At 43.2% G+C, this 132500-nt stretch overlaps 6 protein-coding genes across 12 annotated transcripts in view; 3 read left to right on the forward strand and 3 right to left on the reverse strand.

The window, feature by feature from the left end:
* Nucleotides 1-27961: 27961 nt before the first annotated feature.
* hscb (HscB mitochondrial iron-sulfur cluster cochaperone) lies at nucleotides 27962-33116 on the reverse strand. 2 transcript variants are annotated; one of them, XM_034595276.1, is made up of 6 exons: nucleotides 32647-33116; nucleotides 32475-32571; nucleotides 29626-29715; nucleotides 29313-29457; nucleotides 28316-28363; nucleotides 27962-28172 (listed from the first exon to the last, which is right to left on the reverse strand). In XM_034595276.1, exons 1-6 carry the CDS (start codon nucleotides 32985-32987, stop codon nucleotides 28078-28080), a joined length of 816 nt encoding a protein of 271 aa, XP_034451167.1. In that variant the 5' UTR covers nucleotides 32988-33116; the 3' UTR covers nucleotides 27962-28077. The 2 variants fall into 2 exon arrangements, with proteins under 2 accessions (XP_034451167.1, XP_034451168.1); XM_034595277.1 differs by lacking the exons at nucleotides 27962-28172; nucleotides 28316-28363 and adding an exon at nucleotides 28375-29098 and having other exon boundaries at nucleotides 29262-29457.
* Nucleotides 33117-33133: 17 nt separating this feature from the next.
* lrrc8ab (leucine rich repeat containing 8 VRAC subunit Ab) lies at nucleotides 33134-39852 on the forward strand. Of its 3 annotated transcripts, XM_034595275.1 has the most exons (5): nucleotides 33134-33276; nucleotides 33856-33983; nucleotides 35168-35189; nucleotides 36199-38311; nucleotides 38456-39852. In XM_034595275.1, exons 4-5 carry the CDS (start codon nucleotides 36206-36208, stop codon nucleotides 38729-38731), a joined length of 2382 nt encoding a protein of 793 aa, XP_034451166.1. In that variant the 5' UTR covers nucleotides 33134-33276; nucleotides 33856-33983; nucleotides 35168-35189; nucleotides 36199-36205; the 3' UTR covers nucleotides 38732-39852. The 3 variants fall into 3 exon arrangements, with proteins under 3 accessions (XP_034451166.1, XP_034451164.1, XP_034451165.1); XM_034595273.1 differs by lacking the exon at nucleotides 35168-35189 and having other exon boundaries at nucleotides 33135-33276; XM_034595274.1 differs by lacking the exons at nucleotides 33134-33276; nucleotides 35168-35189 and adding an exon at nucleotides 33315-33766.
* Nucleotides 39853-45066: 5214 nt separating this feature from the next.
* On the forward strand, nucleotides 45067-47216 carry ppil3 (peptidylprolyl isomerase (cyclophilin)-like 3). The gene is made up of 6 exons (XM_034595278.1): nucleotides 45067-45176; nucleotides 45416-45490; nucleotides 46269-46362; nucleotides 46463-46530; nucleotides 46612-46730; nucleotides 46940-47216. Exons 1-6 carry the CDS (start codon nucleotides 45174-45176, stop codon nucleotides 47064-47066), a joined length of 486 nt encoding a protein of 161 aa, XP_034451169.1. The 5' UTR covers nucleotides 45067-45173; the 3' UTR covers nucleotides 47067-47216.
* Nucleotides 47217-47986: 770 nt separating this feature from the next.
* On the forward strand, nucleotides 47987-52641 carry zgc:101858 (uncharacterized protein LOC449555 homolog). Its single transcript, XM_034596172.1, has 8 exons — nucleotides 47987-48126; nucleotides 48260-48430; nucleotides 50302-50480; nucleotides 51686-51779; nucleotides 51888-51957; nucleotides 52048-52084; nucleotides 52254-52317; nucleotides 52431-52641. Exons 1-8 carry the CDS (start codon nucleotides 48103-48105, stop codon nucleotides 52587-52589), a joined length of 798 nt encoding a protein of 265 aa, XP_034452063.1. The 5' UTR covers nucleotides 47987-48102; the 3' UTR covers nucleotides 52590-52641.
* Nucleotides 52642-52964: 323 nt separating this feature from the next.
* Nucleotides 52965-115842, reverse strand: col27a1b (collagen, type XXVII, alpha 1b). Of its 2 annotated transcripts, XM_034596170.1 has the most exons (61): nucleotides 115214-115813; nucleotides 113129-113187; nucleotides 108075-109360; nucleotides 105151-105204; nucleotides 100420-100473; nucleotides 96430-96483; nucleotides 96269-96322; nucleotides 88312-88356; nucleotides 85658-85711; nucleotides 84238-84282; nucleotides 83279-83332; nucleotides 81856-81900; nucleotides 79953-80006; nucleotides 79046-79090; nucleotides 78067-78120; nucleotides 77805-77849; nucleotides 77587-77640; nucleotides 77380-77433; nucleotides 76251-76304; nucleotides 76095-76148; nucleotides 75953-76006; nucleotides 75804-75848; nucleotides 74236-74289; nucleotides 73962-74006; nucleotides 73726-73779; nucleotides 73523-73576; nucleotides 73261-73314; nucleotides 72759-72812; nucleotides 70994-71047; nucleotides 70501-70545; nucleotides 69640-69684; nucleotides 69394-69447; nucleotides 68719-68772; nucleotides 68583-68636; nucleotides 67619-67672; nucleotides 67118-67171; nucleotides 65672-65779; nucleotides 65520-65573; nucleotides 65168-65275; nucleotides 65032-65085; nucleotides 64412-64465; nucleotides 63332-63388; nucleotides 63187-63240; nucleotides 63020-63073; nucleotides 62872-62925; nucleotides 62687-62740; nucleotides 62424-62531; nucleotides 62237-62344; nucleotides 61032-61139; nucleotides 60877-60930; nucleotides 58591-58653; nucleotides 58369-58422; nucleotides 58231-58266; nucleotides 57694-57711; nucleotides 57537-57572; nucleotides 57087-57113; nucleotides 56909-56974; nucleotides 56477-56645; nucleotides 56239-56348; nucleotides 54556-54774; nucleotides 52965-54435 (listed from the first exon to the last, which is right to left on the reverse strand). In XM_034596170.1, exons 1-61 carry the CDS (start codon nucleotides 115264-115266, stop codon nucleotides 54289-54291), a joined length of 5073 nt encoding a protein of 1690 aa, XP_034452061.1. In that variant the 5' UTR covers nucleotides 115267-115813; the 3' UTR covers nucleotides 52965-54288. The 2 variants fall into 2 exon arrangements, 1 of the variants encoding a protein (XP_034452061.1); XR_004615005.1 differs by lacking the exons at nucleotides 52965-54435; nucleotides 54556-54774; nucleotides 56239-56348; ... (2 more) ...; nucleotides 57087-57113; nucleotides 58369-58422 and having other exon boundaries at nucleotides 57536-57572; nucleotides 58231-58303; nucleotides 115214-115842.
* An 8223-nt stretch (nucleotides 115843-124065) lies between these two features.
* Nucleotides 124066-132500, reverse strand: part of LOC117768150 — a 21659-nt gene continuing 13224 nt past the window's right edge. For all 3 annotated transcript variants that reach the window (XM_034596303.1, XM_034596302.1, XM_034596304.1), the window contains 9 exons: nucleotides 132188-132382; nucleotides 131942-132119; nucleotides 129464-129647; nucleotides 129135-129232; nucleotides 128589-128957; nucleotides 128272-128448; nucleotides 127730-127917; nucleotides 126070-126293; nucleotides 124066-124786 (listed from right to left, as the gene is read on the reverse strand). In XM_034596303.1, coding sequence (XP_034452194.1) covers nucleotides 124186-124786; nucleotides 126070-126293; nucleotides 127730-127917; nucleotides 128272-128448; nucleotides 128589-128957; nucleotides 129135-129232; nucleotides 129464-129647; nucleotides 131942-132119; nucleotides 132188-132382 — 2214 coding nt within the window. In that variant the 3' untranslated portion in view covers nucleotides 124066-124185. The remainder of the gene's footprint in view (nucleotides 124787-126069; nucleotides 126294-127729; nucleotides 127918-128271; nucleotides 128449-128588; nucleotides 128958-129134; nucleotides 129233-129463; nucleotides 129648-131941; nucleotides 132120-132187; nucleotides 132383-132500) is intronic.

The raw sequence follows: 132500 nt of genomic DNA on the forward strand, positions 1-132500 counted from the left end.
AAGCGCATGTGCTTAGTGCAACTCAGCCACCTGCGAAGGTCATAAGCTTCATCACCAAGTGTGCAAAGAATCCCGGGATAGTTCGGCCCAAGAAGGATCCAGCTCTCAGAAATGGAAGGACACATTTGAAGGAGCCTTGGAAGTGGGACAGCCAGGTTGTGCTGTTATGATGCAATTGATCCTAAAGGATGCAAAGGAGCAGCCCCTGAATTTGGGACACATCTATTTGATACGTCCACTGGGGGCACCGGAGGAAATAAAAAATTGAATTCTAAAGTGATATCCCCAGTTCTTAACCCTGCCTTCGAGGTACAGGGTGATTCAGATCTGAATCCAGGCCGACATGAAGTGACTTCAAAATTATGCAGATTCATTAAAATTCGTGGAGCTTTCACTGTGCAAATTGAGATTTAAATTTGACTAAAAATATGATTAAAAATGCAGCATGAGAATCCGTCTACCTCTGCGTTTCATTTATTTTAATGAGGAGCGTGTATTTGTTGTACAGGACAGATGATGTTTCCATCTGCACCAGATTTATGTCCCTGGAAAAAGACACATTAATGCAGAACGTGGAAATCACTAATGAATAAACCAATCAGAGAAGCTTTTTTAGCAAATAGAAGTAAATACATCATGCTTGGTAAATGTACATGCAATACTCAGTTCATGTATTTTTACAGCCACACAACCAGAATAAGTAAAAGGTACAAAGATGTGTATATTATTTCAATGCTCGTAGCTGTCGTGACATTTATTCTCGCTGCATGTTTGGGGAATATAAATGATTTCCAACTCAAATAAAATATGTTTATTATAAGTTTTCCCTGGCATTCAGTTCCACAGCTTCGCCAGCTGAAGAGCAGAGAAAGAGTGAATACAGACAAACATGACTGATCCATATTTCTCTCCTCCGTGTCTATATTATGTATGCGGAGTCCAATATTTAACCATGCCAGGGAAAAGAAGCAGAAAAAGTGCTGAGGTATGCAAAAAAACTGCAGTGCAGCTTGAGATATTTGTGGCATGATTTATTTCAAAAGATAACTTCAGAGGAGAGACGTGAAAGCAGCAATTTTTATTCGAGGAAAAATGGCAGCGTGTTGGAGATTTTCTTATCGTTCATCATTTTGCCAAACGCTTGTTCGCAGACAGAGCATGTCACGGCGTATTATTCAATGTCACCTTACCTCTCTGTGTCGGTTTGACACAGTTGCGCTATCGGTAACGCAACTTTGTCGATACGTCATCAGCAAAACGATGCGGCCTCAGGAGAGGTGTCCCGCTCCATCTTGCGTCGTTTGATAATTGCTGGCAAGTGTCCAGACGTGAAGCGTTCAATGTTCTCAGTAGGACGACTTGCAATTGTGTTAGAATGTAAAGTGGAATGGTTAACTTTATCCAATAAGAGGGATCGATTGAGGTCAGCGAGTACTTGGCAAAGACTGCTGGGGGGGGGGGATTGTGAAGGATGAGGCTGGAATGATAATGTATTTTCATATTGTTTCACAAAAAGGCTGAAAAGACCAAATCCAACAGAGTGTTTGACGTCTTTCAATAAGTTCTTGATTTTCTAATCACGTCTGCGCCCTACGTCCAGTGACTGCTGCTGTGGAAGGGCCACAAATATATATGGTTTAATTTTTGAGGGAAGGAAAAGTAATTTCCTAAAACAGCTGGACACTTTCAGCCAATAATACTTGAGAGGAGGTGGGAACCGTTGGGGTCTATATCGTCAGCCGGGGATTATTCTACATTTTGGAACAGGGGCGAGTTTCTTGGACAATGTGAGATTGACTCAGAGGAGAAACTGCAGGGACCCATAATGAATCAACATGTCAGTCCACTGCAGTGGCGTGGCTCAAGGATGTGCTTTAATAGCGTTTGGACACAGACGGAGGTCCACTGCAGACAGGAATGGGCGATATCGACTTTATAGTCAATACCAATCACTGGGAGAAATCCTTGGCTTTGCTCTTTTTCATTGGATTTGTCGTCAGTAATTAAAATATGGAATATCACCAGCTTTATTCTCTAAGACGTAAACTGCAGCTGACGTGCGACGGAGCGTTGGGGGGGGAGTAAAGAATACGTTTGCAATATTACAAGAAATAAATTAGTAAATCAGGAGCAGGAACATCAGGAGTCACCTGCGTTAAAATGAGGAATTTGAAGCATCTTGTTAAGTTAAACTTTAGTATAGGTTTCAAACTTAAAGATAGAATCTGTGGCTCGTTAGCACCACACTAAGTATAAGAACTGATGAAACTTATTCTATTCCAAAGAACGAACATCAGGGACATCTGGGTAATAAATTGTTTTCATTATTCTCATAATATTATGACTTTTTTTCTCGTTAAATCACGACTTTATTCTCGAAAGCTTTGAATTTCCTTTCTTAAATATGGCTTCAATATTCCGTCTTAACATTAACTGCCTTTTGCAAACAAATAAAAACCCAAACAAAGCCACTAAACTGGAGAAAAGCTCAAATACAACGTGAGATAACAGGAGATGAGGCCAAGTTTAGAATAGACAGAGTAAACTGCACATGAAAATATCCGAATCTTTGGATTCAGGTCAGCGGTGAAGTCAGTTTATAACAACAGACTTTCTGAAGGTTACCCTGAGTATTTCATGTGGGGCAGGGACAGTGCCCGGCTTTATTTCACGAGCTGAGTGGCAGATACAGCACAACGCTTCATTGCACTCAAAGCACTTTACTCTGGGCCCAAGCATGTGGCCTTGATTTAGGTGAATGAGCACATCCCATTTATATTCCAGCAATCAGCGTTCTCTGCACAGAGACACATGCACGCACACAATCGCGGCGACTCCCTCTCGCTCTCTTTCTCCCTCTTCTCCTCTGTTTTACCAGCCAGCAATGCTCATTACACAGCTAAGACAGAGTGAGGGAGAGAAAAACAGAGACCCCCAGACACAGGGGAGATCGACTCCCACACCAGGCTGTTCAATCCACGCCAGCAGTCTGAGAGTCAGTGATCCTGGCAGCAGCTGCCTGGCGCTCGCTCTCCACTCTGCCAGGGAGGTCTGGAGTGACAGGCCCCCCGACTCGGACCTCCGGGGCCCCCAGCACGCCGCTCACACAGTGCAGGTGCTGAGTGTTTCTGCGGGGGGACTTCAAAAGAGCAGGTTGGAGGCAGTGAGGAAGGTGGGGGTGCACGGGAAGGTAAAGTCAGCTCGGCCCAAAACATGACAAGGCTTTAACTTTGCCTCAAACCATTTTCCACATTCAAATTGTGAATTGGATAGGCCACGCCCTTAATTTAGGCAAACTGAGGGAAACAACCCACCGAGCTGCAGCAGCTCTCAGCTCTTGCCTTTCTTTGTTCCCCTGCCGGCAGCAGATGTAACGGTACATTCTGACCACCGAGGCCCCGGCAGACACCTCTTTTGATGATGAACTTTATGATTTGATTCGTTCCCTCGGGTGCCTGCATGGAGAATGGTTGAAGAAAAGATGCCAGTATAGGGCTGAGCTGGGGACAGTGTGCAGGGAAGTGGCCAAGAAACCCTGGTTCAAGAGTTCATTGCCTGAGTGGCTGAAGGACTTTGCTGATCCCCAGCCAGCCTCCCGGTCTGCTGGCCACTCCAGTTTCCAAGTTGGCCAGCCACCAACCTGTCCCTGGGTCAGTCGGCCTCCAGTCTGCGTCCCAGTCGGCTCGCCTGTTAGCCTCAAGCCAGCGTCTCTCTTGGCTGGCCCGCAGCCTGTTTGCCTGAGGCAGCTCGTCCTCTGTCTGCTCCTGCTCACGATCTGAGGAGCTTCCCGTGTGATCCCGACCCCGCAGCCTTTGAGCTGTCACCTCTCCTTGGAACTTGACTGGCTGTTTCCCCGGGACATCTCTGGGTTCCCTGCCCCTAGAAGAGAGGGACTCAGTCGCATGGTTTTCATTACAGATGTTTCAAAACATGTCTAAGAAAATAAACCAGGTTGTATGTAGGTGTGATTTTCATCTGATTACATCTGCACCTGATATTAAGATAATTCTCCAGTGTCCACTTCCAAATGCAATCGCTCCAGCTGCCAGATAATTTTTTTTTAGTCAAGATCGATGCATTTTACTCTGGAAAACTGTGTAAAATGTAAAAAAATATATATAATCCAATGTCAATAGAATTAAAGAATTAAAAAATAAGAAGTTCGTGCCGATGAAGATCTGTTATCGTCCTTTCTTGCTTTTCAAGTGTCTTGACTAACACGAAGGGACTTTACCTACGTACTTGTTACATGTGAATTAACAACGCAATAGCAGTTACATTTGAATTCAATGAGGTCACAATGCATCTGCAGTGCGTCTTTTGGTGCATCTACACGTGTACCTTCATGCGGTCAAGCACCATCTGATTTCAGTTTGATCGCCCAAAACACGACTTGATGCCAGGTATCAATAAAGTGTATAAGTGTCAGACTGGTGGTGTTGAACTGGAGCGAGGACGGCCCACACAGTGTAAGTGTATCTCTGATGGAAAGCCACAGGATTTAAAAGCGTCTTCTGCTTCTGCTGAGTCAGAGCTGTAATTATTTTTTGGGGGGCTAAAATATTGATAGGAGCAGAAAACAGAGCCCATTTTTTTTGTTCCCTTTTCTTTTTTTTGGACACAGCTCGTTCCAGTTCCTGCAGCTGTCTCTCCAGATACACACTTCACTCACACGCACAGGATTATTACAGGAAGCTGTCAGCACGGAGGGATTACGTGCACAGCTTAATTAGACTACTGCTTTGCTTGCAGAGTTGATAATAGTCATTAGTATGTGTATGTAATTGTAGCCAATGATCAGTTGAATAATCTATTAAACTAAATTCAATTACAAATAACATTGTGGGTTTACTGGGAATTATCATTCTTTCAATCGTGGGTGGTTTACAAACTGATGTTATTTATAGGAAATCAGATCCCATCATTTTGGATGCATGACACAGAAATAAGCAGTGAGGATGATGGAGGAGGGAGGGACAGGTTGGAATGAAGGGACAGGCTGATGATGACAGGACATGCGAGCCGGGCTTCATCTCGCCTCAGGTTATAATCTAACCATCAATCTGCCGGCGTACAAAAACACACAGCACCTGAAAACAGTGCTGTTAATAATAAATGACGCACTAAATGAACAATGACTGAAGGTGTAATGCGATTTCCCCCCGTGAGCAACAAATTTCTCTTTCCAATACAACATTAAGGTCCGTTCGTGTCATGTGAGAGGAGGAGGAGGAGGAGGAGGAGGAGGAGGACTTTTAAATTACCACCCAACGAAATATGTTGTTTGACAAAGTAGAAACACAAAACTAAATTAAAGTCCCCTGCAACAGATAGTCCGTTTAAATAAAGTGGACGCGATCGCGCTCACTGATTGTGTTTATTGGCTCGGTTGGCTGTCACTGATGAGATACAGCATGACATCATCTGCAAAATTGTATTTTTCGCAAGCACACAAACGAAGGGTAAAGATGGATAAGCGGGGATTAGTGGCAGAGGACAGATATTGCTTTGGGAAGATCACACAAAACGGAGCTCGTGTGTTCATCTGTGAAAACACTCCACTCCACGCAGGCCACGTTGAATCCATCACGCTGGGAGAGAAAGCACCGAGCTGTGTATCGAAAAACATACGTCTTTCCTTACGTCTGGTCCCTGCGAGGTTTCCCCCGCTGCGGCTCATGCCAGAGATGCCCGGACCCCCCACAGAGGACAGATGAGAGTAAAATGACATCTCCTGTCAACAGTGGAACACATGTCACCGTGTCAGTAAAGCATGGCAGCGGCGGTGCTCTAGTCACAGGATACCCTGATGAGTGTCACAGGAATTGCAGAATATTGTCAAGGGTTTCCTCACTCTCCCTCGCAGCAGAGCCGTTGCTATGCTCAGATGGAGACACTTTTTCTTTCTCCACTCCCATGCAGGAGCCTTTTCTTAAATGGAAATAAGACTCTTTTTTGGAGAAGTCATGTGTGCTGTTCTTTTCTTCGGCCCTGGAAAGTTCACGCGGGGTTTTGGAAAAACTTTCCAGCGAAGCGTCAAAACCCAGAGTGCCGAAACTCCTAATCTGCATTGTCACATCGATGTACAGCCTGGAGCTGCTCCATTAACTATGATGGAACAAACTCTTTTCTCTTGGTTCTGTCTGTGGAAGACAGCGCTCGCTGCTCACTAATACAGGCTGAACTCTCACGAGGGCAACAAGATGACATATTTAAAAACCTCAATACAGTGGTTGGCTTCTTTGTATTTCCACCACCTCCGAGACTTGCCGTGGAATTCGGATATTTTTAAAGCACAAGGCTGAGATTTTCCAAGGGAGAAGAAATTCTAGTTCACGCTTGGATTTTTTATTTTTTCCGAGCGTAATTTTTTAACGAGCATGACTCAAAGTAAACTTTCCCACCCATATAGGCCTCGCTGGGAGCTTCCACAATAAACTCCAGTATCTAATCTTATTGAATTTCCTCTTCCGTCCCAGTGGCTGCTTGGTGAGAATGACTCAGCAACGCAACCTCTCCCTCAACTCTATCCTCAACTCCTTTGATCCACCATCGGTCCACAGGTACGAGGCGTTTAGTCAAAAACCCACTTCTAATTCGCCAGAGTGAGAATTTCCTGCTTCAATATTAACTTCGAGGGAATATGGTGGAATCTGTCTGTCATTTCAAACATTAGATATTTATATATGTAAGTCTGTGGATATATTCTGAAATAAAAGATCACACTTAAGCTTTCTCTCCCCCCCCCCCCCCCCCAAGTGCCACTAAGAGAGATGTGAATTGTTTTGATAATGATGAATCACAACATGTTAAAAAAAAGCAGCACCGCAGCAATGTGTGAAACTTGATTCAAGCAGATCTGAATGCATGAGAATCGAGTCTTTCAGCTAAATCCTCCGACACAGAGCAGCTTAAACATGCTCTGTGTCTGGCTCCTCTCTCCAACTCTGCCTCTCTCTCTCCGTCCCACCAGCTCCATCCCTCCTCTCTCCCCCGAAATCTATCGCTCCTGGCTTCCTCCTTCTCAAGCCCATGCTCTCTATCTCCCCTCATCCTCCTCTTCCTCTCCCACCTCTCCCTCCATCCCTCCCTCTTTTTAGTCCTGTAAGCAAAAAAAAAAAGAAAAAAGAAGCCTTGCTCCCATCTTATCTGCAGCCTCCATGTAGCGACACCAACCATGACCAAAAAAAACACTCAGGACTTACATGTCCTTGGCTGGTTGTCATCTCCTCGGCCTCCCTCCCTCCCTGCGGCTCTGGCAGGGTCATGTATCTGCCTGCCAGCAAACTGAGACGGGCGAAGCAAGAAAGCAGGCAAAGGGTCCAGAGCTGCTCTACGTCCACAGGACGTTGGCCGAGTAGCACCTTCAACACATTATCTCTTCACGTTGAGCAGCTGACTCGGACATTACAGAGGTTTACTTGGAAGTATGTAGTGTGAGATTTGGGGGGAAAGGGTTTTTATGATCAGGGTTCTTCAAAATAGTGATAAAACTTATATTAAATATATTAATCGTACTGTAAGTAGCTAAGTTGTAGGCTAAATAAACCAACATTGCCAGAAAAATAAGCTTGAACAAACATCGGAGTGATAAGAACTACTTCAAATGATTCAAACCATCTTTGAGAAAAGTTTGATGTGTACTTTGACCTTTTAGTTTGGCCCATGTCCCATCCACTAACAAGGAGGAGGCAGGGTTTATGGCCCACACTGCTGCCAGTCACCACTTTGGCTTCACTTTCACAACAGGCCATTACATAGTTTAGTTGTTTCGGTAAATTCAAAGAACTAAAGTGCTTTAGTGAATTCAAAGTAAATTTAAAGAATTAAATCAAAAACAACCGCTGACTTTTTAAAAAGCCTGAATGTCTCAATTTTCTGTTGTTCTAAGTTACAACTTTACATTAACTTATAAACAGTTGTTAGATTTTCAAGCAGGAGCCAAGTTTAAACAGTTTGTGCTTCAGCATCAAATATTCCAAAGTGGGTTTTTTTGACAAACTAGCTTATTATTTTAAGATAGCTACTGGTAAGCTTTTAAGAATCCCACCTTAAAAATAAGATGAAATCCCAGCAGGACTAAAAGCTAACACAAAGCCTCTTAGCTCTGACGATGAATCCTAAGGTGGAAAAAACTTGTTAAAAGTCGGGAGGAAGAATCTTGTGGAGTTTTAGAGTTTTTAAAGCAAATGTCCTCGGGAAGGAAGCAACGGCGGGAAACCGCTGCAACCTCCTAACTGGGAATTAGAGAGATGTCATTTGAGATTTGTTTGAGTGTCTCAGTCACTGCTGTTAATCCTCGTCTTGTCATGAATGCTCTCTCAGCCTCCGGTTTCACCTGATGTGTGCAAATTGCCAGTCTACAAATCAGCATTAATGAATACATGGTGTTGGCCCAGCTGTTGTGTGCGGCGGGGGTTCACTGATGGGACACATTTGCATCATTGCTAGACTGCTTTTATTTAGCGAGCCTGGTTGTGTGCTCTTTTACTGTGGGTGAGAGCCATGTTCACTGCGTTTCCAAATGTTTAATTGTTCTAAATATTTGATGAAGCAGGGTTCTCATCGGCGAGAGGGGGTCACAAAATAACACAAAACGGATTTTAACGGATTCCTGTGAGCAGGCATGAACGAGTTCGCTGAGCTTCACCGATCAACCGACGACAGACACTGAAAAGGGACAAAATACGTCCTCACTTGGATAAAGTTTTTTGTCTCTTCCTCGAGTCACTGGAGCGGCGTTCAGACAAGCACTGAAGTCTGGACAGTTTCCAGAGCAGCTGTACGTGAGACAGCAAATGTTCGAGACAGTTGCTCCCCCGACTTTTCTGGAGCTTTCCTTGCCAGACACCGACAAAGACGTCAACGTGGAAACACAATGAGACTCGAGAGACATTTTCCCGTTGTCGTGAACGTGTCTGACCGGATTATCTCCTGCTGCGTTCTGCATATGTGTCCGGAAAAGAACCAAGAACACATTTTCCAGACATTTTCTGGAATTCCTGAAAATGGGAAGGTGATGCTGTTGGCACTTCTTTCAAAGCAATAAGGTTCCCAGTTTGTTGAGACACATCATTTGATTTCTGTTTTGCAAAGTATTCTCAGGAATATAACCCCCCCACAAAAATCCTGAACATATTCATAACAGTAAGAAAACATTCTTCATGTTGTGTTTAGAAATCATCATAAATCACTGCGTGTGCCCTGAAGATCCATGGCGGGGCGACGCCGATCGATAAATGTGGCTGCTGAGTGACTCATAGATACAAAGTCTCTTTCCAGAGTCAATATGTCCTGATGAATAATTCTTTGCATGTGAAATCCTCCTCGCAGAGAAAAAAAAAATCCGTGAATGGCGAAAGCAAAATGGAATCGTTACCACGGTGGAAAACAGTGGATGATATATTGACAGATTTCCAGTCCAGAGGCAGATATAGAATTCGAGGATCACGTCTGTGTGTTACTGGTGAAATAGTGTGTAGATGCTGGCTACACACGGCAAATAGATGTGTCTGAGTCGGCAGCGCCGGCGACTGCAACACACGGCCAATACCTTTCTCCTGTGTGTTTGTATCAGAACATAATTATGACACCCACGCTGTGACATTATTATTATTGCAACCCGACTTTCTATTCTACCCAAACACTGTGAGCCTCGGCAGAATAAATAATAAACAAAACTGGGAGGGAGGAGAAAAAAAAAAGAAAAGAAAGAAGAGACGCCAGAAAAGCCAAACCATATTTGCACTGGAAATGATGAATAATTGAATCTGGGAGGCATACACACAAACACACACACACCCACACACACACACACACAGATGCAGACACAGACGTGGTTGCATGCACACACATTCACATGCTCACATGTTCCACACACACACACACACACATACACACATAGGAGGGAGTCCACTGGGTCTCCAGTGCCATCTAGAGTTATTTTCCAGAAATGTGCATAAAGATGCTAATGTTAGGATTCTGGTTTTTAGGAGTTTTATAGTCATAGTGGCTCAAAGTGAGTGAGTGAGTGTTTTCACCAGGTCGTGTGTTTTTCGAGTGATTTACATGTATTTATGTGCTTAATGACTCCTGAATATTTCTTGGATGTGATGAGAGGTTGTTGTGGGGAAACTGAGGATGTTTTCCGTTTGGTGCAGCTCTGCAGTGAGAACTGGCAGCTGTGACCCCGCGAGCAGCGGCGGGCTCGGTCGAGGGCCCGGCGTGTTCCAGCCCCCGTGTCTGGCAGCTGTGTGGGCTTCCCATATGTTCCCCCGGCCATAATGAGTAGATATGTCATTCTTTGGGCCGGCTGCTCCACACAAAGCGAAGGAAGCCAGGCACGAGGTTTTATCAGCTTGTCAACACCAGCCGAGCGATTACCCCTCGGTGTCGTTACACGGATTGACTTATTTCCTGCATGTTCGAGGAGGGTAACAGCTTCCACAAGCACCAGTTGACACCAGCTCCACTGTCAGTCCCCCCCCCCCACACACACACACACTTGTCGAGGGTGAAACATTTCTCTTGCTCCTGACTCTGTTTGTCTAATCGAATGGGAGGTTTCGTCTGGCACTTAGAGCTGCACTTGTCTATCATACGCACGGTGACTCTTTTTCCTCTCAAATCTTATTTCAGTGTAATTTGCAGATCACACTCTTCTTCTTCTTCTTCTTCTTCAGACTATTCAATTGTCTGTTAGTGCAGAATATATATAAAAATGTGATGCAACACATTTGCTGAAGTACTGGAGTCAAGCAGAAGTTTGAAATACTTGTACTTGAGCAATTGGATTCTACATGCTACCTGTACTACCTCAATACCAGGACATGTTGTACTTTTACCTTAACTATATTGATTTAACTACTACAACCATACTTTAAATTCTAAATATATGAGGGTTCGATGTGTTGGTGGGATCATTCTAGATGGAGATGAGTAACTTTCTGTCGTCCACCTTCAGCAGCCTCACAACAACAACCCTGCTTCCTGGTTGTGTCTGAACCAACCAATCAGAAGCTAGAGGGACTCAGCCTGACGTAAAGGTGCGTGAGAAACACAGATTCAGCAAATAATGTATGTTTAACCCTTTTAAAGATGCTGATGTGAATAATCAAACTTTGAGAATGAATTTGAATGAATTAACTCAAATAACATAACTAAACATCAGCAAACATTGGCTGTACCTTGTCCATTCACATAGGAAAGTGCATCTTACATTTGAAATTCTTTTGCTGCAACTGTAGTTGATGGATCCACAAGAGGAAACACACACGAGCACAACCACTATATTCCAGGAACTTTCATAAACCCACATCATATCTGACAACCTGTTTCTCCCTATGGCCACTGGCACCTGAACACACACACAGAGCTCGAGCAGCTGCTGCTCTTTCCACCACTATGGACGTTAATGCCGTGTTTCCCGTTGGCAGCACTTCAGATGCCACTGCTGGACCTGGACCTCTGTACATGGCCCCGCTCCAGAAGCGTTCCATCCCTCGCTGTGGAGCACACTCCCGGGTCGGGGTCTCTCACCACCCCCCCCCCCCCCCCCCCACCCCCCCCCCCCACAGTGGATCGACCACACTGGGCAACTGGAGGTATACGTCCGGGACAATTTTAGTTGGTTTAGAGAAATCACTGATGCTGCTCTTTGGACACACTCCTCTGTCTTTTGATCCGTTTTTTTCTCTTGCACAGTCGAGTTGAAACTGGGAAAAAAAAGAAGGGAGCAGCCAATACAGGGAGGTGAAGAGATGGAAGGGGAACTTTTAATTGGCTGTTCAGAGCACAGCTGTGTTTTGTTGTTCTCCCCCAAATTCCATTTGTCAGAAGTGCAGAGCGCTGTAATAGGGAGGCAGCACCTGAAACTAATATTTACAGTAAACACTGGGGGGGGGTGGGGGGGGGGGGGGGGGGGGGGATTTACAGGAGAGCACTCCCCCCCCCCTCAGAGTCACTGTCCCATTTCTTGTGTCAGCTAACTAACCAGTGCAGCGCTTATTCAGATTGCAAGCTGTAATATCTTGGGATGTTCGGAGTCTGGGTCTGACCCAACGTGTCTGCACACACAGGCAGTTTTCCAGTGTTACACTTACTTTGATATGTTTTATTCATTCTCCTTGATTCCACAGACGGGAGGAGGAGGAGGAGGAGGAGGAGGAGGAGGACGAGGAGGAGGCGAATCAGACCGTGTTTCCAATCAGCATCAGCGTCGACTCATTATTCAAAAGCGATTGATTTGCTCCCCCCCCCCCGGTGCCTAGTTTGAGTGTAAACCAGTTTGCAGCGGAGTCGAATGTCTCCAAGAGGGATTTGTATGGTAACCCCCACCTCTGCTGAATTGCGGCTGAATGGTCCCCAAGTTCCTGACAATAAGCTCATGAATAGTGGAGTAGTATTTTATTTTCCTCTGCCTGGCTCGATTCTATTCGCTGTCATAAAAGGAATGAAATCCACTTGAAAAGGAGGCCTTTTAGATCATTTGCATGCAAGCTCGGCCCAGTAATGGAATGAAATATGACACCAATTTAATTACTGCTTCAGAATTCTCAGTCTCGCCTCGCAGTATAAATATTGATTCAGGCTTCTCTCTCCTCGGATTCCCTTCCCCTATCCCGTTTCACGTCTTCTGCTCTTTCTTATTCCAATCTGTTTCTCAAACACTCTCTCTCTCTCTCTCTCTGTCGCACACTAAGTGCTGCTGCACCCCCCTCTCCCTCCATCCACCTCTAATCACCCTTTACCAGCCTCCCCTCTCTGCCCAGCCCTTATTTTGCTTGCGTCAGGTGATGCATGCCCTGTTCTCGGGGCAGAGACTGGCAAATGAGCAACAAATATGAGACTCTGCCCCGGGTGCCTCTTCTGCTCCAGCGTGATGATAGCAGTGTGCTGTATGCATGCCCGCACTCTCACCATTAACAGCCCCTGAAATTACACACAATTTTCATAGCAATGGGCTTTATAGGAAGCAAATGTGTCCCAGAGGGGCCGCAGCCACGCCTCTGCAGTGCAGGACAGCGCAGGGGGAAAGAAGATGGGCAGTTTGTAACAAAGCAGAGTGGAGGAGCAGGAGGGGTAGTTTCCCGCAGGCATCTCCCATGTGGACTTCTATAAAGTTGTTGGCGCTCCTCCTTGAGTGTTTGAGGGGTTGGCCTCGTGGCAAACCTCAGCGCTCAGCGGGGGGGAAACCAGCCCAGAGATGTGGCCCTGACTGGGAATTCACTGGCCGGGTTGTGGCCGCCTGCCCGGCCAGTCGCCGCCACGGGGGCAACAGGGGGGGGGGGGAGATAAATTGCTGGCAAAGTCCAACACAAAGGGAGGCTGTAATGAATTTAAACACATTGAGCTAAAAATGCTCCTTTTACACACATCTAAATGGAGGAGATCAGAGAGCGGTGCACCGAGCTCCTTGGTCCATTTCCTCCTCCTCAGAGCTTTTCCAGAGTCAAAGGGCAGAAAAACATGCAGCATCCTTAAAAGCACCAGGTGTTTCGTAAACAAGTCTCCTCACAAAGAGTAAGTGTTTCTCGTGTTTTCACGGAGCTTTTAACAGGCTGAATGCCTATAGGGTGTCTGAACAAGAGACCGAGGACTGAATCCTTGTTGGAGGAGCTCCATCCATTAAAAGTGCAGCATCAACATCCTCTTAACAGCTCGTGTTGTCTTATTTATATTAAATAGATTCCATTTTTAAAAGTCACACTAAAGAAGTGAACTTTTCAACGAGTCAGTCACAAATGGAAAGCCCTGAGGACAATTAGGGAGATGGACCTGTCGGAGTGTTTGTGCGCCAGATCTGCTCCACACACATAAAGAGGGTATATGGGCTATTAGGGCGCCTGCCTTTTAGAAAGCCTGCACTTTCAACCCACTCGCTCTCCTTCTCGCAGGGTCATGAAAACATCCATTTTCTAATGGCTCACTCATGTGAATCATGGCAACACAGCCTGAAGAAATGGTGACAGCGCTGACGCGTCGTTAAGACCACGGAGCTGGAGAGGGAAAAAGAAAGAAAAGGGGGGGGGGGAAGGCGGAGACACGACCTGGCGACAGATTAATCCCCCAAACAACAGAGCTGAGGTCAGTGCTGCAGCCATGAGCAGTGGCAGCTGTAATCACCGATGCTGAGCGGCAGGAAAAGTAACATGACAGAATTTTTTGGCCCGTGTGAAATGTAGAAGTGTTCGGAATGCACGAGGTGTGAAAACTGCATGTGGAGGAAAGTGTGGATGAAGGTTTTTGTTTCTGTAATTAAACATCTCAGCCTGTGGGGCTCAGAGACGATTGATGCCTCTGGGTTTTTTTTGTTGTCTTCACGTCACTTTGGAGACTCTCATGTTGAAAGACTGGATTTGATGTTCTGAAGAAGCTTGTGATGATGTGTTTGTGTCATTTACATAAAATTGTATTTCTCTTTAAGGCAGCGCTCGGATGAAATATATAATCGGATCAATTATCAAATTCTTCCCAATTAAAAACAGCATTTGAAAAACATCTGAAAAACACTAAAAGCCAAAAAAGTGGCTTCTTATTTCCTAAAGAACCCATACAGGATTTATTTGAGCTATGGTGAGATTTCTGGGTTTCCAGCTACAAAAGTCATTAGCGACCTCAAGTATCCCTTTAAATATGTAATAAGTATATTTTTTTTTTACTGCCCCATAGCACAAAGCAACCATAATACATCATCAGGGGTTGGTGGGGTTATGCTTTAAAAAGTCGTTTTCTACTACACACATTGTTGGAGGAGAAATGTCTCCCAGAAGCATTTTAAGACACAAGCATCCCCAATTTTCTCTTCTTCTCAGGGCAAAACTGTCAATGACAAAACACCAGTTAAATTAGTCTTTGATGCAATTCTTATTGGTACGTATTAAATCTTCATGTGAAGTTTCTGCTTGTGCATCTCTAATAGGAGAATGTGACTTAATTGTTTCTGAGTATTGCAGGGGGACTTGTCCCTGAAGGCTGTGAGACGGGTGGGTGAGCGTGTGCCGCAGATATTTGTCAGTGATGTTGCCGCTGCTCCGTCTCCAGAGACGCAACCTCCTAGTTCATAAGCAGCTCCAAACCCCAAAATTCATGTTTGGAATATAGAAGGGGGCCGATCCATCTTTAAATCTCACCCAGATTGTAACAGAAGCTCGTCCCATCAGTGTGTGTGTGTCTGTGTGTGTCTGTGTGTGTATGTGTGTGTGTGTGAGTACCATTTTGAGCCTCGAACCTACGGAGTGAGGACATTTTGACCTCACTCCAGGGTTAAGACTTACTAAATGTATTATTATTTTTATTTATGTACATTTCCCAGCTTCAACACTGACTTTTCAGGACCAGTAAATCTCTTTGGGGCCAAAACTTACCCCTGAAGAGGCAAAACTTGATTTCTGAGGTACTGGTTGAGGTCAGGGGTAAAATTTGAGCTGTGGTGGTTAAGGTTTGGGTTGGGCATGAATTGGTCATGAGGCGGCGCGGTGGTGCGGTGGTTAGCACTCTCGCCCCACAGCAAGAATGTTCCCGATTTGAATCTTTCCATGTTTAGTTTGCATGTTCTTCCCAAGTACTCAATGGCCCAATGGCTCCAGCTCTCCCAACCTTCAAAGGAAAAGGTTTAAAGGTAAAGAATGGATGAAATGGTCATGGTCAAGGTTGTCAATGCAAAGTCCTAATAAGGATGGCTATGCAAACCTGTATGTGTGTGTGTTGCAAATGCAGAAAATGTACCAGTACTAACAATTTTGTTAGTCGACTTTTAAAAACAAGCTTATTAACAGGAGTCTTATAAATCTGCCGGCCAATCCCTGGTCTGATCATTAGAACTGTTCAGGTCCCCGTGCAGCCACTGTCCTCTATTATGTTAACAGCATGTAAAACCCAAATATAGACAGTAATGTGGTTTAAGTGAGTAATTCAATAAATATTAGGGTTACAGAATCTATAAATTTATGTGCTTTCCATATATGTGAAAGTCCAGTGGGATGTAATTTAAAAAAGAGATATATTTGATAATTTTCATTTTAAACGAGCATATGTGGGAGTTGGCATCGTTTCGCTCCCGGAAGAACTGAGGGAGCAGAGAGCAAACATTTGAGAGTCCATAAAACTGGAACAAATTTAATTCTCTAGCATTCTCACACGGAGACACGGGGCCCCTTAACCTTGATGAATATTTAATTTCGAACTTGTTGCACGACAAACTCAACACACACAACACAGAGAATGAGTCGATCTGGTGAGAAAGAGAAAGACTGAGAGAGAGAGAGGATCACATCAATTGTCTTAATAATTCAATATGCATTGTTCTGAAAAACTTGGCATCTTGTGGGTGGAATGAAAATGTTTCTTAGGCTTTTGTATTGTTTTTTAATACACACATTCCACTTCTTGCAGAACGTGGAATAGCAGGTCATTTATTCCCATATAATAAGAAGGGCTCGGGAATATTTTGCAGGTTCTCTTGCTGCTGGAATAAACAAAAGCAGAACGGCCCATGCACGCGAACAGAAACTCCTCATCCTGATTGACAGTATCTGTCAGTCATACCCTTAACATCAAGCGAACCCCCGAGACCTGCCAGCAAATATTACATTTAATGTCACCATGTTAACTTTGTTGTTTATTTCCCAGTTGGGTAACAAATCCTGTGCATTATTTATCTTCAGATTCTTCGACAAGCCATGTCAACATGCCTTGTTTGACGAGGAGAGGTGTTCAATCCCAGTCATCCAAGCTCCGGTTTAATTGCGTCCTCGTCAGACGCCACCGAGTCGACAGCAGCTTTTCCTCAGGTCAAACCAGGTAGTTACATTTTGCCGTTTGCAGCTTTTTCACACCTGGTCAAACCGGCTCTTTATCTCCTTCCCTTAAAATAGGCGTGGGCAGCGGGCAGAAAATACACTTTGGCTACCAAGTCAGGAAGCTTGTCCCGGACATAATGAAGCAGGCAACATCCTTAATCCCCCCAGTTACCAGTGCAGAGCATTTCTGTCTATCTGAGCAGCATGTTGTCCCACGCAGGCTAATGTCAACTCAGCTGCTACATCTGCCCCAGCTCTCCAAATCTCCTCCTTAATTCCTCCAGCAGGCAGCTGGAACCAGCCGAGGGGACGTGCCAGAGATGGAGAAGCAGGTGGCAGCCTCGCAGCCTCGCAGCCATTCGGAGCGCCCCCGTCACCAGAGTGAGAATAAAAGCTTTTTTTCATAATTCGATTTCTTACAAAGTGTTCCCTCTTCAGAGCAGTGATGTATCGCAGCTCGTCACTGATTTTTAATGGTCGCTGCACATTTCCATACGGCGTATCTGCGAGAATGTGTGAATGATATGCTTGCCAGAGCACCGGCACTGAGTGGAACATTTAAGAGATTTCACAGGGCACTGTGGAGATAAGGGCAATGACTGTAATAGTATACTAATCCAATTACAGCTACTCAATTACATTAAATTACAAAATTTCCCCTTTAATACCGTATTATCAGTGGAGGGGTTACGGTGCGACTAGGTTTCCATGGCTACAGTCAGTCAGACAGTCGTAGTTAAATGAAACATAGAGTGGAATATGACACCCACACACTACAACGCTTCCAGACTTCAAAATATTCCCCCCATCGGCTGGTGGGTATTTGTCAGGGAGAGGAAACAGATGGAGTCACACAAGTCAAACCCACGGTGTGAATTCATATCATTGATGGATGGGTGTGCGATGATATTTATCTAAAACGGGCAGGCAGTAAATGAACAGGTAAGATAAAGAAATGAGCACATATTTTATCCAGACGTTCCCGTGGAGGGAGGGAGGGCGGCGGGAAGAGGAAGAGAGATGAGGGGAACGATGAAGACTGAGGTGGGAAACTCGGATGAAACCAGGGGGGGAGACCACGTGCTTTGGAAAATCATGCAGTATTTTCCCATGACCTACACTGTCAGAAACGCTGATAGGATCACATACTATTTGTTAACTGGGGACTTGAGCTTTATTCCACTCAACAGTGTGTGTGTGTGTGTGTGTGTGTGTGTGTGTGTGTGTGTGTGTGTGTGTGTGTGTGTGTGTGTGTGTGTGTGTGTGTGTGTGTGTGCGTGTGTGTGCATGTGTGTGTGTGTGAGTCCAGTATCAAAACAAACCCCACCACATTTCTCTGGGAGACCAATTAAACCAGACCGAACATGGAGGTTATTAGATTATTAAATTTGACAAGTGGCCTGAAGAGGCTGTGTTTTTATATATCTGTTTGTACCTCTGTGATTATTTTGGGAGGGAATGTAAAAAAAAAAAGACAGCAATTATTAAAAGCAATTTTTCAACTTGACACGCGACATAATTAAAATTACAACACCGGTGATTCCTGAAATGAGATTCCAATGTTTCCCATTAACAGACTCAATTGCGTGGAAGATAACACTCATTAATTTCCATTGAGAAAAGGTGTTGCATTGGAAATCAGTGGAAAAAGACAGAATGGCCCAGTATCTATCTAACAGGTTTGTTCTGAGCCGTGAGTGAGGAGAGCGAGGTTTCTCTCCGAGTGTTGTTTACCTCTCTAACGAGCCCATTAGCTGAGTCCCAACTCCGGGGCCGCGTCCCTCTGAAGACTCATTCTACAAAGGCCTCCATAGACGGAGTAGTCCACAAAGGACGAGGAGAAGAACGAGACGTTCTGGTCTACGGAGGATTTCTTATCTGCGTCATCGGCTCGTCCTGCTCTTACCGTTGAATTTGTTTGCTACTTTGAATGGCTGCGTCACCGGCATGCAAGGAATCCTGGGATAGGCCGCAGAAATGGAAGGACGCCGCCAAGACGCAATCAATCTTCGAATGCTGCCTCCGAAGGATGCAGCCCCCTGAATTGGGACGCAGCTATTTACTGCAAACAAAGATGGACGACATGACAGCTCCCAAAACAACCTGATCCTCCCCTGGTGGCTGGCTGCAGGGCTGGTTTTAAACCATGCCTCCACTACGTTAGTGGATGGGACATGGACCTAATATTGGGACATGGATATAATATTCCAAAGATGGTTTCTGTTACTTTAGGTCGTTCATGTTCATGTGTTGATTTGTTATTTGAAGCTGTAGACACAGGGTGAAATGTCATGATTGACAGCTGAGACTGGCTCGCGATTGGTGGAGCACTTGTACCTGAAGGCACCTTGACCTCTAACTCCAAATGACATCACAAGCACAAGATGGCAGCGCATGTATCCAGGATATTTTGGCTTCATTTTGCGCAGTGAGAGGAAGTGGAGACATGTTATCCTGGCCTGGAAGTAAACATCAAGTTTGTCCAAGATGTGGAACGACATCTGCTGATCGAGCTCTTTCTCCTGCAGCTCTGACATGTTCTCATCCTTCCTGAACTTTTTGGCTGCACGTCAGACTGAACTCCGTGAGCTTGAGATGTGTCAACACTTTTGCTTAAGCAGCATGACTGAAGCTGATCTGAGGACACAGTGAGCCAACACTGGCAGACAAACCTCAGCACTGCTTCAACACTGGCCAGACATCAGCTGCAACTTCCTGACAAAACAGTGGCTGCTCCCCCCCCCCCCCCCCCCCCGACAACACACCTTAGAGGACACTCAAACTATGATTCATACTTATCATTAAATTTAGGAGCAAGCCATTTATCTGTATTGTCTTTTTTTTTTATACAACCCTATAATGACTGTAAAGTTTGAGGGCCACAGAATTACAGGATACAAGCATCATCAATCTGTCACCGCCTCTGAACTTCTGCTCCGCTGGCACAGATTCAGGCAGTGAATTAATCAACGGAATCGTTATTGCCAAATTACTGACACGGGTTCAAAGATAAATGTCTCCTGGCTGACGCCCCCCGACGGCCCCGAGAGTGATTCATTTCACTCCACCGCGGTGATTGGCAAGAGACGTCGTGCCACACATAATCTCATGTTCCTTATTTTTTTACATAATCTGGATTACAGCAGAAATCCTTATTACTTTGCAGACGGAGGCGGTGGCGAGGTATTATTTTATGACTTTAGCTTGAGAAGCACTGAAGCCCGATGTTCAGTGTCACTGTGCGTTCTCAGAGGCCTTAACTTGAGCTGGAGGAAAGAGTGAGTGATGAGGTGACTGTTGAAAACACAGTGACGCCCCACTTTTAGAACGGCTTTGATTCCAGGAGTCATTTTCTCCATTGACGTTTCAGAAACTCCTCGTAAAAAGCCAACCAGCTAGAATCATGACCATAAAACATATTAGGAAAATAAGGCAAAGGTATAAGATTGTGTACTTAATTATTTTAAGAGTGAAGAACTTCGCATCCCATAGACCATTGTGAACCCACTGACTGGCAGAGATTTCAGCCACACTAGTCCCTCTGTGGTAAACCTAATATGACGGTGAACAGTCATAGCCGACATGATTACCATGGTCGTGGTAAACATTTCCATGGTGACAGAGAGCTTCACCAATTAGATATGTGGCTATCATGCCTGAGGATTATGGGTAATGTAGTTCTTCTGATTGACATCATGAATAAAACATTTTTCTGAACATCTTTTTACAATCTGGTAGCTTGTGGTAGGTCTGCCTTTACCTGCCTTTACAAAAAGTCTATTTTGTATAACGCACATTGACAATAAACCATCTCGAGGAATCCAGTCACACCCCGATAAGAAATATTCAACTGCAGCAGAAATGTGTAAGTGGAGTGAAAACATCATCTCTTCAGATCTTTGCCTGTTAGCCTAAACACCCCTATCAGTCTTTATGTGAGTCCCGTGGAGAGCGGCGAGATCAATCAAATCCATTATCTGGATTTTTGTGTTCATCACGTTCTTTAAAGTTGCAGCAGGGACATGCGTTGTCATAGAAACAGGTGCAGCAGAAAAGGAGGTTAGATTGCTGCTGAACTTGCTGGGAAGCCGGCGGTAAAGAGAGTCATCCTTGTGTGAGGTACCGGCGGCACGAGCGGAGGGGACCGCCGCTTCTTTTGTTTGCTCGGAAGAGTGAGGCCTCGCGAATTAATGTGTGCGGGCGACTGCAAATTCTCTTTCTCCCACCTGCCCTGAATGAAAGTGCGGGAGGATACGGCGAAGCTCACGGACAATATCGAGTCAAGGCAATATACTGCCACAGGTGCAGGGATTTGGCTGAATTCCTGCATAGTGATGAAAGCCACTAATAGAATTTTGTTTTCAGAGCTCAGAATTGGTTTGTACCCGCACCACAATGCAATCATCCTGTCGTGCCTTCCTTCAGAAAGAAAAGCCGTGTGGCCCACCTGCAGTAAAGCTGAGGCTGGGTGTGATGTCTCTTCACTTGAGGATTGAACATTAGTATTCACACCAGCTGCCGAGTGTCCCCAGTTCCGCTCACAATCTCTATGACATTAGGCTGTTGGAAACCAGTATTTACACTTCGGTTCAACGCTACAATGATGTGACGGAGAGAGATCTGTGATGAGTCGTTTTCACACAGAAAACATATTATTATTGCCTGGTGTGATTCTTCAGGCTGTGAAGGACATTTTGTGTTTGATGCTAAATCAAAATAGCCTCCATCTATTGTTACCTGCACCAAGGAGGTTATGTTTTTATCTGTTTGTTTGTTTCTTGGTTGGTTTGTTTCAAAGCAAGATTGTGTAAAAACTACCCGACCACAAACCTTGGTGGAAGGATGGTTTGGGTAAAGGAAGAACCCATTAAATGTTGGTGCTGATCCAGATCAGAGGGCGGATCCAGGTATGCGAGAACCCATGTAGTTTAAACATGACTTCCACATCATGTGTTGATGGCATAAACTGTAAACATGGACATCGTGTCTCCTACCAATGAACATAAATAGCTCCATGCCTATAGTACCGAGGAGCAGAAAGATAAAGTTAGCAACTAGCTGCTGCACATAGGGAAACATTTCCCCGATAATATATTTCTCAGGAGTTACTGGAGACCAGAGTGAATACTGAACATTTGGCAGGTGGCAGGAGACATGGCTTCAAATGAATGCTAATGTTGCTCTGTATCTGCGGCTCTGTGTGTGAACAGGTTCACTATGTCAGCTCCATAAGGTGATTATGTCAGTGGCCATTGGTGTATTTACAGGGGGTTTTTTCTTGCCTCCCAGGGATCAGAAAAATATTTTTAAAGCGGATGTGCACGCAGGCAGGAAAGTGGCTCAGCTGAAGTCGGTTTAAAGGTCCCACGATACACACGCTCGACCAATCACGAGTCAGTCTCAGCTGTCAATCATGATGTTTCAGCCGGTTCTTATAGCATCAAATTAAAAACACATTTACTAGAATAATGAACACACATCAACGTGAGAACAACCTAAAATGACAGAAACCTTTATACGGGAAAAAAGTATTGAAGATGACTTTTGAGTTTGCTCCATGTCCCATCTGCTAACATGGAGGAGGCAGAGTTTACGACCTATGCTGCAGATGTTTTGGCTTCACATTTGGGCAGCTGTCATGTCGTCCATCTTTATATGCAGTCCACGATGTGACCATAAAACATTAAAACATTATAAAATATAAGGGCATCATGATGAAAAGTGCCTCTCTCCCTCCCTCTCTCCAGTCTGGTCCCAGTTCACACAGGGTGTTGATGACTTGATTAGGACTCTCACAGAGACTCGACGCTGCACTAAGAAGAGCGGGGAGTACTTATGCTAGTTTCCAGAGATCAGTGAAAGACTTTGCCCTAAGCCATTTGAGAGCCACAATGTCAGGGTGGAATCCAGAGCCTGATTAGGCACTGAAACACAATGTCGTGCAAGGTATTCAGATGAGATGAGAAGAAGGAGGAGGAGGAAAAAAGGAAAAAGCAGGCCAGATCTGAACCATGGACAATGTGATTGCCGCGAGATAGGCGGCGGGGAGGATCTGCAGCACAGTGCAGGAGATAAGGTGAGGGGAGCGATCCCGGCAGAGGCGAGTGGTTTGCACGCGGCTGAAAGTGAATGGCTGATCTGTTTCCACACGCATACACCTTGTTTAAAAAATGCCTGGTTCTTCACCTTCAAAGGATTTCCACACCCAAGAACCACAAAGGAGCCTTTTGAAGCAATATCTCCCGGTGATTCAATGGGACAGCAAAAAGAAAATCCTTCTTAATGTGCAGATCCACCCGCTGCCTGCTGCTTCACAGATGTTTAATTAAAACTGGACCCTGCTTTTTCCTGTGAGATTCCACTGAGAAGATATTGTAGCTGTGGCATTTTCACATATTTGATATTTTCACCTCTGCCCATGAGGTTGTCTGTTTTTGTTTGTCTTTCTATTTGTTAGCAGGATTTAAGCTAAAACAGATTGCCATGGAACTTGGTGAAAGAATGTGTTTGGGTCTGGAAAGAAGTCTCTACATTTTGGTGCAGATCGGCATCACAAGGCCAATTTTTCCTGCTTTCTTTAACATTTCAAGATATTTTTTGTTGATTTTTAAGAGAAAAATTCATGGATCTTAACGGAAAAACATCCATTTGCTTTTCCTGGGTCTCCTGCTTTTGCATAGCAACACCTCCATCTTCAAGAAAGGAGATTTGACATCTCTAATGACCATAGAGAAAACAAGAGATACTTTATACGCACCAGTGGCACACTATAGGTATCTGACTGTACTGAATTATCAATCCATCCATGATGCTTATCCTGAGGCGGTGGGGTGCTGGAGCCAAGCTGGCATTGGGCGAGAGGCTGGGTATCGTATCCTGGAAATCATATATAGCGTTTCCCGCGGCCAATGCATAGAAACATTCTCCAATTAAATTGATCTGCGTTTCAAGGAGGAAGCCAAAGTAAATCCACAAAGAAAAGCCCTGGAATGGAATTTGAAGTGAGAACCCTCTTGCTGAGAAGTGACAGTACTAACAACACAATGCCACCCAGGTCTGAATTATAAAGATGGTTAATGGTCTGTACTTATATAGTGTTTTCTACACTTTGACCCTTTAGAGGTCTCTACGTTATTGTGTTCACACAGTGCATCTATGTGAAGTGCTTTATCTATCATATAACACTCACATACTGTCGGCACAGCTGTCGGGTACAATTGTATCTTGCCCAAGGACACTTCAGCATTCAGAATCAAGCAAACAGGGATCTAACCGCTGACTTCATGTCGTCGTTAGCGGACGACCCACTCTACATCCTGAACACCAGCCGCCCCAACAACCAAATTGACCAATTACTTACTAAAAACCCTGGAATACACTGTACAGTAATATTCCTGCTACCAGGCACACCAGCAGAAGTGTTCGATTGGTGCAGTGTACCACATCAAATCCAATATCATTTGGAGGAATATATGTGACATGAGGTTCCAGAAGGCAATTGATAAGGGGATTACTCGACAACTGCTTTCTGGTGGGCCGATTGCCCATTCTGAGAAGTCGGAGGGATTTGGAGATACGACATGGCTCTTGATTCCGGTCTCAACGAGCACATGCAGCAATGTGTGCACAAGCACACAAACAAGCCGCGTCTAAATGCACAGGCCTTTTCCTCCGCAGAGAATTCCCCCAGAAATCTCTCAGCAGGGCCGATATCAAAAGCTTGGAAGAGCGGCTCGCCTGCCACAGCGAGGCTCGTACCGCTGGGAATTCTCCCCGCAAACATGCAGCCGAGAAGAAAGGGATTTATTGTCAAAGTGTGTTTCGATTTGACTTATACTTACATTAAAGGAGGGAAAAAACAAAGCAATCTGGAGTGTTTGAAATATCCCATCCATTGTTTTAATGAAGATAAGATGTAAACGATAGGCAGGAAATTTCTCTTTGAGAAAATGGATTGAATGCTTACCCGCAAATTTAAAAAACAAAGCAGTGTTTGTTTCCTGCTGCCAGTTTCCATCTCCCAGTATCTTTCACTGTATCAACTCACATCAGTCGACATATGGACATGCCAGGTGTTGTGTTGCTGTCACCAACTGTGCAGACAGAAAACGTGTTGCTGCTTTTACTTTTTATGATTCTTGCAATCTTGAGAAGAATATTGTCTCCATGAATTATACTGTGTAACCAGGTTGTGGTTAAAAACCAGTAGTGTGAGGTATTTGTACTTTACTTAAGTAGATTTATTTTGAGGTTAGCCATTAGATAAACCCCATCCATAGCAATAATTAAAAGGCTGTATTATTCTTGTATCAAACTTAATATACGGTAGATTTGGGACTACCTTGTTTTCCAGGGGGTGTCCATCTTGGGGCGGTCTTTGGTATTAAGTTCCCATCCTATCTGAGGACATGCCCACATTGTATCTGCCGACATCTTATCTATAGCTACACACTCTGGTTTTATCATATGTGTCTTCAAGCAGTAGGTTCCTTGCCCTCCTCTCCCTGTGTTTCCTGTCTCTCGCTCTACAGATATAGATACAACAACTATGAACAAAGAATAAGCAGGTTTAAATGATTCCGGGAACAGCAACAGGTTTCAAAGCCGGCTGCAGTTCAGGAGCTTTACGGGAAGGTGAAGACACGGCTCGGTAAAGGGATGAGGTAAACAACATAAAAACATGGATTAAGGGAGGGTGAGAAATCCCGATAGTGGTACATTATAATGGCATTACTACCTGGTGAGACACGAGCACACACAGCAGGCTCGAGGTGTGGGATGATGGGACTGACACTCCGGCGTCTGACTCACAAAAGCTGAGCAGAAGGACGAGGATCATAAAGACTGCTGCTCGGCTGCGAGAGCGGGAAAAAAGCTAAGCTCCGGTGAGTCATCTTCCCTGGTTTTAACCTGTGTTACTCAGACTTTTCATCGTACAGTATCTATAGCTGAGGCTCTATATGGAATTCTGCGTTACGTGCACTTTCTCGTCTATAATGAGATTTCTTTTTTTCTATTAGGGTTTCTGTTGAGAGTCTTAATGTGATCATGAGACCGTTGTGATTAAGAGCACATTAATCTTATGATATTTATTTCAAGCATATGTCAGTGTGAGAAGAACTACCTAAAATGACAGAAACATTAATTTGAGGTGTACTTTGACTTTTTAATTTTGCCCAAGTCCCATCCACTTACATGGAGGAGGGTGGCGATCAAACAGCTCCCACTCACTGAACAAAAAACACAACCGAACGGTGGATATTACCCATGATCCCCGGCTTCCTGAACAGGAAGAGCTGCCGCTGCAACAAATCCACCAAACTCTGTGTAGAACTCTTCATATTTAAAAAGTTTCCTGCTGAATATTGGAGATAAACACTGGTTTATAATGACTTTCTCTAACTGTTCTACAGCTCAGCTTTACTCTTCCACTTGCCGGATGTGATTCAGTCAATTTAAAACCTCGACTCTCAGTCAGCTCCACACTTCTCACAGGAGATCGTACCCACTCACCAAAGCCACATATGGAGCAGGATCAGATGTTCAGGGTGAGGAGTGGGAATGAAAGAGGAAACATTCTCAGTGAACCATCAAAGTCATTTTGAAGCTGCTATTTTAAAAGGTAAAAAGTTGCATGGCGTTGCTTTCAAATGCCAAACTACTGCAGGAACTAACACGAGTAATTATATTGGCTTTATTGGGTCACGTAGACCTGCACAGGAAATATCTGAACCCCGAGCGCAACAGCCACAAATCCTGCTAAGCCCTGCAGCAGCAGCAGCAGCAGCAGCAGCATGTTGTGTAGTGTGCCTGATGCTGACCTGATTCATTCCAGAAGCTGCCCGGTGGTCCCATGTACCTAGTTCATTTTGCCAAGCTTTCCCATCCAAGTCAATTTCACAGCCTGGCTGTAGTGAGTTTCTCTTTTTTTTCTTCTTCTCCTCTTTCGTCTCTTTCAAACTCAATTTCAAAGAGTTTCCGTGAGACAGCAGCAGTGGCCTCAGTGTCGGTCGATCCCATTAATTTAAAGGCACCTTCCGATTATAGATGCCTTCCGATTACACCATGAATAATAAATAGGCCTCTGGTGGGAGTATCCCTGTTTAATTCACTGTCTAACCACGTGTATTAAGGAAACTGCTTCTCCACGGTGAGAAAACAGGAACAGCCTCAGACACAGGACATTGTTGTTCCAGACTTAATGAACAACCCACCAGGATGTGTCACAGAGGGATGCTCCAGTGGACTGAGCTGCAGAGAAACAGTGTCAATGTAAAACCACTATAACACACAAGCTGGTTTCAGTTGTGACCCTGGTGCATTCGTCATATGATCTGTTGCTTCACTCTCTGCCAGTGCCACCACATTAACACCCCCCCCCCCCCCCCCCTACACTCCTCTGTATTTCACTGTGATTATGACTGTATCACTTCCTCAGATCAATAGCTTTGATGAAACTCCAATTTGCAAAGTAATTACAGATTATGACAAATCTTCCCTACGGTGATGAAAGAACAACCTTCAAAAGTGAGAGGGAGAAGGTGGATGAATTTACATTCTGGTGCACAGCGAGCGTGCTGCAGGCGAAGGTGCACGGGGGGTCAGCGTGCATCAATTCACGAGTGAGGAATTACACAGATCACAGGATCTTTGGCTCTTCGAGAGATCGCCATTCAGCGGGGTCTTCCTGATTATCATAGCATTAATGCTACATGTGAGAACCGCCATTCATAATTCAATGAGTTGTCCGCCTCGATGAAAGCACTCGGCTCTGGTCACATCTCCTGTTTGCTCGACATGTGCTGCTCCTCTGCATGATGACTGTCAAGGTGTTATGTCTCCCCCTAAAGGCACCCTGAGGAACAGGAGGGGGGTCCTGTGTCTGTGTGAGTGTGTGTGTGTGTGAGAGAATGAAAAGATTCTGAACTGATAGGCAGGATAATCATATAAACACTCCGAGCAGTTTTCTAATCACAGCCAATAATACATCTCTGTCGTCTTAAATGATACATTAGGTACATGTGGATGTGATTAGGTATTTGAAATGAGTGGAATTCAGGGGGAGATACTGTCTGCATCTAATTACATCCTCATATATCTGCACAGTTATAAATAACAAATAAAAATAGTATATTAAGTACAAACCACTATTAATCCAGTTGTGTATTATTCAATACAGGTTTTTAATTTAACATGAATAATCACTTTACACAACAATCTGTGCGTTCTGTACAAAAGTGGCTACAAATATACAATAATGTTTAATAAAGGGTAGAAATTACATGAATTCTCGAAGTTTCTCCTTGACTTTCTCTTCGATGTTTGCGTGGTATTTCATCTGGGCGAGAAGAGCTCTGGCAGTCTGAAGCTCCGCTGATTAAAAAAGACAAAGCGCGCAAAAAGGAGATTGAATCAATGACTCACTCTGCGACTTTAAGGTAAGCTTCAGCATAGATTATAAAACAAATAAACGAGCGCGTGGGCGGAACAGAAAATGCTTCGCTGCGGCATAATACCTTCACGAAGGGCAGCGTCTATCCGCTCTGTCAAGTCTGCCAGTTTCCCTGCAAGTGAGGAGGAGACAAGTTCCAGTTCTGCATATGTTAACAAGACATGGGACGCATCATGCTGTTCTTTTTTCCTGGAAATTCAAAAGCACGCTCGCCTCTGAGATGAAGTGCTTGATTTGAAGTGGAACAGACAACAGTGAAATCAAAGAGTGTCAACAGTTTGATGCGTGCATCATCCGGTACTCGAGCACAATTAAATACATATATATACACAAATACAGGCAAATATACAGTAAATCTGTCAAGTACGCATCAGTTAGTGACCTTATGTGCTTTCTATATCAAAGGCAGGTATATATATATATATATATATATGTATGTATGACCTTTGTGTCACTAGTTAACCCTTTGTTAAAGTTGTAATCCATTATTTCCATTAAATCAAATCCCATAACATCTGTGGTCAATATATTAATTCTGAAATTACTGTGATTTCTATGTATTTTGCTTTATTATTCCCAGTATTTTCAGTTGCCGCCTACTCACATACATGTTTGCTTTCTTTGGCTGCATTTAAAACCGCACACATCACTTGCTCATCACCTGCTCTTGTGTTATGTTGTCTGCTGTTGTGTAGCTGCTCAAAAGGTGTTGTCTGTGGTGTGAAATGACTTGCTGTTACCATGGTAACCGCAGGTATCGCCACATCAACCAGAACGGGGATTCTTGACAACTTTAACCCTTAAAATAAAGCACATCTCAGCTAGCCCAGTGAGCAATTTAGACTTATAATGCTTGGATTGATTATATTGTTTGGTTTAAAAAAAAAATCTAAGGCCCGGAAATGTAAAAATAATCATATAACTTATCATAAATCTGAAATAGATGATGTGTCAGCACCAATTAACCAAGGACTGGTCCACTTGAGCAAATTTATGTTTCATAACGAGCTCAAATCCCTCAACCAGACTTTCAATAGATAAACTGAAACGGTTTTGTTTACCTTTTGTGTCTTGTCCGATCTGATTGGCTTCCTCCGGAGTCCGTGCCTCATCAACAGCTTCATTGATCTCCATCAGCTCCAACAGAAACTCAGTATCAGCCCCGGAGTCGGTGCCCTCCTCTATACGCATCCCCTGCAGCTCCAGCTGAAACACAAGGGGGGTGGGAGTTCACCAGGCTCCTTTAAATGCATGTCAGTACTCTTCAACGTCAGATGGTAATGTTTCCGTCTGAACGAGGGATCAGACACACAGAGCTCGCAGTTATGGAAATAAACTATTCGTTAGGAGTAGAGGCAGCGATTTCAGACTCACCATGTAAAGGCCGCGACTCAAAGGCTTAAGCAGAGTCGTGTATGCTTTGTTCACGAGAGCCGATTGGCTTTCTGAAAACTCCTGCTCCGTCTGCAAAAAGAGGGTTCTGTTAGGTTTCTGTCCGTATTCGTTTGTTGCACAATGGAAAGAAAACCTGTGTTATTGTTGCTTCCAGACATGAACTGGGCTCCAGTGTGGGGCTGTATGTGAGAATGCAAATGTCTGGGTCGGTTGCTGGGGACATTCTCTGGAGTTTTCTCCTGCCAGCCACAGAGTAACATGTCCTGAAGAATAACCGAGTGAGAGAATACAACAGGAACAATGTCAGGAGAATTCCCTGCGAGCAAGTGGGCGTGTTGTTGATGTTTCCAACACACGACAAATGCAAAACTGGAAGAACACAAATATTTTAGGATGAAAAAGAGGAGTCACACTTGTAGAAGATGCGGAAGAAGATGTCAACTTGGAAAGACAAGAAGATTTGAGATTTTTTGGTCATGAGGGCCGAAGCAAAGATTATCCAAAGACCATGTCTGACAACAGCTTGTGATGCTTTTGCTTTTTGAACAACAAATATTTACATTATCCAGAGCTTCACATCAATCTGTCGCAAAGGGGAATTATATCTGAGGCGGGTTTTCCCTAATCGAATCTGTCAATTCTCTAAAACACCAAATCCTTGGTGATCCTGTCAGTGAGGTGTGTGACATGCAGCTGCGTCTTCACAGTCGAGCAGTTTGGGACCCTTCAAGGGAGGCAGGTGCAGCTTCGACACAACAGATGTGTAAGAAACAAGGAGGGGAAGTAAAGTATCTCGGAAATGGTTGGCAGATCTGAGTACATTTCCCAGCTATCAGCTCTGTCAGCTCTTGTGAAAATCAATAGGCTCAAGCGCTGGCCCATGGGCCCATCGTGTGGAGCTGTTTCTGTAATAACAACTAGTGCACTAGGTGGCTGCCTTGTAGCCTTGTATAAGTAATGAGTTTTCTATATATGATGTAGGCCCCCGAGGCTGGAAGATGTCTAATTAAGAAAAAATGGCCAGAGGTGCTGATAAATAAAACAGAGTCAGTACAATATTGGACAGGTTGTGTGTGTGGAAAGCGTTCAGGCTCGGCTGAACGTGAATTTAGCTTTCCTATCGAATCCTGACAACATTCTGCATTGTGCTTTTCCACCTGAGTGTACAGAGTAAATTAGAAGTGAAGCAACAGACTACTGCTCCTCCCTCTATAAAAAATGATGGGAAATCATTATCCATTATTATTTATGACTCTGAAATAAACTCTGAACACATTTGACTTTAAAGTGCTCTGATGCATCTGAACAAATCTTATTTCTTTTTGAGAATTTCTTTTTTAAGTTGATCTTGTTGAGGTTTTTATGCAAAATGTGGTCTCGCCGCGCTTCAGGCCGAGTGAGATTTACCGAGCGCCTCAAATCTATTTTATCCATAACAACATTCTGGTGTGAGAGAGATCTGCTTATGAAAATAGACAAATCAAAAGTGAAGAAGAGGAGAATTTCCTATACAACAGTGAGTGAGAGCTCCATCCAAAGAGAAGAGGACAAACCATGATCACATCTCTTTCCTGAATTTACTTCTGTATCCTTAAGTATAAACCTTCACAGTTTGCTGTGTGAATCCTATAAATTATATTGGAAGTTTCATTTTTTTAAGCAGCAAAAGCAGAATTATCCTGATTTTTTGCCCCTGGCATTTTTAAAGCTCCCATGATGCAACTTGCTAGCACATTTCATTAGGCCCTGTTGTAACCACAAAAAGAGCTAGAGCAAATACTGAGGTATGAGTAGTCCTCAGATATCCACCATATGAGAGCTGATAAAATGTATCTATCAATTTGTCTATGTATCTATCAGTTGATGAGCTGATCAACAGAAAATGAATCACCAGCCATTTTACTTTCAGTTTTTCAAGACAAATAGACAAACTTCCATAGTTTCAGCTTGTGTTTCAAAGGGTTTTATACCAACAAAGGTTATTTACTTATCATATTATTAATGTCAAACAATTTAACTTTCTTTTGATTTTAACTTTCTCTTTTCTTTCTTTACTTTTCTCTTTGTTTTTCGAATTCTAACGTATTTATATAGTATATAGTTAGTATGTATATAAAGTATTTTCAAATAGAGCTTTTTCCCCAGGAGACATTTTAAAATGTCAGGGTAATGAAAAACATTGAAGAAGTCTTAGGAAAATAAATTCCACTGTCCTGGTGTTGCTGTCATGCCGGGTCGCCTGAATCTCCTACTTAATCTACTTTTATTTTATAGTAAGCTCTTTTTACCTTGCTTTTATTTTAATGTATCTATTGCACTGCTGAGCTGACCAGTTTCTTCTTGTCCAACACCGTTCCTTGTTCTGTTGACCTTGTGTTCACTTGCATATGACAAATAAAACTCGACATTCTACTATATTTTTCATTTTTGAACATTTAGCCATTGTTTCTTCTTCCTCAAAGCAACTCTTCAGTTCTTTTGAATTCTTGAACTTGCTTACTGGGCCTCGACCTTATATAACCTTGCAGGGGGATCGTCTGTCAAAGCCATTTTGAGATTTGTCCAGACTTAGTTCCTTGGCCAAATCACACTAACAAAACAAAAAGAAAGTGGCCTAACAGGGACAAAGGGTCAGAGTTAGCTCCCTGTGCCACACTGCTGCTAATAGATAATAATGGTTCAAGTTTAAAGTTGTATTTGTCATATGCAAGTTAACAGAAGGTCAACAGAACAATGAAAGGTGCTGGACGAGAAGAAACAGATGGGAGAGCTTCCTCTGACTCATAGAGACCATCTCCCCCAGCGTCCCCTCTCATCCCCCGGCCTACCACAGACTTCTGGCCGAAGTTGTCCGGATGCAGGGCCCTCTGGAGCTGCAGGTATCTTCTCTGCAGCTTGTGTGCGTCCAGAGTGAACGTGTGGTCGCTGCAAAGAGGCAACACAGGGTGTCATTACATGCTCACGTGGGAGAGATAAATGGGGCAGAGACAAGAAACTTACCAAGCCATGATCTCGAAGTAGGACACCTCTTGTTCCGGGGGCTGCACCGCTTCACACGACAGGCAGAAGAAAGCAGGTGTTTTGTCCAGAGGCTGCTGACACCTCCAGCAGCTCAGATGGACCTGACCTGTGCAGAAGCTCCTCGGTGAATGAGATGGACTCGTGTGGTAACTCAGTCCTCTGTCCTTCACCGGGGCCCTGGTGTCCATGCTGCAGGGCCATGTGTCCCCTCTGGGGAGGAGGCTGCTGGACAAACTGTGTCCCGGAAGTGCAGCAGACAACCGGCTGGTCCTCACCAGAGCGGCTCGGGCTGAGCACACAACCCGCAGTGAGTTCAACATGTCTGGGGTTAAAAACACGGGATTCCGCTGCAGAACCACAACAAGAAGTCAGGAGGCTCCTGTCAAAACATCAACATCCTCCTGTCCCCCATGTGACAGGCAGAGGAGGAAGCTCGCTCTTCTTCGTGTGTTTCAACCCACCACCCTGCTGCCTCCCCTCGGCTGGGCGGTGTAAGTAACACACGTTTACAGCTAGCTAGCCGAGCCGCTAGCATCAGCAAACACTACGTCTCAGAAACCACAGGTGTTAAGAGTTGCGTTGGATTTTGGTCGCAGCCCCGAAAACCTTGTGAGTTCAACACCCCGGTTGGGTTTTAATAGTGTGTTAGCAACGCGCCGCCGCCATTTGAACAGAGACGTAAACTTCACCATGACAGAAAGAGCCCGGGTGGTTAGCATGTAAGCTAGGTTAGCTCGCTAGCTAGCGGCAGCCTAGCTCAGTTCGCTAACGTGCTTTAACAACAGTGAATGTTATTGTTTGTGGTTTGTTCTGAAACTGTTATTTAATTCAAGCTGTGGCGTCATGTCGTTTTAATGGTAAACAGGAAAAAACACCCAACTTGTAACTTTCGTTTTAAATGCTAGCTGGCAAGCTACTTGACAAAGACATCTCATGCTCGGGCTACGAGCGGTGGCTGATGGGTAATTATTAGTTTGTTATTAATGTGAATGTTTAACAACACATGTGTATCTGTGCTTTATTATGATGTACAAACACACACATTGTTTACAGCAATATTGTCGAGTAAAGAAAACATAACAAACACACACACACGCAGGTGATTTTCTCTTCTGTCCAATATGTCTCACTCCTATTTATGCTTTGGCCACATTTTTGATTTCTCCATGGTTTTGTTTTATTCCCCAGATCTTCTATTAAAACCTCATGGCAATGAGCGTGGCGATGTTTAACGAAGACCTTTGGATACACAGAGAGTGGCTGGTCCACCAGAGACACCATCAGGGACCAGAGCACAGATAACATCTTCCATACTGGTGAGCAGATTCTCGTAGTTGTCGTTGTTTGCTGGTGCTTCATCGTCCTCCCGATCCAGGGGCCACTTCACTGGAATCACTGCAAGAGCTTCTTTGAACTTGAGCCAGTTTATATCTGCTTATTTGGCCCGGGATCAGACCAGGCGTCTACACTTCCAGCTTTTACCGTTTCCTAAGAAAGTACAAGCCGTGACGAAGGCCATCTCCTGATACTGTGTGTGTGTGTTATGAGGGGAGGGCGGGCGTCTGTGAGGGTTCAAAAGGTGACGGCAGAGTATTCCAGAGAGACAGTGGTTGGAGACAGCAGCTTCCATAAGGTAAACAGGATCTCCTCCTGAAGGTCGAGGGAGGTGCTTCTCAAGGCCCCCACAGACAATACTCTGGGTATTATTAACGGAAATGGCTAAGAATAGAGAGCAGGGGAGCAAGGTGGCTCCTCTGGCGGTCGTGTTGTTTGGGTTAAACCAGCCAAAACGGAACATCATCTGTGGAAGAGTGACTTCTCAAAGCTTAACATGCTGGGTGTGTCACACTCGCGAGGCTAGAGGTTGATTTGGAGGGGTTTATCTGGCTCTACTGCACAGCAGCAGCCGGGGAGTAGTTGTGGATCTTTCTTTGACTCGTTAGGTATATGGAGTTATTGCGTTTTACAGTGTGGATTTGTAAGTAGAACCAGTTTTCCAGTGGCTTAAAGAGATTTGCTATCTATCCTTGCACAGACATATGTTGTTCATGCATGCTTTTTTAATTTGCTATATCTTCCTAACAACAGGTTGGAGTAATTACTCGAGTCTTGCTACCTGAGTACAAGGTGTATATTTGAGGTTGCATGGATACACAAGACTTTCTCCTGTACAAACTTTATGACCCTGCAAAGTTTCTCAGTGTCAGTGCAACTATTTAATCTCTCTGAGAGAATATTACTACAACATTCAGTTTCATTTAGGTTTTCTTAGTCAAAGAATAGATCTGCCTGCCTGTCATTAATGTTACTTCACGTAGGATTTTTACCCTCAGTGATGATCATGCTCCTCCGTTTGCAAGCAGTGGCATTTATGCATAGTGTTAGATATATTCCAGCATATACCTGTTGTTTCCTCACTTGGTTAACATTTCAGACGAGTAGCATTGTGTCTCTTCTTTGTGAAATGAAGCTATCTCTCTGGACTGTTTCTTCCCCTCAGATCGCCATGATTTCTTCTTGTTGTAAGTTTCCAGCAGCATAGAACATTTACATTATTGTTTTGCATGCAAAGCTGTAAGAAAGGCATACCAGCAACAATGGAAGGAATTAATAAGCTCGTAGATCTGTGTGATGATTTGAAACCGACAATCAACAAGAGCCAGTTCTGAATTCCCCTATCGTGTAAACAGTTGGGCGAAATCTTTGAGTTTGTATCTTACGGTGTTCACATACGTATGACAGATTTAGGTATCTATCTTTATCCAAATATGTAATTTTTTCAATGTATTAATATTATAATGATACATATTTATGTACTAAAATTAACTATACAATTTGTAGCATTAAGTTCAATAGTCATATGTATCACAATTGGAATCAGAACAGGAAAATTGGAATTTATATGTCCCTAGTAATTATGGTGCCCTCTTATTGAAAATCAGACGTATAGGTTTTTTTATGATTAAACCAATCGAACATGACTGTTCTGTTTATTTGCTCTGTTATTTATGTTGACAGCCTTCATAAACTTATGAGGTGGCTGTATATGATTTATTTATATTTCTTCATATGGATTACCCATTAACTCCTAACCGAAATCTTGTCGGGTTTAAATTGAAATGCAGAAAAATCGACTTTATATTTTATTGATGTCCGGTGTGCCATTTGGCCACGTTTAAAATGCCTTGTCTAGTTTGACGCCCCCCTTTTGAAGGCAGATTAATTGTGTGTGTTAAACAATGGCTAAATCAATAACGCAGTAGCCCACCCCAGTGAAGTCACTCGGGCAAATCTTTGTCACAACAATTGGGAATCTCTTTTTCATTACTCCAAAGCACCCTTCAAATTAACCGTCTGGAATGCTCTGATGTATGACCTTGTTAGTTGGTGTTGTAATATTGATTCGTCAGCTTGGTATTGTGTTGTGGTTAAGGCATTGATGGAATGGAGATTTTTGTCAACATTTGAAAACACTGTACAGTACACCACTCCTCTCTTATTTCTATTATATCTCTTTTTCTCCCCACACAGATAAACCATGATCCCCATAACTGAGCTGCGGTACTTTGTGGACACTCAGCCAGCGTACCGCATCCTGAAACCATGGTGGGACGTGTTCACCGACTATATCTCCATTGTTATGCTCATGATTTCCGTGTTTGGAGGGACATTGCAGGTCACCCAGGACAAGATGATCTGCCTGCCCTGCAAATGGGTGGTCAATGAGACCTGCAAGAAGAACTTCAATTACTCCACCGCACCGTTCCTCGAGCCCAAAGGGATCCAGTACGATCTGGACCGCCACCAGTACAACTATGTGGACGCTGTGTGCTACGAGAACAGATTGCACTGGTTTGCCAAGTATTTTCCCTACCTAGTATTACTCCACACCCTTATTTTCCTAGCATGCAGCAACTTTTGGTTTAAGTTTCCACGGACTAGTTCCAAACTAGAGCACTTTGTGTCCATCTTGCTGAAATGCTTTGACTCCCCATGGACAACTAGGGCACTGTCAGAGACGGTGGTCGAAGAGAGTGACCCAAAACCGATGAAGATGAACGGCTCAATGGACCACAAGGAGTCGGTAATCAGTGAGGATGTTGAAGCAAGTGTCCCTATGCTCCAAAGGACAAAGACGCGCTTTGAGCAGGGCATTGTAGATCGGACGGAGACGGGGGTTCTGGAGAAAAAAGAGGGCGAACAAGCAAAAGCCCTGTTTGAAAAAGTTAAAAAGTTCCGTATACACGTTGAAGAGGGGGACATTGTGTACAGGCTGTACATCCGTCAGACTATCATCAAAGTCATCAAGTTCATATTGATCATCTGTTACACAGGGTATTATGTGCATGATATTAAATTCAGCGTTGACTGTTCGGTAAATATCGAGAGTCTGACGGGTTACAGCGTGTACCGCTGTGCTCATCCGTTGGCCACACTTTTTAAAATCTTAGCCTGTTTTTACATTAGCTTAGTGGTGGTGTATGGCTTGATCTGCATGTACACACTTTGCTGGATGCTCCGGCGCTCTCTAAAGAAATACTCCTTTGAGTCAATACGGGAAGAGAGCAGCTACAGTGACATACCCGATGTGAAGAATGACTTTGCATTCATGTTGCACATGATCGATCAGTACGACCCTCTGTACTCTAAACGCTTTGCCGTGTTCCTCTCGGAAGTGAGCGAAAACAAGCTGAGGCAGCTGAACCTTAACAATGAGTGGACATTGGACAAGCTCAGGCAGAGGATAACTAAGAACTCTCAGGAGAAGTTGGAGTTGCACCTTTTCATGCTAAGCGGCATTCCAGACACTGTGTTTGACCTGATGGAGCTGGAGGTCCTTAAACTGGAGCTTATCCCAGATGTCACCATCCCCCCGATCATCGCCCAGCTGATCAACCTGCGGGAAATGTGGCTTTATCACACACCAGCAAAAATCGAAGCTCCAGCATTGGCTTTTTTGCGCGAGAACTTGAAGTCCCTGCACATCAAGTTCACTGACATCAAGGAGATTCCCTTATGGATCTACAGTTTAAAGAATCTGAGTGAGCTCCATCTGACCGGGAATCTCAGTGCGGAAAACAACCGTTACATTGTCATTGACGGGCTTCGGGAGCTCAAGAGGCTCAAAGTTCTGCGTCTGAAGAGCAATCTCACCAAGCTACCTCAGGTGGTGACTGACGTGGGCATGCACCTCCAGAAGCTTTCCATCAACAACGAAGGCACCAAGCTGATGGTGCTCAACAGCCTGAAGAAGATGGTGAACCTGACAGAACTGGAGCTCATTCGCTGTGATCTCGAACGCATACCGCACTCAATCTTCAGCTTGCACAACTTGCAGGAGATCGACCTGAAGGACAACAATCTGAAGACAATTGAGGAGATCATCAGCTTCCAGCACCTCCATCGGCTCGTCTGCCTTAAGCTCTGGTACAACCAGATTGCCTACATTCCCATTCAGATTGGCACCCTGACACACCTGGAGAAGCTGTACCTGAACAGGAACAAGATTGAGAAGATTCCCAGCCAGTTGTTTTATTGCCGCAAGCTGCGCTTCTTGGACCTGAGCCATAACAACCTGACCTACATCCCTTCAGACATTGGAACCCTGCAGAATCTCCAGTACCTGGCAGTGACAGCCAACAGGGTGAGCATTTAAATATCACTGTTTTATAACCATTTTAAGCTTAATGTTGATTCATTTTATCCTTTGTTATGTCTGCAAAGTAACAAATTACAATGTCTTTCCTTTTCTTTCCCTTCACATCATCCTCCCTTTCTCGGAATAAAGATTGAGAGTCTACCAAATGAGTTGTTCCAGTGCAAGAAGCTTCGCACTCTGAATTTGGGGAGCAATTGTCTGCACACTCTGCCATCGCGGTTCGGAGAGCTGACTGGTTTGACCCAGCTGGAACTGAGAGGAAACCGTCTGGAATGTCTGCCCGTGGAGCTGGGCGAGTGCCGACAGCTGAAGAGAACCGGACTTGTGGTGGAGGAGGACCTCTTCAACACGCTTCCCACGGAGGTTAAGGAACAGTTGTGGAAAGTCGACAAAGAACAAGCTTAAACAAGTCACAGTGTCACTGTTAGTGAAATCGGATACCCGCCGACTGGGCCCCGACACTGGAGGAATACTGGAAGACATAGTGTCCCAGAGGGCTTGCTAAAGGCGGCGGTAAACCTGCCGCAGTGTACTGCCCGTGAGGTTGGGTGATCGAGAACCAGTGCCAGTTTGGCAAAACCAAAATACTAAGTGTGGTAGCTTCTGGTTGTTCTCTTAGTTCCGTACTGTCCAGTAGATTCTTTCTCTTCCCTCACACTCAACTCCTCAGAATTATGCTTTTCAGCAATAATGTAGCAGGTGCCATTGTGATTATTTTATCCTTCTCAATTGTGGTGAAGAAGTTTGAATACTTCAAAATGTGGGTCAACAGGAAATGGAAATAATAAAAAGTTTCCAATAGGGTTGGGCTGATGGACGATGGCGGTGGGCCCCTCCCCCGCTCGACTCTGACAGACGGTTGCAGACTGCCATGCACAGATTCTCTACTATAGTGTTTACTATACTACAATTTCAGAGTCGACTATAACCTAGAAATTTGCCAGAGATACACTTGAGCCGTAGAACTGATGAATATGTAGGCTAGGCTACTTTAAGGAGTATCGCCTGACGCCCGGGCCTTAATGACTGGAACAACTTGCGTTTCATTTTGGCACACATGTTGACAGATAGGAGCAGCCACACTGAAGCTGTGCTGCTCATCTAGAGATGAGAGGACTCGCCGATCTTCTGCTTACCACACGCGGGTCATAGCAAAATAGAAAGTAAAAATTATCTTTCACCACAGTTTTAGGCAATCACCACAATTATCTGTTGAATGTGTCACAAACCTAAATGTTTGCAACACATCTTGTACCCGTTTTAAAAATAAAAGCACTCCAGCGTGTCTGTTGACTCAATCCATTCATTTGTTTTAACAAGGCTTTGACTGTTGATGAACCAGAAGACACAGGGCTTGATGCCACAGTGTCCTGGCATTTAGTTGAGTACACAATCCAACTTTTATTCAAGGAAATACAGTAGTTAAACCAGCAGCTCTGCTGCAGAACCGCAGCAGACACGCTGCCAGTGTAAACAGCCGCGACACGCAGCAGAACCGTGGCACAGCCGAGCATCTGCAGCCAGTACAAAACTACAGAAGGAAGCCAGTGAATTCTGAGGTTCTCTGCTATTCCCGTCTTAAACAAATAGCCTCCTAATCGTTATATCGTTATTTACCCCCTTTCACAATAGCTCCCCTTCTTTGGGCATCGTCCATTGAAATGTTTCACTGCATACATCGTCATTTGCCAATTAAGTTAACATCGCCCAACCCTAGTTTCCAGTGTTTATTTACCCAAAGCATTAGGTTCTTGATCAAGATTGATCACACTACTGAAATAATTTGTCCAGTGAAATCAGGAGGTAGCAAAGTGATCTCTGAGATGTCTCCCTCCAATCACGTGCTCCAGTGTTTTTGATCTTTGTTACACTCCTAACTGTACTGTAGCATGCATAAGTAAGAATATGAAATTGTTTAAGGCAAGAGGCTGAAACTCTTTATTATGATCGGGAAAAAAATAAGGTAATATTCACAACAATTTTAATATAGTTGTATGGAATGACCTGTGTCAATCACAAGCATACTACACAGTCAAGTTAGCAATTCTACAAGTTTGAATCTGAAGTTTGGCTCTTTCATGGATTTTACGTCTCTGTCAGTTGTCCAGAACTGACCTGAAACAAGTTTTAGCTCAGGTGTTAAGTGAGTCTCCTTCAGAGGGAAGGTTTTGCTGGAAAAATGTTGAAATGAGAGCATGACACAAAATCCCTGTCTGTGAGGAGTTGTTGGACGAGGTGGGAAGACGAGGGTCATTGAGGACGTGTGCTACACAGGAGGAGGTGTGGTCTGAGGCTGGCCTGAGTTTTGATAGCAATACATTTGTGTATGAGGAGCATTACAAAACATTAACCTGCACACAGTTTAGTTAGTGGAGAATCTTCTGTCAGTATGCTAATGAGTGGGAATGTGAGCATGGCCACGCTGCATTAAAAAAAGTTAGTTTGCCATGAGTTGCACAAAACAAAATGAACAAATTTTGGGGAAATGCTGAGAAGCTTTGCTTAACGGATACACAAACCCTTTATTAGTTTAATAACTATGCTGTCTTGGATATGTTGGTCTACATGTGTACACTGATAGTCGATGACATGTCTTCACATCTGTTGTCTGAGCACCTGGCCATTCGTGTTCATGTAATGTTCATGTAACATTGTAATATCATGTTTGTATCTTAATAAGGAAATTATCATTTTAATCTCACTGAAATGCATTAATATATTGAGCACCTGTGCTTGAGTTTGAAGCCATCGTCATTGTAATCAATATTAAGTGAGTTGAATTATAATTGTATCTAATTTTCTATGGGAAAGAAAGAACATTGCAATAGGTTCCAACATACTATGGCCATTTCTGACATTTTAAAGTGCAATTTAAAACTTTTGATTTGACTTTAAAAAGTATATAAGTTATTAATAAACAAGCCACAATCCACTTTTGTCATTAATTTCAGTGGAACAAAAATTAGGCTACACTTTTCAAACAGACATGGATTTCAGGTCCGTTGCCTTAACTTTGATTTACTCCTTTTGTTTCGTATTGTTATTGTTGTTAAACCCTTGTTTTTAGGTGAATATTCCTGTTTCGATAATGCTCCTTTAACAATAACAGTGAAACACTTCACTGCTTTCCACCACCTTAAGATAGCGAGGTGTCAACAACGCCTCTGAAAATGCTTCACTTTAAAACCAACTTACCTACGGGGAGTCGGACACATGCAATGGCATTTTCTATTTAAACAACACAGGCACTAGACTGCGTTGGTCTGAAACTAATTAAGACACGTGTCATGATTGGCACCGCTTTGCACGGGCTGTAAAATAAATGTCCTTATATGGAACAGTGATCATAGCGTAGCAGTGGAGTTAAGATTCCTGTTCAGGAAGTTAAACAAGATCCCTGCCAGGGAAATAAAAAAAGACAAAATGCTAGAAAAGAAGAGAAAAAATGATTCTTAAAGCCATATTTACAAAGTAATAACTTATAATTTTAACTTAAGAGATAGTTAAGACTAACTTGTCACCTTAATTTAGTGTTTTACTTCCCTTATCACAAGCATGTAAGGGTTGGCTAGAATCCACGTTCTAGAATCGCCACACAGCGAGAGCATCAGCTGCGTGTTCTCCTCAAAGCAGACGAGACAGAGGTGTAATAAGACAAACACGTGTGTCTGTAAGAACTATACTGACACATGTAATTAAGCTTCACAATGTTTTCTTAACCTATCACAGTTTTTACTTGATTTCTCATAATTGTAGAAGATGTTATGATCATGTTTATATATATTTGTTTTTGTGTCCCATCATTATTGGGCTTCCGTACTCTCCAGGTCAGGTCGTGTCATTGTCGCCATGTTTGTTTCTCTGGTTTCAAAGTGTGATCATTTCTAGAGACGAAGTTTCAAACTTTTTTTTGCCTTCGACAGACTTTTACTTCACTTGTGTTTCGTTGCCACCGTTTTGCAGCGTGATGCTCAAAATGTGGAATTCAAGATCAATGCAGAGCTCTGACACAGTTCAACACACAACAGGGGCTCCTGTGTTTACTCTGAGAATTAAAAAAGAAAACAACCTTCAGTCTATGTTTTAATAAACTTAACTGCAAGAAAACTCCGAACTAGCAATATACAATAACTGGGCTCAAAAACATTGGAATGGTTATTGTGCATGTTAAACTATCCTTTTCTGTGCAATATTGCCTTTATTTAAACTATGTAAACGTCAGAGGTGATGTTAGTTGTCTGATGTGCATGGACATTTAATACTGTCGCACTCATTTTAACAAGGTGATGGTGAATTTCAAGTGGAGTTGATTAGAGGGGCCGGGGGGGATGGGGATGCTTTTGCACTATAGCACCTCTGCCACATGTCACATTTAGGTCAATGCAAACACTGGTATACAACTTACTGAATACAGTGCATGTTTTCTGATATGGGAAGGTTGAAGAGAATGACTGCCAGCCATGAGATTATAAAAAGTATTTGATTAATATAATAAGTATTTTTTAGATCTACACACTTAAACACGTTAAGTTGGCTCCTTACCTTTTAAATCCCGAACTGGAGCATTTCAAATGTTTTCCCAGAACGCCTCAGCAATACGCCACAGATTAAGACAATCAACTTTAAAGCTGACATCACGAGTGTCAGATGTAAAGTCTTGTAGTGAGAAGTAAATGGTCAGTATGTAAAAAAATAGTCTAGGTTACTAGTAAAGTGATTTAAGTAAATTGATTTTTGTCTCATAGTCATTGATGATATTCTTTTTGTATTTTTCCGACTTTTCTTTATCTTTTTTTTTTTTCCATTTTGACAGCTATTAGTATTATGATAGTGAAACTACATTTCTCAGGAAACCAGCTGTACTCACTTCTCTTATGAGTTTTTTTTTTTAATTACACTGGGTTTTTCTTATTTATTTAAACAGTTGTGATAACATTTTATATGCATTTCTATACATTATTTTCTAGTTTGGTGTATTTAATATCGACTGCTGGTTTAAAACAAAAACGTGTTTGTGTTTTTAAAGAAACCACTTGGTTTAACCTTGATTCTGTGTTGGGTTTTTTTTTGTTTTCCATCAATGACGAGTATTAATTGAGCTGTCGTGTCTGAATTGTTTGAATTGTGATTATTAGCACAGATGGAAGTGTTGTATGAGAGCGTTGTGTGTGTACAGTGCGTTTACATGATGGCACTTAGAAACCCCTTGTTATCCAGGATCTTGGTCCTTTAAAAAATTATTATTTAGGGTACAAAATCATTTTCAACATCCCCCCCCTCTCCACTCAAATCATAGGTGATGTAGATACATGATTTTGTGCAGTGATTTTATTATTATGATTCTTATTATTTGCCAAAATGTTTTCATTGTTAAAGGAAATCATTTACAGTCTTGGCCTGTGTGACTACGAGTCGGGTTTCTGTTCGGACATGTGTCTCATCCTCTTGTACACCATCCCCTGGGGTAAAGTCAAATAAACTTGGTTGACCACATTTGTATTGTGTCTGTTCTGCTTTCTGCTCTAGTGTGAAAGAGACAGTTATCATTTCCTCCAATGCCTTATATTACATTGGTTCATGAGATGGTGTTAGTATTTATTCAGATGTTTCTTAGAGGTAGCAGTAGCTCTTACTATTTGATGAACGTGTCATAAACACAGAGTTGTGTTATTGTTGTTCAAGTTTTTGTATTTTCATGACATGATACGGACCTTGCACTACATCCCTCTTTTCTACTTTAGGTTTTTAAGTTGGCCTTAAATGTGTCAAATCCACTTTTATACCAGATATGTGTTTATGATAATCAAATGAACCCAAAGAAAATCTGGTAATATCCAATCTAGAAAGCTTTGAAGAGAATGAGAAGGGTTTGGGGGGGGGGGGGGTTAAGGGCCCAGACGTTTATTTTAGCTGTACGTGTTCATGTCTTAACAACATCATAAAGTTACTCTTTATGTACAATACACTGCATGTCCAGTTTAAGTTTTTATTTACTGCTACAATTAAATTGAAAGAAAAGACAGTAAAAATAGTTTAATATAAGTAATATAATGTAAAAAGTACAATACAATACTGTGAAGCTATATGCACTCAAGGATGCAATCTAAAAGTGTACTAAATTTCCATCAGGATCAATAAAGTATCTGTCTATTAATCTATCTATCTATCTATCTATCTAGTGACAATTGTAAACCTCATAGAAAAACATTATAATGTAGTGACTCACAAAACGTGTCTCCACCAAACCACTAGGATGTGGTGCTGTCAGTTCCTAATAAATGTAAATAGATCATATATCATAATCTACACTTTATAATATTGATCTATAATATTGATCAAATTCATTTTTGTTTTGCCCTTTTTTAACCCTTTGATACACAACATGGGTCAAAAGTGACCCAGCTCAGTTTTTATTTTCTATATCTTTGCAGTGACTGAATTTCATCATTCAGTATTTCAGGTATTCCTCAATTAACTTGTTTTTGTTCATCACAAATCCTTATTAAATTGTTTTCTTTGTTACTGTTTGTTATATACTTAATAAACTGATTGATGTGCAGGACCTAGACTTTGTTCTGCAGGATCAAGCTGGAGTTGTTGGTGAGTCTTGGAATCCAGCTCTCCTAAATGAAGACTCATGTCATCAATGAGCCTTTTATGCATTAAATAACACTGGATATTAATACGGGTCATTTTTGACGCATGTTGTGCATTAGAAGTTGTTTGCATAGCTTGTGTATCAAAGGGTTAAAATAACAGTAAATTCACGCGGAACCATTCTACGCCGGGTGCCTGCGCGTAGTCGGACACGTTTCCCCGACACACGGTCGAAGACGCAGCGTTTGAAATGGTAAATTTCATTGTAGGAATTTCCATCAGATTTTATCTCAATGTAAATTCAACAAAACAGCTGAGAAAGTGATTGAATCGTGTTTTTAATCCGTCGCACTTAACGTAGCTGAGAGACATTTAGCTCAATGCGCTTGTTTAACATGTTATTAGCTTAGTTGTGCTACATGGGCTAACAGGCTAACAGGCTACACAGCTAGCATCACTTCCAGCATTTCATTGTTTCCCTCTGTTCCTCAGGCTGTTACTCTGCACACGGACTTGGGAGAAGTGAAGATCGAGCTGTTCTGTGAGCGAACACCGAGAGCGTGTGAGGTGAGTGACTCTGTCTGAGTGTAAACGACATGATCACACTTTACATTAACTTCCTCTGCTTTACAATAACTCTGAGGCAGGTTTGAATTAACATGCATGTTAGAAGAAAGCCTCGTGCTTCAGGATTTAAAGCTGATGTTAGTGAGATTTGACTGTTTGTGAGTTTTAATATTAAGAGTTAATGATGTAAAACTGTGTGAATGTCTTTACACTGTGGTTGAGGTGTTAGGATTTGATTCATAACCATCATATGCACAGAGACCCAATAATCTATTGTTGGAATTTTGATGTGTTTTCTTTAGTCTGATACACATGTTGGCTGGCTAGTAAAATCACAGACATATTGGTATTTGTGTTTATATTTTTTCCAATATGAAATAGTTTCTGTTACAGAATAAACAATACAGAAATAATGTGTATTTATGTTTAAATTTAGTTTTAATTCAAGTTCAATATATTTGGTTTTCCTCATGTTATCTTTTCAGTTATAAGTTTTATGATTAAACTGTAAAATATCTAGCCTAAGGTACATTTCTGTGTCATTTGGGGTTTATGAAGACATCATCTGGTTCAGGGAAACTTTGTTCTTCTTTTAAATTTTCCTTGGGATCAATAAAGTATTCATCTATCTATCTAATGTTTTTATTGACAGATTTATCAGTATAAGAGTTTTGTTCTACTCCCCGATAAAGGTATCAGCCCACATCAGTCAGGTTCTTGTATTTTCCTTTTATAAAGTCATCATATTTCATGGCATGTCCCTTTTTTTATTTGACAGAACTTCCTTGCTTTGTGCGCCGGTGGCTTCTACAGTGGTTGCGTCTTCCACAGAAATATCAAAGGCTTCATGGTTCAGACTGGAGATCCCACAGGTTCGTCACAGCTCCTGTATCGGATCAATACCTGAAATGTCAGCGTTCACGTTTCTCACTGACATTTGTATTTATCCTATCTTCCGACTCTATTTTGCAGGCACGGGTAAAGGAGGAACAAGTATATGGGGTCGCAAATTCGAAGACGAGTACAGTGAGCACTTAAAAGTGAGTTGGCTAGTTTTTATGAATATTGGATTTTCATTCAGGGGTCAGAGTGTCAGTGTTGTAACTCTTGTCTCATTTCAGCATAATGTGAGAGGGGTGGTCTCAATGGCGAACAATGGCCCAAACACGAATGGATCCCAGTTTTTCTTCACATACGCCAAACAACCACATCTGGACATGAAGTACACAGTCTTTGGAAAGTATGTAACCTGTATAAATTAAGGATTTTGTGACATCAAATTAGTGGTGGCAATGTAAATGAGAGCAATCCATCAATAATGTCAGTTATTGATCAAATTCAATTTATATAATGCATATTAAATTGAAGGGAATCCACAGGCCCTACATGTCTCTGCACGACCTCGGTTCAGATAAGATCATCTGACCTCTCACCCTCTTCAACACGCAGGATCATCGACGGCCTGGAGACGCTGGATGAGCTGGAGAAACTGCCCGTCAATGAAAAGACGTTTCGACCGCTGACTGAAACGCGGATAAAGGATGTGACCATTCACGCCAACCCCTTTGCTGGATAACCCAGCTGGACTTCAATACACCGACAGGCTTTTAACACAGTCATGGACTCAGATATTTTCCAATAAACAAAGTGTTACAGTGTGTGGTACCTGGCCAAAGTTAAATTGAATAGTTTGTGTTTATGCGACAGATTGAATCAATAAGTGAACGACTGAGGCTGTAATCATTTTTTTATTTTGTTCGATTTTGACGTGTTTTAACCGAATCTGTTGTTGTAAATTTTAAGAAATGCTTATTTTCCTTTAAACCGATTTCAGTATCTCAGCATTTCTAATGGAAATTATACTTTACGTGGTTATTTCCATGTCTTCACAAACATTTACACCATAACAATAAAACACTTTTTTTTTCTTTATACGACACTGCTGTTTCTTTTAATTGTAAATTTGTTTACAAAATAAAGCTTTTGTATTTGTTTACTTGTGGTCAAATTCATAATTCAGTAGTGGTTTTTACTAGCAAAAGAGACAAGTAAAATGGATAAAATGTGCAAACAACTGGCAACATCATTGACTGACGATGGACCAGTTACAGTTTGCAAATAAAGCCATATATATATATATGTGCTCCCTTCATCTCTATCAGACATTTTCTTATGTAAAAATACAAATACACTTTTCCATTAAATATTATATTTGCATATAATTTAAAAAAAAATATTTTATTGATCAATGGGTAGTTTAATTTTTAATTTTCTGAGTATTTTATTCATGTATTATTTATATAATTTACGTTATCTAATGAGATTTGTACATTAGACAGTGTTTAATATTATCTCTTCACCATGAGGTTTGTAAACGTGTCTTTTTCAGATTATAATAAATAATCTATTATAATCACTATTATTGATTATGATTATAAACGTGTAGTGTTCTAAAGCCTATGACTACATATATATAATTATATAAACTACAGACGGAGGGCCTGGCTCGTCGCGTGACGTCATCATTAGTGGACGAAGCATGTCTCACCGGTTCACGTAGACAACGCCACAGACAGTTTATATAAAGGACAACAGACACAGTCCTCAGAGAAATGGCCTCAGACGATGCTTTTAAAGTAAGTTCACTGTTTCCTGGTCAATGGCCGTTGTGTGATTAGTATAAACCAATGTCTCCTCGTTAAGCTGCTGTGTGTGTGTGTGTGTCTGTGTGTGTGTGTGTGTCTGTGTGTGTGTGTGTGTGTGTGTCAGGTCTCCTCTCTGAGGGGGAAAGTCGCTCTGGTGACCGGGGCCAGCTCGGGGATCGGGGCAGGGACGGGTCTCCTCTTCGCTAAACTCGGAGCTTCGCTGGCTCTGAACGGACGAGACGTGGAGAACCTGAAGAAGGTGGCTCAGCAGTGTGTGGACTGTGGAGCTGCTCAGGTACACACACACATACACACACACACACATACATACACACTCATGCACTCACACTTTAAGACATATACAGACTATATACACACTTGATTGATTGAGCCAGAGGGAAATGTAGTCCTCCAGTATCAAACAAAACAGTCAAACACAAGAGCATAAGAATAATAAAAGGTCAAAATGAGTCCAGTATAAATTCACTGCAGTGAGATGAAAGTTAAGTCACTAGAACTGCTACAGAGCTGTCACTGTACAGAGGGATGTGTTAGTGGAGATATTGACAATACAGATACTCTAAGTATAAGGTGATTGAAAGACACAAGTAACCGAGTATTGAAGCCAAATATAAATACAGATTTAAAGATAAATAACTGAAGGTATTACAAAGTTGTGTATTAGACTAACATAGCCTGTCAAATCACGGTGCAGCAGATGTAAGTGTGTTTAATTCTCGTGTGCAGAGATTTATTCTGAAGTTGTGCAGCAGAGATGTAAAGAAGTTGTTGCTTTTACCAATTTCCTTTTACCAAGTGTTGGAAAGTTTTCTTAAGTTTTCTTAAGTCGAAGGACTCACCTGAAATGAGTCTGCTGTTACTCCAATTCATTTTAAAATGTACTTTGATGCCATTTTCTCAGATGAACACTTCTGCACAGGAAGTGTAGCCTCTGATGATATTATAATTGTTAATTATGTTAATTTATTATCCTTGTGCACACTCACTCAAATACGCACATGTTCATCATGGTCGCACTTCATTTACACACTCTGAATATAGAAGCCTTTGTTGAATCTGACTTCTGTTCATGCACGAGGCCCAATATTTAACTAGAGAGCCCACATGTTGACACAGTTTGAGTCAAGGGATTGTTTAATGTAGTTCCTGGTGCAGCAGAAGAAATACATTTTTACAGTTAATACATTTTTTGAATGGAGTTTGTGTCTGCACCAAATTGCACACACTCTTTTTTCATCAAGATACAAACATTCTTCTCTTGAGAAATCAACAAAATGTTAAAGAAAGTGAAAAGTCTCCCTTGTGTCCATTCCTCCACAAAATGTAATGGAAATCAGTTGAGTAGTTTTTGTCGAACTTTGCTAACAAACAAAAATATGAAAACACAACCTCCTTGGCGGAAGTAATTGATACGCCTGAAATCAAAATAATGAGCACTAATGTAAAGTTGGATGGTGAATGAGGATAATATCTACGCTGCTGTTTCTCATTATTATTGTTCGCTGGCTCCTGCTCCTCCTTCAACCTTCCAGCAAAGGTTCTTACAAGATCCAGAAAGTATGAGCACATCACAGCCTCATTGCACTGGTTCCCTGAGGTGTTGTTTATTCCTTGTTTTTAAATGGTAAACTGTTAAAAACTCAGCTGCTCGACTTCTAACTGGAGCTAAGAGGCTCAATCATATTACACTTGTTTCAGCCACGTCACAGTGTCTCCCTGTTTGTTTTAGGATTGATTTGTGAGATATTACTGATTTACCTTCAAGGCCTCTCCCTGTTCTGGCTCCTGAGCGTATGTTAGACTTTCTGATCCCATATGAACCTCAGTGTAGCTTGAGATCCTCGGGCAGAGGCCTCCTCACTGTTCCAGAGTCCAGGCTAAAACATAAAAGGGACAGAGGCTTTAGGCCCTGAAGCTCTGGAATGAGCTGCCAGAGGAAGTTAGGCTCACAGAGGCAGCGCTGTCTTTTAAGTCCCTTCCAAAAACGCTCTTCAACCAAAAAGTGCTCTGTACATTAAGTTTATCAAACATACAATTACATTTAAACCCATACAAACACACATTGATTAGTTCAGTATCTGCATGAATACATTTAATAAATAAATTACCACCTCATGAATGATTTTGCCGCTCTTTGCTGTGCAGCCTCTGCTCGTTCCCGGAGACCTGACGGACGAGGAGACGGTGAAGAAGACAGTGGAGCAGACCATCGCTCACTTCGGCCGCCTGGACGTCCTGGTGAACAGCGCCGGTATCCTGGCCATGGGCGGCATCGAGACGTCGGACCTGGCCCAGTACGACCGAGTCATGAACATCAACGTCAGGTGGGATTTCAGGGACCTGGCAACCTGAGAGTACAGAGGCCTGTGAACATAGCAGTACATTTAGAATTGGGTTGTTAATGCAAAGATTGGACAAGAGATATGTGGAATTAAATATTTTTAGGTTTGAGTGTTGGCAGTTTGTTTATTAAGTCAGGTAAAAGTTGATGTTCATTGTCAGGCAGGAAGACGCATTTGTTATTAGAAACTTTAGTCATTGCACCTGAATTGCATTTATTTAGCACATTTCTCTAACCCTCATTTAAAGCACTTTACACCACAGGCCTCATTCACACACACATTCATACAGTGTTACTATGTGCTGCAGTTTTCACACTCCGACAGTGTGTGAATGACGTGTGATCCATGAGTGTGGATCCTCTACACAGTATGTATATGACTGAAAGTGTGATCGTGGTTTGGTTTTATTCCACATGGGCTCATGCGCCTCGAGCAGCCGGTTCACATCATCCCCCGACTCTCTCACTTCAGTCCTTCTCTGGCTCGATCAGAAATAAAGACAAAAGACCCATAAATATACGTAAAAGAACAAAAGAAATTTACTACTACCCATATAAAAGTTTTTTCCCCAAATATATATACATCATGTAAATACACAGGAACATTTGGCCAATTCACATAATCCAAACGTACTTGTATCGATGTGGAGGTGCAATAGTGCTGTTATCACACACATCTCTATATATATATATATATATATATAGAGAGATGGTTCACATGACTTATTCCTTAGTGTAAAAATAAAGTGTCTTGATGGCCCCCTGGTGGCTGGCTGCAGTAAAGTTCATAAACCCTGCCTCCACCATGTTAGCACACGGGACATGGACCAAAGTAAAAGTACATGCCAAATAAATGTTTCATTTTAGGTTGTTCATATCACACTGATATATGTTGAAATGTAATTTTTTTTCTCAGTAAGTTTGGTTCTAATAACTTATTTAACACGGGGATGAAATGTTATGATTGACAGTTGAGAGCGACATGGCAGCGTTCTTATCTGTGATACTTTGGCTTCACATCTGGACAATGACAGGAAGTAGAGACGTGTTGTCCAGCTTTATATATAGAGTATGTAATCACACTGGTGAGTCCTATAACAGATGTTAGGATATAACTCCTTGAAAGTCACAAGAAGACAATAACTGATATTTAATATGCCTCCCCTCTATGCTTTGTCTCCTTTTCAGATCTGTCTACCATCTGACTCAACTGTGTGTCCCACACCTGATTAAGACCAAAGGCTCCATCATCAATGTGTCCAGCGTCAATGGACAGAGATCAGTGAGTGTTGAGCAGCTGGACCAGAGGTTTCCAACATCACCCCCCATTTGCTCTTTATCTATCATCAAGCATCTTTGAGACCTGTGATATGTGTTTGTCTCCCTGCAGTTCCCCGGTGTGTTGGCCTACTGCATGTCCAAGTCGGCCATCGACCAGTTCACACGCTGTATAGCACTTGGTGAGCCACCTGAGCTTTTTGTGTTCATCACTGTACAAAGTTCATGTTAAGAAGGTTCACAGGAAATCACAGGACTGCTTTTTATTTCAGAGCTGGCATCAAAGCAAGTCCGAGTGAACTCTGTGTGGTACGTGGACATTTTGCATAATCAGCGTTTTCTTCCTCCTTAGTTTTCAGTCATTGCTCACATGCTATCTGTGATGCAGATTGTTGGAACATTTCAAAATCTGTTTTCTCTGTTGAAATTGAGCATTTCTGTTATATTATATTATATATCTTTGTTTTTATCTCCTCAGCCCAGGTGTGATTATCACAGATGTCCACAAGAGAGCAGGACTGAATGAGGAGCAGTACGCTCAGGTAACGCATCACGACGCAACATGATCTGTTTCTTTTTCCTCTTCTGTCAAGAAGCAAATAACCCTAAAATAATAAATACTAAATATGTAAATATGTCTTTTTTTCGCCGCCAGTTTCTCGCCAAGTGTAAACAGACCCACGCCCTGGGGCGACCAGGCGAGGTGGAGGAAGTGGCCCAGAGCATCGCCTTCCTGGCGTCCGACGCTTCCAGCTTCATTACCGGAGTCAACCTACCTGTGGACGGCGGTCGCCACGCCATGTGCCCGAGATGAGGCTGTGCATTTTAACACAAAGCGCTCTGCTAATATAATACTTTCAAACTCTCTCAAGTCTCTGCGTCTTTGTATCCAACAACACTGTGGTTGACAGAATTCGCCGCATTGCCACTAAAATTAAACCGAGGAGAAACGTTGCGGAGAGGGAAACAAACAACAAGGCGTTACTTCAAGGACACCATTTCTCTCCGTGTTCACAATGGCAGAAGCTGTCAGGACGTTGACAGTTCCAGGTGTGAAATGAACAGAAGGAGGGAAAAATGTACTTTTCCAAGTAGGCAGTTTAAATGCATTTTGTTATCTCGCTTTGCTTTTTCGGCATGAAATGTTCAACGATGAGAGAGAGAGAAAAACTTCAAGCTGCTTCTCAACAAAGGTTTCAGAACATTTATTAAATTACCTTTTTCATTAGACTTCATTCACACAGCATAAAATGTCTGTACAGACCTGTGAGCTCCTGTAACGTGGTAGTTTAATGTTGTGTATTGTGAGAAATCCTCTGAGTGTGACATAGACTGTTGGGACGGGCTACAACTGCTGCACAAGTGAACCAACAGTTAATTAAGTTAAGTTAAGGTCCCAAACTACAGCTGATTGTCCAGGAATGTGACATTAACAAAAGCAAAGACCTCAAACAGACTGAAGAATCTTTAAAGCTCCAAATGACTGAAGATGTGCTTAAAAACATGGAACTTGATATCTGGATTTGAACTGGAACACGAATCAGAATTTAAATAGACTCCCCTTTGGATAATACAAGTTGCATAGTTGTACATTTACATTTTAACAATTAGAAAAACAACTGTATTCATCGTGTCAGACTCGTAACAAAAAAAAAAAAAAAGTACAGAAAATGTAAGAATACCATGAAAAGATAATTTAATGAATTTGTAATGTGTGTGTATGTTTTACAATCTTCCCTTTTTATCGTGAAGCACAGACTTTGCTTCGCTGGGAGCTGACGGAGGGTGGGGGGGGGTGTGGGGGGTTATCGTAGGCGTGTCGACCGTTGCAGCACCAGGTTTCACCTCTGCGTCGTCCCACTTGTTCGCCGTGGGATGCGAGGTGCGGTACGAGGTAGCATCTTGACACACTGGGGAAACCACGGCCCCACCTTTAACACGGAGAGCACCACACAGCGGTTGTTCGTGTGAAAACGTCTGTACACATGTGGGGACTCTCAGCACTGGACAGTTAGTGAAGGCTCAAAAAGACATACCTGGTGGCAGCATGTGCCTGTGTGTGTGTGTGTGTCTGTGTGTGTGCGGCACACTGTTTACCTGAATGAGTGAGTGGATGCTGTATACGCCCAGAGGCTGCGGAAAACAATAACTATTGCACTTTATATTACAATATACAGTTCATATACATGTATAAATAATATCTTAATATTAAAATAAGAATTATTGCAATTGCAGATGTAACCGTTCCTTATTTCTGTACAGATATTACTTCCAAAAAAGGGCCATTCAGATCTTTCTAGTCTCTGAAAAAGGAGCTTATTATTGTTTTCCATAGGCTGATCAGTGCCTCAAGTCTCAACGCTGCATGTCCAATGGGCTGCCTCTCTCCGGTGCCGACTCCTGTTGCTGCAGTCCAAGCATATTTGGTAGAGAGAAGACGGAGGTCTGAAGGAGGCGTACCCCCCCATGCAGTCCCTCCTTTAAGGAGTATTCCTGACCCCCTCCACAGGGCCCTATAAGAAGCACACGGGTCCGACCTCGAGGTGATAGCGTGCGCCAGGTTCTGCTGTCGGTAGATCCTGCACATCCACTATGGGGAGCAGGTTTGGGTCCTGGGTCTGGAAGATGAAGTGGGTCTGATGCCAGCGTCCATCTTTGATCTGAAAGTGAAGGAGGCATCGTGTCACGTGCTGCGATAATGTGAAAGACGGCATTCAAAGGGTCAGTTCTCTCTAAAGCACTGAGTAGGCAGGTTTTGTGATCATGTGAACAGTGCGTACCCAGCAGTCATCGGTGTGGATGTGCGGCTCCAGGAGGTCCCCCGCTCTAATCCTCTCTCCGGTCCAGGCCTTGAAGCTCACGGCCCTGGATGAAGGCTGCAGGGAGGGTCCTGCTGCCCACACCGCCGTGTTGAGACAGTGGATGGTGATGTGCTGCACGGCCTCTGTGCTCAAGAGGTGGATGAAGTTCATCTGGATACGACCCACTCCCATCTCCAGCTGAGAGGCAAGTGGATGTTTGACAAGTTACTGACAGTCAGTTTCATTATTTAAAGTCATAATCTGGACATCGTGTGTGTGGATGTAATTTAGAGCGCAGGCCTGTCAGGTTTGTTTTGGAATCTATACCAAAATACACTATATGGACAAAGGTATTGGGACACACTACTCATTACACTCACAGGAGCTTGTATGACATCCCATTGTAAATCCAAAGGCATTCATTTCCCCATTGCGGGATTAATAAAGAAACTTCTTATTCTTCTTCTTCTTCTTAATATGGATTTGCTCCCCAGCTTCCACTCTTCTGGACGAGGAAGATTTTGAAGTGTGTCTGTGGGAAGTTTTGCCCATTCATCCAGACGAGCGTGTGTGAGGTCAGACGCTGATGTTGGACGAGAGGACTCGGCTCGCAATCTCCGTTCTAGGGTCAGGGCTCCTTGTCAAGTTCTCCCACACCAGACTCACCCAACCATGACTTTATGCACTGGGGCAGAGTCGTGCTGGAACAGAGCACCTTCCCTCAAACTGTTCCCACAAAGTTGGAAGAATAGAATTTTCCAAAATATCTTGGTAAGATGAAGCATTAAGATATTTCCTTCACTGGAACTAAAGGGCCGAGTCCAACCAATGGGACTGAAACACCTGAAGTCGATGATTAAGAGGTGTGTCCCGATTCTTTTGTTCATATAGTGTATGATTCCATATAGGGATTCAATCAAGTGTCTCATCGTGAGCTCCAGTGTGTGATTGTTTTGAGGTATGTTCATAAAAATAATTGATACATTTAAAATAGGCCTGTTTTTAATGAGTTTGATCACAAGCTTTCATAATATAAACATTACTAAATGGATTTAGTTGTTGTAATGTGTGAGTAAACTTGATCACATTCACATGTCGGAATTGAGGACGGGTTCCAATTCTGATATAAATTGCATCTGGATCACAGATTGTGTCTTTGATCAGTGTCTGTCCGTATTATTTTATTTGCTGTTAATACAGGAATTGGATCAGGGTGTGATGTTTTTATTTTTTTTTATATAACTCCAAATTAAAGGAATGAAAGTATGGAAGACAGCCTCAAATTCTACTTCACTTGCCAACTGTGTGTGCCTTTCTGATGGTGACTCGGCCAAGTCTAAAGATTAAATCTGAAGGATTTATCCGTCCAAATAGTGCTGGTGTTTATCGTACCGAGCCAGAAAATGAGCAGCTGTGCTCCTTTTATTTATCACATCGATGGCATTACATAGACAGTCCCACAGCCAATCTCAAACTCTGGGCTTCTCTACTTCTGGAGATATTCTAAGACAACATGAGGAAAACGTTATCCTCAAGGACACGAGCACTCGTGGATTTGATATTCATCCTCTGTCTGCACAGAATTCTCCCGAAGTGATCCCGTCTCTTTCTAAGTGATACGTGTTTAAATTTGATCGTGTGGTTTGTCTGGGAGAGGCACACCTTGGATACTGTGATGGGTTTCAGGCAGGTTTGTCCTCCAGCGGTGAAGTTGCACGTCACCTCAACAGTGTCGGCAGTGCAGCCGAGGTTTGGGTCGACCCAGTACGTGCCTGTCAAAGACGAGCAGCGGGAGGAGGAGGAGGAGGAGGAGGAGGAGGAGGAGGAAATGGCTCTTATCAATCAAAACACATTGAATATATGTATGGGATTGATGGAGCGGTTTAAAACGTCTCCTCACCGTCGTACATCCTGTGCTCACAGTTGTAGAGGTCTCGGCAGATTCGGGCAGGATTGTTGTGGGTTCCCAGCGGGTTCTTCAAACTCTGGATCAGAGTGCTCAGATGCTGCAGGGCCTTGAAGATCTCTGTGCCCTGGTCTAACATGGGCTGGTCCAAGTTCTGCAAGGGCTGCATCAAAAATATGTTTCTTATCACTTTTCTTTTTACCGTATTAGTTTAATCCTCCTAAGGCTGGAGATATATTTACAGTTTAGCCACGTGTTCACGCAGACAACTCTGATGCGTACACATGGTTAAAAGCAAGTATATCGCTGTTCTTTTGCAATGATTCCATGCCCCATAAAGTGTTATAATATTCTGGAACAACATGAAATCAACCAACAGTCAAACATGATTCTTTGCAATGAGCTTTATTTCCCTTTAAAACTGACCTCTTGCCTCAGAGCAGTGTGGGAATCGATGATGACTTGAAAGGCAGCACCAAGAGCCTCATTTCTCTACCGAGGAAGAAGACAGCGAGACAACAAGTTAACCACAGCTGATCATTTCTACGTGTCTCCGTTCCCCTCAGAAAAACCCTGGAGTGACAATGAGGAGAAACATACTCACAAGTGAAAGGGTAGAACTGGGAAGACCCTAGAGAACAAAGGGAGAAAAACTGTTTTATATTCTGTCCCTGATCTTACAAGCAGCTAATTCAATTTCAAGTTGGATTCAGGATGCACAAAGTGAAAGGATCATTTTCTATTTCATGTTATGCCTCTAGAGCCGTCTTTTTAGGTCTGGAAAAATAAACTAAACTAGAAATGTACATGGAGAGCGTATAGCGCCACTAAGGCTAACAGCCTATCACCCTATCTCACATGAGAGAAGTTGGAAAAACCTCCTGGATTCGCCCTTTTCTCCAGATCTGTTCCAAAATTGAATGCCGTCTTCCTTGCGTCATGCCCCACCCCAATTCCAAATTTAAGTAAAATCTCTTCAACAGTTTCTTGAGTACTACTGCTGACAAACGAATCAAAAAGCAACAATGAAAACCACGGGTAATGAAGAACTCACCGGTGGTCCCGGTGGCCCACGAGGACCCGAAGACCCCTGGAAAATTGACAAGATGAGAAGGTGATCAAGTAATTCATTCTTTTGCTCTCAGCCTGACTTGACCACAGGCCTGAGCAAAGAACTGTGACTAAGCTGCAAGAGGTGAATAACTACTCACCCTCGGTCCCTGCAACCCCTGATGGAAACCAAAGAAAAATAAAATCAATATTCATAAGCGGACAACTCCACAATAAAAGAAAGAGTCTGAAAGCAGATGTGATATTATTCTATCATGCACAACGCAGTGTCATCTTCCTGCTACAGATTCAATACCGTGTGTTCTATTGCTTTTGAATTGCACTTTTGCATCTTTGCAAGCCTTCACTCAAATCCCATTTACACACAGCAAACCCACACGCGTGTGTGTTGGCATTTCAGTTTCTGAGCTTGTGAATTATGCCCCGTGTACGAGCACTCAACAAACCTCTTTAAAAAACGCTGGAGATGAGCGTGCACCCAACATTTATCACCCTGACAGGAATTCCACAGCATCTAAGTGTCACTGCGAGTGTAACAACAAACAGTGGAGTACAACAGGAAATGAAAAGTGCTGAAGGCAAAGCGGGCCGAGTGGTGCGCCGTCTCCATACTAAGTATCCTATCCTGTGCTCACAGTACAGACAGAAAGGGATTCATCAAAAACAGCAGCACGCACCGTCTCCCCCCGACTTCCTTTGTCACCCTGGGGTCCCTGATGGAGAGAAAGGAGACACAGGATCACTCCATCACTGCCAAAAAAGCAGAGGGAACTCGCATAAAGCTTGGCAGAGAGGATGAAATACGAGGTACATACAGGATGACCGCTGGGGCCAATGATGCCAACGGGACCCAGAGCTCCCTCCATACCCTGGAAAGCAGTGGCATGTTAGTGACTGAGGACACGTGATGGAGCATCCGATGAAGCGGTGCTTATATTTCATGGCGGCGGTGGAGTTTGTGGGAGTTCAGGGCTCCGACTTCGGCTGAAATACAGCAGAGATGGATGTGACCTAGGTGCCGTTCATCTTCATCTTACCTTTAAACCACGTGGTCCTCTGGGGCCCTGTATCCCTGCTGAGCCCATGTCTCCGGGAGGTCCCTGGAAACACAAGTGTTTGTTTCATTAATCGACAAGTTATGGTAATTCAAAGGTTAAACCAAGTGGCAACTTACAGTGATGTCATCTATTGGTTTGAGAGTTGCCATTTCACTGAGGCCATCTTGTTTTTTTGAAACCAGAAGAAACCATATGGGGTGAGCCTGACTGAGAGCTTAAGGTCACGCCCACCTACACCTGCACCCATTGGATGAGTACTAGCTGTCAATCACACGTTATCCATGCCCCAACCAATGCTCTGCTTTATTGTGTATTTGAATCTAAATGGATAGGATTCAGGTTTCTGGCAGTTCCGCATTGAGTCTACTTCCATTATATATTCAGTGAGATTTCAAACCAGTATTAACTAACCAGTGATCTTTTTTTGGCCTAAATTTCTCTTCGAACAGCAGCTGCCATTGTTAAACGCTGAAGCTGCTGAAATGTCTTAAGCTGCAGTTCCCCTTATGGCCACTAGCTGGTGAATTAAGAAAAATTATTTCCCAATCCCTTACCTTCATATTAATTACCTATGACATGTGACATATACTGTCATAGTATGCTGTTAGTATGCAATGCTTTGACATGTGTCAATCAAACTAACAGCCAAAGAAAAATCACAAAAGTGTTTTCCCACAAGATTAAATGCATTTTTTATTTCTGAGGAGTTTGTGGACTAGACTCTTAAGGCAACAAGCTCGTCTAGCTCTCATTAATATATACATTTTTTCACTATTATTAACTTCAGTATCTAGTGTGTGAAACATCACACCAGTAAATACCCCAAATCCTCACATATTGGAAACTGGAAACCTGTAAATGTTTAGGATTTTGGCTCAGAATTACAAATCCAAGTGCTTCCTGATTTTCTGTTGATTTACTTTAATTGACTTATAGTTGCAGCATAATATAAAACCTCCTAATTTCTCATTTCACTTGGCTAATTAAAGTTACATGGAGCCCGTGGACCTCGATGTATATTCAAGGCTTAGAAAAGCAGCGTGTTTGGGTTCGTGTTTGCTTTCCTAACCACAGTCTCGGTCTATTACCCGCAGGTGGGGCTTACCACTCAGGTTCCCCTGCTCTACGGAGCAATACATCCAAACACACGCTTCCAAATGCTTGTTCATAAACGTGTGCATCACAGATGTTTTCATATAGTTTATGGCTCCTATGTTCGTCTTTGTGCAACGGCAAACAAAACAGTTCCGTTCACGGTAGAAAGAAATGTGTTGTCTTTGTGATGGAGTATTTGCATATAAACACTTCATCAACTGCTTAATGGCACATGTGCTCCAAGTTTAATCTCAGCAACTGCAGCTGTAAAACTGAAGCGTTTGCCATCATAGTACCACAAACAAAAACAGCTTATATTTGATTAATGAAGTAAAACATTTTGTTTTTAGCAAACGAGCATAAACTACTCCATCTCTATTTTTATTTCAAATGAGGTCAATGCTTTCAGGGTTTAACAATTTACTTTTAAGGCCTTTGAAGATTATTATGAAGATAAGTTTAGACCTCTTTCTTGTCCATGTTGGTTTGAAGACCCATGTTGATTTCATTTTGTAGTTAATGAAATTCCATAACAGAGACATTAATGTCATAATACATTTACAGAACTGTCAAAGTGTTTAAGCAATTTAAAGATCCACAATTCAGATTAATGATTGGATTTTAAACTTGTTAAGATGACCAGCAGAAACCCTGAAATCCCTCCAAGACCTTTTATTTCTGCCTTGAATTCTCTTCACTTTAGACCCATTGCTCCTGAATTCAGACTGATATACTAAGTACTGAACACTAAAGCTCGTCTGCTTCACACTGCTGTTCAACTCCCACTGTGGGAAAATATCCAACGTCACTCTCAGGGTTTAGAATAGAGAGTTGGACTCAAGTGAAGCCCGCTTTGTTTCTTCAGCTGGCAATAATCTACAGTGCAGCAGCGCTGTAAGTGAAGCAGAATTATGGTGCAGCAGATGTTATCCTGGGGCATGTTACATTAATACCGGAATACCTAACAGCTTTCATACCATTTTGAGTTAATGTCATGTACCTCCAGACAATTTAAAGCATTTAAACTTCACACAAAAGTACTTAAACTAAAGTTAAACCCAGACATTTAACCATTTCTGACCTTGGGGTTAAGAGCTTGTAGCTCGTAGCTTTAAAGCTCTGACTGACGTGAGGTAATCATTTCGTGAGGGGAACTTGATGGGATCGTACCTTTGGCCCAAAGAGACCGAACACGCCTGGAAATCCTTGTTCACCAGTATCCCCCTGATGCACAGAGAAGGGAAAGTATGACAACCTCCATCACTGCACAAGGACTGGACATGGGAAGGAGCTGCAGTAAATTCATTTCACAAGTCAATGCTCACTGGTTGCCCTCGGGGTCCCAGGTCTGCTTGTTTTCCTGGAAGTCCCATCCCACCAATCGAGCCTCTTTTCCCAGATGGACCAGTTTGACCCGGGAGACCCCTCTCACCCTGGAGAACACACAAACACACTTAAAGCACATCCTCACATCTCGTCACACAACCTCCTGCAGATCAGTCTTTGGATTCTGTATTTATTCGACAATGTGCTTGAGAATGAGTTGCATTTTTCTAACTGTGGCTTCTTTGCTCACATTATGACGCATCAAGCTCTTTGATAGTTCACTGTAGTGCCTTGGTTTGGTTTTGCATATTGAACTTACTTGTACCATGTTTTTGCCTTCATCTGCTGATGATGAGGATGATGCTACTTTTCAGACTTTTACTGCACTTTTCTCAGGGCTATATTCTTGCTTTATTTTTTCTAGAATTGTTTATAGTCCTGTGTTGTGAATACTTGTATTGAGTGTTGTGACCAGTTTGAGTTAAACCACAATCAGAAGCTCAAAATCGTTTACTGGTTTCCATCAATGGACACTGCATTTAGTTCAGACCAGTTAGGAAGCACAAAGCGACACAATGAGTGGAACCTGGATATGAGCAGTCCTGGGCCTAGAACCCTACATCACTCATGTGCCCTTAATGATGTAGAAAACATAAAATGTCCAGATTCAGTTTATTTATGCACATAAATCACCAACACATGATCAAACCAGAATGCAGCGTTATGCCCTCACCCACAGGCTGTGAGCTGAAAACTGCCTTTTACCACAGGTCCAATAAATAAAGCCCCTGTGTTTGTTACAGTCGTGAATATGAACATTTTATATGAATATTGTTGAGGCCATTCAAGTCAAGATTGTGCCAACTCATTGCTGCCTTGCAGCACTAACTCCCCAAATTATTGCAGAGAATATTAGGTCCTTTGAGACACTGTGTAAAGTCTTTGTGCAGACGTTGGCATTAGAGATCAGAAAATGCTCCAAATATAAAGGCAGCATTATGTTGCCAGGGGAGGTAGCCTTGGCACTGTGATGCTGCTTTGGCAGGTTAAAGCTGCGTTGACAATTTCCACTCGATACTGTCAATAAATCTGCTTTGTAATCTTTGGAGGAAAAAAAAAATGCTTGTGCAATAATTTAAGATTAAACTCTTTGTGAATAAGGTGAAAACTTAAGAAGTTGCAGCTTCTCCTGCATCACTCTCACCTTTGGTCCGAAGGAGCCTTGACTTCCTGGAAGCCCTGTCACACCACTTTCCCCCTGAAGCCCAGGTTTTCCAGGTAAGCCCACTTCTCCGTCTTCTCCTTGCTCCCCCTTCCGACAAAAAAAGCAATAATCAGAGCTGATATACATTTAATTTAGCAAAACAATGAGTGCTCTGATCTGTCCTCACCTTGACTCCTTTACCTCCATCTGTACCAGGCAGTCCGTCTATTCCTGGCAGCCCCTCGAATCCCTCCCTGCCCACAACTCCCCGTGGGCCAGGAGGACCCACTGGACCCTTGTGACAGACAATCAAAAGTGTTTATATATATATGTACATACTTACAAGTAGTTTGACTGTGAGTTCAAGTCACCACAGATTTTGTTTATTTAGTCCAATGTCACAAATTCTCCTCAAGACAGTTACGTCTGAGTGTAACTCCTCCAACTCACTGGTGGTCCTCTGGTCCCAGCTGCGCCTGTTGCCCCCGATTTTCCTTTCTTACCCTGGAGTGTGAAGAGTTCATGTTGCACAGTTCATGACATGGTTGCATGACAGAAAGTAAAGTCCAATAACACAGCAGTGAGTTTTCTCATTCAAAAACAAAAAATCATGCCACTTTTATTTACGTCCTTACTTGATCACCTTTGGATCCTTTCATCCCTGGTCTTCCCTTCGGCCCAGGATGTCCCTAAAACGACCATTAGTGTTTGATTTGGATCGTGTTTGGACAGTCTGCGACTGCCTGAGTTTTACAATTCTAGAAAAATAAATTGGATACTTACAGGAAGCCCTGTGGCACCAGCTTCACCTCTCTTTCCATCAAAACCTATTTGGCCCTAGAAAAAGACATTTTCTGCAGTTCAGTGTATAGAACATTACTTAAACCTCATTGACTCTACACCTGCAGACAAATGCAATCGGCACAAGAATAGTTTTTTATTTCACTTACAATGTGTCCCGGGTCACCTGGCCCTCCTCTCTCTCCTCTGTCTCCAGGAGGACCCTGGATTCATACAGAAACAAATTAATGAAACAATCCAGAACACCGCTAACAGACAACACAACAAAAAACCACGTCCATGTGAGAAACTCACTCTGTCACCTTGGGGACCTGCAGGACCTTCTACCTTACTGTCATCCCCCTGTTCACCCTGAACAAGCAACACAGGGACACACAAACAACCACAATCAATGGCATTTCCCCCCAAAACCCAACGGTCTGTGCAAAATCAATGCATGTTTTGTTTGAAGGAGTATAACAATCGTCCACTCTCTTTTTGCATGAACAGCAAATCATTGCATGTGCTATTACCCACAATGATCCCGTTTCACATAATGGTGCCAGTGTCTGTTCCAGTGTCTTGATGGAATTCATTAACCAAAACCCACAAATGTGTGTATGGTTTTATTAGTCATGTGTCGTGCATGTGTCAGATTAAACCAAGGAAAGACGAGGCCGGCAGGCATCTGAGAGCAGGAGGCTGGTTATCAATGTCCAGGAGACGAGCAAAACTGACACTCACACGGGGGACGATTGTGGAAATGGTGCGTTTAACATAACCGTGATAGGGATATGTTCTCATCTGCAGCACGTTTCAGCGTCAGAGTTACCTGGCTCTCAATTGAAAATCATAAATTTTGTAATTACCCGTATAATTGCGTGATATTGATTTAATTATGAAGCAGGCGCGGCCATTATTTTGAGGATATTGGCAAAGAGAATACAACAAACAGCCACGTCCAGATGGCTTCTGCCCAGGGACTTTAAAAAATATGCAAATTAGCGTCTCGCTAAACTCTGGTGCAGTGTGTTCTATCGTGTGCTGCTCCTGTCAAATAAACACAAATTATGGTTCTAATATCCCCAAAATAATGAGCAGGGGAGTCCAGGTGCTTGGCTAATTATATACATTTGACAGCGCTTAGTTAATTGGACGTGTCCTAGTTCTTATCATCGATCAAATTAGGGAGGAGTTGAGGAATCCTGCAAGGACAACAGGACGGACGGAGGAAGCACTAATTAGGGACACGACTGAAGTTTCCATGCATCAAACAAACTGACCATGTAGTCAAAGGCAATGTGCTGCATGTTAAATAATGCAGCCATTACAGGCCCCTGGAGCTCCTTTAGTGCAGACAGCGATTAGGAACAGCAAATAAGTTTGTGAATGTACCTTTTCCCCTTTCGGCCCAGGAGGTCCCAGTGGGCCCTGTGGTCCCATGTGACCCTGTGACAAGAAACAGAGTTAGTGACTGAATCTTATTTTAGAACCATAACCTTGCAAACCTCCACTGTAATTCACATCAATTTGATTCTACTTTAGTATTAAATGTGTAAATATTAGGTCCTAACACAGGAAGTCAGTCAGAGTTATTGGTGCCGGGAGAAAGTTCATATACTGACGTCATATTAAATCCAGAGCAGCAGTGGAACGCTTGATTTTAGTATTAATTAGAAAGACCAACAACATTTTACACCAGTTTTAGAACAGACAGCAAACCTGCACACCAACTTGCAGCATAGTAGCATCGGACCATTTTTGCCACAGACAGTTCACACACAAAATGCAGGTTCATTCTTTATCAGAGGCTGCACCAAACATTATCTACTTTATAATGAATAATAGAAAGTTACATTAAGTAGAAATAGAAAAAGGAGGATTCATAGATCAAGTTCAATGGCCTTGGTCACAGTTTTTAACATTTTTGATTTGACAGCAGCAGAGTTTTGGAAGTTCCCTCATAACATCCTTCAAGGAGATGTGTCACTCCACCACTGAGATGAATTTCTTACCTCGTAACCTGATATGCCCGGGTTTCCTTGTTGGCCCATTCTCCCCGGTGCACCCTTGGGAAATTATACACATATATTTAGTCCACATCCGCCCAACAACCAATTAAGTGCTTCAATCAGCCTGTTAAGAACTCACCACTGGTCCGATGGTGCCTCTTGCTCCCTTCTGTCCAGGAAACCCCATTTCTCCGTGCTCACCGATTGGCCCGGTCTCTCCCAGGTGACCTTGGTGACCCTTGCTCCCCTGGAGAGAGGCCGTCAATGAGCAGGTATGCAGTGAATCTACAGAACCTCCCTGAACAGCTGTGTGTGTGTGTGTGTTGTTTGACAATTTCAAACATCTGCATCGTCGTACTTAAGGAGGTTGCTGACCTCGGTGTTTACCGCTAGATCAGAGAACTATTCAACTCCTCCTACAGGAGAACGAACTCACAGGCATCCGAGAATGAAACGTGCAATTTTAGCCTCGAGCAAGTGAACTGACAAACCTTTTGTCCTGGTTTTCCTCTTTCACCGTGTGTGCCAGGTTTCCCCTCCTGACCCTTGGAGAGAAAATTGAACAGGGGCTGTAAGTGGACAGAAAAAGCCGCCTATTCATGGGAATTGAATGAAATTCAGAGTTAGCTGATGAGACACTCACCCTCACACCCACCAGTCCAGGAGGCCCGGGAGGTCCTTCCTTTCCTTTCAGGCCAATTTCACCCCGCTCACCTGTGGCACCCTCCGGACCAGCTTCCCCCTTTTCACCCTGAGAACAGCAGAACAAGTCTATGAGAAAAAAGGTGAGTGTGCAACTGCGTAGGAGGTCGATTTTGAAAAGCGTTGCAGGTTGTATACAACATTTTTAATTTTGTCCAGTGTACAAAGGTCACCGGTGACACGAAGCCTGGACAGGAGAGATGTGAGCTCTACAGAAAAGTCTTCTGAGTTAGCTGCAGTTTCTACAGTGACGGCTCAGGCAGGTACACAACAGCCTGTAACTTTAAAGTACATCACAGTGATTTGACAGGTTTTTTAGATGCTCCCATCATGATTCACTTCACCATTCATGTTGCCAAAAGGTGGACTTATATGTATATATGAAAAATACCAAAAGATATATACATACATATCTCCCAATCTGGCACAAAGTGTTATTTTGTGTAAGAAATGGATGAGGACAGATAAAGTTAAATATCTATATAGAATAATGTTTCACTTTGTTTCCTAAAGCTCTGTAGTGCTTTTTTAAAAATTGGTTCTCCTCGGTAAACACTTAATATTATCACACCTACAAACTATGTGTTCAAGACTGTAAAGCAACATTCATTGTCAAACATTGTCAATTTTACCAGATCTTTCTCGTTAATATGCTGATACCAAGTTTAGTGGGACATCATGACTTTGTCTATCGATTTCTCTGTTGAAATTCAAACTTCCCCAAAGAACACAACTATGAATTTCCATTCTCCTAATACTTCACAGTTAAAGCTGTTAAATCTATCCATCCGGAGCGGCTGTTTTTTTCCAAGCAGGAGCTGCACTCAGGCCAAGAACCCCTCTGAGAAGTTTACTCTCCTGACTAAGAGAAAACACTGAGTACAGAACAGAGCTGAACACTCAGGTTGACTCTGTTCTAATCCCCTGTGTCCTCCTCGCTCACATTTGACCACCGTCTCTAAGCCAAACGCTGCTTGTGGCTCCGGCTGTTTGTGGCCATCCTTCCAGCCGTTTGGCTCCGACCAGTAGATCTGCTTTCTTTGTTTCTTTTGTGTGTTCTGTCACAATCCTTGCCAGACAGTAGAGCTCTTAAAATAGCCGCTCTATCTGTTTTCAACTAAGCGTCAACACAATGCAGCTCCAACTGTACAAAAGGGCAAACAATACGCAGCTAGCACTAATGAGAATGAGCCTCTACAATAAACAGACAAGTTCATCGGGTTCACAGACGAACAGCTTCAGGACGGGGAGAGAAAACATGAATGTTGAAATCAGTGACAATGTGATTACTAGTCCCGAATAAACATCTTTTATTTTTTTCATCTGCTGCGGCCCATGATGCATGTCTCTCATTTTCATTTACAGTTTCTTTTATTGTCATACTTGCCTTGGCTCCATCTGGTCCACTTGGTCCAGCCTCCCCATCGATGCCTGGCTCTCCCTGATAGACAAATTATAAAAACATTATGGATGCAACCAGGGACGTTGGACCGTCAGTCACAGTTGGGGGCGCTGTTTATATTATGACCTCATATTAAACGCAGAGCAGTGGGGCCACACACGTGATTATAGCTCTAATTTGAACAGCCAACTCTACGTCATCGAGCATACGTCCCGTTACTGTTTTCCTCGCAGTTACACCCCTTGCAAGTAGGGGGTGCTCCACTCCCCTCTGCACCCCTTCTCCCAGTGCCCCTGGTTGCATCATGTTTCCACGACACAGGGACAGTTATCACGGCAAAAAACATTCATGCATCAAGCACATAGCAAAACTCTTTGTTCAAATTAATAAAAAACAATGGTTATACTCTGTGTTGCAAGTGACTCGTCTACTTCTGAATATTATTGAATATTCAAATTCACTGAAAGAAAACCATTGGATACTCACTCTCTGGCCAATCAGACCCTGCTCCCCGATGTTGCCATGCAAACCGATGGAGCCCTGCCAGGAGAAGGAACACGATGTTACTGATGTGTCTCCCGATGTCCCGCCTGTGTTTTTGTTTCCACTGGAGCTATTTTTACCAGTTTCTCCTCAGTAATAGAGACAAGTATTGAATTATGTCTGAACCCCCGAATCTGGAGGCTGCAAAACATCATTTTTAATAGAGAAAAAGTAGAACAAAAAACCCACAATAATTTAATTTGATCATCTACGTCAGTGCACAATAAGCTTTTTCAGTTTTATTTGCCACAACTTCAATTGGAAAACTGGAGATTGTGATTTCTGATTGGGCTTTGATAATCTCTATAAACAGATTTTTGACGAATCTGGCGGCGAGGCCGGATTCCTTCTGGTTTCTGCTTGTAGTGTGACCAAAAAATGTCTGAGCAGACTTTGGTTTCTTCCCGGTGAACAGTGTGTGTGTGTGTGTGTGTGTGGAGAACAAAAGAGGACAAACAAATTGACGCGAATGATTCAGCTCTCGGCTTTTTCATTTATCTTCATTCGTATGCAGATGGCTTGTTAATGGAGATTAGCCAAAAAGGTTGTGTGGACTTTAAACACAGATAAAAAAGTATCAGTGTTTGTGTTTTGTGTGGAGACAGGTTTAACAAGTGTGATCAAAGAAACAAAACAATTTACGATGAACACCAGAAGCCCCCAAATTTTGGCCGTTGTCCCCAGAGGCTAAGATTTCATCAGAGTTTCATGTTGGATTATATTTTTTATCTACAAAGTATAATTCAAAATGTCTGATCTTGCTCCCAGGACTGAAACACAAACATGGTTCTATGAAGTGAGAGCCCACCACAACCACCATTACTATTTACTACAGCAAAGGTTGTTGTAATGTTATCATCCACCAGATCAATCAATAAACATTTCCATATCATATTATCGCCTTCACCTTCTCCCCAGTGTCACCAGGCAGTCCTCCCTCTCCAGCCTTCCCTGGTGGACCCTGTCAGAACACAGCCTTTACTTTTCAGCGCTAATGTAAAAGTCAGTGGGAGCTCTGCCACCGGCCGTTTGATCAAACTCACCGTCAGCCCCATCTCCCCCAGAGGCCCGATCGTTCCCTGTGGCCCTGCTGGCCCCTGCGGTGACAGAAGTACAGGCATCAATACGAAGGTTAAGAGAATTTTGTAATCTTGGACAACACCTCTGAAAGTGACGGCAAAGGGTGACAAATATGGAAAGAAATAAGAACCGGCCAGAGAAGTGTGGATTTGTGGAGATAAGTTAATCTGCAGGGCTAAGAGCTTTCAAAACACGGAGCCAAAGCTTGTGTAAGGGATGGAAATGGGCCGACTGTTATTGAGGCACATTCAGGCTACAATACAGCTGCCTCTCCAGGAAGAGGAGGTGTAAATCAAATTGTCTCAGACTCACTCTACTTCTCAGCCTGTGTCTGTGAAACTCAGGCAAAATAAAAGGGGAAAAAGAAGAGGATGAGGTTGTTCTGGGCTCCTCGAGCAAGACTGTGGGTTTTGAGGATTCACTGAATAAAAGATGTAAAAGTGGAGATTCAGAGTTTATGTGCGAGGGGAAGAAGATGGAGAAGTCACAGGTCGTAATAGATGAGACTCTATTTCCGGCCTACATCCACTTTGGGGTTGTGCAACTTCCAAAAATGTACATAGCTGCATCAGATAGAGAGAAAAAACTCAGAAAAATAACATTTATTTTCAAATATGGAACCAAAACCATCAACTCACAGGCTCTCCTGCAATTCCTTTAGCTCCTGGAGGCCCCGAGGATCCTTGAATACCCTGAAAATAACACAGTTGTTTATAACACACACAGCTGGCATTCATACACATGTTGAAATGCCACAACACCCACTAACAGAACCCACACCACACAACTCTCTCCACTATATCCGGTACTGTTCCCCACAATGTCTTCACCCCAAATAATCCAGACAGACCTAAGTCAGACCTGTTTTAGCCCCAATCACTTACTGGAAATCCTTTCGGCCCAGATTCTGCTGCCTCGCCGAGCTTCCCCTGCAGAGACACCACAAGAACAAAGAAGTAAGTTCAGTCAGACTGGTTTCAATGGTGCTGTCCTAGTCTGATACCATCGGCATACAAATGGTCAGGTGAGACTCAGGGTTCAGTGTCTTGCCAAAGGGCACTTCGACACGTGCACTGGAGGAGGAGCCATCCATCCAACCACTGGTCTTCATGCAGATAGCCGAGTGGTTTCCAGTTTTGTGCACGCTCCGTGTCTTTCTCTGAATTTTATTATGCAGTAAAAAGAAGCAAGCCTCACATGATGGAATTCTTTTTAGCTGGAGTGGATCTGAATAAATGGGTGGATCTATGATTTATTTATTTATTTCTAATGTCCTTTAACGTAACACGATAGGGTGATGGCCTTGGCGGAGGTGTGTGCTCTCCGAGGGCCCTTCTCGTTTCCAATAATTGGCTGTTTTGCACAACTGAATGATGCTGGAGGTTCACAGACCAGCTGAGGATGCACAAACATCTGTCCGTCAAAAATAAAGAATTAAAGAACAACCATTTTAGTATTATTCTTTCTTTATTGGTTGTTTTAATAGATGTTTGTCCAACTCGAAGATGCACTGTGGGAAATAACAAGCGTGCAGCTAATTTACTGCAAGAATGTTTCTCCACCACTGCTCTAATGAGAAATTTCTCTCATTAGGACAAAAGTTTCGACATCATTTATCCGAGATTCTTATTTCTGCAGCCTAGAGAGAGAATGACCAAATGTGCTCGAGCCAGAATCCCCACTAAAGCTGCTAATAATGTCATAACAGTTTTGAATGGAAAGTAAAGTCGCCTGATTTTTCTTACCATCTCTCCAGGGAGGCCCAATTTTCCTGGTGGACCATCGGGGCCCTGCAACGAAAAAAACATCCAAATCAGTAAAAACCGAGCTTTCTAAAGTCCCCAGAGTTAAATTGTTCCCCGACTTCGAAGCACAACCGGCGACATCAATATTTCAGGACTCTTTGATTTAACGTTGCGCTGTTAAGATTTGCAGTTAACGGGTGTCCTCTGAAGATTCTTTAGATGTTAAAAATAGTTAATAATTACAGACTGCTGAACAAAGCTGCTTTGAAAAGTTCTCGTGATTCTTTTTTCCCCCCGTGAAGAAAAACTTGAGTCATTTTGTTTATCCCCACTTTGCATGGGAGAGATTTGATGAGTGCAATTAGGAGGCTTAGGGCCAGACGTGGCTCGAAGGCAGTTTGGCAGGAAAAGTAACATTATCAACAATTAGACACAGAATTGAGCTCAACAAGCATTTTTTTATTAACTTTGACTTTTTTCACCGTGTGCTCACCTTTATTCCTGCAGAGCCTTTCTCCCCCACCGGGCCATCGGGACCCCTTGGACCCTGCACACAGACGTACAGTGAGTTGGCACTGATGAATAGCTTTGGAAATCCTGGCCTCTAATAGACCAGAGGCACATCTATCCACAGCTAAATCCATCTAGTCAGTGAATTTAGCCGAGTCAATCTCCATTTCTGTCATCTCCGTTCAGTGGAGCCTGGGAGGCAGCTCTCCCTGTTTTCTAGTGAACTTTGCATTTACCCACGCTGCGGTGACACGAACAAAGATTGTTTAGCGGTTTTTGCAAATACTTGGCATTTGTGATTTAGCTCCAACACTGTGCCCAATCCCCACTGTGTGGACTTTGTCCCCCCCCCCCCCCGTCCTTCCAGCATCACACAGAGCGGCACCGCCTGCACACTGGGGTTATTGTAAAGAAGCCTCAGGAAAAGGTCACAACTCCTGTAGCTGATTCATCCTTCAGCTTTTTTAAAAAGTGAACCGAGCTATATGCTGTCAGAAAACATTAGAGGACTGACGGCTGCTTATGTGAAAGTGAACTGAGCAGAACCAGAGCAGAACACAGCTCCTTCCTATAGAAGTCCATACATGTTACTGAGGGAAAGCTATTGTATATCTGTATGTGGCTTCATGTCTCATAGTGAAATGTGTGATATAATTATATGTATTGATCTTTCTGATCATTCCCCCCAAGAAAAGCAGACCTTTCTGTGTCATTTTCATATGTTGCCTGTTTTTATCTGTGTTCTTAAAGGTATTAAAATTAAACAGAAATAGATAAATCCACTGGACAGAGTTATTTCAGCAATGTCAACGACATCATGGTCAAAAACCATCAATCATGGTTCTTCCTGCCAAAAGCTTCATCATTTTAGAGGTTTGGTTGAAGACCTGAATGTCCATCGTGTATTTTGTGTTTCTTAAAACATACAAAGCAAAAGAAAGTAAGGAATAAGAATAACACACATTGCTTTTACTCCTTCCCATGGATCACAGTTTAATGTGTCCTGAGGAATAAAGCTGTAATCCACTTTTTTTGGAGGTAATGTCACTTTTTTTAATTGAAAAAAATGTGCACAGGAAAAGGTTATCTCTGGTTTTTATTCTATTCCAACTGTGAATTACTTTGTAATTAGGAGAATGGTGTTTAATCATCCTGGTCTGAAAATCTAATTTCCAAAGCCTTGATGTAATTTTCAGCCATTACACTTATTAAATATTGCATTTGAGACTGCTTGTAATATTAGGGGGGAGCCGTGTTAAACAAATCCAGAGAATGAAAAGCCTTAATTATACCGCTTATTCATGTTACATCAATTATTCATTCAGTCCAATGATCCTGCTGCGCTGGAATCAGTGGAATTATCCCGAGCTCATGGCAGACACAGCGACGCACACACGTTTCCACGTCCTGAAACTCCAGGCTGTTTCTGGAGCAGCATGTCGGGACAAGCTCATTAGCATATTAGAATTCCTCTGCTTTACTAAAACATGATTCCACGTGTTGTGTGTGTGTAGAAATAATTTTTGATGGTTTGTTTCCATTTCTGTCGGATTCACATTTCCATTTATTCCAAATAAAACCTTGTCGCAGTTTATTCCACTGAGATCTTTTACAAATATGAAATCGGTGTCACGACGCCCGTGGCTTTGTGACGCTGGAGTTAAATGCTGAAGCTGTGACGGCAACATTTGGGTGTAGAGTGAACTGTTGTGTCGTATCATTCGTTAACACAGATTTCAGTTACTTGCCGTGATGCCTTTGGGCCCTCGGATGCCGATGGATCCCCGTGAACCAGGAGGCCCCTGAATGTGAGGGAAGAAATATTATTTGAGTTTCACTAAGTCAAACTATGGAAACTAAGATATAAGGGACAGTGTCTAAGTCATAGATAGAGTAGATTCACCTGTTTTTTATATAATGTCATCCGTCAAAGCTGCTTTTCAATGTGTTTATAGATGATATATTGAGTCAATAATACATTTTTCTAAGATTTCAGGGCCGGTTTATGATCTTAAAACTAGTTCTGAATCTGTTATATCTTTCCTCATCAGAAACAAAATGTCTTTTAGTCATTATATTGTTATTATTTCAAAAGAGAGACACAATATGATTTAAAAACAGCCTCTCGACTTTCAATCATAATGCAGTTAAGCAGTTTTTCCGACATGATTTATCAAAAAAGTCTGTAGACAATATAACTGAAAAGTCATCGCACATAAAGCTGTGAGGACAGTAAACTGGTGAACTTACTGGGATCCCTTGTGCTCCAGATGGTCCCGTCTCTCCAGGTATTCCAGTGTGACCCTGACGGACACAACATTACTTAAACGATGAATCTATATTATTCCAACACATCATGAATTTGCTCTTAGATATCTGACCTTGAATTAATCTTCGTATCGGACGATTATTATTTAAACAGTCTCTCTTAACATATCACACCCCCTTTCCTTACGTATGCAGAATTGAACGCCCCATGGTACGAGAGACGGGGTCCAGACTTACTCCTTACCATCGGCCCCCGTTCCCCTGGCGGCCCAGGGGTGCCTGTGTTCCCTCGATCCCCCTGAGGAATTAAAAGCAACAGTTAGAGAGTTCATTTTAGCACTGATCACACGCTTGATGGACAGGAAGAGATTCATCCGATAAAACTTGACGTTGCACGACACCAGATCGTGACGCCAGCAGGCCGTGACAAATTGAGAGCGTGCTAACCTTTTCTCCGGCGATACCCGTCTCTCCAGCAAGCCCAATAAAACCAGGCAGTCCCTGAAGGAGAGAGAACACGCTGTCATGACTGACTCTTATTAGTTCTACTGAAGTTATATTTCCCATAATGGGGCTGCTCAGCTTTGGGGCCCCCAACAAAACTGACACACACACACACACACACATAGACACACACTTAGCATCAAACAGAAATCAGCAGAAAGAGGGAGAAAAGCCTTTACCCTCTCGCCAAGCTTTCCGACCTCGCCAGTTATCCCAGTCTCGCCCTACAGCAAAGCAGCCAATTAGCATATCACAAACTTATTCATGCCTTTCGTTTTTAGTTCAAATCAGTCGAAATGTGCTCGGAGGCCTGTTCCCCTGTGGTAACGGAGGATTAACATCTAATTTACACATATTCAGATGATGTATTATCATAAAAGAGAACCAGGGAGAGAATGTTCAGTTATGGATGTCAGTGGTTTTGGCGGCGGATGTGCGACTGGTGGGTCTGACCTTGAGTCCGTCCGGGCCCGTCAATCCAGGGAATCCCTGCCTCCCAGGTCTGCCCTGAACAAAAAGCAAAAATGACACATGGAAGTGTACTGCAGCTCCACACAACACACACAACAGCAGAGTCTCCATGTGTCCTGCAGAAGGTGCAGTGTGTGGTTCCTCGGTGCCTCGAGAGGCCGCGGCACAGAACCAACCGACAACTGGTGCCAAAACAACAACAACAACAACAACAACAACAACAACATCCCATTTTTAAAAAACGTAATTATCCTGGAAACAAAGAGTTGTTTTCAGCATCAAAGCATCTTATTATAACTGAAGCCACCGGGTCATTTGTGTTTGTTTGCAGTAATCACCTGTGGGTTCCACTGCTGGGACATAACAGACTGGAAGTTAACCATTGCAAAGATAGTGTCGTTGGAGAAGTGTCCTCTGTTGTTTAGCGTGGGAGGACTCCCAACAAACACTTTACTGGACCCAGAGAGTCACTGAGGACTTTTATTTACGATGTAAAGCAGCTCAAAGCCTCTCTGACAATTATAAAACCATAAGTTTGCCTCTCGTGGCTCCTTCATCCACCGTGTTCGGTTTATAGACTATAAATAAAGATGGAGGACGAGTCCCTGCTTCCTCCCACTATCCAGAGATGAAGCCATGATTTACTGATTGTAACCTGTGCAGTTACAATCAGAGGATGGAGCTGCGGCATCAAGGTCCCACTGATGCACATGCTCGACCAATCACAAGTCAGTCGCAGCTGTCAATCATGACGTTTCCCTCCTTCAATTGCATCAGGACCAATTAAATAGATTGTTTATAAAGATGGACGACGTGACTGCTCCCTAAAAGTGAAGCCAAATCATGTGGATCACCCCCTGGTGGCTGTCTACAGTGTTGGTCATGTTCTCCACCTCCTCCATGTTAGCAGATGGGACCAAACTAAGATGTGAAAAATAAATAAATAGAAAAATGTTTTCTGTCATTTAAGGTGGTTCTTATCACACAGATGTTTGTTCAAGTGTTCATGTTTCCATTGAGTTTGGTTTTTAAACGTTATGATTGACAGCTGAGATGATTGAAAAGCAAGATGGCGACACCTACAGGAGGAAGTTGATATTCAGAGTCTGTGATTCAGATACTGGAGACTCCCGACATAAATCTACGGTGGAGAGATATTTGAAAAACAAACCATAAAAGGGACCAGTTGATTTATGTCATAATGTCCATAATTTAAATATTCATATCATAATTCAAGAATTTTTTTACGAATCAATCATCACACTAAACTTTATTTGACGGTCTTGTAGCTGACAGTGACAGACAGCTGCTTAGAATATGTTCTAGTGTGGTTTCTTCTTCATGATAGAAAAGGGCAGCAGATAGCAATTTAGAACAATAGAGCGATCAGTCAGCCGACAGACCGTCTGTCCATATGAGACCATAGATTGGAAATGAGACACGTGGTGCTATTGTGTAGAACGTATCGTGGTCTGGGGTGTGTATAGTGGAGGCTGCATGATTATGGTGCCGGGGTGTTTTCTAACTGGTCCCTGGGTTCATCCACTCACCTCGAATCCAGCGGATCCAGTTGGCCCGACTGGTCCCTCATCACCCTGAAAACATAAAATCGTTGCAGAAGATCAAGCGGAAGAAAAAACGTCTTTATCTCTACTTCTATCTCTTCTGTAAAATATCAACACACCAAAGTCAAACCCACCTGAAGTCCAAGATTTCCTCTCGGACCTGGCAAACCTCTGAGCCCTTGCTTTCCCTGTGGATGACAGAACCCAAGATAAACTTTCACTGCATTTCTCAAGCTTGACGCTTTATGTCTAAGTTATAAAATCCACTCTGCTGACCTTGGGTCCTTCGGGGCCGTTTTGACCTGGTGGGCCGATGTCGCCTGGAAAGCCCTGACAGAAAATAAACCAAAACTACATCATCACACAGTTTCGGACTTTCCTGCATATTACAACACACTGATAGAGGCAGTATAAATAATCATCTTGTCGTACCTCTGGGCCAGGAGGGCCAGGTAAACCATCCGGGCCCTTTTCCCCAGGTTTGCCCTAAGAAATGTCACAAAGAATCAATAATATAATAATACTTTTAATATCATATAACATTACTTTCAAGAATCCTGTTAACAGTATATATATTATTGGTATTTAATTTGTATTTCCTTGATTTATGTGTTTTTTCTTATCATATCTTATCTTATCTCACACATCAGACAACCCCAAAATAACTTCAGCTCATGCAGGGAACATAATCAATTAAAAAATAATCTGATATTACCCTGAAAATAACAAGAAATCTGCCTCATACCATCTTAGTTCAAAGTGATTTTGGGGACATTATGTAGAAGTTACAAGGAACCAAACCACTGGAGCTCAGAGAGGAGGAGTGAGTAGAGCTCAGGTAGTGGGAACAGCTGAGATCACTGGTTTCAGGATGCAGATCTCATGCAGCAGCGTCAAAGCGAGCGAGCGGGTTTTCCCAGGAATCTCAAAGCAGATCAGCGAGCACTCAACATATTAAGGACACTTAGGAGCACGTGTGCCAGCTGCCGTGCCGACCGACGGATTAGCCGTAACGCTCGGGGAGCATTTGGACTTGGAATTTGCCCGTGTCCTGCTCCCCGAGCGGGTTGTTTGTGGTCACTGAGCTTTAATTTCTTCGACTGAAATTCCCTCTAAGCATGAGTGACTGAAATCTGCTTTTCAATACATTTGAAGAATTCCACTCATTTTTATTCCTGAGCACCGGCGGTTTTTAAATCGGCTGCATTGTTCAGAGTTTTGAGCAATTTCAACACCACATTTTTTTATCGGAAGCAGCTAAAGCAAAAAAAAGCAGATTAGTACTTTATTAATCATTTATTACTCGATCACAGTGTTTTACATGCTGAGAACACAGGCGCAACCAAAGCAGTGAAGCATGAAAAGAAGTTGCTAGATGTAAAGAGTAAATATGATGTTTCTATGAAAGTGTAAAGCTGAAGTGTGCTCTCACTAATCACAGAGTAAATGTGCAGTCTGATCAAGGAGATCCTAACTTTGTAGGACATCTCTTATCTACATGAAGTGTTATGTTGTTGTTTCTTGTTCTCTGCTGGTACTGGGTGTTTGAAAAGTAGCCTACCTGTGGTCCAGGTTTTCCACGGGGACCAGGTAACCCAGGTGAGCCACGAATACCCTGTCACAGAAAGTAGACAAATCACATCAATGAAAATGGTGATATGATGATACAAAAACACAACAAACACAACAGGAGCCTTTACAGTAGAAGTAGGGAATCGAACCACCGAGACCTGTTCTACAACCTGAGCACACCCCGGCACACACATACCTTGTCCCCCTGGAATCCAATCTCCCCTGGCTCTCCTGGCAACCCATCATCCCCCTGGGAAAAAAACGCAATGAAAAACGCCAGAATGTTAGCAGAACATTTTTCAATCTACATGCACCGCAGGAGCATTGTGTCATTTACTACACGTCTGTGCTTTGCCCTCCAGCAGTCAAGGATTTTACAAGGTTAGTGGTGTGAGAAAGACGTATGCAGATCACCTTATCACCTTTCAGTCCTGCGTCCCCCGGGTTTCCTGGTACTCCCTTGAAGGCAAAAAGAAAGAAACGAGCATTAACATCATGTTCGCTGTGTTTTACCCGGTGTCGGGCTGTGAGAGGAAGATGTGACCAGGCTGTGGAAGAGCACACAGAGTTTACAAATCCAAAAATAGCAAAGCGTTTGACCCAGTGTTTATGAGCAACTCACGCTGGTCACATCTATATCAAAACCAGAGACACACAACATGTCCACTCTGTTTACCTTGAGTCCTGGTGGTCCCGCTAAGCCCATAATGCCGAGAGGGCCCATGTCTCCCTGTCACCAACAACAAACACACACATACACTTGAACACTCAAATGAATAAGCAGATAAAACTAAAACTACACAAAATACACGCTCACAGTCACAGATGCTTGTACTAAACATAAGTAGATGCGGATATTGTAAGATTTGATAGGAACATGTTTTTATACACAATCCTTTTCATTTCTTAAAAGATAATATATCCATTGGTTAAAGAAAATTGGCCAATGGACTTTGGACAGATGATGGAACCAACATGCATTAGGGGTAAAGCGTTACATTAATGGCCTTCAAGGATTAATCCATTATCTTCAGACTACCTCTGAAAACCTGTCTTTCATTTTCACCACTTTGTTTTCACCAAACTAGACAGATACTATGAAGTTTAACTTATTTTCTGGACATTCACTTCGAGTCTGCAGCAGTTTGCACGTCACAAATCAACAAGCTACACAACATAAGGTCTAAAATAGTGTTAATCAGTCTTCTGTTGATTTCATGTTTAAGTTTGGTCCAATAATTGGGTTAAAATGATTTATTAATCTATAATATTCCAATTAGATCAATAAGGCAACTACGTAGAGTTCACCACAGACTTCATGTAAAGACGGACAACATTGCAGCTCGCATCCCAATCGCCCCCTGGTGGCTGGCGTCATATAGGTCATAAACCCCACCTCCTCTATGTTAGTGGATGAGAAATGGCCCAAACTAAAAAGTCCAAAATAGTTTGAAGTTTGTTCAAGTGTTCAGTTTGGTTTTAATTAGTTATGTAATGCCAGTGATAGGAAGTGGAGACAACAGAGACGAGTAAGGAATCAAGGGTTCTGACTGGTTTCCAGAGGGAATCAAAAAGTGAAACAAGGACACCGAGTATAAACTATAAATCACTAAATATAAAACTTTTAAAAGCAACGAGAAATATGCAACACTCACAATGAGACCAGGGACTCCACGTGGCCCAGGAGCTCCCAGTTCACCCTAAGAGGCAGGAGAGGAGAGAGAGAGAGAGAGATGCAGAGAAGATGCAACATGAGCAGAGGGAGATAGAGGTGTTGAACTGCAGCAGAGGAGGAGGAGGAGGAGGAGGAGGAGGAGGAGCGTTCACTACGTTTGTTTACTCGTTTGCTCCTGCAGTGATAGCAGAGAAATGTGCCTCTCCAGTCGGTTTAGCATACTGAGTGAGCACTTGGCTCTGGACACAGAGGCTTGTTGTCCGAGCGATGCGCCCCGCAGCCACATGCCGAGTCCACATCCTCTCCAAACCACGCAACCAGCGGAGAGATGGATGACACGCGGCCCGGTGTGGCCTTCCTGTCGCCGCCTCCATTCGGTGGTGAATGAAAGGAGATGAAATTCAGCCAAATGGAACATCCCCCCGTCCCCTCTGCTGGGAGAGGAAATGAGGCCCGGAGGAGGCTCTCGGGAGGTCAGCCAATCACAATCTAACCCCCGACCCTGTCAATCACGAGCAGTGTAGGTCAAACTACAGAGAGAGGAGAGGCGCGTGAAAGTGCTGATGCTGCCCTCGTATCAGTGTGGGTGATGATGGGTGAGTGAGTTGCTGCGTGACTCCGTGGATTTACTCCACAGTCCATCTTGTGCAGACATAAAATGTTCCTTCTGTAGCAGAAAATCAGAGTAAAGCTCCAACTCCAAGTATTTTTCAGACACTGGTCTAACGGGACATCGACTGAAGTGAAGAAGTGCTGTAGTAGCACTTTTTTTTTTTACTGTCACTTGATCTTCATAAGTGTATTTTTCATCTCTTCTGAGGGTTCAGTCTGAAACCTGTGCCAAAAGTGAACAGTGGGTGCATCTGTATCTATATCATGTCACTTACTGGGTTTCCATCAGGCCCAGGAGGTCCCCGCTCTCCAAAGTCCCCAGGAAACCCCTGAACACACAAACAAACAGAGACAGTCGTGTAACCAGAGAGGGAACTGAATTTCTATCATGTTCATTCAGTCCAAACATCTATCCTGACGTTGAATTTATTTAGACATCACACTATTTGTCAGGGAAGTTATCACACCAAACACAAGGGATCGTGTTTCCAGAAACGGACGTTTTCAAAGCAAATCCCACCGAACGCGATCCTGCAGCTTCATTCCTGGGAGACCAGCAGGAAATTCCATGGCTGAGTGTTTCCGAGCGGCCGACTGTCTGCTTGTGCACGTGCTCGGCCCCTCAGCAGCCCGCCAACCAAACCCCCAGGACTCGCCTAAACGGCTGAATGAAGCTGTTTGGCCCTGGAACCGCTGACTGCGTCGTTTTTTCTCCTTTTTTTTTGTTGCACGGTGCTCGTAATTCTATTAGAGGGGCAGAACAAGAGGCGTGATGCAGTCGTGAGGCCACACGCTCAACATGTGCTTGTCAGTGTGCCAAGGTCAACGTGCAGCCCACCGCAACATCACGGCTCGGCACTCGCCCACAGAGAGCGAGCGCCACGGTAAGAGAAGTGATGAACAGCAGAATAGGAGAGAGAGATCGCTCGTTCTCTGTCTGCACACAAGCAGAGAGCACGGAGACCTTGAGAGATGGCAGAGATGGGATTTGTTTGTGTGGCAGCCTGGGTCTTCAGAGCATTAAGCAAATGTGGATCAAGTAATACGAGGTAATTGGTGCAACATGAAGCCCACAGGAAATGTGGAAAACCCTGCTTCTTTCCAAAAACGTCAATAAACGACCGGGTCTGATCAGAAACACATGCAAGTCTTTGTTCTCGTATTGACAACAACGTTCAGCGAGTTCGACAAAACCCATTCATCATCAGGTCTGTCCAATGGAAGCCCCGCCATTCTGATTAGCGCAAGAAATACTAGATACTAAAGGCCACTTTGGTTAAGTCCTTAAGAAGTTAATCATGTGCATCTCTGCTGGAACAAACTCTTCCTCTTCTCTTTCACTGCTGACTCAGGACAGAAAAAAGACTTCTCACCACAGAGGAAGAGAAAAGGCTCGCTCATGGTTTGGCTAATACCAGCATACATTTAGAACCTCAGACTGTGTCACAGACAATTACTTCATCATAATATCAAAAAGAAAACAACCAGACCGAACCTGGGGAATATACCAGATTTACATAAGCGCGTATGTGCAGTGTTCATGTTTTCCATGTAAGCCTGGTAGGACGGGAAATTTACTTCCAGGCGCCGATGACGATAGACTTCCCTGGTCTGTGGGCACGGCCTCCGGAGCCAAACCCACAACTGACACATCGTGTTATCATCGAAATGTGATGGAAAACAAGCACAGTAATAAACACTGTATAACATACAATGTTTCCTAATCACCTTCAGCCACAGAGAATGAAGCGTACAGGATTTATAGAAAAGCCATTGTTGACTTTAAATACGAGGCCAGCAACTTTTTAAAGAGGAACAGACTGAGAGTTTGAATGTAATCCGCTGACACTTGAATATTTGTGTTTCCAGTACATTCAGTTCAATGTTTAGGGGGTAGTTTTCTCCCTATATCCCTAAAAAATCCATATAATAATCCCTATGGCATCATTGTGCCGCAGCGTGGAAGTTACCACAGCTTTTCTTCACAGATTTACGACAGAGGCCAGGGGAGGATTCAGTGAGAACTGGAGTATCTGTCAGAGTAATGGTCAAATAACACACTTTAAAGTAGCTCTGCGCCACAGGAGGAGTCCATAGATCAAGAGAAAACATCCTCACTTTCATTAGGCTGCATTAAAAATGTTTGTCTGAGAAAAGTATGTTGAGAGAAAACTTTACCGGCCTACCCATCTTGCCCTTCTTCCCATGAACGCCGGGAATACCCTGGAAACAGAAGAGAAAACGAGAGCTGAGAAACAGGAAGAGAAAACTGGTGCATGATGTCAGAACAGAAATTATAAGATGATAAGACTGAGTAGCTTTAGTTACACTAGCGGCCCCGTGAGGCTACGATGATTCTAACATAACAGGAAACAAGTGTCCGGATGACGTAACAATGGAGTAAACAACCTCTCAGGTTCGTACCACTAACAGGGCACAAATGGAAACATCAGACTCAGCTGTTCAGCTTCGAGTTCAAGTTCTCAACCACCATCGGACAAAAGTTTACTTTTTTAACCCTAACCCTGATTACAGGAGACATATTTTGCTTTTTCAGTTTTTCTTTCCTCTTGTATGTAACGTAGGAATCTGAGGTAGATCATTTTTCGATCTGGCTCATTAAGGGGACTGGTATTTACGAGACTGAGCAATCTGGTGCAGCTTGACTGAAGTTCGGAGGATTATTGGGTGTTGGTGCTGGAATGTGCTTTACTAGGTGTCATTCTAGTTGGTGTATGTAAAGTTAAAGCCCAAAGTCCACTGTGAAGGAAACTCCTCCCCCCGACAGAAAACACTGAAGCCCCTGAAACACCTGGTCAGACGTCCTGCACTTATTTCCAGATGGTACATGACATCACAATACCCAACATTTGCACAATGCACACATAGCAGCTGGTCTGGCCAAGTAAAGTGAGAAAAGAGTGTTGACCAATCACAACTCCTCTATCAGGAGGGGGGGGCCTTAAAGAGACAGGGGCTGAAACCAAGTGTTTCAGACAGAGGCTGAAAAGAGGAGCTGCAGCAAATGGACAGTATGTGGAAAACGATGTGTTTGTAATAACACCTATAAAAGAAATCAAACTAAATATGAGCAGAATATGTCTCCTTTAATCTCGACTGTTCTTTGAGCCAAATGCTTCTCAAGCATTCTAATGTTTGTGACTTTTTGTTTGCTCAAGCGTTGGATCAACTGACCAGACTGACTGATACACTGATCGTAAAAGATCGGTGGTGCCAGTTGGCTGGGGTGGCTAAAAAATGAAAAACTAATTCCAAAATACTCAAGAGACTGTTTTTATCCACTGCCTGAAAGTTTCATATTGACTCTGTCTGGCTTTAAGTCAAATTAAATCTACCTCGGACCATTATAACCTTATCCAAGACAGCAGAGACTTGGAGGTGTAGGTTGTCTGTTCTCCCAGGTTTGATCCAATACAGTTCGAGGCAGCTTGCTCTACTTATTACTTATAAAAGTGATTTGGGGAAGTGTGCCTGGAGTACACAAAAAAATGCAGTCTATTTCTATTTCATCAATTTGGCCCGTGGACAGTCATATAATTCAACCCTGCAGGCATTTACTCCCAAAGCCGCTGATACTCACTCTCTCGCCATTAGGACCGGGAAGACCAAAAAGCCCAGGGATGCCGATGTGACCCTGAAGAGATGAATAAAAGATGGAATGGAGGAACACATAAGGCAAAGACAGATGAGAGAGCAAAGGGAGACGGACAAGAGGGCACAATGAGACAGGGCAGACATGATGGGGACGGACAGCAGATGTCAACAACACCAACACACGTGTAAATATCTGTACAAGACTTGAGCGATGATACTTTGATCTAATTACAGCACTGCAGGCTGAGTGGTCGTGACGAGCCAAGCCTTGAGGCAAGTGTATATGCCCATGGACTGCATGGTGCTGGCTTCCACGATGTAGTCCAAGGGCACATACCCACACATCAGGGATCTCTGAAGATCTCGCTGCCGTTCCTGCTCAGCGGAAGAGGAGGAAAAGAAAAACCTGGACAAGAGGCAGTGGGGGAAATTAGAACGACATCACATGAGATGCTAACTTCTAAATGTGTCGTGGCTGCAGTCGGCAGTCGGCAGCAGAGCAATATAGTTTTATGATATTTGCCTAAGCCTGTAAATGACTTGAAGACAGCCAGAGGTAATTGCTCCTCCGGTGCATTAAATATAAATGAACAAAACCATCTGTCATTATCATCCTGGAGTCAACAGGCGCGGATGAGGGGTGTTCATGACATTGGCCTTTTGAAAATACCCACACTGGTTAGGTAATTCACTGAACATGTATTTCACAGTGTATTTTAAAAACGTTTTTGCTGAACAGAGAGGAAACATGCTTCTCTCCTCTGTGGCCTTCAGGATTCCGGAGGGTGTCATTCTCCGAGTGCTTTAAAAACTTTATGTGAAATACACAATGAACACTTTCAAAGCACATTTCATTACCACAAAACAAACACACGTCCATAAAAATGTGAATAAACGGACCAAAACTAATTTGTGCTAAAGTTGCATTTTCCAGCGTCTACTTACCCTGACTCCCTTTGGCCCCATTTTTCCTACAGGCCCAGGAAAACCCTAAACACAACAGACAACAAAACATATTTCTGTGGTTACAAACAGCGACAGGGCTTCAGTCACGATGCTGCTTCACTTCTTAATGAGAGAAACTGAGACCAAAATGTTTTTGATTTGATCTAAACCTCCTCACGACCTGATGATAACCGTCGGCTTTAAAAAAAATTCCAATTAGCATCTTGGCTGACATTCGCAGCGTTAATACTTCAGCAGCATTTGCATCAATTTCTCAGAGTCGCTGCCAGCAAATCCACCGGTGCAGAAAAAACATCCTCCTGCAACTACGAAGATCAACTCTCGGCTCAGGAGAACTTCCCCGCAGCAGGAGTGCAGCATTTTGACATGCACCTACCAGTGATTCACAGCATACAGATGGTAGGGGGTGCTAAAACCTAATCCATCACACATCACCAAGTGTCTGCAGGGATCACAGCTCCGACATAGTAAGTGCGCTAAAGCACAGAGGCAAACGCCGGGACCCGTGCCTGAACCCGGTATTATCGTAAACATTCAGGGAGCGTGAGCGAGCGAGCGAGCGAGCTGTTGCCCAGCTGTTTTGAAAGTTTAAATTTGCTTGAAGCTAAAAGGAAACATATTTTAAATGCAGAGGAACTCTAATGCTGCCCAGGTTTAACTTCTTCTATGCGCTATTCCTCGAAGTGCAGCGATTGGAAGGACACAGGAAGCTTATTTGTCCCTGGGGAGCTGTGGCATTAGTCACACTTTTATTACCTTTTCTTTCTCCGGGGTAGTGCTTACTATGGAAACCTTTTGACATTTTATTTCCTCACTGGACCACGGGCATCCATCGCTGCAAATTCCACCACAGGTGCTTCAATAGTTTAGAGCTGTTGTCGCTCTTTCTTTTCTTTCATTCAGCTGCGACACAAACTTTTTATTTGGATTTACCAAATTAGGTTTCTTTGAGGCTGAGATGCCCGTGGCTGAGGTTCTTTTTCTTTTATTTGCCAGCATCCAATATCTTTAAATGTGATTTTCCGGCCACAGACACGACACAAAAGGACTCAGTGTTTCCCCTATAATTCCCATTTCATTCATCAATCTGACAGTAAACAAAAATTTCCTAGATGAAATTTGATTTATTGAAAGGTCACAATCACCCGTGTAGTTTCAAAAAACCTGAATTCTGAATTAAGGATATTACCAACCTCCATTTATTGTTATAACCTGTTTTCTGTGTTTCTGTGTTTGTATGTCTCTCTCTCTTGTGTGTGTGTGTGTGTGTGTGTGTGTGTGTGTGTGTGTGTGTGTGTGTGTGTGTGTGTGTGTGTGTGTGTGTGTGAGAGAGTGTGTGCGTGTGTGCATGTCTACGTGGCTCTATACGACCAGCACCGCAACACTAGATTTACTGCACCTGCCTGCCAGGATAGCCTTTGGCCCCCGGGCTTCCATCATCTCCCCGTTCACCCTGTGGAGAGAAAGATGGAACCGAAATCAGCACCAGAGGGGGGGCGAGAGACTGAGACACGGAGAAGGAAGGAAGGAAAGACTGAAGGACGGAGGGAAGGAAGTAAGTGTTCTTCAGGAAATATACTTCTTTTATCCGCACATGGAGCCTGGCTGATTGGAAATGATAGGAAACGAAGGGAGACAGTATGAATCCGTAAAGTCATAAACAACACGCAGCTATGGGAGAATCTACATCTCTCGTCCTTTCTACAAAGAGCTTTTGTTTAGTCGAGTCAGTGCAGCTTAAGGAGAGAGACGCCACTGCAGCCGTTGCCACTCGAGCCGTTCAATTAATCCTGCAGTAGGTGCTATTACAATGTGGTCGAGCCACAGGCTGTTAGGACGACTGCTGTGAGCACAGTCCTCAATATGTTTATCCTCATCAAAAGCACCGAGCAACTCGTGAGTCATTTCTTCCTCGTGGTGAGAGGACGCAGCCAAATGCAGCATCCAACCGGGAGGACGGTTTAATTCTACACGTATGGAGAGAGAACAGGATTAGTTAGTTCAAGACATGCAAGAAATTATAGAATATATTTAAAGGCAACCACTGGCAACAGTTTCTGCATTTTCAGGTGTATGGAAACAACGGAAAATGTGTGTTTTAGAATCCTAGTGCTTAACGTCCTTTTTATTAGGTACACCTGTGAAATCTGATGCAGTCCGATAGGTCCTAAAGTTCTGGTTCTGTTGATGTTTGTTTTTATTTTTTATTTTTGTGAGGTATGGCGTTTTCTATTTTCATTTTTGAAAATAATAATCTATGTAATATATATAACAATAATGTAATAATCTTTATTTTAAAAAAGCAGGTGTAGAGTGCTAATATCTATGAACAGATGAAATTTGGTGCAGATCTGGAAAATGAAAATAAGGTGCTCTTTACTCAGATACTATACGGTAACAAATATTCCTTTCAACTATTTCAGAGAACAGATATTGTGTTTAATATGTAGTTTGCAGAAAACATCCGTGTACATTTGATCTCAATACATGTAAATATTTTAAAGGTGACATTTGCCTGATTTGCTTTATATTTCTAGATGTGTGTCCAGCCTATTTACACTTATTATACAGAATATTACTACATATTGCAGTCAATTCCACTATTCCACTGATCAACAGTTGGTGGCAGTAACACGTTAATAAACTTAGCAAGCGGCAGTAAAGGGCAGGATAGAAAACCACTAGCCTGTGTAAACAGTTCGGTTTAATGTAAATACTCTGACTTGCTTAGGAACGAGGAGGAGTGTGGTCGCCAGGTCTGCACATTAAACCATGTGCCACTGTCTCCAAAAGAAAAAAGACTGGATCATCTCTTTTAGAGGAGACGGGAAAAGTTTTCTGCTCTTCCTGCATTGTGACACAGCACATTCTTTTCAGAGACAGATATACACAAGATTTGAATCAGGGAGGAGGGAGAGGAGGAGAAGGAATGAGCCGGAGTGTCCAAACTTTGTAGCCCACTTGAACTGCTGCCAAAAAATCTCTCTCTATTTTCCCGCCAAAGACGACTAACGTGTCTTTTTCTCTCCCATCACCCATCTTTTTTTTGTTAATGTCCCAATGTCTCTGTGTTAATAGATTCTCTCCCATTTCCTCCTCTTCTACTCTTGTGTAACTATAAATGGAAAGACGTGCCGGAGTCTTATGGGAACCGTCTCTGCAGACTCTTATCTCCTCTGTTCAATGAATAAACATACGTTGACCTGCAGCTGACACACACACACACACACACACACACTAACACACACTGCAGCCATCACACACATAAACAACATGTGCACTGGATTCAGACAGTGTGGTGGGACTTAAAAGAAGTGGGGGAGGGTCCAAAGAAATTGTTTTACAGTTGTTTTATTGATGTTTGCTTTTAAGGAAATCCTCATGACTGTTTTTAATCCTTATTTTAAAATTCACACTCAACTCAAACACTTGAAATTGCCTTCTAGCAATTTTCCTGTTACACTTATTGCCTTTAGGGGGCGCTACTCTTTGGAAAAGTGCAATTACTGAGGTGTTTAATATCATTGAGGATGGCCCACATGAAAAATCTCCAAAAGTTAAGGTAGTACTTCTAGTTTTCCCCCTGGTGGCTGGCTGCAGTATAGGCGCTAATCCCCTCTCCTCCATGTTAGCAGATGTTTTTCTCAAAGGTGGTTTCTGTCGTTTTAGGTATCACACTGATGTTTGTTGAATGGTTATTTTTCCTCTAAGTTTGGTTTTAAATCGTCACATGACATAAAAACGGGGTGAAAGTCATGATTGACAGCTGAGTCTGACTCGCGATTGTTCAAACGGGACTTCATGGCTCCAAATGACGTCCCCAGCACAAGATGGCTGCCCCCGTATCCAGGATCCAAGTTGAGACACATCATTCAAATTTATTTACAGTTTGCTTTCATTACTGAGTGGCCCAAAGAGGAGTGACATAGCTTTATAGACTGTGAGAAGAGTAAGAGTATGGAGAAAGAAATTCTACATATTTATGATCAATAATGAGAGAAAAAGTCAGATCTACAGCAAAATGAAGTGATGAATAAAAAGTCGCCTACTCACGGGTTCACCCGGGAGACTGGACGGACCATGAGGACCTTTGTGTCCCTGTTGATAGAGAAACATGAGGTTAGACTGTAGCTCATCCAACAATAAGGCAATGTAGTACAGTGTTAAAAAAAATACTTTGGAAAAAGAGATCACGTCAGTGTTGGTCAAAGTTTATCAAATTGGTACTCGAGAGCATCTCAGTTAACACCACTGGGACTGAAATCATGCGGGCGTGGACCTGATTTTGTTTCCATAAACAATTCAATACAATAACTTCAAATTACCAGGACGGTTTAGTTTAAATCCACAGAAACGTAATAGCTGTGAATCTAACAACTGGCAGGTTTACTTTTTTAATTTTATTTAAAATGCTTCTTTACGATTTTCGAAACAAGCTCATTGCAGTTTTTAGTTATTGTTGCATCAAAGCTGCAACGCTACGAGTTCCTCCACCACTTCAGGAACAAAGCTATTCAGAATTATTCAGAATAATCTTGCATTAATTAAACCAATAAACCAATTAGACAATAAGTGAAACTAAAGAGGGTAACTAATCATCACCTTCATGCCCTGTGGGTTCAAATGAGCGCGTCTGCGAGATGAATTCATCTTTTCACAATGAAGATCCACCGCAGATAGACTCATGTGAAGTCATCTCTAAAGTGTGAGTCATCACAGCCACTTGGCAACTTGGTCACCACCCAGGACCCATACAGAGCTTTTTCAAGCTCTGCAGTCCAGAGTGTGCACGAGGCTTCAAATCTCCGTCTGTAAACGTCCTGTGACACGTTTGGTAGTTGGGCCCCTGAGTTCATACAGGCCTGATGGTTATAAAGATGAGTAAATAGATCAAAGAATATGACGACTAAACTGATTTCAATGCTAACATCAGCCTCTTATTCAGTTTTCTACGATTAGATTATTTTACACGTGACAAATAAACCAGGAGCAATATTTTTTTTGTATGATTAACAGGTTACTAAAGGATACAATCTCTGAAACGTAATTTAGAATGCAGTGTGATTCCACACATGCTAATAGAAACTCTTAAATGAAAGAATAAACCATACTGCTCCCCAAAAGTGAACCAAAGCTTCTCCATCGCCCCCTGCTGGCTGGATGCAGTATAAACACACCCACCTCCATGGTAATGGATGGGACATGAACCAAACTAAAAAGTCCTAGTACATGTTGGGTAAATTTCTTATAAATGGTTCCTGTCACTTTTTTGTTTTATTTTTAAGTTATTTAACGCTATAAATACGAGATGAACTGTCATGATTGACTGCAGAGACGGACTCGTGATTGGTCAAGCATCAACAGGACCCCGATACCGTGACTCCATCCCGATCGCTGCTGCGTAGATTCTGGCTTCAAAGGCACAAAATGGTGACGTTATACCCAAGATATTTTGGCTTAATTTCTGGATAGTTTACAGAAGTGGAGACGCGTTGCCCATCTTTACATATATTCTATAAATTATACACAGACAGGAGGATTGTTAGGCTGCTGATGTTAGAGTATCATGTACAATGTACAGAAAAGTCTGGGTCTGCATCTCTCAACATTTTACTTTAGCTTCCTGGTGCCTACAACCAATAAAATATTCAAACCTAGGACACCATGTACTTTATATGAGAATATTATATAGCGGACGTGTATGATCCTGTGAATTATTTATCAGTAATGGAGCTCGACATGGCTGTTGTCTTTGGAAACTTTGGACACTTGATTAGAATTTGAAATGAGTTTTCGTGGCTGCATAACTTCAGTAGGGATCCACGGACCCAACCGGCGGGTCGGGGGGGGGTTGAGACACTGAGGCAGAGTGGGACTGACACGTCTGACGCGGTAAAGTGAGATCACGCTGTCAGGCTAACATGCCATGTTGTTTAAGAAGCAGATAGCGTTCCAGCGTTATCATCCTAAATCCCGAAAGTACATTAACAACATCCCGTTGGAACGTTTCAATAGATCCGCAGCTGCAGACCTATCAACCGAGGTGATGATGTCATGATGGGAGAGCTGCTCTGTGAATCCTCAGCAGGAAGCTACAGTTGATTTTGACGTTTGGTTCTGAGTCCAATAAAAAAAAAAGAAAGAAACACACTCTGAGAGGCGACTGTTTCTTTAGATTCCACATTCAAATTTTGCTCCCACACCTCCTGCGGCTTTTGGACAAAGAGTGAAACCAGATGCGGTTCCACTGGCCTCCACAATTCTATCAAATGCTGTAATACTGTAATTCTGTCGAACTCCTGATTATTTGTCTGTTTATCTGCAGTGATGCAGCAATGTGCTTCTACTTAGACCTGTCTGACGGGCTGTTCCTGGGAGTAGATGAGTCTCCTGCAGGAGCCACGACAGGACATAAGAATGTTCTGGACCTTCGAGCGAGGCTCAAGCAGCTGAGTACAGTGAAGGGAAGGGGAGAAGAAACCGTCCCTGAAGTGTGTATACGAGCTCAAGCAGCCTTCACAGCTCTGTCAATCCGCTGTGTGATAACGAGATGGCGGAGGATCACATTCTACATTTGTTCTCCCGCTCTATGAGGAGCAAAGTATTTTAATTGGAGTAACTCACACCAGATCGGCTCGGTGGCCAAAAGGCAAAGTGCGGCAGCCGTGGTGTCCCCCCCCCGACAGAATGAGTAACAGACCAAAAAATATGTTGTTCTTTCCGTGAGTTTTGTACTTTTTATTATAACGCACAAAGTGATGAAGTCTGACACATATTTCTTGGACAAATCAGACTCAGCAAATAAAGGTATGAGAATGAGAACAGCTGAGGAGCAGGAAGGAAAAATCTTGAGGGCCACACAGCTCATAAAAAGCTGAGCCTGAGTCCACTGTGCCATGATCAGAGTTGGCTGCGTAAAAGGCCCACAGGTCCAGCGCTGGTAATACTCTCCAGTGTTTCTGCTTTACGTACACACACACACACACACACACATGGATCTCTTCTTAGTTTACAGAGCAGCACTGCTGACTGACTCCCCGGCAACCTCCCCATTACATCTTTACACATTTCCCACAGTGACCGAGGCTTTCTCTGGCAGCGGACCAGCTGCAAACTCCGAGGAAGAGGGTCCATAAAGCTGCGGCGCAGGTCACAGCTCGTACCGGCTGCTTGGACCAAAGCAGACAAGAGAACAAACCTCCAGCATCAACTGTTCCAGATGATGGAATTTCTGTGTAATTTGAATACAAAAGTGCGCTGTAAGGACTTTTTGGCTCACAGGCCCAGAGTATGATAAAAAAAAAGGAAAACGACAAGAGTTAGGCACAGCTGAACACAGCTGCAAGCAATGAGGTGTCTGGTGGGTTTCTGCCGAGCCAAGCTGACTGCCTCGCTTTTATGAGCTGGATGCAAACCGCATTTTATTCATTCGTATGGCTGTCAGCAGTTCGGTGTCATCAAGGTTAACACAGAATCCTACCTGAGCTAATCGTCACAGGACAAACGGGAAACGAGGGTCTGTTGCGATCACCGCAGCCTCGGCCAGGACGTGTGTCCACACCCAGCAAACATCCACAATTACAGCAGGAGGAATATCAGCTTTTTCCCATGACTCCACGCTCCATGACTCACATGGCGAGAAGAGGTCTTCCTTTCTGCACGCTGGAGTCCTCCCCACTGTACTTCGCTGAATGGAGGAACCTTGAACACTCCAGATGGTTTTTCAAAGTCGGCGCAGACCAATTACATAACAGATCGTTGGAGATCCCGCCAAGACATTATTGCACTATTGTTTCCCCGAATGATGTGTGTGTGTCGCTGAGAAATAAAGGTTGCTTACAAAGGACTTCTCATTTTCCTAATTCAGATTTTTCTGACATCCGAATCTGAACCTTACGCTGACCTTTACTGCGTCGCAGATTTTCTCCCTCTGTCTTCACCGCAGTGTATTTCTGACAGCAGGATACAAAAGGCGTAGTGTGTCGATTGTAATTTAAAAGTTGGCCCGTCTGAGGATATGTATTTTTTTTTTCCCACAACTTTTTATGACTTTGTTTTGTGGAGCTGAGGCCGTTGCAACACAATGTCAGGTAATTCAGCAGTGGCTCGCTTTCTCATTCTCGTTTCATCCAAAAAGAAAACGGTCGGTAATCCACAAGGAAATTAAAGTCTATTTTAACTCCACATTAATTAACTTCCTCCAGTGTTTCGCATTAATTACCTCGACTGTAGCCTCCTGCCACAGTCTAATTTGTCCTGCCACAGTTTTATAATGAACGGAAACAATATTTGCACTTCTCATAAAAACCAAAAAAAGATCTTGAACGTGATGTTTTGTATTGTTGCTTCATTGAGGAGCTGCACGGCTTTGGAGGTTTGTTGAATTATTGATGGAAACAATATAATTAATATATCAATATCTGCTCGTCAAGTTAACCGGCGGTAGCCTGATCCATTCAAGTCTGTCCCACAATGGAAAGAATTATATTAATCTGCTCGTCAAGTCTTATTTCCTATCTCCATGTAGCTAACCCCTCCATCCACATGCCTGAAGCGCTTCAAAATAAAGTTGACTTCACATCACGAATAGCCCATCTTGAGTCACAACACTAAGTTCCTGACTTATTGGATCAGATGATGACTTGAACCTGCCAAAGGTCGTGAGAACAGATCCAGCAAATAGACAGGATACGAATCAGTCACAGCCTAAGAGTTTCTCAGCTACACATTGGTGGTAGTTACAGGTTTGTAGTTGTTTTAGTTGCTTTATTTGTTACCATACAGTGGCTGAAAAATGGCTAAACCCCAATGAAACCACATTTAAATCCAGATCTTTATTTGGCACAAAATTTCTGCACAAAATTGCGGATCCAAAATGATCGATGCCAAACCCCTTAATATGTTTTTTATATCAAGATTTACACCTAATTCTCTGAGAAATCTGCAAAAAAGTTGCACAACACCCTTTTTCACAGTGTTAAGGAAAGTGAAAAAAACATCCTGGATCCATCCCCTGATCCAAAGTCTAACGAGCTGTAACGTCATTCCACCAGGTTTTGTGGACCTCTTGGGGGTTAGTTCAAGTTAGTTTACACAAAAGACTTCAAAGTGGTGACTTGAATCTTCTTGATGCACTCAGACATTAACAGTTGTGAATGGGATCGGCTAATAACTACGAGTCACTGAGTGTTTCTGTCAGCCTCAACTCTCCAGGACAACTCTTGTGGTCTAATGTCAGTTTGTGCTCTCAGAGTTAAGGTCGACTGTATCTGCATCACTGACAGAAGAGACGCTAGAGGAGGAAGAGACAATGTTAACACCATAAAACAAATGGTCTTCCTGACTAGACTTTACGAGGCTGATGTTTCATATTTGCGCCGTAGACGATGAAAGAAAATAACATGAGTTTGAAAACAATCTGTTGCATGGCCACCCGATTCCACTGAGTCAGGAAAACGACCCATAACCAGATCTTGGGTCAGTCTGCCAACACTTGCAGGCAAACAGAACTTGGCGTAACACCAGTTCTCTCTGCACCACAGATACGATCTGATTCTCTGAGAAACACTGTCCTCATTTAAATCTTCGAGATTTCCTGCCTCTGAATGAATAGGGTGGTTTCCTCTCCATGATAATCCTCAATTAATATCATGTACTTGGGTTTCAGTGCAGTCTTTAGTGGTTTCACTGCTGTTTCCAATGTTTCAGCCATGCTAACAAAATAAATGTGGGTGAAATGCTGAGTTTGTTAAGTTTTTGGCATTGAAATTGTTGTCGCCCTCTCGAGTGACGGGTTGTTATGGAAGGTTTTATGAGGCCTGCAATTTGTTGGAATCAACCCATACTACAGACAGCTAACAAACATTATACTAGACCATAACTGCACGCATATTGCAGCCAATGGTTAGATCCTCAACTTTTTTCACAGCAGAGTGAAACTCTAACTGAACCGTGGTCAGAGGTACATTTTCTGTCGGTGTCCTACAAACAAGTCCAGCCTGCAGAGACAAAACCTGATAAAGGATATTTATCTGTGTCACACAGCTCCATTGTTGCCCCAAAACTATCCACATTATTCCGAACCCCATGATACTCCACATGAGTAATGGGCCAAACCGGCCGTTATTCATCACTGACACTGGGTCGTCAGGTCAGACTCCGATATCCCTCGGTAGCAGAAGGCGAAGGATTGTTTACATTATCCTGTTAGAGTGTGAAGTTTTACTTTCCTAGAAATCTCTCCGAAAAGTGACGACACTTACTGTATAGCGTAGCATTAGCACACACGTGCAGGATGACATTTGATAGCAACATGTGTACATGAGTTACACAATGCACATGGGTGTTGTGGTTCATTTTGAGTCAATGCTGCAGCCATCCTGCTGGTGTATAATAATTCACACCTTCAGTAAGGAATCAATGGGCCTGGGCTGAGTGCCAGAGACAAGGTAAGGAAGTTCAAAAGGTATCGAGGGACAGACTGATGCATTGTTGGTGTCACCCAGGTTATTTTCTCTAGTATACACAGTTACAGAGGTTCATTGAATGCATCACCTGAAGCTGGGGCTAGTTTACATAGCTTACAGAGGTCCCTTGAATGCATCACCTGCAAAATGGCGGCAGGTGCAGTTTGTTCTGAAGAATAAGGTGAGATATAAAAATAAGATCACAGAGTTTGTGTAAGAGTTGAAGTGGAGAGGAAACTAACCTCTGTCTCCTGTCGTAAAATAACAACCTCCGACCAGCATGTGCATTCATTTTGAGAAAAGGACATACAGCTGTTTGTATGATGCAAAGCGATGAGGTCATGTCATCTTCTCGTTGCTGTAATTTGACAACATTATAATTTTGTTTTAGTACCGTTCATACTCGAATCCTGCTGTAAATCATCTGAACTCGCTGGTGGTCCGACCCAACCACAGATATTTACAATTCTCCCTGATTGTCTCCTTTGCTGTTAAAAACTCCTTGAAGTATGTTTTAATGGTTTCAGCCAATCCTTATGGTGTGGGTTGTAATTCAATTTATTTAATTCTACATTTAAGTTGTTCATTAGGTCAAAAGGAACGGTCAAAGAAAATATGCATCAAGAAAATGTGCAAAGACAAACAAAGATTGAACAGAATGTTTTGCAAATATAGGCTTTTTTTCACACTATCTCCATAAATCAGTAAAAAAGAAATCAAACAAACCCAGTCCGCTCCAGAGTACTATGCTCTTTGCCTACTATACGGAGTTGTGGCTGCGGTCCACTTGAGATGTGTAATTAGTGAGAGCAGGAGAGCAGACTTTGGGAAAGGCCAAGGATAAAATGCACAAGGCCACGGAGGAAACACACTGCTAACCATCACTCCCTCTGTCAGGATCCCGGCACAGCGGCATGCGAAGAAGTCAAATAATGCAGACGACCAATCCTGAGCGGGACCCGCAATCACAGGTCTAACCCACATTCGTACCCTGTCCTACTTTTTTGGGAGCGCTGCTCTCTCCGGAGAGGGAATGACATAACATTCAGTCGGAGGGAGAATTTACAACACGAGCTTCACCCAGTAAACTTCTGCTTTCCTCACTTTCACTGTGGAGGGCCTGCGTTACTGGTGATGTAACATCCCAGCTATTCAAACCTTTAGTATTTCAGCCCACGTGGGAGTCGGAACACAGGTGCGCGCCTTGATGCCTGCGTTATGTTCGGCCGCTTTCCAAACAAGAGCTCAAACATCCATGTTTGGCTGGATCCTCTAAACATTGCAATTTCACAGACTGCCGTCCATAAAGGCAGCTCAGAGGGCCAGGGGTGTACGATTGATTTACCGATCCTCCATATGCACAACTTCACTCCGTCATTTCCTCTCTGATTTATGTGTGACAACATTTTTTAAAGGACAAAAGCAGAACGGACACAAAAACACAGAATATAAACTTTGACCCATTTGGGACAGAGCCAGTCCGCTACTTTCTTTTTAGGATTTGCAAAAACACACAAACTTGTTTCAGAACGTGTGAGGCCTACCTTTCGTCCATCTTGGCCAGGCGTTCCAGGGGGACCCATGACACCATACTCTCCCTGAAATGACAAATTAGGTCACATTTCAATGCACCAACATATTTTACATGATTGTGTCAAATAGAAAAGTCTTTGTTTTTAAAAAAGAAAGGTGATAAGATGCGTACCTTTTCTCCTTTTGGGGCTTGACCAGGAGACAGTCCGTGATCTCCCTTTTGTCCCTGCAACATAAGAACAGAGAACATTTTCCTTTTTTTTTACAGAGACACAAATAGAAACAAGATATTTCCTTGTCCGCGCCAGCGTTCTCTGCATATTTTCTGCATTGCCGCAGCCCCTTCCAGAGGAGCCTGCAGTTTGCATTTACACTATCAAAGAGTTATGACTTCAACCTACTTCTCGGTTGAGTGCGGCGGGTTTGTATTTACACAAACGTGCGCTCCATTTATGCCCTCCTGTTACTCGGTTTACACCAATGCAGCGAGAAGTGATTGGGGTGGGAGTGGACCCGAACATTCTTCTGCCTTTTCGGGCAGTGGGAGTCTTGTTATTGAATTCAGGGTCAGCATTTGATGTTCACTCATAGAAGAGCTGCCTGGTAATGTCTCTCTCATGTTTAGTCTCTCATGTCATAAGTAGGACTAGACGAGAATTTTTAAGCGCTGTTTTTGATATGCAAAAACAGCCGGAATCAGTCGATTTGAAATGCTCTGATTTAATTTATTAAACTACTTTGCGTGTGGAAATGAATCCTGCACTGTGACTGTCTTTGGTAAAATCTTCCAGTTGTATTCCCAAACCTCTTTCGCAAAACGGCAACAGCACATTAGCAGGTCAGTCTTAGGTGGGAAAGACGCACACTGTTTTAAAGGAGACATATTCTGCTCATACTCAGATTCATAATTGTAATGTGGGTTATTACTTGAAAAGGTTCACACGCTCTAATGTTCAGATAAACTCGTCACTTTCCTCACTGTCCATCGCTGCAGCTCCTCTTTTCAGCCTCTGTCTGAAACACTTGGTTTTAGCTGCTGTCTCTTTAATGCCCCAGTCTGCTGTGATTGGCCAGCTGGCCCACTCCGTTGTGATTGGTCAACTGTTTCCAGCGTGTATAGGAAATGTCGGCCTCCGCCCTCCCTTCACCTGGCTTTGTTAGCGGGTGCGTCAGACTTTCTGTGCATTATACAAATATAAGGCATTATGGTCATTTAAGGAGCTTCTGTGTTTATTGTGGAGATGAGGAATGTCCCTTTCCTTCTGACTTTGGGCTTTTTAACTTTGCAGAACTTGTACATGCATAAAAAACTGTACAACACACTAGAGGATTTGACTTGACTGAGACAAAATGTCCCATCAGCAGTATTTTGGCTCATTTAAACCTGCATGTTAGCATCAACCACAACTTGGCAGGGATCGGTCTGTGGGAACTTTCTCCAGACTGATTTTCTCTACAGTCTCCAGCCAAGAGCAGCATACATACATGAACACTTTGTTTCTAAAGGTTTTCACCTTAACTAGACTTTAATCTCAAAGTGGAGCTAAATTAGGTATTTTTCTCTGAAAGCACTTCTACCTTCCACAGATTATACACATATTCCATGGCCTCATTCATTTTATTTTCATGACTAATGTTAGGCTACTTACAGTAAGAAGTGATTGATAAGTTTCTTGTCTCAATTTATCTCCATTAAATCAGAATTCAGCGAACACAGAGACTGTTTTCATGCAGCTGGTTCGTTTTCTTAAGGCAGAGAACTGAGTCAGACCAGACTGTCTGCTGTGTGGGGTTTGTGCGTAAACGAGTCAAACTGAGCCAGGCCAGGTTTGGTTATGCTTCAGCCGACACATGTATGATATAAGAGCTTTGGTTTTCTTCTCTGGTTAAACCAGGCCAAAGCATGGTATCAATTATATTTTTTTGAAGCTTGAAGGCTGTGGAAAATGCTAAATTTCCATGCATCTGATAGAATTGGGTACAGGCATGAAATACCAGCAATCTTCTGTTTGATTCTAGCAAAGTCGAACATGCAGCCTCCTTTGTGATGTCAGGCTGACATATTATGGAGCTGACCAACCCTCTGTGTTGACAGTTCAAACCAGCTGGAACGCAGACTGATGTCAAGTACTTGCAAATTAGTCACACGGACATAAAACTGCTGTTTTCTGCTAAATGGACACAAATGGCTTCGTGAGAGGGTGAAAATGTGCAAACTACGATACAGAAAATCACAAACAATCGCTGGAGGAGCGAGAGAAACCACAAAAGATTGTCACTCTTCCAATTCTGCATTATTGTTTGAATAGCCTTGTTAAAGAAATGTTACATCTATGTCAATGTATTACGTATTTCCTCTTAGTATAGGAAGTGATGGAATTGTTTAAGAGCACAGTTCATTGTTCATTGTGATGAAGATACTCGATACTCAGTGACTGAATTACATTGGGGGTAAAGATAAAGGTAGTTGGTCAGTCAGTCGTGTGGTTGGTTTGTCAGCAGGATTTCGTAAAAACTACTGATACATAAGATATACACTCAACAAGCACTTTATTAGGAACACTGCACTTATAGGGGCTCCCTTTACTCTCAAAACTGCCTCCACTCATTGGGGCATAGATTCCACAGGATGTAGAAGACATCCCCTCGAGATTCTCATTGCACATTGTCGACAGATTTGTCGGCTGCACAGTCACGCTGCGAGTCTCCTGTTCTACCACATCCCAAAAGTGTTCTATTGTTTTCAAACCTGGTGACCGTGGAGACCATTGAAGCACAATGAACTCATCGCCAGGCTCATAAAACCACTCTGAGGGGATTTTTTGCTGTGTGTCACGGCGCATTATCCTGCTGAGAGTTGCCATTAGCGCATGGTAAATTGTGTCCATAAAGGGATGCTCTTGGTCAGCAACAGTACCCAGATAGGCTGCAGCATTCAAATGATGATTCATTGATTAAGGGTGCCAAGAGAAAAAATTCCCACACCACCACCACCACCACTAGCCTGGACTGCTGACACATGGGCCCATGGGGTGATGCTGTTGAAACCAAACTCTGATGCTACCATCTGTGCTTCTCGACAGAAATAATGATTCATTAGACAAGGCTACGTTTCTTTTTCCCAGCTTGAACTGTCCAGTCTCTGTGGTTCCACCACAGCCTCAGATTTCTGTTGTTTGCTGACAAGACTGGAACCTGATGTGGTCTTCTGGAGGAGTAGCTCGTCTGTCTCAGGTTTTGACATGCTGTCCATTCTATGCCACAGTTATCTGATTAACCTGTCAGCCTGTCCATTCTCCACTAGCCTTTGTCACCGCGGAGGCATTTCCGTCGACACTGGATCTATCTTTGTGTCTCTCAACATTCTGAGTAAACTGTTGGAGTTTAGAGTTTCAGAAATACTCAAACCAGCTTGTCTGGCACCAACAATAATTCACGTACATTCTGATGTTTAATGTGAACGTTAACTCGTTTCTGACCTGAATCTGCATGATTTTATTCTTTGCACCTCTACCACATGATGGGCTGGGTAGATAATTGCATGAAGAAACAGATGTACACATGTTCCTGATAAAAGGGGTTGGTGTCAGGATTTCTCTAAATATGAATTGATTGTTACCTCTGCCAAAGAGTTTATGTTTTACTCCTATCTGTTTGTTTGTTTTGCCGGTTGCTTGATTGGTTGATGGGTTGGTCGGTCGGTCAGTCGGGTGGTTGGTTGGTTTGTCAGCTGGATTACGTAAAACTACTTAATGCAATTCCACAAAACTTGGTGGGAAATGGGCCAAGAGAGGACTTTTAAAATGTTGGCACAGAACCAGACAAAGGGGCTGATACAGGAATTTTGTATCTCTATCACTTTCTCTAACATGAGGGGTCCATTGGACTTGATTAGTCCTAGATGACTTCTGAGATGACTTCTTTGAGGACTTAGATTAACTTATGTGTTCTAGTGTTAGTCAAACAATTTAAAAGGAAACAGTAGATTCAATATAAGTTGTAAGTTTGGTTAAGGGATTTAGGATCAAGATGAGTTACTTTTACTCTTTGGCTTACAAATTTAATAACTTTTTATAGGATCCACTTAATGTGCTGCACAGTACAGGTGTTATGTTCCTTGTTTAAAATTTGAGATAACATTGTTGATGCATCAATGCTGTACCTTCACTCCTGGAGAGCCAGGACGACCAGGGTTTCCATGTGGGCCGGGAGGACCCTGGAAACAGAGAGACACACACATAATTAGGGAAGACAGAGAAGGGTGGTCATCAGGGTCAATGAGCAGGTTTCCATTTCAGCAGCTAAGAGGGGGGTGGGGGGGGGGGGGGGGGGGGGGGGTGTAGTGTTATGTATGAGGTATTCACAGATGTAAGCACATATTGTTCCTTTTCCACTGCCTGTGTTATGGGACAGGTCAGCAGTGCCCCAGTATCCCCCTGTGTTTGTGTATAGATGCTCTGTGAGACGCACTGTGTCTCTCGCCTGTCTTCCTGCATGTCCAAGTTGTGACATATGGATGTGATTTTCCTCATCTCCACACTTTTCCACTGTTTTCTAGGTCCCCACAAAGTTAAGGCCACCATTCCTCAGATGCTTCATGCCAGAGACAAGGTCATCTGTGGTATACGTTAAATGTGCTTAGATGTAAACCATGAGGCCATCAGTGCCAATTGTTTTATCTAAATGGATCATCTCCTGCCAGGTGGGTAAGATGTACAGAGCAGAGGGTGAGGAGACTTTTTTTTTTTTTATCTGGCTGAAAGGACTACAAATTAAAGCAAGCTGCATAGAGGGATTGTTTGGAAGAATAAAGCCGCAACTTCCTGAGGCATTCAGCAGAATAGTCCTCCATTTAACTGCACACTTGAGTGGAGTGGGGTAGAACTGCTGAGCATGGAAAATCTTCCCCCAGCAAAATCCAGAACGCAATGAAACATGTTCATATGTCTCGAACAGGAAGCTACTGTATCTCTAGCCCATTCTTCGAGTTATTCAGAATTTCCATGGAGCTGGAGGTGAAAGTGAGGGATAGGATTACTCTGAGTCAAACAGACGTTGGAGGCCAAGAGGTGTAAGTGTACGGCTGGGTGATCCAGCCGGTCTCTGTCTGTTACTTATCTGTGCTCTATTATCAGACTGTGGAGAGGGAGTCGAGCCTGGGCCCACCCCTCTTCCCTCAAACTGGCCAGACCTCTTCCCCCTCGCAGGCGCTTGCCGTTGGACATATGGAGACACTTACCAGAAGCTCATCTACAGATTTCCTCCTCCTCCTCTATTCAGAGCATCCCCCCCCTTTCCCCTTGCTCGATATTAAAACGTATGGAAGTCATTATCTCCAGATAGGAAGCATGGGCAAGAGGAGCTGAGAGAAATTGGGAGGTCAGGGCAGAATATTACAAATTGCATTCTCGCAGTCCATAAGATGCCGATGACTCGGTGGGCGGATGTTATCCCGGTGGATAAACGGAAGAATGAGTCACTTTGTTCATCTATCTTCACGTGGGTGATAAGTGGAATAAACATCCCCTTTCCTTAATTATTGAAAAGCAAGAGACCATTTAGATTCCACCGAGGAGTAAACACCAACATCCACAGGAGCAGCACTCTAAACCCAGTTCCGCAGCATATACACAAACACAGCTGAGGCCTGCAGATGAAGGGCACCTGTATGCCAAAGCTGTGACCAGGTTTTACGATGTGAGTCGATGGCTTTTACAGGAGTCACACATGCAGTGCTACTGTTTTATAGATCATTAACCCAGAACAGACCTGCTAACACCCTCTCTGGACTGCATGGGTGGAAACACTGGGTCTTTAGCCTGGTGATTATTCAATATAATACATGCTCGGATAATAGTATTCCTGACTGACTGTTATTTCAATTGGCAAGAATTTTGGTGCAAAGTAAGTGTTGATTGCTTCTGATCATTGACCTGATTGAGACATAGAGCAGCCAGTAGCATGACAGGGGTGCAGCTAGCCAAACCACTGGAATGCTCTATTTAAAAAAGTGCCGACTTTGCCATATAAATGACTTGAATGATTAAGTTATTATGGGAACTGGAACCTTCGCCGAGGATTGAACGATTTGTTTTGTTTGTTCGTCAACAGAATTACGCAAAAACTATCAAATAGATTTCCATGAAACCTGGTGAAAGGATGGGGAAAATAAATAGCAACAATCCTACATGGCCTCAAAATGTAAATTCTGAATTCAAATGACCCATTCATGGATCATTCATGGATCACATTTAGGGGACTAATATCTATGAGTGTGTGGATCGAAATAAAAATTAGATTCTAGTCTGATTAATTGACAGATTGTGTCAGTGCTGAAAACTGTGCAGTAGAAGTGCTGTTTTATTTCATACATCTGTTCAAGTAGTGTTGCTGCAGCAGGAAATATAATCACATAGCCTTTTTTTGAGGTAGTAACTGGTAGGTGGGCTTAAAATATACTGATATATACAGAAATACTTCCATCTAGTAAGTATTGATTAAATTACAGTTTTTACAATACATGCAAACTCAAAAGCATGGGAAATTGTTAGAATACTGCTCTGCATATGCTCAGTGTTACCGTCAGTGGAAGAATTCCTTGGTGATGAACTCCGATGAACTCTGTGTCACTGGCATCTGTGAAAACTCTGCCACCAGACTTCAACTCTCCCGACGAGCTCCCTGTTAGCTCAAGTGCAATAGTGGAAAGTGTCTGTGTAACTAATAATAACGGAGAAAATGCTAATCAAGCTTCCGAGTGTCTGCTCATCGATCCGTACACATGTGATATATTTCGGAAGAGTCTGAATGTGACAACATCCATAAATCAATTCTGTTTTCCGCACCAATCAACCGGTGGCAAATTCAGAGCTGAGTCTCCGTCGTCATACAGTGTCGACCATTCCTTCAGTGATTATGCAAATTTTTAAAATTTTACAGAAACCCAGCATATAGTGACTTGCACGCTGGTGGGTCTGTTCCTCTGCACAAAGCCCTCTTTGATCCACTCTCAAGCTTTCCCTTCGGGGCCGGGTGAACTCCGGCACTCTGCCGGGCTTATGGCAGTTTCGAGGAACGTTGACGCTCTCACATATCACAGATGCCGCTCAGTCGCAGCAGCGGCGGGGGCGATGAGGCTGTCGGCTCAGTCAGACATGACACCTCGCCATCACAGAGGTAAATCCCTAAAGGTGCCGGCACATTCCAGCTGCTGTAGAGAATTTATGATGAGTAAGCTTGCCCAAGTTTTTCCCCAGAAAGACCACACAGTTCCTGCAACAGCAAATGTTTCACATCAGATCTCTTCCACATCTGGATTGAAAGAGAAACATGAAGGAGCTTCCCATGATTGGAGTTTCTCTCCGCAAGTCAGAAAATGCTGAGGACAATAAATTCATCACACGTGTCCTTAATTTCTCGACGCCTGTTCAACTTAGTAAAACAATAGGAGGCTGTTGTCTTGAAGTCACACACACACAAACAACATTACACTTTTGTTACTCTTCAGTGTGCACGACCCTCAGCCACCAGCAGTGTTGAGGAACAGCAGGGAAACATAAACAACAGAGTGTAATGACTGTTTGAGCAGCTAAATGAGGGGAGTTACCGTTTATTAACTCCTATGTTGTAAAAATAAAAATCTTCTACTGTGGGTTGTGCAGGTTTTTCCCTGATCGGATCCACTTGAGAGTCGTGTGTGGATTCGAGGTGTTTCTTCATCATTTGAACTATTGAGGAAAACATTCTGACAGTTCAAGAAAACAATCAGTAAGAACCTGAACTGCACCCTTAGGTTTTAGGTTGACGTGGCCTGTGGTTGGGTCTCAAGAGCTTGATGATGAATGAACTCTATAGAGGTTGGTGCGCTACTGGATAGAGCTGCTGAGCTCCAGACAGGGTCTTAAATGCCTTTAATAAGATGGGGACAAAGCCCTCTTTCTTCCTTGTTTAAAGAGATTGGGTTCCCACAGCCCACCCCCTCTGAGGCCCGACCGCAGTCTCACGGGCTGTGGCAGGTAGCTCACACACACACACACACACACACACACACGAGTGCTCTGCAGGAGGACTTCAACAGGAACTTTGCAACCAACACTGCTATCTCTCCATTTTTTCCAAGTTTGCAATCTCAGGAGAAATACGACTTCTGCTCCATTCATTTTCATATAGGGGCCGATTAAAAGGGCACAGACATCCATCAGTAACGGGGCAGTAGAAAGAAACCATAATAACAAACTGTCGCTTGGGACAAATCATGTCCCCCCCCCCCCCTTCTTAAATTTCTTCTGAAAACATGAGCTTGAAATAACATCTGCTCTCACTCCTTGGTTCCATCAGGAGCTCACAGTCGTAGACGGATGCTGAGCTCCAGTGTGAGAGAGAAGGCTCCAGAACTGCGTTCAACACACTAGAGGCATTCACTTGTGTTAGCATAGGACGTTTGCCTAATTTAAGCACCGCCGCTGTTCTCCTATATATAAATGCAGCGTATATAAATGCTTGCGCAACCTTTTTTCATGTCCGAGTAATTCCTACCGTATGTGTTCGATTAATTTCAAATTGGCAACCTGCAGGTTTGTAGCTTATGGTTGTTTGGTCTCCAGCTTTACAGATGGACTTTGGCAGCGGAGGAGCACAGCTTGATCAAACCCTGAGCCAAAGCAAACTAACGTCTGGATGAATAATGTTCCCTGATCCAAAGATGTCACTGAGTGCTTGATCGTGAATGCTCAAAGCTCGTCCCTGTCAGCGCACTCATAGCGGTGTGATCGTACGATAATGCGGGATCAGACATGATTATGGCATCATTCAGGTTTTGGAGGGGTATAGAGAGAAATCGTGGAAACTATAGAAAGAGGGAACTAAAGTAAAGGTAAATGGAAACTTGTCTCACCCTTGGGCCCCTGTTCCCTGGCTTTCCCGGCAACCCTGGAAGTCCTTGAAGGCCCTGAAAAGGAAAAAGATAAAGATGTCAGGGACAGAGTGAAGTCAATCCATAAACAGCGAGGATGAAGACGAGTTTCTGCCTTTTGTTGTGTCATTTCAAAGAAATCTTCAATAGACAGGACAGTTCAGAATGAAGAAAGAGCAGATAAAAGACCCTCAAGGTAGATATTAAATCAGTAACTACATCTTAAGCTTCTCTGCAACTTTAAGCCAACTTCCATCACCAAGCACTCGGCCAGTGAGACGCTGGCAAACATGAAAATGTCTCGTTAGAGGCCGGAGCAGCCCTGTTTTTCTGCAGCCAATATTATTTCCGTGCAAAACCACCACAGTGCACGGACTGTAAGTCTGATTCTTTGCACTGGCAGCGTGTTCTACACTGGCCCAGGCACAGCCAATCACATTAAATATGGACATCAGCTAGCTTTAAAACAATTTCATACTTGGATTAGCAAAGCTCTGAGAGGTCAAATCTAATGAGGGTCAATCTGAGGGACCTGGATTGTTACTTCCTTTCCCATGGCCCAGGACATTTAGAGAAAGAGGGAAAGGAGAATGTGCCTGATAAACTGGGCTTCTGTAATAATGTCAGATGAATAGATCAATTCCGTCTGACTTGGATGAGATCAATATGAAACTCTCAGCCAGCCTACACTTTGAAAAGCCAAAGGGAATATCAGCAACATTAAGGCTCACACCATTGCATCTTGGGAAATGTCATCACAGTGGACAGCTCTAAAAGCGGGTGATCAGACCCAAGACGCATAGAGAACACATGGAGATGGAATTGATCAGTAAATAAAGATGGATGACATTAGAGCTCTGCAAAAATGAAGCCAAATCATCTTAATCTCCCTCTAGTGGCTGGCTGCAGTATAGGTCACAAACCCCTCCTCCTTCAAGTATAAGGCCAAAGAACATGTTAAATACATTTTGCTCAAAAAAGCGTTTTCCATTCAGCGGTGTGTAGAAATGTGTACACAAATGTGTCCTGGGCCACATTGAAGTGCCGTCTCCTTAACTGACGTCCTTAAATACAAAATTCATTAATCAACAGTGTTCTCTTTTCATTTGCAACCGATCAGACACGACAAATGTGTTTCTGCACCCAACCAGTCAAAAAACAACAACAAATTTAGTCTCTACAAACAGAAAACTACATGTTTAGACCGGAGGAAGTGAGATCTGATCCCATCACTCGAGACACATTCCAATGCCGAGTGTAAACTGACGTACTTAGAGCTGTCCACTTGTGACTGGATGAGCCTGAATCCATGTCAATACCAGGTGTGAACAGAACCTATGACCTATGACTGAGGTTAGTCTACACACCTGATTCGCTGTGTAAGCTGTGTAAGCTGCAGCCGCTGTTGGAGTGAGAGCCAAGACTTGGCTAGATCTCACATCTGACATCTTTATAGAATTTATACGGTTTATAAACTTTTCATGATATGCAACTCTGGCTCCAAGTCATTATTTTGTCACAGCTGTTCAAGTGTGATAGAAGCAAATAGGGATAGATTGGCGTTAATTACTTCTGTCTGTTACAACCGGTCTGATTGGCTTCAGGGGCATTCAGAGCTGTGGTTTCTAATCACTGCCAACGCAGGAAAGCTTAACTTAAAACATATTTAAGTTAAGTTAAAGTATTGGTCAAAGCTGATCCAATACAAGGCAGAGACATCCCTTTAACAAAAGAGAGCTAGAAGTACGGTGCCTAGAAGGAGCACATAGTCCGCTGCAAATACTGCTTTATAAATGTCAAAATAGAATACTAGGACTACGCTCAGTGCCAAAGCTTTGTCCTGAACTCAGAAAGGTCAGCCTTCCCCTGCAGTCTTACGATGATCTAATTAAAATGATGAATGAATATCTCTTCACTAGTATCTTTTCATTTCTAACACGTTGTCACTGGACTCTACTATACGTGGTGTGCATGTTGAGTAGATTTCATGCTTTTATTTTTATGTTTTTACAGACATTAAAAATGTCAGACCTATCCTCAGAGCCAGTAAAATGTTATATCCCATGTCACGGCTCTGTCACATGCTGACAACTCAACAATGTTAAAGAAAAGAAAAGGAAATAGAGCCAAGGCAAAGCATATAAAGCATAAAATAAAAGTGGGCCTAAAATTGAACCCTGAGGGATACCACAGCTGCAGACACTTTTTTTTTTTTACCTTTGACCTTGCTTTTAAAGTATCCCTTCTCTAAGCAGTCAAATACAAGTCCTCTCAGAAGAATCTGACACCTCACCGCCAGCCCCTGCACTCAGACAACCACTAAACGGCAAAGGGCAGCTTCAAACCTCACTGTTTCTACCTCTGCTGCTGCTGCTGCAAAAAAAGAAGCACGTAAGTCAGCACCAATTTGAAATGGATAGAAAATCTTTAACACCACATAAAAAGCATTTGAAGCTAGTCGGAAAAACTAATTGAAGAAAGGGAATGAAACAAATTGAAGATCTCCGTCAGTATCACGGACAACACTTCCATTGTCGAATCAGACAACACTCTAGAGATGCAAATGCCTGCCAACAGATTCACAAAACCACTCAAACAAGAGACACATCAGCAGCGAATGGAAACATCAGAGAGAGGCAAACCAACTTGAGCTGTTGAGCTTCTATATCATTGTGATCTAAAGATGTAAAATGATGAATTAAAACATGCCTCTGTTACTTCATAAGGAATTAATTCGTAAGATAAGCACATAAACACTTTAATGTAAACATGTCATGAGATGAATAACAATTCTGCAGTGCCTGTACAAATATGCACTGATTGTGGGTGTGATCAATGTGCTTTGGTTCATGCAAGGGTTTCTGGGGCATGTTTGTGTTGTGTTTATTCAGCGCGCACACACTCACCGGTGGTCCTGGTTCTCCCTTTAGTCCAGGTGCTCCAGCCAGCAGCGAGTAGTGGGTCGGTTCCTGGTCGAATGTTTGGAAGCCATCTGTTGCAGCTGGAGTCACTAGAATAAGCGAGGTGGGTTTGACATCATGCACATCGGTCACCTTTGGCTCAGGTTCCTTTGGAGCTACTGTGCTCAACTGGGTTTTATGGGGAAGGTAGGCGGTTGAAGGAGAACCCTGTGTGGAAGCAGGGGTGGTCTGGAGGTCTGGCTTCATCTCTGAAGGTCTAGTAGAGGCAGGTAAATCCATACTATCCCCATTGGCAGTAGTATCTCTTTGCTCTGTGTTCTTTCCGGCGTGTGAAGTTGGGTTCGGGGGTGTCACGTTGATCCTAAGTGATGTAGTAACCGTTTGAGTTGGAAATTTGAACGGGCTTTCCAACCCTGGATGAAGCGGTGGAGAAACAGACACAGCACCAGGTTTTGGAAACACAGATGTTTGATTTTGCGTCATCGACCGGTCAGTCGGGACAAGAATTGTAGTCCTGGTGTTTTCCGCCGTCAAAGCCAGAGTCGGCCTCTGGCCCTCTGTGGAAAGCTCTGTCAGTGACAGCGGAGTTATACGAGTGACAGTAATGTTTGGGTCTGTGGAAAAAAGAGGTAGAAGGGGTGGAAGTACAGGCCGATAGGTGTCGGCTTCTCTGCAATGTTTCTTAATGTAATCACAATAGTTATGAGCTGCCTTAGCAGATGGATAAATGTCAAACTGACATATGGCACCTTCAAATGGCACCGAGTTGTGGTTCATTTTGCCCAGCAGGAAAGAGCCCTCTGGATCCAGGGCCTCCTCCTTTTTAGAAGGCAAATCAGCATGTACACTTTGCTTTCCACAAGAAGTGTATAGAAACACCTCATGGCCTTGGACGTCCAGGGCCAGACTGTGCCAGCGGCCATCGTGGACATCATAGTCGAAACTCACAGAGCTCCTCTGCCCCACGTGGACCACAACCTTCCCCGGCACAAACTGCAACGCAAGCTGCACTTTCCGTTTTTTGGACAGAACTGAGAAAAGAAAAGCGCTGTTGACGCGATGGACAGACAAGCTGAGGATCAGGGAGAGATTGGCGGAGCTGTAGTTTGCAGGGATAACGGTGCGCAGAGGCACCTGAATCCGCGCCCTCGGGGTGAGGATGATTCCAGACTTGAAGGGGATGATGCCATTAGGGATGGTTCTCGTGCCTGAAGATGGTGACCCGCCTGGCCTTCGCTCAGAGAGCCCGAGCTGCTGCAGAACATCCACATCTTCAGAGAGACAAGAGAAGGAAGTCAGTGACTCGTAGCTTTATACACTTTAAGTATCTAGAGATACCAAACAAGAACCACATGTTCTTTACGATACGATCCTGATTTCAAAGCTTATAAAACAAAGTGATGGGTACATGGCTTTCTTCTTTCAGGATCCTCCAGTAATGGCACAGACTACAAAAAGGAAAAGTATGACAATATATAAATGTCCAAAGAATAAACTATGCACTTAATAATGTTCTATATTTAAGGAGATACCATATTAATTCATGTGAGGTCCCTATTCACAGTCTCCCACTCCAAAGCACAAAGAAACGTGCAGCAGTATAAGTGCTAATTAGATATGTTGTGATGTCAAGCAGGGAGTTCACAGGTTTAAAGTGAGACTAATGGAAATGCTGCAGCAGAAGCAATTTACAAAATAAAGGGCGCATAACATCTTCAACAGGGCCATACATCAGCATCCAGTTTTTGAGATTGCAGCAATTTATGTAATCATTGCATCAGTCTGAATTAGAACAATCTCAGGGAGACGGAGAGAAGAGGACACTGGGGGGGGGGGGGGTTAAGAGGTGTATTAGTGCAGAGACAGAAAAGAAATCCTCACTATCTCTGGAAACGTATGCTGATTAAAGCCGATCGCTCTGACACGGGGGCGCAAACTCGTGGAAACGTACTGCTGTGTTTTCTGCACGCTTTAATTACCACTTGCATCTCATGGGAGGGAAATCCAGGTAATTTCTTTTTATAAATTGAGGTGTTGTGTGTGTACGTAAGATTCTGATTAGATCTGCAGTTTTATTGAGTTTAATTAAATCCATGTTTAACGGTAGCAAGAAACAGCCTTTGAAGAGGCGATCCTGAGCAACTAGTGACCCACTGCAGCACATATTGTAAAAGGATAACACAAAAAATTACTTATCTATTGTGTATCTGTTATTGAATTCATATTATTTGATATTCCACAAGAAATAAAGCTAAAATAATCAGAAATAACTCTGATGTATCTACTGACCTCCAGACCCAACCTAACCCAAACTTAGAGCCACTGAAAAAACAAGACATGCTCATTTAAATCTGGACATCACTTTGACACACATAACAATCCGTGCTTTTATAAAGTCCAGTTATCTTACTATTGTCTATTGTTCGGCACAAGTCATCAGTCCTGTCAAACACAGGCTTTTTGTTTAGTTTACCAAGGTTGGAAAATAAAGAGTCGATCAACCCCCACAGCCAATCAGCATATCCTGAATCCAGTATGTAATTCCCCCCAGTACGTGCGATGCAGAAACTAAAGGCTTATATATGGAATCTCACATATCCCTCCTTTTCCAGACTAACGCAAACCAAATGTGGGCAACTCTGAAATAAACTGTTAAATTATGAATTATGGCTCAGCAGAGGAAACACAAATATAGACACGTTGTGTGTTTGGAAGGGAACCCCCCACTCAGTGTGTGCAGGCAGTGGGAGGCCAGAGAGAAAAACGACATAAAACACAAACTGAAAGAACAAAGACTTTCTTCAGTTTCTACAGCACAGATTTGAAATCTTAAAACGGTGTAAAGACAGCTAGGGTGTCCCTTTACTTTGTGATTTGGGAAATATCTTCACAGCTTTCCCTGCTTCCTGAGAGGATAGGCAGATCACCTATGGCTTTTTGTGACTTCCTGAAGAACAGGAAAAAATAGAAAGCGGCGTATTATAGAACATCCTAGAGACAAAACTCTGCCAAAGAGCAAACAACACAGCGCCATTCCCAGACAAATGCATCCCCACTATTAGTATTCAGTCAATGCACACTGAAGATTTCCTGCGGCTGCTTCCGTCTTCTAATGGAGACAATGAGTGGTAATTGATCGACAATTAACATAAATCACAAACTGTGCTTCAAGAACTCTGCATCCAGAGACGTTTTGGAGTTTGGGGTATTTTGTTGGCCACTGACTCAACAGGTTATTGGAGGGTGTCACGGTGGTGAAGTGGTGGTGCACCTTCACCTCACAGCAAGAAGACTCTGGGATCGAATCTGAAATCCTTTCTGTGTGGGGGGAGAATTTGTGGAGAATTTTGAGCATGAATGGTTGTTTGTCCAGGTTGTACCCTTCCTCTCGCTCAATGCCCACCCCCCTGCAACCCTCAAAGGAGGAGCTGTAGAGATAATGGATGGACGGATGCTTGCTGCCTAGATGGCCTCCGAGAGGTGGTAGGTCATGCAGTGATCCCAGGGGCTGCTGGTTTAATTCCTGGCACTGACAGATGAGCCATCACCTGGAAGATAGTTGGTATTACATCTACAGACCCCAAATCTGCTCCAGGGATGCTTTGCAGTGTCTGAACTCGATCAGGCCGTGAAACGCCTGAGGAAACATGGAGCTTAATAAGCATGTGTAACCATGGTAACGCTGCAAAAAGACTCAATTTCATCATCACCTGTGCAAATCGAAAATTAAGTTTCCAAGGTGCAAACATAGAAGTAGATGGTGCAGGACACCTATCTTGGATTGGGTCTACAATTGCAGACCTTCCATTGCAACCCATCTCCACATGAAAAGAGAAAACAACATAGACAACATCCTTCATGTGATAGAAACACTCTGCAGCTTTCTACCAGCAGCAGTGTTATTACAGTGCAGCCTGCCTGAACAGATTTATAGCCTCATTAGGATCTGAGTTTGCAAATGAGCACGTCCTCGTATATATAGAATCCCCGCGTCTGTACACGCTCAGCAGTCATCATGGGAGGAAAATATCAACTTACAAAGGCAGAATTACGGAGTAATTGCCAGACACAGTTACGCGTGGGCGCGTTATCAAAAGGCGTCTAGAAACTGGGAAGAGCCGTAATTGAATGAGATCTGGCGGATTTTGATTGACAGCGAAAATCCGACGACGTGCTGGTTATGGGTGTTTTAGTTTGTGTAACAGAAACCCGACTGCAGCCGCAGACATCAGGGCACAGCTGAGACTCAGTCGACATAAGAGAGAGAGAGAGAGATCTTAAAGCTGAGCACGAGGCTGATGGGTCAACTAACTAGAGCCTGTTTATCGGTTGACCAATAAAATACTGAGGTTTTCACATAATGGTATAAATGTTTCCTCATATGAAAACTTTTATTTTACAGATTAAACAATGTAGGAAAGATGTGCATGTATGTTTATTTGGTGAATATTTGGTTGGACTATAAAATATCAAGCCTCGATTACATTTCTTTGTCATGAAGGTTTGATAACGACATCTCAGGAATATTTGCTGAACCATTTCTCAATTTGACATTAGTGCATCACACAACACATCAGGTTTTTCTAAATGTTTCTACTGACAATATGGGATCTAGCTCTAATTCCACCGTCATCAAACTGCGTAGAAGACAATGCCCCTTGAATTAGAAGCAGAGTTGTGAAGGACGTCTGCAGGTCCCAGCTAATCCACTTTCAAGTGTTGGAGCACACAAACAACCACTTCAATGGGACAAGGCAGAAAAGTGAAGCTCATCTCCAACAAAGACTTAATATTCTATCCAGGGATGAGTGAATGTATTGAATCAGAGTCTTTGACCTTGATCGATCAATCAGTGACGCTGACGCAGGAGAAATCGACAGCCTGTGCTTGTTTTAGATCATTCCTGAATAACTTGGATAAACCTGTGTCACCTAGTTTAGGCTCTGGATATTCTCACTGTGTTGTAGTGCACCGGAGACACCTGAACGTGTCACTGTAACTTCCCCCCTCCCCCACACACACAGTAGACACTTACTTACCTTGTGCCTGTGCCAGCCTCAGAGAGCAGGAGAGAATCGTCCAAAGAATCAGAAATCTCCTGGAGAAGAAGAAAACAGTTTGGAAACGTTATGACTGATAATCAAGGGACCAGGCGAGCCTAGATATTAAATTGCTATTTCTTTCTAATATGGTTTGATTAATGTTCATCCTCTAAAATATGAAAGCAATAATAAGTAACTACCACTCAGCCCACTTAGTGATCGTGTTGTCAATACACAGGCTCGACTATTATCGGGTCAGTCTGGCTGTCAGTCGTGATATTTCACCCTTTTTTTTTGTTTGGCCCATGTCCCATCCACTAACATGATCCCTAGTCAAGTGAATAAAAGTCACAACATTGAATCATAAGTTGCAGACAAGTGGAAAATGTGAGCTGTCGGTTTGAAGCCTCGATTTTTGCATTTTGGTCAGTGCCACCTTTAGGGGTGGAGCCTAACGTAGACCTTAATGCCCCAATGGATACAATGCTTAAGGGTCTATTTGACTCTAAATTGGACCATGATTTACAAAATGAACATCATTCTGTATTGAAGAAGACGTGAATCTAGAGATTGAGACAATAAACTCCACATGAAAATGTTTACTGAGTGAGAAATAAGTTCATTTTCTCATAGACTTCTATAGAAACTGACTTCTTATAGCACCAACCTTCACTTTCCGAACCCCACGTCCACTTTTATGTGTTTACAGAACCTGGAATAAGCCTAAACTGTAACATGTAAAGATGAAACTAATTTGGAATTGGCTCTAAACTTCCTCCTACGACGACTTTGCTGCAGAATGAGTGAGAACAGCAGCTGCAGCAGCTTTGTTCAGGGTCTCACATCTGTTTTTTAAACCAGATAAGCTACTGCTCAACCGGCTTATAGGTGACTGCTCCCACTGGAGCACATCTGACAACCTGACACCGCTGCATCACTCTCCACTGAAGGATATGATTAACACTTTCAAATATATGAATTTAGCTTTTTATTTTCTAACGTGAACTTTCGGACGTGATGGATCTAAAAGGTGAAGGATTTTCTCAACCTGCAAAAGTTCGATCAATTCCATTTTCACGTGGCGGCGGTGACATTTGTCGCCTCGCCCCAGCCCACGCGCGGCAAAACCTCCGCCATTGATTTTTCAGTGACATTTATATCTCGAGACAAGTGATGACAGGGGTGTTGAGTGCTCACACACAGAGCTGATAAGAGGTTGTTATATCATTTCTGAGGAGCGTAACAGGATATTATCACAGAGATGATGTTGGTTTTTCTAGACTCAGTGCTTCTCTTGTGTGAAGCTCATGAAACTGGACGCTTGTCGAGCCGGTGGAGTTTGAAGTGGTGCAGGCTCGGTGACAAGTGCCATAAAGACGGCAGTTAGAGGAAATCTTTTACATTTGCGGTTTTTCCACAGAGCCGCAGAAAAGAAAACCCATCGGTCAACCACTGGCACACTTGACTTGCCAGTAAAAACATTTCCTCCCTCCTCTTCATGTCCCACTGCTGCACTGTCCAGCAGGGTTATATGATGCAACTCTTTTTTTTGTGTGTGTTTTATTTCCCCCTCCCATTGGGACAGACAGCCAACCAGCTGAGTGAGATGCACAGCAGGGAGGAGGAGGAGGAGGAGGAGGAGGGGAGAGGAGGAAGAGAAGGAGAGGACTTTACTCCTCCTCTCATACATCTCTCTCCCCCTGAAATCAGTCCCAGACCGTCTGGCAGCTCATTGTGATACAAGCTGCAGAGACACAGCCTCAACAGCAAACTGCACAGAACTCTGTGTGGAGCAGAAAAAAAACATGTTTGCATGCAAACCATTGAAACTCATTAACTCGTGTGTTTTGTGCATTTTATGAAAAACATGAAGCTTTTCCTTTAATTTCTTAAGATACTTCCACAAATCCTGCAGCAAGTTTTGCAGACCACAGATATAACAACTTATATCAACTCTTTACCTGCAGCTTATCTTTGCAAGAATGTGCACGGTGCATTTATTATTTTTAAATGATTCTCACGAGCGTATTAATGTCAGATAACCGATCAAATATAGAGAAATAAAGATAAACATCGACTCACCCCCCGACTCCAGTGGTTTTGAGTTTGGAGTGCGGGGCATTGTCCGGCTCCATCGCGGTTACTTCATTCTTTCCTGGGAGTTTTTACTACAGTCCACACGAGGCAGATCAACTTTTTCCATTCCAGGTTTTCACAAAGAAAACGGCTCCAGAAAAAAAAAAAAAAATCACCATCAAACATAAATAAAACAGTCACACAAAGAGGCAGAGAAAAGGCTGGTTTCTGTCATGGTCCCGCTGCTGTAAATCCCAGTGGATGACAGTGAATTTAGAAGAATTCACAAAAAAGGAGACGCTCCGCAGAGTTTCCACCGGCGCGCGTCTCAGGTTCTTGTGCGTCCTCCTTTACGCGCGTTTTGCAAAAAGTACAATGAAGGTGAAGTGAAGTGCGGGTCCAGCTTTTCCCGGGAACAGAACAGTGGCAGGACAGGATGACGACTGTATGTGTGTGTGTGTGTGTGTGTGTGTGTGAATGTGTGTGTGTGTGTGTGTGTGCGTGTGTGTGAGTGTGTGTATATGTGCGTGCGGTCGACTTCCCAAAATGAAAGTTTATTGTGGAGCGAGGGAAATGTTGAGGAGCGAGGAGGGGGAACACCTCCCTCTGTCGCCCTCAGCTGACATCCAGGGAAGACTTCAGTTTCCATCAGCTGGATGAAGGTGTGTCTTTTCCAGAGGTGTGTGTTTGTGTGCGTGTGCGTGTGTGTGTGTGTGTGTCGGTTATAAATGGACTGAACACATCTGCTTGTTGCAGCTGGAGCAGGGCCGTACACAGGAATTTAGAAATACTGAGGGCAGGAGTCCGGGCCCCCTCAGCCACCCCACACAAATCTGCACTAAAACTTTCCACAAACACAAAAAAAACTCTTGAAACAAATAAAATTAGGATTTTTCACGTGACATTTTGAGTAAGAAAGGCACACACGCAAATAAGAAAATTAAGAGTAGATTTTAACCAGTTTCTGGGTGCTGGTACCGTGAATGCTAGCTCACTGTCACTAAATAAAAATGGGTATAGACGTAGATGCCTATGCAGAAGTGCCTGAAACCTGTATTCTCTCGAATGACCAGCAGAGGGCGACTCCACTGAGACAATTATTCAACGTCTCACTTGATTTATAACGTCAGTGAACATTTTCATGCAGAGTTGATGGTCTCAATCTCTAGTTTAAAGTCTTCTTCAACACAGCTTGATTTTGTAAAGGATGATGAGTCAAATAGACGATAGAGCACAGTGTGCATGAGAGCGTGGTTACGGTGTGATCGACAGCTCGTACCGTCCAGTGGGTGCAGAAGTAATCTTGAGTTATTCTCCACTTTCCCCGATGACGTAGATATTTCGACCGCATCACAAACATCTTCAGCTGATGTGAGTTTGCTCACTTGTCAAACATTAACTGTTGAACACAACTTTAAAAATCAACACGGACAAGAAATCAAAGAGGTTCTTGAAATGATTTGAAGTTGGAATTCAACTGACAAAAGAAATCAAGCTGTGATTCGGACAGAAGCTCCAGAACAAGTGTGTGAGTGGAGCTTGAAACAGTTAGTTCGCTCTTGTGGACAAACTTTACAATGACAACACTGTCAACAGGCTTTATTTTACATGTTTGTGTATCTTGTAATCAACCGATCGATTTATTGTTTATTGTTTTAGTGAAAAGTTCATCAAAGCCTGAAACTGAAACAACTTGCTGGAACCTCGTCAAGTTTATTGACATTTAAAACAGAAGTACAAAAAAAGAGAAGTACACAAATACAAGAAAGATGAAATGCTAAAAGTAAAGTAAAAACAACTCAAGGGAACTCATGTTTGTCTTCAGTTTAAACAAAAACACAAAACATGGCCGTGGGATCTAGAGCAATTTTCTTACTTGTATAATCAGACCAGTCACAATGATCACAGCAGGAATAAACTTCTGAAATATATTTCATGTTGCGCTCACGTAACTTCAATAGTCGAATCAGTTTGATAGATGAAAACTCACCGTCTAAACACTGCTTGTGCGTCATCGTACAAATGACCAATTAACGTCATCAAGTATAATTTGAACCAGTAGAGCAGCTGTTTGTGACGGCGTTCCTTCACCTCCTGCTTCACCAACATCCACTTCCGTTCTCACCGGGGTTGCAGGGTTGCTCCAGTACGAGTGTGTGAGTGTGTGTGTGTGTTTGTCCGTGTGTGTTTGTGCGCTGTCGTGTGCTGTGAAATTCCTCTGCCAAAGAAAGTCCTCATTGACCTGCCTTCAGCAAACACGCTATGACAGTGTCCAGGGGAGACCCAACAGAGCACCGATTCAGCCGCCTGCAACTGGATCCGTCCTGCTCGCACAGAGCCCCCCTCACAGTTCATCCTCCCAGGGCCAGGAAGGAAGGGAGCTCGCCGCTTTGAAAGAGAACTTCCCCGCGTACCTGTCCGAGCTACGTCAGATGTGAGCTTTTGTTACCGCGAGTTTCAGCTCGCAGACAAGAAGGGCAATGTCCTCGCGGCCTGTGGAGGAGTGCTGGGGAAGATCTCGATCTTGGGGGGTGTACGGTTTCATGGGGTTTGTAAGGACCACTGTAGCAGCCTATGGAAGCGGTTCTCAAGCTGTGGCCCTGGGACTGCCAAGCCTTCTTGAAGACAAGCCAGGGGAACGACTTAAAGGAGTCATTTTTTGTAGAAATAGTCGTTTGCTTTTTTTGTAAAAAGGTAGATGAGAAGGTTTGAGTTTCATACTGGTGTGATGAACATGAAGCTACAGCCAGCAGCAAGTTAGCTTAGCATGAAGACTGTAAGCAATAAAATATCTAGTTAAATTTAAGGTCACGTGTCAGTTACGGTGTATACGGGCCTTGTTGAGGCTTGATTAGATTATTATCATGAATATCAATAGTGTTTATTTTGACCCTGTTCAGACCTGGTATTAAAACCCGTCCCGAGAGATCCGATCTAAGTCAATAAATACATCCTGAATACATCTCCTGTTACTTCTTGTGATCGGATCTCACTTCCTGAGTCGTTCATATGTGGCCCAGGACACATTTGCATTCACACAACTAAAAGATCGTCTGAAAGATCGGATCTCAGGACACATTGAGGACGAATTTGTGATCAGCTCAGACAGGACGGATGTTAATACCATATCTGAACAGGGTCAATATGGATATTCATGGTGAGGAAACTATAGGCTTTTTGATATAAACTATACGGGACCTGTCACCAAATATGCACAGACACTAGGGGTATAAAGGTACAAATACTTGTAATGAAAACATTCAAACACAGCTCCCCGTGGCATTTAAGCAGCCTCTAGCTAACAGGTCAGTCCAGACCAGTTGAGCAAAGTCATTCTTCTATATGCTGCACATTAATAGATATTTATTTTTACATTTTTATTTTGGTTTGCTTTTTTAAATACACTTCTATTCTATTAGTAGGTTGAAGCCAGTTGCAGCATTACAGACAGAATGACAGTCTAAGTTTAATGTTTTGTATTTCTTGTTTTCGTCCAAAGCCGATGATTGTACCCAACTTTTTTATACCGTCACGCCCCAGCAGACACTGGTCTTTTCATGGAAAAGAAAATGATAGACTCCTTTAATTCACAATGATAGAAGAAAAGAGGTTGACTAATAGCCGTGCATCCTTTCCCATGCAACGCAGCCTGTAGAAAGTTATGTAATACTCATGCAAAGTCTTCCCAGATATGGTTTCTCGGGACACGGAGGCTTTGTGGTACTCGTTCCTATGCTGGTGGTCCTTGACCTGTAAATAGTTGTAAGAGCCGTCTCCATGTTGGCCTTCGGGACACGGCGCCTGAGGGCAAGCGCACCGCAATTTTACTGCGGATTTCCTACCTGACAGCAGTTCAACAAGCACCTCTTTCCAATCCAAGCAAAGAATGTTTCTGTACCGAGGCCGAGGGCCTGTTTCATGGAAACCACGGATGAGCTCTGGTGGAAAGAGAAAAAAAAAGAGACATCCAGGGACTTTTTATTGGGGTTTAATGAGTTGATTTTTTTTCCACGCATCACATACGACTGCCGTGCTGGACCTCATCTCTAACCATTGGCAGGTGTGGAGCTGCGACTTGACTGTTTGTTCTCCGGACCAGTGGTGGGTAATGGAAGTGAGTTGGCCGGTATATCCCAACATTACAATGGTTATTGTAGAAGTTCGGCATCTGCAGGAAATTGGGAGGACGCTCCTGCAGACAGAGGGTGTCAATATAACTAATGCTCCTATACCATATCCATATGAATCACCTTTAGTTTATAAAACAGTCACATAATTCACGGGAAACATTTGGGAGTGTGAAAGAATTATGGTGATTTATTCCATTGACTGTAGCTGCTAAAGACCTGAGGGGATTATGATCATTCGAGGCTATCCCTCTCCTCTTTCTATTTTTGTAACAGGCCTTAAAAATATGAACAACAGCACATGAATCCTTCCATGTCATGCTTCAGCGATGAAACCCCCTGTCTGATAAACACAGAGTCTTTTGTTTTACTCTCATGTCTCGGGGGAATTGCGGCCAGCTGAATGCAGTAACCTCTGTCCGGGCCCAGCTGGATCCAATAAGAGTTCTGTTCTGTTTACCCATTCCATACATACAACAGGAAATTATACGATTATAAATTATAAAAGAGAAGTTCTATCCATTTCTGTGCTGTAAGACCAAATTTAGAGTGAAATGATAGTATTATCATGGTGCCGCTGCGGGATGAAACTATAGCATCTAATCAAAAGGACATTTTGAATAGGTTTAAAAGTTAATCACAGTGAATTAACAATGATCTTAAATCAACACAAGTTAAAGATGAAACAGTAGTTGACTGAATGGCAACAATTTTAATTATAAATTTTGTTTTTCAAGCACAAATATTACTTTTCAACTAGTTCTGACATAGTGGAGACTTCAAAAGTCAGATCTCTCCCTCAAGAGGCGGTGGAGACTGAAACAAAGTCAAAAAGAGACTTAATATTGAACTTAGCTCTTTCAAAACACAATTCTTAATGAGTGAAAGTGGGGAAGTTTTTAATTCAGTCACCATAGCAACTTTATAAGGTCATATAATTAATATATCTACAGTTATCTAAGTTAACTTATTTGTTATTTTCCTCGTGACCACAGGTCTGTTACCTCCATCAGTCAACTGAGAGACCTCGTGACGCTGCAGTCATTCATACGTTACCTGCTTTAGGCATTTTACATCTCATTTAGAAAAGGGCAGAATAATGTGAGTGCAACATTGAAACAACAATTTGAAAAGCAGAAGTGCTTCAGCATAAAGTCTTAATCTTTCTGAAGGCCGCATTAGATGTGGTAATTATTGCCAATTCCGTATCCCGCCGAGCTGCAGAAAGACAGACGCTGGTGCCAAGTTGGAGGCATTGTTGTGGTGACATTTGAGTGGAGGATCAAACCGCTGATGAATAATCCATATTGAAAAGCTGCTCTTTCTGCCAAATGTCAAACAGCAGCAGGAGCCATTGTTCAAGGAGCGGATGCTTGAAACTTTTCTCTCACAGTGATCAAAATGCTGTGTGACAACATGAAGTGAACGTGGCAGTGGAGAGTCCACTGAACATTCAATCTGTTTATAATCGGAATATTTCGAAGGACAGCAGCATATTCTACAATTGTGTGTCTCATTATGAATTTGGACATTTAATACAGAATTAAATAAACTATAAGGTATTTTATGCTCAGTTTGCTTTAAAAAAAATCATATTTAGAAGCCTGGAAGGAAAAAAAACACACACATCATATTTTTCTCAAGAAAATAATGAGATGATTTAATTCTCGTGTCCCTTTAGTAATTTTGTGATGTCTTAGATTCATCAGATATTTTGTTGGTCCTGGTGGAAATACTGATTACTTTCAAGAAAACAATATTGGTATTGGCATCGCATTTCAAGATCAAAGCACATGAGACAGATTTGTTTGATCTAAACGAAGCTGCTGTCACGATCAGCTTTTATGTAAGTGGAGCTTTGCAATGCATCATCACGAGAACATATCTGGTCTATAAATTGCCGTCCTGTTCATGACGATAAAGGAGACTTGCTTTGGAGAGGTCTCACATCTCAGAAGCCTTCGCTCTCATCCTCAGCCAGGTCCGTCCACGCTCATCTTCTGCTTCACTGCAGCCAACGTCAACTTCCTGCTCCCTTCCTCACACTCCCCTGCAAGATTAGGACACAGGTCTTCAAGCTGCTGTTGTTAAAACACATCATGGTTTTCTGTGGGCACAGGATTTCACCATCAAACTGGCAAACAGGGAATTTAATTGGCCAGAACTGGTTTCAGGACTTGCAACGAGTCTCATGTGAAAAAAATATTTTTGGAATTAAAAACAAATGACCCTCAAGTGGTTAAGTTGCATGAGTGAAACTGGATTCAAACAAAGTGAACAAAACAGATTGGTCCGTGTGCCTGCACTCAGAATAGACGCAGCTCTTCTGGCGGAGGTTCACCGCCCCCCCGACTTCCGTAAACACACCACCTGAGTTTCTAAATGTAGGGTGGAAACTGGTCCATTGTGCACAAACACACACTCCTGCCCACATGGACTGACAAAACTATTCAGTCTCCATCCCAGGCCACTCTGCTCACGCAAACCTCCAGAACACAGATTTCTTCGGCCAACCCTTGACCTCTATGCTAACATACTTATTTTGCAGCATCTGTGTCAAGGGCCGTTCTCTTTGTTCTTCTCTCCCTCTCTGCTCCATCCGTCCCTTTTCGTCTGACCCTGGCGATCGTCCATTTCGCTGGTTGACTTGTCTGAAAAGTGGAGACGCAGAGAGATGTGACGACGCCCCTTTTGGCATCCTGGATTCTCATACGTCTGTCAACTCACTCCTGCTGTCAGTCTCTGTAACGGTCCTCTCTGTAATGCCTGTCATTTAGGCATGAGAGCAGGACTTGGCTCCACTTCACTGACCAGGTCCAGGGATGAGTCTCGGCTAAATCTGGGGCTGAATGTTAGTCGTTGCCAAACCATCGTTCTCTCCATTGAGTAAAAAGCCTTCAAGTTTCTGTCTTGCTTTTCAATCGGTCTTTACCTCCTCCAACAACAACCAAGTTACTCTAGTAGTTTTACGGTCAGAATCCTCTTTCTGTTTTGGTTGCAACATGGCAGACGAACTTCCTTTGTGGAGTAGAGCTAACCTTCTTTTGTCACACGACATTTTGTGTCCGGTGGCAGACAGACATTACATAGTGAAAGCGAGGGAACCAATTTAAATGCTGACGGTGTGAAAGATTGTCTCTTGCAACTTTAGAGGACGTCTGAATCCCTGAACTCCCCGTGAGTGTGAGCAACCGTTGTTCACTGCATTTGTCGTACTCAACAATCTGAACTCCCGGGACTTTTCACTTTCTATTTTTCTCATCGCACAGGATCCGTTGTCTGAAACTCAACCCCTGTGTGTCAGAGTATGAGATGTATGCAAGCTGCTGTTCAGACCAATAGTGTTTAACCTGATTATCTGGGCTGTACAACGGTGGCTACTGCAGCACTGGGCTACTGCTTCAGGAGCAACAGCTTCTAGACTAAACCTTTAAACTCCTAACATTCAGATTTTGTAAGATTTAAGACGAAGAAGTTTGTAACACTGCAGGATTTGTTTCGGGCCAAATACAGATAACATTAGCAGACGGACAATGGGGGTCACGGATCCGAGCTCCACATGTAACAGAGAAGCACAAAGACCTTATCGAAGGAGTTGGCAAATTACAGTGCGGCTCTTGTTTGCAGGCTTATGCTCAGCCAGGCATGGTGGTGTACCACTTAGTTCTGTATCCAATCTACTACAAGTGCGTCTGTTGAGATCTTGGAAGATTAACAGTCAAAAAGAAGCAAAACTGTGAGTGTTTTTTAGTGCTGATAACACAATCGCACTTGTCTTATCTGCAAGGCTTTGGATGCAGAGAAATGACATTGCAAAATATGACTCCATGCACTTGATGTCTTTCCTTTGCTGTACAGAGTTTTAAATATACACAACACCGCAAACACAATGTCAGTCAGTGCGGGGATGTGCAGATGTAATCTTCAGGTGTGCCAGTCTCATTTATCCGTCATCCTCCGGGGGCTTGGGAGAACGTCGTTATCGAGGTTCCACGGAGAGGAATTTGCAACGGCTGCAGATGAAATATGGAGGGATTGGTTTCAGCAGAATCACTACTGGCAGCCCTGTGAGGAGGAGATAATTACCACTTTGACAAGCTTTGATCACAGGTGCAGTTATTCTCAGGATGTCAGTGTTGATAGAACAATGAGATGACGGCCCCCGAAATTCAGCTGAATTTGCCCTAGTTTTGCTTCCTCCCCCCCCCCCTCGTGCTCAGATTCTGAATAGAAGCACTGTCTCACTCATGGAGAGAGGAGAACAAACAAAATGAAGGTAGTTGACGTGGCATGGCTTAGCCGTCCGTAACTCTCTTTTGATTTGTAGAAGTGGAGAGAGGGGATCTAGCGATGGCTACTGAAATGCTCCGGGAGGGGGGGGGGGGGGTATAAAACCGTGGATTAGTCATCCGTGACCTGTAAATACTGTGGGCGGAATGAATCACTGCGGTTTCTTTTTTGTCGGCAGGCAGAGAACGATTCGAGGGATCAGTCGGCCTCGTGCTCGTGTCAGTTTTAGCAGAGTAAGAGGTGTGGAGTCATGAGGGGGTAACGCTGGTGGGAGGAAGAAAAAAAAAAAAAGACAAGGTGAAGATGAAACCTCCACCGCCGCAAAGAAGACTTCTTCGTGATCTCTTTGAAAATGCATCCAGACCACAGAGCAAACCTCCTACGCCACCTGCCTGGGATAAATTAGGATGCAGCATTTCTGAGCCGGGCCACCCAGTGTGTGTGTGTATGTGTGTGTTTGAAGGTCAAACCAGTCCAGTGGGTCACTTTCCCTTCGTGACCTCTGAATGTAAACAAATGATCCAATGAGTTAATGTTAATTCCTCCCTCCTGCAGAAATCCTTAGTATTTCACCTCCTCCTGGATCCTGCTCATCAGCCCTGCACTGATGTTGTTCTCCTGAAGGCTCAGATGCCTCAGTGGGAGCCGCGCCCTGCAGAGCAGCGCCCCCATGATGTCATTTCCTCCGACGTCGCTGATGCCGTTCCTGTCCAGGTCCACCTGCCGCAGACCGGTGTTCTCCTTCAGCGTGTCGGCCAGCAGCCTGACGCCCGGGTCCCCCAAGTTGTTCTCGTCCAGGATGATCTGAGTCAGCGAGGTGTTTACCTTCAGGCTGTCGAAAAGTTCCTTCCACGCGGCCAGATCGGCGGCGCTGGTCTGAGCCAGCCCCAAATACTGGAGATACGAGTGGTACCTCAAATACGACGCCAACACCTTTACCCCCTCGCTGCCTAATCCGTTTCCCCCAATATCCAGTTCTAAAAGTGTAAAAACCCTGAAGGAGCGCCACCCGGTGGGGAGCTGCAGAAGCATATTTTGCTCCGATGGGTAAAGCATTGCCTGTTGGATGGCAGCAGCGGTTCTCGCTGTTTGCTCCTGCAGCTCCGCTATTCCATTCAGCAGGGTCATCACGCCATGGTCACGCAGTTTGTTTCCAAACAAGCTGTAGAGAGATAAAGAGAAACTGTGGTTACCATAGAGATGTGTGTGGATTCCTCCTAGAACTGCTCACTTCAATGGGAAGCACCTCGATGTGAAGTCTTCCCCTAACGTTACATATGAATTATGAAGATTCAAACATTTATTTCAGAGTCACATATGTGTTTTTGATCTGCTTGATCTTCAGCTTCATTACATTTAATGGTAAAATTCTTCTTGTATGTCTAAGAGAAGATTTCCCTTTTCCCTGTCATTGACTCAGACATATTTTGGTGTCTTTATTCAAATGTACAGTAGATCTAAGGGAGGAAGTGTTTGAACTGGTGCATCATGGGTGTTGTTGAGATTTTTAAAGTTGCATTTTCATCCTTGTTTTGTCAGAACTTAAAACCATTACATGAACATGTTGGATCCGCGGCGCGCATGAAAGAACTAGTTTGACATTTTGGGGAAAAACTGTTGAGATGAGAAGATCAATACCATCATGTCTGTCTGTCACATATTATTCTACAGCCAGCAGCTGCTTCACTGATCTCTAAATACTGGAAACGAATATCACATCTAGTTTTTATAATTCATCATATTTTACTGGGGAGGTTATGTGGTTTATGACTTGTCCTGCAGCCAGCCGAGATTATTTGGCTTCACCATTTGTGGAGCTGTCATGTCGTCCATCTTTATTTGCAGCCTTGGTCATAAAACAAACTGGCACTGAAATTCATATCCAGTCCTTAATCTGCAACAATTAAATACTGATATGTGACCACGAGACATTTTAAACCTTCAATCTTAAATATTTTTTTGGTCCATGTCCTGCGTACTAATACAGAGGAGGCATGGGTTATGACCAATCCTACAGCCAGCCACTAGGGGGCGATCCAGATGATTTGGCTTCACTTTTCAACTCTTTCCAAATTTATATACACTCTATGGATCCATACTCTTCTTTTGTCCAGCCTGTATTTTAACTTTCTGAAAGTGTTTTTCTCTGAACCACTGTCACAAAGACGAGCTCGGCAACATTCACTGTGTTAGCTGGGAAAAGGAAATAACACAGAGAGGCACAGGAGGCATGAAAGAGAAGGACTGTGCTAGTGATGAGTCCATTGTTGGATTTGCTGTCTCTTCTTCTGCCTCGTCAGTCCTATTACTTTCTTTTATAGTCACATCAGAGCACTCGGGCTGATGTTCCTGGATCTGCTTGTTATTCAGTGTGTTTCCTGAGTTGAATTGTTATTCTCCCTCGGACGTTGAGTGTAACATGGATGAGTGGAGCCCGGGACTCACTGAAGGCCTTTGACCTGAGGCTTCACTCTCAGGACGTCCAGCAGGATGTGAGAGCCGTATGGGCCAATGAGGTTGAGGTTGAGGTTGAGCAGCGTGACCTCAGACAGGCTGGACTTCAGGGCCCCGGCCAGTCTCAGCAGGAGGTCGTCCGTCAGGTCCGTGTTCCTCAGGACCAGCTGCTCCACCTCATCGGATGTGCTCAGGACCGTCATCATGGCGTCGAGCTGCAGCCACAGACAGAGACAATGCCGTGAAAGCACGGTGTTTGAACTGTGTTGTTGTCTCTGGAGCGCAAGACATCCGCAGAAAGTTTATTTTCCAAAAGTTAAGACATATCTTCAAAAGGTCATCTTTTTACTGATAGTACATGTTTGGTATCTATTTGAAAGTTTATCCACAGGGCTTTTGGAAAGATTTGATAAGGCCAACGGTTATATAACGACGGAAAAAGGTTGTTGGGGCTGCAAATATTTAACAATATATCTAATAAAAACAATATATTTATTTATTTTATTTCTAAAGCCTTTTTTCTCTTCTGCTTATACCTCATCTAACCTCTGGTTCACCTTAATCGCCAGAGTATTTGTAAAATACAGAAATCCAATTTTTTATCAGAGGTAGATTATGTTTTTCTCTCTCACAGAAATAATCACAGCCCTGGGAATCTAGTGTTTGCCGCCGTGAAGCATTTACTGTTTGTATGTGAGAGAGCAGGGGAATGAGATGTGAGTGGGACAGGTGCTGGAGGTTTTCTGAACACAGAGATGTGGGTGACGGGGGTTAGAGTCCAGAGAGACATACGGGCTGGCTGGTGGCCACGTCCACTGGGCCACTTTGCTGGACCTTGAGGAATTTTTCACGCTCGGTCGGAAGCTTTTTCATCGTGATGGATACGATGAAGCCAAACCCCTGCGTGTCCTAGATAAACCTCAGTGACCATTTGTTACAACCATTTGTGTGTTTCTGAAATATTCGAATCATGGTTCGAAAAGTGAAGCCAGTGCGGAGGTACCTGAAGCCTGTATTCTCTCTAATGGCCAACAGAGGGCGACTCTACTGCTTGCAAAAAGACGTCCTGAGGAGTTTATGGACTTATCGCTAGTTTTAAGTCTCCATCAATGCAGCACGGTGTTCATTAGTACATCAGTACATTCGTATGCATTGGGACACGGATACTGTGTATTTTTAACAACTTATTTATTGACGGCTGTATGGACATGAAAAGGTTTTCACAAAATAAGATAAAAAAGTGTTTCAGAAACAAATGTCCAGTTCATTTAACACTACGTCTGTCACGTGTTTTTTAACGATGTTTTGGCAGCATGTTTTCGTAGGGATACAGATATTAGCGCGCTGTAATAAAACTACAACCAAGAACTGATAACTCCAAACACCTTGGTCAGAATTTATCTCTGTTCGCCCAGTTTGTCTGTTGGAAAGACGATGGATGTTTCTGCCTGTAGTTTGCAAGATAACATTGGGTTTCCAGAGATAGTCTCTACTGTGCTGCTGCACCTTATCTCCAATTTGGGGAAGTGTAAGTAATTGTGAGACTCGTTACGTTTTGGTTTTAAAACATCTTAAATTGAACTTGTTGTAACCTGGAGAAACCTTGTTTTGTCGTTTGTAACTAGTGCAGTCATTTCCATTGTCCACACACCTGTTCCTGCAGCTCTTGTTCTTTATCAGGCTCGTCTTCATCAGGGCTCTGGCTGCCCGTGTCCTCCTCTTCCTCCGGCTCTCCCTGCGGCTGCAGGACGGTGTCACTCTCTGGACTGAGCTCCACGTCCGAGCCCGGAGCTCTGGGGCCCGACGAGAGCCTCTTCTGGAGCCGGCACCTCTCCAGGACTTTGGATGCAGAGAGAGGAAATAAAAAAAGATCAGGCACAATAAAACTGTCTTATCATAGGCGCACACTGTGATATTGAAACCCAACGAAAACTCGCCTCTCGTTTAATAGAGAAACAAGGTCTGCTGCAGAGAGATTTATGAATGCAATTGTGCGATGGTGTGTGTCTGTGTGAACAATGTCTGCGTAACCTCTTCGGCTCGTCATCCATCTGCCGCCCAGACAGACGCTGTTCAATGCATCGCTTTGTTGCAAACTCAAACCCCCTCTGCTAAAGACTGTTTTGTAAATCTGTTACAGCTCTCCGGGGGGATTCCAGCTCGTTCCTACTGTGCTGCGGTTTCTGTACTCACTGTTTGCCTTGAACCAGTTGTGTTTGTTTGGGCCTCGCTCCAACGCGCCGCTCATTTCCACACATTCCTCATAGAAGTCCCTCAGTCTTTCCCCATCTCTGTTTTTCCCATTTGATCCCTGCTCCTTCTGTTTCACTCGCGTCTGCTTCGTCGGTGCTTCCTCAACCTGCAATGAATCTTTGAAAAGAAAAACTCTTGTTCTTTCTCATTTGCTTTTTTTCTTTCACCGCAAAGAATATTAAATCGAAGTACCACATGCGGAAGGACTGAAGATCGTCCACTTCTCCACTTTTATTCTTTATATTGATGCTGCTCACCCACAGTGTTGCTCGTCTTGTTCGGTCTCTGCTTTTCCGTCTGCAGAGCTATGACGTTGCTGCTTGTTTTCTGCTCTTCCCTTGCAGACGATGCTTGCTCATCACATTTTTCTGTCACCGTTGACCTCTGCGACTCCTCCCGTCCTTCATTCCCTGCTCTCTTGCCTCCTTGGCCTTTGTCTTTACGACGAGTCTGACTCTTCTTTCGTTTCTTCTCGGCGCTCTCTGTGAACCTGGCTGCGGCCTGGTCCTCGCTGTCTGTAGATGCTCCACCACCGTCCCTGATGTGCTTCCTCACCCTCCTCACCGATTTCCTCTCTGGTTTGGCCGGGACGAATAGAGGCGATGACGGACAAGACTCAACTGTGCCTGGATTGTGCAGACGAGACAAAATGAAAGAAAAGAAAAGTTTATTTTGTTGAAACTAGTCCAATAGAATCATGGACTGGACCTGAAGTAAAAAAAAATATATATATATATATATATATATATATACGAATAAGCTGTATGGAGGAAAATTGAGACACTCGTTTCCAGGCTTTGTACCGTTGCCAGGGCTCTGCTCTAGAGGGAGAATTAAGTTCTTCTCTGGGCCGTTGTTCAGCTGCTGGCAGGAGCTGTATTTGTTTCGGAGACTTGTACATCTGAAAAAGATGAAAAATGCTTCTTCATCACGGCTCGTATTTCCACCTCTGCACCACCCCCCACTCTATTCCCCCATGTCATGCAATATGCATCCCTTTTCCCTCTTCTGTCAACCCCCTAATACGTTATATCTGCAGAGCAAGGGCTTTACGCCATCTGTTTTGACTGCTGCTAATTTCTAATTTTCTGCCAATGTCACGCTGTCCGTCTCTCGGGGGATGAAGTCTAACCTGTGGCAGGGGATCCCACCCGCCAGCCATGACAGTCTGAAGCAGCTCTTCCTGCCCTGCTGGAAACCGGGAGCGTAGCGGTACTCGCAGCAGGAGCTGATCCTCGCCACCATGATGCCATTGACGTACAAGGTGGCGCTGAAGGGAAAACCTCGGTGTCTCTGAGAGAGGAACTGGAACTGCTCTGAGAGACAAAAAATTATGAAACGCTGGAAGGTTGAAGATGATTGTGTTTGATCTCTCTAATAGATTCAGCGTGGTTATCTCACTGCAGGTCCAGGAACGGTTTTCCATGTGTTCTGTGCTCGTTGAGCTGAGACGGAGGAAACGGCATGCAGCAGAGGTGCACTTAGGTTTTGGGTTTGAGGCCCTATATAGTCACATGTTACAATATAGAGGTGATTTTAGAGGTGAAGGCTTTTCAACTTGCTTGCCTCAGCTAATCCTGACATTTGGCAGTGATGCACACTGTAAGTTCAGGCTGTTCCATTCAGCTCAGTGCAACACAAGGTCAATAACAGCTCTGTTCATACAGTGAACACCTCTGAAGCCTGTTTCTGTGGTTTGAGCTGGTTTTAAAAGCAACACTGTGCAACTTTTTTTAACCTAAAAACAGCAGCTTCAGAATGAGTTTGATGGTTCACTGAGTTGGAGTATGGAGAATGTTTCCTCTTTCACTCCCTCTCCTCACCCTGAACATCTGTTCTCATATGTAACTTTGGTGAGTGGGTTCGATCTCCTGTGAGAAGAGAGTCACAGCTTCAACTGTCAGAATCAGGTCCAGCAGGTTGAAGAGTGAAGCTGAGCTGTAGATCCGTTCAAAATACTTATTCAGCAGGAAACTTTAAAAATATGAATAATTCTGAACAGAGTTTGGTGGATTTGTTACAGCAGCAGCTCATCTGGTTCAGGAAGCCGGGGATTGTGGGTAATAGCCATCATTTAGATTCAGTTTGATAAGCTTTGGACCACGTGTGTACATAATGTTGCTTTAAGTAGCCTATAAAGTTTTTAATGTGCACGTGTAGCTGAGCTCAAACAGTCACTAGTGGAGAGAAGAGCAGTGCACAAAGAAACTGGTTCAGTCAGAGACAGAGACGAGTTCAGTCCGTTCAGATTGAGGTTTGTTTTTCTGCTTAGTTTGTTTGTTTGATTTTTTAATTAAGCATAACACAAAAACTACTGGATGGGTTTCCATGATAGTCGGTGGAATTTGTCACCAACTTCCCAGATAGTAATTCATGGGTCTTAATTTTTTAAAATCATGCAGGAGCATCTGGGTGAATGATGTCTACGAGTGCAGCTTGATTTAATGTAAAGGGACATTTGGGCCTCAGCAGAGATATGAGATCTACTGAGAGTCATTCCTACATGTACTGAAAGTCTGTTTACATGTATCGATGAGCTGTGAACTGTTAAAGACGGATCGACCATCGCACATTGTTCTGTTTCAATCGCTTAAAAGTAAAAACAAACCCAAATCAAACTCTTTTCCGCTCTGACTAAGGATCAGTCAATGTTATTTCTAACATAACCCACATGGACAAACTGCACCATCAGCTTCTTGTGGCGTGTTGTGTTAGTTCCAGTGAAAACACAGTGAGCTCTCAGAATGACTCAGCCTCATTACAGTTAAGTGTATAAGTATGCTACTTCTGTAATTTGATTTTAACAATCCACTGCTACTTTCATTTTCCAGGTACAGAGTGAAAACATGTAGGTCAGAGAGAAAGTGAAGATATTAAATAATCACAGGAACACTCCTCACATTAAACACTGACACTTACATGGTGTAAACGGGTGAAATAAAGTTCAAACCACAAAACTAAATGTGAATAAGTGAGTAAAAAGCCATAAATCGCCTGTTTGAAATGTGTTTTATATGCATCATCTCCTCTTTTCTTGTTTTACTTTAACTCACAGCCGCTGCAAAGATGAAATAACTCATCTGCTCTGCCGATTTTCTTTTGTTTTGTTTTTATGTGACGGTCACACATTTGCTTTGTATTCATGTTCGGGTTCAAACTTCGCCCGAGGCCGCACATCCTCATCATCCTATTTTACTATGTCGCTTTGAGGGAAGACGAATAATTAAATATGTGAAAATGGGGGGAAAAGCTTTTTAACACCACTCATTTCTTCTCACCTTTTATTCTGACTGTGATTAATGGGCGGGCAAATATTCCTATAGGGGTTTTTCTTTGTGTGGGAAAATGACGCTAATAACACAGACATTTAAAGACAGAAAGTTGGTGGAAGGTTGGGACACAAAGAAACTATTAAAGTGTGGAGCAGGAATGTGTTTTCTCTTTCTTTAACACAGGGAGAAATTGTGTTATTTGACATTTTCACAGATTTCCCAGTGACGGATCTTGATGGAAACACAAGGGGACGGTTGGGCCTTGGTGGAGTTAAATGCCGTTAACTGCCCTTTTGTGCACATTCCAGCTAATCAGCTTCACATTTCATGGCTCCTACCTCCCGGAGTCACCAGGCCCTTGAACACACAGATGTTCTCCCCTCCGTTGACCTGCTGGAGCACCTTCAGTTCATCCTGAGTGGACTTCAACCCCGACCCCTGACGACCTTGACCCAGGTAGGTCATTGTCACGGTGACGTTGGATTTCTTTGCCTCTCTTTGCGCCTTTAGGTGACTCTGAGGTGAAGAGAGCAGGAAGGTTTGAGTTTCACATGGACGTACGTTGGTTTATTATGTCAGTTTACCTGTTTTTTAGGGAGCCCTCCTGTTCTCTGGGAGGCGACTGAAGAGAAGGATCCTCGTCGCTTGTCGTACAGGTACGGACAGGACTGACTCAGAGCTCCTCTGATTGAGGTCAGATTTGAGGCCTTCTTCGTGATGTCTGGCAGGTAAACGTCATCTTTAGCAGCTCTCGTCGAACGAGCTGTTGACTCATTCAGCTACAATCAAAGGAAGGAAACCCTCTTAGAACAGAAGCGTGTTTGGGATTTCTGAGAACACAGTGCCTTTCAGCAGCTCAGAACCAGACTGTGCATAAAGATGGACGACAGGACAGTG

Source organism: Hippoglossus hippoglossus, chromosome 9, assembly GCF_009819705.1.
Source record: "Hippoglossus hippoglossus isolate fHipHip1 chromosome 9, fHipHip1.pri, whole genome shotgun sequence".
NCBI classification, from domain to species: Eukaryota; Metazoa; Chordata; class Actinopteri; order Pleuronectiformes; family Pleuronectidae; genus Hippoglossus; species Hippoglossus hippoglossus.

Bases quoted from the DNA above. Each gene is read 5' to 3' on its own strand.
- hscb (XM_034595276.1), bottom strand. From the start codon at position 32,987: ATGTTGAACTCACTGCGGGTTGTGTGCTCAGCCCGAGCCGCTCTGGTG. The intron at 29,716-32,474 runs GTAGGCCGGGGG...CTCTTTTTGCAG, and splicing joins ACTTCGGCCAGAAGTCTGTG to ACGGAGCAGGAGTTTTCAGA. The intron at 28,364-29,312 runs GTAAACAAAACC...CCTCACTTGCAG, and splicing joins GATCGGACAAGACACAAAAG to GGAAACTGGCAGACTTGACA.
- lrrc8ab (XM_034595275.1), top strand. From the start codon at position 36,206: ATGATCCCCATAACTGAGCTGCGGTACTTTGTGGACACTCAGCCAGCG. The intron at 38,312-38,455 runs GTGAGCATTTAA...CTCGGAATAAAG, and splicing joins TGGCAGTGACAGCCAACAGG to ATTGAGAGTCTACCAAATGA.
- ppil3 (XM_034595278.1), top strand. The intron at 46,363-46,462 runs GTTCGTCACAGC...TCTATTTTGCAG, and splicing joins TCAGACTGGAGATCCCACAG to GCACGGGTAAAGGAGGAACA. The intron at 46,531-46,611 runs GTGAGTTGGCTA...GTCTCATTTCAG, and splicing joins AGTACAGTGAGCACTTAAAA to CATAATGTGAGAGGGGTGGT.
- zgc:101858 (XM_034596172.1), top strand. From the start codon at position 48,103: ATGGCCTCAGACGATGCTTTTAAA. The intron at 50,481-51,685 runs GTGGGATTTCAG...TCTCCTTTTCAG, and splicing joins GTCATGAACATCAACGTCAG to ATCTGTCTACCATCTGACTC. The intron at 52,085-52,253 runs GTACGTGGACAT...TTATCTCCTCAG, and splicing joins GTCCGAGTGAACTCTGTGTG to CCCAGGTGTGATTATCACAG.
- col27a1b (XM_034596170.1), bottom strand. From the start codon at position 115,266: ATGGAGCCGGACAATGCCCCGCACTCCAAACTCAAAACCACTGGAGTC. The intron at 78,121-79,045 runs GTGAGTGTTGCA...TGTTGGTGACAG, and splicing joins GTGGAGTCCCTGGTCTCATT to GGAGACATGGGCCCTCTCGG. The intron at 73,780-73,961 runs GTAAAGGCTTTT...TCTCTCCTTCAG, and splicing joins TCGGAAAGCTTGGCGAGAGG to GGACTGCCTGGTTTTATTGG.